This window comes from Aythya marila, assembly GCF_965140915.1.
Source record: "Aythya marila genome assembly, chromosome: 26".
In the NCBI taxonomy this organism is placed as follows: Eukaryota; Metazoa; Chordata; class Aves; order Anseriformes; family Anatidae; genus Aythya; species Aythya marila.
Window position 1 is genome coordinate 1 of NC_139067.1, and position 108180 is coordinate 108180.

Below are 108180 nucleotides of genomic sequence, written 5' to 3' on the forward strand. Positions count from 1 at the left end.
TAACCCTAACCCTACCCTAACCCTAACCCTAACCCTAACCCTAACCCTAACACTTACCGTAACCTAACCCAGTTCCTAACCTAACCCAACCCTCCCTACCCACCTACCTAACCCTACCCTACCTACCCAACCCTAACCCTACCCCTAACCCTACCCTAACCCTACCCCAAACCCTACACCCTAACCCTAACCCTAACCCCTAACCCTAACCCTAACCCTAACCCTAACACCTAACCCTAACCCTAACCCTAACCCTAACCCTAAACCCTAACCCTACCCTAACCCTAACCCTAACCCTAACCCTAACCCTAACCCTAACCCTAACCCTAACCCTAACCCTAACCCTAACCCTAACCCTAACCCTAACCCTAACCCTAACCCTAACCCTAACCCTAACCCTAACCCTAACCCCTAACCCCTAAACCCTAACCCCTAACCCTAACCCTAACCCTAACCCTAACCCTAACCCTAACCCTAACCCTAACCCTAACCCTAACCCTAACCCTAACCCTAACCCTAACCCTAACCCTAACCCTAACCCTAACCCTAATCCCCTAACCCCTAACCCTAACCCTAACCCTAACCCTAACCCTAACCCTAACCCTAACCCTAACCCTAACCCTAACCCTAACCCTAACCCTAACCCTAACCCTATCCCCTAACCCTAACCCTAACCCTAACCCTAACCCTAAACCCTAACCCCTAACCCTAACCCTAACCCTAACCCTAACCCTAACCCTAACCCTAACAACCCTAACCCTAACCCTAACCCTAACCCTAACAACCCTAACCCTAACCCTAACCCTAACCCTAACCCTAACAACCCTAACCCCCTTCCGCCTGCAGTACCCGATTCCCACCATCAGGTGGCGGCAGAGGGCTCACGCGGGCGCCACCGCGCAAGCGCGGACCCGTCCACCTGCAGTACTCGTTTTCCACCGTCAGGTAGCGGCAGAGGGCGCCCGCGGGCGTCACCGCGCATGCGCGCCCCCCGTCTGCCTTCAGTACTCGTTTTCCACCAGCAGTTGGCGGCAGAGGGCTCCCTCGGGCGCTACTGCGCAAGCGCGGACCCGTCCGCCTGCAGTACTCGTTTTCCAGCAGCAGGTGGCGGCAGAGGGCGCCCGCGGGCGCCACCGCGCAAGCGCGGACCCGTCCGCCTGCAGTACTCGTTTTCCAGCAGCAGGTGGCGGCAGAGGGCGCCCGCGGGCGTCACCGCGCATGCGCGCCCCCCGTCTGCCTTCCGTACTCTTTTTCCACCAGCAGTTGGCGGCAGAGGGGCTCCCTCGGGCGCTACTGCGCAAGCGCGAACCCGTCCGCCTGTAGTACTCGTTTTCCAGCAGCAGGTGGCGGCAGAGGGCGCCCGCGGGCGCCACCGCGCAAGCGCGGACCCGTCCGCCTTCAGTACTCGTTTTCCAGCAGCAGGTGGCGGCAGAGGGCGCCCGCGGGCGTCACCGCGCATGCGCGTTCTCCGTCCGCCTGCAGTACTCGTTTTCCACCAGCAGGTGTCGGTAGAGGGCGCCCGCGGGCGTCACCGCGCATGCGCTTTCCTCGTTCGCCTGCAGTACTCGTTTTTCACCAGCAGTTGGCGGCAGAGGGCGACCTTGGTCGTCACCGCGCAAGCGCGAACCCGTCTGCCTGCAGTACTCGTTTTCCAGCAGCAGGAGGCGGCAGAGGGCGCCCGCGGGCGTCACCGCGCATGCGCGCCTTCCGTTCGCCTGTAGTACTCGTTTTCCACCAATAGGTGGCGGCAGAGGGCGCCCTCGGGCGCCACTGCGCATGCGCTCCCCCCGTCCGCCTGTAGTACTCGTTTTCCACCAGCAGGTGTCGGTAGAGGGCGCCCGCGGGCGCCACCGCGCATGCGCGGCCCCCGGCCGCCTGCAGTACCCGATTCCTTCCTGCAGGCGGCGGCAGAGGGCGCCCGCGGGCGTCACCGCACATGCGCTCCCCGCGTCCGCCTGCAGTACCAGATTCCCACCAGCAGGTGGCGGCAGAGGGCGCCCGCGGGCGCCAGCGCGCTTGCGCGGCCCCCGGCCGCCTGCAGTACTCGTTTTTCACCAGCAGGTGTCGGTAGAGGGCGCCACGGGCGCCACCGTGCGTGCGCGGCCCCCGGCCGCCTGTAGTACCCGATTTACTTCAGCAGGCGGCGGCAGAGGGCGCCCGCGGGCGTCACCGCGCATGCGCTCCCCCCGTCCGCTGCAGTACTAGATTCTCACCAGCAGGTGGTGGCAGAGGGCGCCCGCGGGCGCCTCCGCGCATGCGCGCCCCTCGTCTTCCTTCAGTACTCGTTTTCCACCAGCAGGTGGCGGCAGAGGGCGCCCTCGGGCGCTACTGCGCAAGCGCGGACCCGTCCGCCTGTAGTACTCGTTTTCCAGCAGCAGTTGGCGGCAGAGGGCGCCCGCGGGCGTCACCGCGCAAGCGCGGACCCGTCCGCCTTCAGTACTCGTTTTCCAGCAGCAGGTGGCGGCAGAGGGCGCCCGCGGGCGTCACCGCGCATGCGCGCCCCCCCTAACCCTAACCCTAACCCTGCGCGTGAATGCGGTCGCGCTTTCAGACGTCACCGCCGGAAGCCCCGTCGCGTCGTTTCCGCCCGTTGCCGCCGGCCGGTGCCGCCGCCCGCGATGAGCAAGCGGAAGGCCCCGTCTGGGAGCCCCAACCAGGGCATCACGGACCTGCTGACGGGTGGGTGGGCGCTGGGGGGGCCGCGCCGCGCCGCGCCGTGCCGCGCCGCGTCGCGCCTCGGCCGCTCCAACCGCGTTTCTTCCCGCAGAGCTGGCGAACTACGAGCGGAACGTCAACCGGGCCATCCACAAGTACAACGCCTACAGGTACCGCCTCCCCCCCCCCCCCCTCGCCGTGCGTGGGGCTGCAGGGCCCCGCCGGGGCTGGGCGCTGAGCCCTGAGCCGCGCTGTTCTGCAGGAAGGCGGCGTCCGTCATCGCCCGGTATCCCAGCGAGATACGGAGCGGGGCCGAAGCCAAGAAGCTGGTAGGGGTCCGCGCCCTGCTTCCCGAGGGGGGCCGGAGGGGCGGTGTCACGGTGGGGGGAGGTTCCCGGGGGGGGGGGGTTGGCTGCTGCGGGGGCCTCACAGAGCCAGCTGGGGCCTGCAGCTGTCTGCGTGCCAAGGGCTTCTGTGGTGGCATGTTTCCCCTTCGTTGCTTTACTGCCCTGCTCAACTTGGAGGGCAGTAGAAATCAAAGCCTTGTCTAGAATAAGTAACGCAGTCGTCAAAGTGCTGTGTTTATGCTGCTTGTGTGAAACCCTGCACGCTCTTGTTCCCTTATGGACCAATGTTTTGTTGTGGTTTAAGTGATATCATAGTTCTTCCTGCGGGGCTTTCTTTTTTTCCTGGCTGTAAGTGATCTTGAGGTTAACTGGTGTTTCCTTCTCCCCCAATATTTAGGATGGAGTTGGTGCTAAAATAGCAGAGAAAATTGATGAGTTCTTATCCACTGGCAAACTACGCAAATTGGAAAAGGTGTGTTTCTTCCCTTGTACTGTATTTCTCAGTAGTTGTTTTTCTTTGTACTTTGCAACGTAGCCTGCTTACTGTGTGCAATTTCTAATGCTCTCTGTGGTGAGACTCGAGTCAAGCATTAGAATCACAGAATGGTTTGGGTTGGAAGGAACCTTAAACATCAGCTAGTTCTAACTCCCTTGCCGTGGCCAGGGACACCTTCCCCTAAACCAGGTTGCTCAAAGCTCCATCCAACCTGGCCTTGAGCACTTCTAGGGATGGGGCATCCACAGCTCCTCTGGGCAGCCTGTGCCAGTGCCTCACCACCTTCTGAGTAAAGAACTTCTTTCTAACATCTAGTCTGAATCTATCATCTTTTAGCTTAAAGCCATTACCCCTTGTTCTATCACTACATGCTCTGACAAGGAGTCCCTCCACAGCTTTCCTGTAAGCCCCCTTTAGATATTGGAAGGTCACTAGAAGGTGTGCCCAGAGCCTTCTCTTCTCCAGGCTGAACCGCCCCAACTCCCTCAGTCCGTCTTTGTAGATAGGTGTTCCAGCCCTCTGGTCATCCGCATGGATGTCCTCTGGACCCGCTCTAATAGGTCCATGTCCTTTCTGTGCTGGGAGCCCCAGAGCTGAATGCAGGGCTCCAGCTGTGGTCTCAGGAGAGAGGAGCAGAGGGGATGAATCACCTCCCTTGACCAGCTGGTCATGCTACTTTTGATGCAGCCCAGGACATGGGTGGCTTTCTGGGCTGCAAATGCACATTGCCAGCTCTTTTTGAGTTTCTGACTGACACTCCCAGGTCCTTCTCCTTGCGGCTGCTCTGAGTCCATTCTCCACCCAGCCTGTGCTTGTGCTTGGGATTGCCCCCACCCAGGTGAAGGACCTTGCACTTGGCCCTGTTGAATGGTTGACATGGAGTCTGTGCCGAGTACAAATTAAGGAACTAGAAGTTCTGCCAAAGTTTCAGTATTATCTATGAACGTGAATATAGTTTGTGAATGTTGTCCCTGAGAAGTGGAATTATGACTCTGGAAGGCTGTTGAGTTCTGAGTTTTAAGCATGCTGTTCACCTTCACATGGGAAGTTAAGGTAGTTTGTAGGCATGGTACGTATGGTACTGTAGTAACGCACAGTTCTACTGTTGGTGCTGTTTTGTTCCGATTTATAGTAGCTCTCCAAAGCAGAATCTGACCAAGTTGTTTTATCTTCTTAAGCTTCCTTTTTGTACTGCAAATGGAGCAAAGAAGCTTTGGTTTGTGTTATTTTGTTTTTTGCAGATTCGACAAGATGATACAAGTGCATCTATCAACCTCCTGACACGAGTTACTGGCATTGGGTAAAGCTTAGTTATTTTGGTGGTGTTTTGTTGTTGCTTGTTCACTTGCTTGTTTGTTCTTGTTTGTTTTATTTGGTGGAGTTATAAACAGAAGTTGTGTGATTATAAATTCTGAAAAGAATGAGTTTGGGCTGATGCTGTAGTACCCACACCAAGACCTCAGAGTTGCAGAGACAATTGCACAAGAAGAAAAGGCAGTTGTCAATTACAGACTTTGCAGTAGAGGAATAGAAGTTGGAAAGCTCCTGTGTGCAAGCTGAAAAGGGAAGGAGAAAATAGGTGATCAAAAACCATGAAAAATAGAGAAGAGTAGAATTGTTTAGGTGAAGTAGGAGTCTTTGGGTGTGACTTAAGGATGTGAAATTTGGCCAGGGATAATGGCATTTTGGTGCTGTTTGTAAAAGAAGCAGAGTCATGAAAAAGCCCTCGTTCCTCAAAAAGAAGGCTTTTCAGAAAGGTGCTGTTAGAAATTCACAAGCCTGTTCTAGTTTCTATCCTGTGCTTAGGGAATCCCCAGCAGAAAAGAGCTCAGCTTTCACACAGGCACATGCATGAAAAAACAACAGTAGAGATCAGTTTCCTGAGTGTGTTGGGCTCTGATATTGCTTGCTGAGAATAGGTTTGACTGAATTAGGGACCTGTGAGTCCTTAGAAACAAAGCAGAGTAGAATGCTAGGGGAAGGGAAGAGCAGTATTCAAAACCCTTCAGGTTGAAGACAGGGAATGTTATAGATCTCCAGTAATTTTTGAAGATTTGATCAAAGTTTGAGGATACTTACGTTGTGATTGTCACAAACTCTCCAGCCAAATTGGAATTGGGGCCACTTTGTTGTGGTTGCAAGCTGGAGCCTTGTGGACTTTTTGTTTGTTTCTGTTTGTTTGTTTGTTTGTTTGTTTTTAAATGCTACTCTAAAGACACTGTTGTTGTTGCTGCCATCAGCTGCTTTAGAGACTATTCACGATTAAAGTAGCTCTTATCGCACATCCAGTTACATTCCAGTATAGCTGTCTAAAGCACTATTGCCAGTTTGGTGAGATTTTATTTATTTACTTCTCTAAATTATACATCACTATATAGTTCTGTCAGTGCTAAAAATGTGCAGGCCAAGCCTTGGATAGCCATCTCTGTTTCAAAGTAAAAATTGAAAATGTGCACACTGAAAGGTAAGCATTAGAAGCAACTTTAATCTTGGCCTCAAAGAACCTAGGGAGTTAATATGAATACAAACCTCCTGTTCGGTGTTGTAAGACTCTTGCTGTTCCTGATTGCATCTTGCTTTGTCTCTTTGTAGTCCAGCTGCTGCCAGGAAGTTTGTTGAGGAAGGAATTAAAACTTTAGAGGGTGAGTGTAACTTCGGGTAATCAGTTCACACACCAATAAAGTCTCTTCTGTCAAGCTGCCTGTTTCACAATAGTACTGCAATAGCGGATGTGCCTTCCTTCTGGTGAAAGTATATTTACAAGAAAAAAAAAGCTGAAGTTAGTGAACAGGCTAAAGGCATTATATATGCATTTACAATAAAGTACTTAGAGATTACACTGAAAATAACATTGATTTTTGTCTTTCAAGTGAATAGTCCATATAAGTCTTTATCAGGAAGGTGCACTAATGATTTCTTCTCATGCTGTCAGCTGTTGAGCAGTCTTCTTAAAATCTCTTGTGTTTGAGGTTGCTATTTGCTTATTAGATACTCTTCATTTGCATCACCTTTGCATTGTTGGAAACTTACTGTACGACTTTTTACCCTCAAGTAATTTTTTTTCACTAATCCTTCTAGATCTAAGAAAAAATGAGCACAAGCTGACCCATCACCAGCGAATTGGGTTGAAGTAAGCTTTCTTGGGTGCAAGTGCTTGGCTTTTCTAATGACTCCTTTAGACACCAGAATGTAATGTAAGGTTACACAGGCCAATTAGTCCTGTTTTATCTGCATGCTTTTTGGCAGTTCTTCGGTTTTGTTTCATTAGAGTTGAAATTCAGTAGGAATTGGGATGGATGGATCACACACATCAGGTAATGTGTGGCTCCCAGGCTGCAGTACCACTGCTAGTACCTTCTGTCAGTGGTTCTGGTGCTAGAAAAGGGAAGAATGTGCCTGCTCATCAGACATCATTGTTTCACCTGGCCTCTTTTCCATGGCAGTCTGTTTTCTACAGCTCCGTGTATAATTATTCAAGGAGCTTTATTTGGCTTTTGGCAACATAGACCACCTCTGACCAGGGGTGAGGGACCTGCTCCTGCTTATTGCTGATGGACCAAGTTTTGTCAGGTACCTTTTTTATTTCCGGAAGGCTATGTAAATATAAACCACTGACCATATGGTAATATTACTCCCACATCATAGCAGCTCTTTAGATATAGTGGAAAAACAAGCACCGAAGCTATCTCCTAAGCACTGTCAAACTTGCACATCTATTGCTTGGAAAGATGTTTTCTAAATTCTTTGTGGTGAGAACGGGAAGCTTTTGGTGAGACAATATAATGTGTATTGCTTCTTCTAAAAACACATTTAATTGTCAAGAATTTTAAGGTGTGACCCTTACCACTAAGTCAGACACTTTTATTCTATACTCAGATATTTTGAAGACTTTGAAAAAAGAATCCCAAGGGAAGAAATGCTGCAAATGCAGGTAAGAAAGTCTCTGTCAAGAACTTGAGGCAGTGAGGGCCAATGAATGACTGGCACCTTTAAATGCTCATCTGTCCTCTTTCCATAGGAAATTGTGCTGAAAGAGGTAAAGAACCTTGACCCAAAGTATATTGCTACAGTCTGTGGCAGTTTTAGACGAGGTTGGTACACTGTAATCTTGTCATGTTTTAATTAGGGCTAATAAACGAGACTTATTAATATATGTTCTGGAGAGTGCATTTATGCTAAAATTCAGCTTTTTGTGTTAGCATTGTCTTACTGGTTAGTTCAGTCATGAAATGCCCACATAAATCCTTTAAAGGAAGTGTTTGTGCTTCATTGCTAGGGAGTATAGCAGCAAATTTTTGGTTGTTTTTCTATGAAATGTGGTGATATCAAAAGAGTGGGGCTCTTTTCCCTTACGACCAGTTTTTGTAAATACTTTGAATATTCACTGACTGTTTTCTACTAGAAAGGTGAGGTTAGATTTACGTTCATCGATGTGCATATGCTTTCTGTCTTTAACAGGGTTTTTCTTTGCTTCTTACTTGCCTAGGTGCAGAGTCGAGTGGTGATATGGATGTTCTCTTAACCCATCCAACTTTCACATCCGAATCATCCAAACAGGTGTGTTTCTCTGCTACTGTGGATCTGTACTGTGCCTCACTTCCAGAAAGGCGTGTTTAAATTCAGAAGATAGGTAATCTCAGACTTGCATTGCAGCTTCCTGCATTTTTTTTTGTTACTGTAATAGTAAACTCAGCTCTCTGATCACCATGTTTATTTTGAGGATTTGAAATTGCTTCTTGGGTCTGTGCATTATGTTGCGGTCTCAGTGTAGTATATTTACTGTTATTCTTTCCTCCATCTTCATCCCTTAAACTCCCCAGATTCATGTGCTTTACCAGGTAGAACTGTAAGAACTAGCTGAATAAAGCAAGGATTAAAGGCAGCGTTACTATCTCTTCATGTAGCCACATGCTTTCAGAGGAGAAGCAAATGTCCTGATGCCCTTACCATCTGTTGCGGCTAACTCTTGAGTAGTCCTAGTGATTCTATGTTTCCTGTGTTGCTTCTGTAGATTTGTTGCTTGAGAGTTGAAAACTGAAAGCAACAAAGAACCTTTGTCATTTCAAATGGAAGCAATCTGACATGGATTTCACAGGAAACTCCTTACTTCGTAATTGTAATTTCACTAGCTTTTTCTCACTATTAACTCTAATCTTTTCCACCTCAAAGTTCATATGCAATAGCATATATATCATTATGGTGATGTCCTGCAGGTAAACAAGTAAGATACTGTTGCTTGTGAAGTAATTTGTTCTTCTGTGTTGTGTTTGTTCCTAGTCAAAACTTCTGCATCGAGTTGTAGAACAGCTGGAAAAAGTCCACTTTGTCACAGATGTGCTGTCTAAAGGTGACACCAAATTCATGGTAAGTTTTTTTGTGGTGGAGGAATGTGGCGGAGATTACCTCTCATGACAGAAACTAGGATATACACATCAAATTTTGTTTAGACTGCTGGAGTTGTAGTTTTCTTGTTTTTTTTTATCTCTTTTTTTTTTCAGTTGCCTTTTAGTGAATCTCATTAAAATATCAGTATTCAGAAATCTGCAGGTACTCATCTAGTTTTGAACCCCACTGACACAACCTTCGTGACACAATATATCTACTACAGTTAAAAGATACTTGTTTTCCCAAGATAAAAGGGGCTGTTAGGGTTGAGGATTTTGTTTGTTTATAGTTGAAATTAGAGCTAAAAGAACCGTGTTAAGACTGTTTTCAGTTTGGTTTGTGTTGCATTCTGAGAGGGAATGAAACATGATGGCTTTTTAGGCTTGATCTTTAGGAGGAATAAACCAAAACTACCCTCATTTTTGCCAAATTGATTGTGCATACCATATGGGTTTAAAGCTAAATATATGTGTATATATATATATGTATATACATATGTATGTATGTATAGGTGAGCCAGAAGCAGAGACGCTTAACAGCCCAGGTTGAAGTCACAGTTCTATAAGCTCATTATAGTTTGACCGCTTTTTCTGCACAATCATATCAGTCTTAAAATAGTTGTACAGTAGCTCTTGCCTTCAAAGTGGAAGCTAAGAAAGGAATGTTGTAAAAAGGGAAATATGATTGTAGCTGAGAATCTGAGAAAAACAAGTTACTGCAAGGAAACAGTCTTCATAGCTTCAAAAATACAGGCAATGTTAAGCTTTCAAAACAAAGCTAGAAATAGAGGTTGTCTTAGTATGAAGCTGCAGACTGTGAGACAGTGTAATATGTAAACATTTTTCATCATTATGTTATTATGGTTCATTTCCCTGACCCTTACTGCACTGTCATTTTTGCTCATTATAAACAAGATATGAGCCTTTTTCTTTAAATGTATGAATTGCATGGAGATTACAAAGCAGTTTGAAATGAAAAATGGTAGACGATATCTCAGGAAAAAAAAAAATCTGTACTTTTATTTCTATTAGCATGAGCTTTGTTTGCATTTTCCTGATCTTACTGATGTTTATCCGTGCTGAAGAGCCTGATAATAATTAGGGTAGAGGGATGGAAAAGTCCTGTGATTCCTCCTGCTGTAATAACTTAGGAATTATAGACTATTGAACTACAGTTCTCTTAGCAGCATAAAACAGTGATTCACTGTCACAATGACACCCAGCTGTTCTAATAAAATATTTAATCACTTCAACAAGAATTTAATTCTTTTTTGCTCTTCAAGATAACTAATGATCAAACCATAATTATACATATTTGGAAATGTGTATTTCAAAAGATTATTTAAGGCTGGACTATTAAAAACAGTCAAGTCCTGTAAGGCTATCTCAAATACATGTATGTTTAACATCATTTTGAATTTCTCACTTTCTTTACGTTCTCACAGGGTGTCTGTCAGCTGCCAAATAAAGAAGATGGAACAGCCTATCCACATAGGAGAATTGATATCAGGTAGACCTTTAAAAATAAAACAAAACAACAAAAAAAAAAGAACACATTAGCTATCTACTACATAATAGATATTTGCTTCCAGTCTGCATTCAAATTTCCATTCCCATGTCTAGAATATAGCATTTAACAGGTTTCCAATTACCTTGTATAGAAGCCACTGTACAACTGCCAGTTTAGAACAGGATATTAGCAAGAGTATTTCAAGTCATGGCTTTCTATTCAATTTCATAATCATGACCTATGTTATCAATACTGCTTTGACATAAATTCTTTCTTGTCAGTGGTGCAAGCACCATAACCATGCAGTGGGTGAACACCAGTAACTTATGGGTCAGGGTAAATGTGCCGTACCTTTGTTTGATATGCATTTCATTCTTGGGTCAGGCTTCTGGGAGAATCTAATATACAGAATTCCAGCATTTGTGCATTTAAAAAGGCAGCAAACCTAGAACAGTGGCTGAGCAGCTGAACTCCAAATGGCTTGTAGCTTTACATTTGTCCTAAATCTATATTTTTCTTCCACTTCTATCCTAGGTTCATCCCTAAAGATCAATACTACTGTGGTGTACTGTATTTCACAGGCAGTGATATATTCAATAAGAACATGAGAACTCATGCTCTGGAAATGGGCTTCACAATCAATGAGTATACGATCCGTCCCTTGGGCGTCACTGGTCAGTCTAGACCTTTACATGTAGTTTTCTTTATAGTTTCATGTTTTGTGTGATTATCTCCTTAAATCGGTGTCTCAGTGTATTGGAAGTTGTGGTAAATACAGTAGTTAATGAAATTTTTCACTGTGGCCTTTCTGGTACTTGACACCATTATAGCAGGGGAGGCAGGCTACTATGTACAGGCAGCATACGATAACTCTATCAGGCCACCTAATCTACTTGGTCTTACTGATATACAGGCTGGATTTTCAGTGTAAAGCACAACAAATGTTTTCCTGTTCTTTTAACATGATCTTTTTTTGTCCTTCTGTTCTTTGGAGGAGGGCTTACTATATCATATATGTGTGTATAAATATATGTATTTTAATTGCATAACCATGTAGCCCCAAGGTTAATTGGTTATCTTTTTTCTTCTGACACTGAGAATTAATATCTAAATACTGTATGAGTCTGTGGGGGTTTGCTGTTTTTTTGCTGTTGTTGTTTTTTAAATCTGTTTTGCTTACAGCAGTTTGTCTTAATCTTGCAATGCATTTGGCAGTCCAGGATTGTATGGAATTTCCACCTTTCAAATAGCATCTGTAATATGCTTGCAGGAGTTGCTGGGGAGGCCCTACCAGTAGAATGCGAGAAAGACATTTTTGACTACATCCAATGGAAATACAGAGAGCCAAAGGATCGGAGTGAATAATTGCTTGTCTAGGTTTGTGACTTGAAGAGACATTTTTGTAGCTTTTCGTGAACATAGAAACTGCATTATCTTTCTTTGGATGTTACTGCAAAAAGCGTATAGTAATGATGCTTTAAAGCAAGTCCATGGCACTAGTGCAAAATGTCTAGTATAAATCAAATCCTTTCTCCACTCTAGATAAAGAGGATGAGAATCCTAATGCAACACAGTGCATCAGCACTATCTGATCAGCGTGATAGATATCGACACTGGATAGTGCCATTACTTTGCCTTTTAATTTATTTGTCCTAGTAGGCTGACATACTTTATCCCCCTTAAGCTATAACCATCCCTTGCCTCTTAATGATGTTATTTTTCTGATTTTATGGTCTAATGCTTCTAATATTTTAAAATTTGACTTGGCTCTGAACCATTCCTTTTATCGTTCCTTTGTTCAGCTGTAACTTCTTACAGCTCTCTACAGACTTCAGTGCAAAAAGGAACGGTATAGCTATAAATGTTCATGGAGAGTTTGATGTGGATGTGACTAGACAAAATTAAAAATCACGTACCTTAAGAGAAAATCAACATATCTTTCTTTGTCTCCCTCTCCCAATATTCTGAAGTGTTCTGAGATACAGTCTTGCATAAAACTTTAAAGAGAGAAACACCCATTCTTGATGTAGGTCCCAGATTCTGTTTTCAATATAGGGTGTGACTTTATTTTTCCAACATAAAGCCTTATCCAAGAACTTTTAAGTGGTAAAGAACAAGCAGGGTCTCTGCTTTTTAGTAGTTCCTCTCAAAAAAAAAAAACACAAGTGAAATTGTCCAACATAGGCTTTTAACAGATGATTATTTTTAATCTAGCAGCAACATTCCTGCTTCTGAAGACAGACTGCACTTCTTTGTTTGGCTAACCAGCCTTCTCCTGAATGAGACTGAATTTTTGATTTGATGTAAGCGTGTTCTGCTAGCTCTTTCCTCTGATATGTCTGTGGTTTTCAACTTTTTTATAAGCAAACCTGACAGCTCCGCTAGCTCCTTTTAAATCATTTTGAGAGGTAATGACTATTACGGACTTCAGAGGGGCTCCAATCAAGATTGCATTACTTAATTGTATTTGAGACAAGAATTCTGTGTATGAACTTCTTAAAGTGACTAGTTTTTATTAGTAAAATAGCAACTTTGACATATTACAGAGCATGTGTATGGAACACATCGCTGTCTTTGTGTCTGGATACCTTGTGGGAGTATAAGGCAAATATATTATAGAACTGCAAGCTTGGAAAACCAACTCAAATAAGAAAGACTTTATAGATAGTCCTATTGACTATTACTAATTCAATGTTAATTGATTTGTAAATAGTTAGGTCCTTTAGCAGTCTTTGTGGAGGCAGAGAAGAACTTGTATCTGTACTGTCAGAATACATAGCCTTGAATGAATTGTGGAACAGACATATTTTTTACCTTACTTGAGCCTACAGAACACCACCTTTGCTTGTTCTTATATAATTAGTGTTGATCATTCTTAGTAATAGAGATTATATAGACTAATACTCTTGCTTTTCCCTTATCTGATGTCTTCCACTGCCTCATAGTAAAAAGACATTTAGCTGCTGTATTCAGTGTTTTCTTCAATAATCAGCGGAAATAAAGTGATATTTCAATCCACTGTTTGACTTCTTTATATAGGTGTCATTTTTTAAAGCATTTGAAAGCAATAACACAAGCTTAGCATTTACAAATGTTTCTTAAGTAGCATACAGCATTACACTGATGCAGTATACATAATACTAAGTAGCCCAGAAGACTACTTTGTCTTGGGACTGGAGACAGAATTTGCTGGCCTTGTATTCTTTCTCAATAGCACACTTAATCCTTCTGGGTAGAAGAAAAATGGCTTGTTCAGAGGTTGTTGGTTTTGTGTGTTGTTGTTGTTTTTGTTTTTTTTTTCCCCTTAAACGATATAAAACGCTGTAGTTGATTTTTGTTTTTCTTTTTTTTTTTTTTCCTCCACGGTATCACAGAACGGTTTGGGTTGGAAGGAACCTTAAAGATCATCTAGTTCCAACCCCCCTACCCTGGCCAGGGACGCCTTCCCCTAAACCAGGTTGCTCAAAGTCTCATCCAGCCTGGCCTTGAGCATCCACAGCTTCTCTGGGCAGCCTGTGCCAGTGCCTCACCACCCTCTTAGTAAATAACTTTTCTAATGTCCAATATTAAATCTCCCTTCTTTCAGTTTAAAACGTACTGCTATGCTCTTTGATGAAGAGTCCCTCCACAGCTTTCCTGTAGGCCCCCTTTGGGTATCGGAAATAATTTTCCTTCCCATCAAGTTATTATTCCTTATTCTGCATTGCTTTTAGTTCCTTACACTTCTTTCCTTCCTCAGCACTGGACTGCACAATAGCAGGCAATCACTGGAGGCAGTTGCTGCAAGCCTCGAGTGTGTTAAAGGGAGTCTGTCAAAGTGGGTGTGCTCATACTGCCAGGTAGGCAAAGACTTGCAGCTGGGCTTCCTCAGCGCTGGCTGCAGGTTTGGGCCGAGTTCACTCCTGTCCCGCCTGCAAGGTCTTTTATCGGGCTCGGGGCTGCTGACCTCAGGGTGCCGCTGCGCCTTGCTACGGCCGAGGAGCTCCAGTTTCTGTCTGCGCGTAGCACGAGCAGCTCGAAACGGCCGGGAACGAGGAGGGGGGCAGAAGGGGCCAGCAGCGCCACGCGGGCACGCTCGCAGCGGGCCCCTCCGCGGCCTCCTCCCGGCCCCGCGCGCACCTTGAGCCGGCCGAACGCGGCACCGGCCCCCGCCGCCTCCCCTCGCCCCGGGGCCCGCCGAGAGCAGCGGCGAAAGCCCCGCCCCCCTGCGGCGGCCGCCGCGCGCGCCCGCTCCCCCTCGGCCGCGCGCCCCCAGCCCCGCGCGCGGCACGCGGGCGGCCCTCAGGGGCGGTGGCGCGGCGGGGCGGCGCTGCGCATGCGGGCTCGGGGCGACCGACAGCTGTCCCGGAGCGGAGCGGAGCGGCCGGCAGGTAGCGGCGGGGCCCGGGCGCGGCGCGGCTCTACCGGGCTTCGCGGAGCCGGCCCGGCGGGGCCCGGTGGCGTCTCCCGGCCCGCGCCGGGGCGAGGGCCCCAGGGGGGAAGCCGGGAGCGCGCTCGGCGGCTCGCTCTGGCCGGCGCCGCCGTGCCCTTGGGGGGGGGGGCGTCGCGCTGGCCGGAGGGGGCGGCTCTGTGGTGGCGGCCCCGTGGCGCGGAGCGGGCCGGGCCGGGCCCTCCCTGCGGGTGGTCGGGGTCCCGCCGGGGCCCCGGCGTCCGGGCCTGGAAGCGGCGAATGGCGCCGTTGCGAAGGGCCGCGCGTTCCGCTCCGCTCCGCTGCCCCGAGGGCGGGGCCGCTGCCGCGGGGCCCGGCTGCGGGCGCTTAGCTGGGGAGGGTTCGCGGTGTCTGCGCCGTACCCGAGTGCGGGCGTTCTCTGCGCGTTCCCTCGCATCGCCAATTCGGCGTTTTATTTTCGCAGCTGACGTGCGGTTGTTGACTTACTGCGTGCTGTAGCTAAAGATGGCAGCGTTAACGATCGCTCGCCCTAGCCTGTTATTCCTCAGTGTTTTCTCCCTGTGGCTGTTGTAATGATTTCCGTGTTGGAAAGCAAGTCCAAGTATGATATTAAGAAGATACTGTTTAAAAAGAAGGCGTTTACAATAAGTGGTGAGGCTTATTTCTGGCAAACCTATTTAAAAAAAAGAACACGCGCACACACACACACACACACACACACAAAAAAAAAAAGTTGAAACTTCTGAATTGAGAGGTTTGTGTGGTAAAAAACATGTTTTATCAGAAATATACGCTCTGCTCCATAGCTAGGTTGCCAAAACCATTGTATGTATTAAAACTCTATTGTTGTAAAAGTCTATATTGATTGTTTTTCATCAGTTTAACAACTCACCGATTTTAATTTTTCCTCTCCATGTTTGACAGGTTAAAAGGCCTTTTTATGTAGTAAATTTGAGAAGTGCCTATCTTATGACCTGATCTTCAGATAAGGAACCTGCGGTCATGTCCGGCTGTTTTATATCCTCTAGACCCACGGGTACATATTGATAGATATGTAGTGCAGGTTAGATATTAAGTCATTGAACGTAGAGCATTTTTTCACTGTGGGATGCAAATTGCATGACGGCTTCATTTCAGGAAGGGGCTCGCTATCTGAAAACAGGACTTAATTGCTTAATATGGATACTGTTGCATTTGTGAGAGAGCCTGAGTATTTTGCAAAACTATTTGGATTTTGATTACCTGTGTTTTTAGAAAGCAAAGTCAGAAGCTGTTAAGGAAATAGATTTCTGGTTATATAAAGGTTTCTAGTTATATAAAAGTCAAAAAAATACTTGTTAGGTTTTTGCTAAAAGCATGAGTAAAAAAACAGAACACTAAGAAATAGGATATTAACATCAGGATTACGATGTGGGGAAGGGGGAAAAAAAAGTAACTAAATTGGTGGGAGTGACATGATGATTTTGGGGGGTTTTGCTTGAGTTATTATTTTATTTTTCATTAGTCTTTTGTTATGGTACAAGTAACAAATGCGGGGTAGGGGTTTTCTCATATTGGGTGTTGCAGGGAACAATGTCAGCAATTTGATCAGCTGCGCAAAAAAGTAAGTGGCAAAGGGTTAGCATTAAAATTAATCAAAAGCATCATTTTTGATGGCCTTTCTTTTCTGGAGCAGGTGTACCTCTACAGTTAAGTAAACTTATTCTAGAAAGGAAAGATGAATTTTTCTATGAGGGGAAGAGTGTTTTTGCTTTTTTAACGTGGATTAACTGATGTACGGTGTAGCATCACATCTGTCCTTTTGAGTTTTGTACTCCATATTAGTTGTAGCAGCTATGTGTATTAGAAGGTGTAGTTGTTGCTATTTTGTACACACAGTGCAGAAATACTGGAAGCTACTGGACAGTGTAATGAGATCTTTATGTATTTTCCAAATCTCTGGAAAACTTCCTAAGAACTGACTTCCATATAAACTTGTAAATTATCTTTTCCTTTGGGATTGTTCAGTGCTGACATGGCTTCACTGCTTGGAGCCCCTTTCAGAAAGGGTCCTGTCATGAAAGCAATTTTGCATATTATTGGAATGGTGATAAATGCTCATGTGAGCTCTTTTTGCAACATAATAGCAGAATGTGAAGTCTCGGTATGTAGTTGAATTTAACGCTGCTCCTAATGATTAGGAGCAGATTGGTTTCTGACAAAGCAATAATGACACAAGCATGACTTTCATGAACATTCTTCGAAGGCCTTGCAATTTCTTATCAGTGAAGCACACGTAGGGTACTTAGTCACAGATGTCTATACATACTTTGAATATAGTTTGTATTTTATGCTGTTAAACCTAGGATTCTTACAGCTTCCACTGTGTTTCAGATCCCATGGCTGTCCCACCATCATACAGTGACTTGGGAAAGGCTGCCAGGGATGTATTCAATAAGGGCTATGGTAAGTAAAATGACTGAGGTTTGATAGTAATTTCATATTTTGTCTTGGGTGTCTACAATAAAAACACTACTATTTGAGAAAGCCATTAAATACCTCATGGTAGGAATCCAGCAGAAGGATGGACCACCTCGAATCACCAGAATTCCTTCAATCTATCATCACTAAGATGAACAACTGGTGAAATATGAAAATAGGCTATTTCAGGCCAGTGTTCCCTATGTGCCAGACTTGCTGGGTGTGTAGCAAATAAACCTTGCTTGTATATTGTGGTGAAACAGATGCTCTGTACTCTTCTATTTTCAGGATTTGGAATGGTCAAGTTAGAGTTGAAGACCAAGTCTTCCAGTGGGGTGGTAAGTACTGGGAGCTTTCAACATCACCAATATGGAGGGGAGGGCAAATTCCTAAAATGGTAATAACTTGATAGCAGGTGTTGCTTCTTTCTTTTGTTTCTCAATTTAAAATTGTTAGCCAACTGATCTGTTTCTAATAACCATTTGTAGAACTCGTGTAGTGGTACTTCTTTTCCTCTGGTGTGCAAGAATTTTCACATACCTTGTTCAGGATTTATAGTTTTCCTTCCAGTTTGCATTGCAACGTCCATGCACGCAGTTTTTCTTCACCATATATAGGTCTCACTTCTGTTTATGAATGCAGTTGAGATTCTCTGCTGTTGGTTTTTATAAGATTTTTAGTTCACAGACTTTTCATCCAAAAGGCCAAGGGATAAAAAGGAACCACAGTTTGCCTTAACTTCATTTTCACACATCTCCACTATGCTTATAATGCAGGACCTAATTAATTAATTAAAACTAAATAGTCCTCCTGACATACTTTGTGTAGAATTTCAGAGCATTTTGTAGGTGTTAATTAAGATTTATAGCACTTAAGGTAACTAGAAAATGTGGTGATCCCCATTTTAGTGGTGGAAAAATGGACCTCCCTTGTGACTTCACAGGAAAGCTGGCAAAACCAAGAATGGAAAAACCAAGAATGGATTTCTTAATTTCGGTCTTTAAGCACAGGCATATGCAATTTATATTAGATAAGCTTATTCTTACAATGACTCTCAATTTCTTGAGCGCCAGCACTTACTGCTATCCTGGTTGATAGGGCTGTCCTGCTTTTCAGCCTATCTCATAACCATATTTGCTTTAGATCCCTTCTCTTGCATGGCGTAAGTCATTCCTTTTGTATTACTGCGTGCTGTCTCAGTTGAGTTTTTGATGGATTACTTCTATCGTGCACCCGGCACACAAAGGTCAAGGAACTCCACAGCGTTTGTATTACGACAGCTGTCAATTACTGACATCAAAGAATGTGCGTACTTTTCCTGCCGTGAAGTTTTGATTCTCAGTAATATGGTAATTGTTAACTACACTATCTTGTGACGGAACGTGCACAACTCTGTTAAGTTCTAAAATGGGTATTTCCTTCTCCATGCAACTTTCATTTTGGATGCTTAACCAGCTGGTAAGAACAGTGACTGTTTTGTCATGTTGGCTTTTTTTTGCTTTCTCTGATGAGGTTTTCTGTGGGGGATATCGTTTGGTTGTTCTGCATCATATTTTCATTTACATCATGAAGTTTGGCTTGTGTCCGTAGTGCTTAATCTCCTGTATGATACATGTACATAAAGCCATTTGCAATCTCTGTCCCAACAATTCAAAATAAGAGCACCATAAAAGCAGCATGAGGAAAATAAAGAGAGAGAGATTAAAAAAATATCTACCTGTAAAAGACAGATATGGTATTGGTACAGTTGTCTATTGCTAAAAGTTTTGTGCTCATTAGTGTTTGTAATGAGCATTCAGCAGCAATATATGGTTTAGGGGATGGAAGAGAGGCTGGGCATGAAATGTGAAATCTAAATCTAGTACTTGAGTACTAACAGGATCTCTGATTGATATTGAAATGTTTTTGTTTGCTTTTGATGACAGTTCTTAGTGTAATAAGTCTTTTTCCAACCTAAGCAAGCTCCAGGGCTCTATCAGCACATCTTGATAACAAATATCCAGAACAGAGATGCCAGAAATGATGAGATGCAAAAAGAATAGTTTTGGGTGTGGATAGGGAAGAGGATGATGATTTTGAGTGTTCTGTTTTTAAGATCTAAGGGTAGCGAGTGTTTGCGTTAGCATTTGACAAGTGGAAAAAGGTAAAGTACTTAGGAGTGCTGAAATTCATATTGTCCTCTTGGCAGGAATTTACAGCAACTGGCTCTTCTAACACAGACACAGGCAAGGCTTCAGGTAGTCTAGAGACAAAATACAAGATCAAAGACTATGGACTTACATTCCTCCAGAAGTGGAACACGGACAACACATTGGGAACAGAAGTTTCCATGGAGGATCAGGTAAGAGGAAGCTGATACTCTGAAAATGTTTCCGCAGTTGGTATGAGAAAATACTGAGTTGAGCAGAAAACACTGAGGAATGAAAGTTACACAAAACTCCCCAGAGTACTAAAAATGCACAGACTGAGAGACAGCATCATGAATTTTAGCGCAGGGAGTGCAAGCATAACCACAGCCAAGTGCTGCTACATAGCGATACAAAGATACAGTTATTGCAGATGCCAGCATACCAAATTAGCTGGTTGAATGAGTATCACTATTATCCGCTCTAAACACAAGGGTGATTTTTTTTTTTTTTTTTGAAAATCAACTTTAGCTATGTAGAGCTGTCACTGCTACAGTCATGAAAGAAAACCGGAGAGGATTCTCTGTTTTAAATGCCATAATACATAAGGCTGTAAGTTTGGCTGCCTTGAGACTTAAGGCTTCGGCTGAAGGTTGAAGAGAAAATTTGCAGCTTGGCGCTGCTTAAGCAAAGGGTTGCTGTTATACAACACTCTCAAAATACGAAACTCCTTTTCAAAGTCGATAGCTTTCTGCTTTTCACAACTGCCTACAAACTAAGGTAAAACTTCCAAAGGTAATAAAAGTTTTGTGGTGCTCTCCACTATATGTGTCCATCCCTTTTTATAGTTAAGGTTTTGCAATTTTACCAGTGCTTTAACACATTCAACTCAAAATGAGGTGGAACAGCTGTGCCCAGTACATGGTTTGGCCAGTGAAGTAGTACTGTGTCTCAGAATATGCATAGGTTCTGAGAGGGATTCTTAAGCTGCAGCATGGATTATTGGCTCTATAGGGAATAAATAAGTAAAACTGAAGAGTTTTCTTTAACAGTTTCTCAATTTTCTTGTCAACACTAGGTTTGAAATATTCCCATAATAACAAATCTTTAAAGTGTGTGCTGTTAATGGTGCCTCATTGTAGGAAGAAATTCCCAATTTTAATCCTTTATCATACAGCACCTACAGATCTCTTTGTAAAAATGTGTGGGAGACTTTCTGTTCATGTCACGCCTTCTCTTTAGACCTGAAGTAGCACCATAGTAATGTAATAAAACAAGCCATGTTTTAGCAGAGTTGTGAGCAAACTTCTCTGTTTTTCTTTACAGTTGGCTGAAGGACTGAAGGTGGCTCTTGACACTGTATTTGTACCAAACACAGGGTAAGTATTTTCAGTCACCTTTATCTAAGGAGTCCTAGAATTGCCCTTAACTTCTCATTAGAAATGCTTATATACTGTACGTTGTGTAAATGCTCAAAACTTACCATTACTGACTGGTCACATTCAAATATTGCAACAGGAAGGAACTCATGGTTTCAAAAAAAATAAAAAATCAAGAACTTTGTTCTGCAGGTACTGTAGAGTATTTTGAAGGCAATGAGCAGAATAAGCTCTGCTAGAAATGACTCTGGCTTTTTGGCCACTGCAAATTTATTGTTTTAGAGGAGGTATTGTATTCCTGTTACTCGCTCCTTGAATAGCTAGGTCTTACAGGGACTGCTTAATTTGTACCATCTTTCTCATGGTGTTCATGGTCCAATTGCTGTCAACCCAGTGCCTTAGGAACAAAAAGCAAAGCTTGCTTTTTTTTTTTTTTCTCCCCTGAAGCCTGTGGAAGTAGAACAGCCTGTGTATTATGATAGGCAGTGGAATAGCACTTTTTTTTCTTTTTAAAATTATTTATTTCTTTTTTGGTTGACAGAGCAAAGAAGATGTGTATATGGGGTATGTATGTCTGGATATACATCAAGCTTGAGACTGCTTTGTAAATAATTACTGGTATTTCTTTATCATTGAGAACAGCATAACAGAAAAAAAAATCAGAGTTTTAGATACTACTTGGATATAAGAAATTAGAAAAAGAGTTAAAAAGTAGCCTCCAGGCCTGGGTATGAGTGATGGACAGCACGGTGTCCTGCTGTATCTTCAAAGATAAAGGGGCCTGGGGAGAGGATGATGGAGGTGATAAAATTCTGTTGCAGTTAACTTTGAATTGGTAGCAAAAGGAGCAGAAAGACACATTGGTGAGAGAGGAACAGGCTTCTTTGGAAGACAGACTAAATGGATGATACATGGGGGATGAGGAAAATTCCTTCTCAGTAAGGGAGTGTGGTATCCAGCAGTGAAGGAGGAAGGAGAGTAGGCAGTGCACACAAAGGAACAGTGGAGAGAGCTGAGCAGCCAAAAAAATCATTAAAGGACAAAAAGAGCAGCTATCACTGTGGGATGTCGCAGATGCTGCTGAAAGAAACTGATGGTGCCATAACATATTGCAACTATTTGCGGTGAACAGAATTTGAAACCTGATATGTTTTGAGTAATAAGCAAAAAGATTGATGCCTTTATAACTTCTCAAGGATTTTAAGGACGTTGAAAATGTTGGAAGTAGCACCACCAAATACATGTAACATCAGTGTTACCCTCATCCCATGTGCTCTTCAGCAGTTGTGGTGATTTTAAGTTTTGAGTAGGCATTAGTCATTTAATGCACTGGCCCTAAAGGACATACATACAGGATTAAAACTACCTATAATATAGACCACAAGGGATAAAATTAAATGTTTCTCTGCAGGAAGAAGAGTGGAAAGTTGAAGACCTCCTACAAAAGAGAATATCTCAATCTAGGCTGCAATATAGACATTGATCTCTCTGGACCAACCATCTATGGCTGGGCAGTGCTGGGCTATGAAGGCTGGCTTGCTGGCTATCAGATGGCTTTTGATACGGCAAAATCTAAGCTTTCGCAAAACAACTTTGCCTTGGGATATAAGGCAGGAGACTTCCAGCTGCACACTAATGTGTAAGTATTAATCTGAGCCTAGAGAAAATTATCAGAAGATCCAAGCTAGATTAATAGTGAGAATTAACTGAGCTAGGTAAAATGTGGTAGGAAGGAGGGAGGATGCTGATTTAGTTCAAAAATAATTCACATCATGTTTTCATCTTCAGTACAATTAAAGCAGAGGCAACTTCTCAACTTTTTGTTGTCTGTTGAGACTGTGTTTCAGGGTCATCTTGGTTTTGTGTACACAAGATAATGGCATAAAGGCACTTCACACCATTAGTTTGGAATTAAAGTTGGTAAACTTCAACTTCTATTTTGGTAATAGACAAGAGTCTTCAGTTAAGCTATCTTACCCTTTCCCTCACCAAAGAGAGAGTTTCTGGCTCAGAAACGCCCAGGGTTGAGGAGAGAGGTGTGTGTTGCATAATTCTTGTTTCCAGCTGTCACCTTAGTGTAGCTCTAGCCTTTGCATTCAGATGCTTTGAGAATCTTTGAACTTTTTATATTTAAACAACTGCCATGCAATAACTTTGTTTTCAGTCTCATCATTCCCATAACTGCCTTAAATCTCTTTCTAGGTTTGTCCCTTTATACATTATCAGAGGCTTTTCTCCTTAAGACAAGTAAAGTTTGTTTTCTGTCAGAATCTCAAACATTGTGTCTTGGCTACTGGTCAGTTGTGGTCAGTTAAGCAAACAATACCCTTGTTATGGGTAAACATCAGAACAGCTGTGAGCTCCAGCTAGGAATTCTATGACCATGGGTCCACTGGACACCTTGGTTCATTTTGAGATAATGATCAAATGATGATGGGAAAGGAAGAGATAATCTCAAGGGGTGCTATTTACTGACAATTGCATCTCTTACAAACAGGAACGATGGAACTGAATTTGGTGGGTCTATTTATCAGAAAGTTAATAATAAGGTTGAGACATCAGTCAATCTTGCATGGACTGCTGGCAGTAACAACACACGATTTGGTATTGCTGCTAAGTACCAACTGGATGAGAAGACTTCCATTGTGGTAAGATTTTTTTTTTAAAGGAACAAGTATTTCAAGCTCCAATAAACGCTAAAAAATAGTGATGTGAAATAGCTGCTCCAAATAGTTACTGAGAAAGTATAGGAGACAGCAAACTGTTGTGGTTTAAACTTCAACTAGGACTACAAGTCATATGTGTGAAACATCTTTAAAAAAATAGTTGTTAGTCTGTCTATTGTGCCTATGCAAAATGTGTTTTGAAAAGGTAATATGAGCATGAAATATTTTTCTACATTGTGGATTGGGTAAGAATTAGACAAAACTACTGCAGTAAGATGACAGTTCAATTGAGCTTACAGCCCTCTCTTAACACTGAGTTATGTAGCTCTTCAAAGTCAGTCAAGGTTATGAGCTAAGTGCCTTTACTGACACTTACCAAGTCTTACGGAAATGTTAGGGGCAAAAAGCAACATGAATAAAAGTAACTGCATACATAATAACACTAAGCACTTAGGTAGCAAGCATTTGTTAAGCCTTAAAACAAGAATTAGTTCCAGGATAATTCAGCCAGAATTAAAAAATAGGAAACGCTATTGTAAACAGCTCAAAACTTAGTAAAAGATAAGTTTGCATATTCATAATTTTTTTGCTCATTCCTTAGAAAAAATAGGGTGGGACTTGATATAGCTGTAGTATGCCACAATCTGAAGATAAGATGGGACCTATTTCTTGTGCCTGTTCCAGGTTGAAGGTAAAGTGGAGGAACATAGTGAAAATTGGGTATACTGGAAACTTGTAGGGGAAAAGACTAGAATACAACACAGCTAGAGATCAATCTACAAGTAACTGAAAGAATGAACAGGAGCACTAGAGCAACTTTTTGAGTATTTGTGCATGGCAGTGATTTTTTTTTTTTCCTGTAGGCTAAAGTGAATAATGCCAGCCTGATTGGAATTGGTTATGCTCACACCCTTCGACCTGGTATGTAAGCCCAACTAGTAGCAAATCCTACTGGTTACTATGTTGTGGGTTATTTTACTATCATCTCTAGAACAGAATAGGAGGAAAAAAAAAAATAGAAATCTTACACAGGTAATATGAAAGTAAAGGCTGTGTATGCACATAAGCTCCTATAGTAAAGAAGACACGTCACGAAGACTCAGGTACTTGGTGAGAAGGTGTTATACTGGGACATTATTGTATGAAGACTCTCCTTCCTTGCTTTTCTAGGTATAAAGTTGACTCTCTCAGGCTTGATTGATGGCAAGAATTTCAGTGCTGGAGGTCACAAAGTTGGGCTGGGATTTGAGTTAGAAGCTTAATGCAGTTTTAAGTAAAACAACAAATGGTGCTCTGGAAGAAGGAAAAGCATACCCAGTGTGTTTTGGCCTTAACATTACTCTGAAATCTCCAGCAGTGTGAACTTTCTACTCTTCCAAAGAATGCTTTTAACCCACCCTTGAAGTCCAGCGAGTGCAAGCACCTCCAAAGAAGATACTTGAAGGCATGCATGGGAGTTGTGATGTTTGTGCCCCATGTTCTCACTTGCTTATCATATTCTAAATGGGCTCCTAAAAGGAGAACATCCCACCTCTCCCCATTATTGTATTGCATCCTGCATGTCCTACCTTTCACACCCTTTTACGAAAGGTAATCTGTGTGCTACAGCGTAACATTTGGTTTTACATCAGAAATGAAATAAATGTCACAGTTGGAACATAGCGTTGGTTCAGATAAGCTGTTATCTATGCAGTGGGGCTTTTCTTTTTGGTGGATCCTCTGCAGATTATCTGTTAGCTATGGTTAAAGTTTTACTAAACTATATATAAAATTAGAGGGTGGTTGAGGTTGGAAGAGACCTCTGGAGCTTACTTGGTCCAAGTGCCCTGCTCAAGCACGGCTACCTAAAGTTGCTCTTGAAGATCTCCAAGGAACAAAACTCCACAATCTCCTTTGGCAACCAGTTTCAGTGGTTCATCACCCGCACAGTAAAGAAGTTCTTCTTGATGTTTAGAGGGAAGCTTCGGTATTCCAGTTTGTGCGCGCTGCCCTCTTGACCTGGCACTGGGCACCACTGGAAAAAAAAGCCTAGCTCCATCTTTGTTACATCTTCCCTTCAGGTATTTTTATACATTGATGAGAGTTCCCCCGACCTTTCTATTTTCTATGCTAAAAAGTGCCAGCCCTCTCATCCTTTACTCCTAGAAGAGGTGCTCCTATCCCTTAGACATGGAAAAGTATTTTTCCCAACAACATATACACTAACACTTTGCTTCTCTGTGCTCTCTAGGATAACGTCCTTACCTCTCACACCTTAGAAAGCAGCTTTTTCATTGAGGGTATCAAAAAGAACAAACCAAAAGTTCACAGTTTTAGATAATTTTGTTCCCATAGAGGAAACATGTATCAGATAACCATTACACTACAAAAAAGTGCAAATCAGCAAAGTTAAGAAAATTAGTTCACAGTTCAGGTATATTAGGAAAGTGACATCTACCATTGATGGTGCAAACTGACTGCAGGTGTTGTCCAGTGTTCATCAGAAAGCCTGAAAGCTAGCAAAACCACCACATGTGGTGCTTAAGGCAGAGAGTAAAAATAGCTACTGTCTTTAAGGCATGATTAAGAACTCTTTCCAAGCAGTTAGAACACGTTTCCTACTCTATCTTCATGGAAAAAAAAGCATCTGAGATGTGGATACTATAAGCTATGCCATGTGTCTCTCAGAAGTAGAAGGAGGCATTTTAACTTCCCTTTTCAGAGGCAGCAGCTTATTACAGTCGGCTTCCTCAAGCAGCATGGCTTCAGACGCAGTTGAAGTTATTTTACATCTGGGTTTGTTCTGGACTGTTTCTTTCTTCTACCTGAAGCTGCAGCCAGCTCCAATCTAGAGCCTAAAGTATAAACAGTTAGAAATGCAGAGTTCAACACTAGCTTGCACCTGAGATTGCAAAGATTTAAAAATTTCACTGTAAACAAGTTAGTCAATATAGTTTCATGATGAACCATGTGATTTCTTAGAAAACACTACACACGATCTATTTTCTTCAATATTTTACTTGCTTGTCAGTATTCTACTTCAGTAAACAAGCATCCCTGCACACCAATATATTGCCACCACAGGCCCATCCCAACTGCAAAAGTGCAGTTTTATAGTACTTCTGTAAAACAGCCAAGCTCTCTCCCCTCCCCATCTGCCCTTCAAAGGAAGGGAAGTGTCAATAGCTCTGTGCCAAACTGTAAAGCGCCAAAGTCAGTCCCAAAGACATGGCTCCCACTTTCAAGAAGCAGGGAATGCGGCAGCAGTTCAAGTAGGAGAGCGGGTGGTTTCATCTCACACAACTCATACTCTTTTCTTGTTCACAAGAAAAAATAGATTTCCACTAACCCTATTACTTATTTGTAGGCAAAGGTACACAAGCAGAAGTTTGAAGTAATAAGCATCCCCAATCCACTTGTAAAAGAATATTAAGTATGTTACCATAAAGCTCTGCTCCTGATCCTTCATTGTGTCATGCATCACATTTTCTAGTTGGCTAGAGAGTTTTTGTGATTCCAGCAGTAGCTCCTCACTGAAAGAGAGGATTGTTAGACTATTATTTTCTACAGAAGTCTTGTTTAAAGGTAGGGGCAGCACCTCTTGAGCAACTATGGTTGGCAGGTATGCTGCACAGCACAGAGGAGCGTTAACAGTTTATAAGCTCATAGTGCAACAGGGAAAGTCAGTAGCATCCTCAGATTTACTGGGATGAGGGAGAAGGAAGCATGTTCAAGTTGGAATTAGGTTCTTATGTGAAGTCACTGTCACCGGAGAAAAAGCTGCAGAACATCCTATAAACTAAAGCATGAAGCAACATACAAGTAAACTAGCCGAGGTCTCATTCCAAATGGTGATCCAGTTCCTTTCAGCAAGCCAGAACTACAAGTGGTTAGTGTAACAGTCTCTCCTCGATGACATAGACCAGCTACCATTCCTTCCATGATAATGCACCAAAAGTTCCTGCAGCCGATGCACTTCAAATAAGCACAACCCCTCCAGACAAAACAAACCCCGTATTATTGAGGCACATATGTGGTGTGTATAGCAACACATTATTTCCAGTTGTTCATCAAGAATATTGACAAGACCTAGATTATCCAGCTACTATAGATAGGACTCTTGACACCAGAAGTTGAATGCAAAGTATAGAATGTAAGAAAGCTTCTGTATCATTTCACAAAGCAGGACACCTGGCTTCACAGTGCTGGCATTAGCATCAACAGAACTCCAGCCATCCCCTCACCTTTTCCTGACAGATTCTGATAAATTGTAGGTTCCAGAAGGGACCTGCAGCAGCAGCTGGCCAGGGCTACTAAAACGCGATGTGTTTATGCTCTCTGGACTGCCCGTAACTGGACCACGTACTTTACTCTGAAAGAAAACAGCAGATTCAGACTGCGATCATTTCCACCAACCAGGAATGCGAGAAAATTGGCCTCAATCCTAATTCAAATCAGTAGAAAAAAATTACTACAGGACATACTAAGCTTACTATTAATTATTTCAGTTATCTGGGTACAGTTGAACTGGAGTTTTAGTTTTACTTACACAAGCAATTTTCAGTAAGTTCCACAGTTCTTTCTGTCGTTTCTCCTGAAGCCTAACAACTGTTTCCTCATCTTCATTCATCAGATTCATCACTTTCTCCACTCTGGGGAACAATTCCAGTGCCTTCTGCTTGCAAACTACAGTTTTACTTTAAAAAAAAAAAAAAAAAAAAGATCACATATTGGCAACTGCGGTAGGGAAACTTTTCTGAAGTTTCTTATCCCCTGTAACACTTTGTTTTTTAAACCTCTAGAACAGAACCTCTTGCTGAAAATGCTGTCTCTCAACTGCCAATAAAAGCTTAGTCTACAAAGCTCACCTGAGTTGAGCATAAATGACACGGACTTTTTTTTCAAAGGTCTGGATTGCCTGTAGAAGCAGTCGTACTATTTCTTGGCTGTCACCACTTGTCCTCTGATCTGGAATAGTCAGAGTATTACACAGAAAAGTAAGCTTTTAAGACAGAGCAAGAAGCTTTTTAATGGTTTGTTTCCACCACTTCTTCCATCCTGAAACATCCCAGAAGTTCAGGGCATGCATGTTTGAGAGGAATGAAACGCACTGTGTTTTAGCCACCTTCTTCAAATAGATGAGAATTGGAAAGCAGAGTTGAGAGAGTGGGTTTACTGCCTTGGGGCTGCGTAACTGCTCAAAGGAACAGTTGTGTCTTTCATGCTTCCCACAGAGAAATAGAAGCACCAGCATACACTTGCAGTAACAGCTTGCTCTGAGAAGAGTTCAGAAGACTTTCAAGAAAAGGCATTCAGAAGGCATCAAGAAAGCAAGGCCGGCCTGGTTTAAAATTGATTCCCTAACTCTCCTTTCCAAAAAAGCCAAGTCCAGAAGAGTGCACATACAGCTAGCATAAAGGCAGGCCTAGAATGTAGAGAAAGTTTTCTCAATGCAGATTACAGCACCTCCAAAGTAACTACCCACACAAAGCAAGCTGACCTTGACCTAAAGTGTCATTTACCTCTTGGCTTTTCTCTCAGTCTCCGGTACAGCTCTCTGGCTTGTTCTTCTCTAGAAGAAAAAGACACAGAACACAAAGAATTTCTCTAGAACCTAAATTATGAACAAGTAACTCAAGAACTCAAATCTTTTATACATTATTTTAGATCAACAGGGAAGGAGTCAAATTTTTTTTTTCTAGTGTCAAAGTCCTGCAAGTCCCCCATAATTTGGGCTGAGGAGATAAGAGTTTTGTTGTCCTCCAGTGAAATAGGAGCTAAATTTAGCTAGCAACACTCTTAAATCTGAAATTCAAGATAGTTCAACTCACAAATCCTCCAGTATTCCTCCTTGTTTACGACCTAGTGGGCTTCTCTGAAGGTCCACAATGTCTGTCTGCAGAGCCATCATTTTCTTCACTAGCTGATCCACATCATCCTCCTGAAAGCAGGGCAGAACACAAGCAGAGGGGCAGACTTATACTAAGAGATGGCTACCACTCACTGACTATTCCTTTCATTCACATTTCTGAACATGCCAGCAAGATGCTAACAACAACCACAAAGACAAATGAGAACATGAGGGACTTTACATCAAGGAAATAAATTAGCTCTGTGCTCTGGTATAAAGCACTTTCCAAGATTTTTTTGATGAAAAATTTGATCTGTGATGAAGAACCATTGAAAGGTCAGACTTCATAACAAATGTGCTGCTGGTTCACAGGCTGTCATGCTTCCTGCTGCTTTGCTGCTCCAGATCTATCTCATCCTACCCATCATAGTGTTTCCCCTCCTCCCACAGTGCACAGCCACATCCAGTACTTGGTATCCCAAGTTGTGCTTTCCACCTAAACTTTTTCACATGCAGAGGCAGAAGCTGCCACTTGTCAGACTTCTGTCACTCTGAATCCACCATCTAGAAGAGGACCAAGTGTTGGCACAGAGTAAGATGCTGACTAGTCACCTTTCACTCCTCATCTGGGACAGATGATCCTTGGCCATACTTACAGGGTTACACTCTCGTGTCAAAAGCTTTAATGTTATTGTAAGCAGGTGCACAGTGTGCACTGATAATGGGAAATTGCTGCCTTTTCAAAAAGACTGATGCTTGCTTTTAAAAGTCTTGTGTTCATCCATCTAATCATTTGCTTTCCCAATCAGTTTAACCTACTACTCCAGATCTCCTCTTTTCAGCTATCCTGCTGCAACTCTCCTGCCTACAGGATTCATTAGCCAGACATGTGAGCACAACCAAGATCTCCTCTCACACTCCCCAAGAGTCTTACAAACACTGGTAAGGGAAAGAAATGATGTAACCCAAACCAAAGCACTGTGATGTATGGAATCATCTCAGACACAGTAAGTCTCTAAGGGAAGACAAAGGAAGGAAAAGAATGCTTATTTTTTCCTCAGGATAAATAATTAAGATTCAGATACGTACTCGTCCACAAAGTTCCACAGCTTGCTCCATCTCTTTCCAGGCAAACAGCAGCTTCTCAGAAGCTAAAGGAAAAAAAGAGCAATTGCTTTTCTCAGATTCATACAGGGAAAGTTAAGATATGGTGAAAGGTGGAAGAGACCTCTCTTCGCCAGATGCTATACTCACTGATTCCAAATTCAATCTGCTCTTTATACTTCTCCAGATCAATCTGGATGCTTGTTTTAAAGAAGTCCAGTTTTGCTTTCAGCTGCTGGGAAAGGGAGGCCATAGAATTCTTCATCTTCGAAAGAGTACTATTATACCGCAACAGATTCATCCTGTGTGGACAAGAAAAGGTCCTATCATCCTCCTGAACTGTAAACACAGGCCTACACTTATATCAAAAGCAGATACTGCAGAGTGTAGCACCAGGCACAGAAGTATGTGTGTCAAAGGATGCAACTCTCAGCTTTTCACTAACTGTTAACAGGTCTGCTCTTGGGCTTCTCTAGTGTATCGCTGTCCCATTCCGTTCCCTTTTACCAGGGAGCAAAAACATAGGTAAGTATTCTAGAGAGACTACCACCATACATGGCTGCTCGCTGCCCCTGCTGCAGACGGTTGCAATCCTCTTTCAGCATCCGGATTGTATGCCAGATCTGACCCCACACTTTCCGCAACTGGAAAAAGTGCAGTATCTTCTTTGGATCCTGAACTGGAAACAGAGGGGAGAGGGGGCAGAAAAGGGAAACGTATGTATTAGCATGAAGCTTAAAAGCAGCGCTATCACATAAAACATACTCAAACATTACTTCTTTGAACAATATGTAGCCCAGACCCTACCCCTTGCAAAGTCTACAGCTGGCTATCCCATATGCAGCTTCCCCAGTATCTCAAATCCTTCCTTTCCTCAGTTATTCTGAGGAACTGAACTGATGCTAGGACAGTCTGTTTCAGTGTTTCTCCAGTCCCAAGATACAAAAGCTCTCTCTACTCTTCGCACACGACACAGACCACAGAACAAAGGTAGCCATCTCAGTGTGGACAACCTCTCACATTCATACTAAAGAAAGTCCTTACGGATGCAGTCAACACTTTCTGGATGTGGTCGCAAGGCAACCTGAGCTTCATAGGTAACTTTCTGGTTATCGAAGAGGAAGAGGAGATCTGCATCTGCAGCATCATTCACCTGCAGAAAACAGAAGACCCAAAGGAAAAAGGGTGCTGTCAAGTGGTTGCTGTGACAAAAGCCTGCTAAAACAGCAGGGAGTGCTGCACCCCCAAAGCAACATCAGTGCTTGCTGAGTCAGTGAAAAGCAAGGAAGAGGAACATTCATGCTCACCTTGCTATCAGCTATATGCTTAGTGGCCAGCTTCTGAGAAAACAATGCAAGTCCAGCCTCCTGCAGGAGCTCCTGGTCCTGTTCCGGGATTCCAGTATCTGACTCAATCCTGGCTTTCACGGTCTGCAGAGTGTCCTCCTCCGTCACAGGGTAGGTGTGGACAGTTCCCGTAACCATGTTCAAAACATGCAGCAACTACAAGAGGAATAATGTGACATGAGAAGGGCTGAAGATACATAGGTCATGTTTGAGCAGAGATCCCAGGACCAAGACACCAAATCCTGATAAACTGTTTCAAAGCACATGCACAGCTCAAGAAGTCACTCATCAGCTGGAAGAGAGGTCACATGGTAATTATGCAGCTACAGCACCAGAATATGGAACCAAGCACATAACAGAAGCTATTTTCTACTCCCAACAAGCTCAAGGAGCATTCATCCTCCAATAAGCAAGAGGAAAGCACGTGCCATTAGCTGTCAGGAGACAGCTAAATAAGATTCTGTGTTGCTCCTCCCCCTATGACTTAGCCCTCTTCTCTCATGGGCTAGCAGCAACTGATCTCTGGAAAACTTTTCAAGGTAAGCCAGGTCCATTGCTCACCTTCAAATTCAAGATGTCATCCAGAGCTTTGAAACACCCATTGGGTCCATACACAGGATCTGTACCTCTCTGCCGCGGGTGCCACATTAACATGAGTTGCAGCCATTTCTCCAGTCTCGCAGCCAAAACACTGAAGGACAGAAACATGAATGGGATCAGAGGAGACGAAGTACATTTGCAGTCACCATATTGACTGGTCTCTGCAGAAGGACTGAAATAGTTTGTTTGTTTGTTTTTTTGGATAACAAACGTGCTATTTAAAAGGCAGAAACAGAGACTCATCTACTACACAATGTCAGTCTGACAATGGACACAAGCACTGAGTGATGTACCGAACTTATTCGCTGACATAAGGCATATAATACAAAGCTGGTCCATTCACAGAATAAATAGCTCATCTTGGCATGGCACAACAGATTTCTAGTCCTTACCTGTTAAGATTATTTGGGCAGGGTAAACTGCTAGAAAATCTGACTTCTCCAGATAAGTCTTCTGAAACAACAATATCCAGCTCACTCTTCTGTCGCACTTTTGTATGCCTAATGAATTCAAGCAAGTACAATGGTGAAATCATCACTTGCCTTTCCCAGCATACACGTTAATATTCTCTTACAGTTACTCTTGACAGATACTGCTTTGGTTTCTTCTACCTCCCACACAGAAGTCAGTCCTGATCCCAGAGAGAAATTTAAGGAATGCTGAACTTGCTCAAGTTATTCAAACTCCAGTAAAGGGAGCCATTCTCCATAAGGGCAAGGAACATGGGGATACTACCCTAAGAATCAAGGGACCACACCTCTGCTTCCCACAGACAGGACAGTGGCACTGCATGCACTCTTCTTATCACCTGGCCCCAGGTCACTCACCATTGCACTGGCTGCCAGTTGGGCAGGAATGGTCTGAAGCCTGTGATGCACTCAAAGGCCAGTGTGCCAAAGCTCCAGTAATCCACTGTCACCGTATACTTCTGCTGTTCCAGCAGTTCTGGAGCCTGAGGCAGTTTACACAAGTATAAGACAAAGCCACCCATCTCTTAGCTCTCCCCACCCCTTAAGAGCTCATTAACACTTCTGTTACATTAAAGACCGTGCTGAAAGCTCTGCACCCCAAATGCACCCCATGCCAGGACAACTACTTCATCCCAGCCCCAAGCCAGATTACACTGTTAACTCTGTCCCACAACAAAGTGGGAGCTGATCTTCTAGCTGAATTCCTTCCTTACCAAGTACTGCAGTGTCCCAACAAAGGATGTGCATAGGCTGCCCTGATCCAACTCCTTAGCATAACCAAGGTCAATGATTTTGTGTATTAACTGAAACACAAAACAGAGAATAAGGACACTAGAGCAAAGGTTTTGTTTGTTTGTTTGTTTTTAAAGTACACCACACAGCAGAGAAAGAAAAAAAGGTTCAGCTCTTCAAAGGTATGCAGGAAAGGTGCCAGTGAAAAAATGAAAGTAAAAATGGGAAGCTCCTGTAGATTCCTAAAACCAAAAGGTAGGTAAAATTGTCATTGGCTTTATACGGACATAGCTGGAAACATTACTTGTAATTCAGATCTTTACCCAATAGCTACGGTCAGGTTCTTTCCTTAGTAGCTGAATGTCATACTGCCAGGTGTTAAGAGGAGAAGTCTAACTCAGCCACGCACAAAATACTGCTCAACTGACACACAGATCTGAGCCAGCTGTTACCCTATGTCACTCTTGCAGAGTGACCACTTTAACTGCAGCAAGCACATCCACATCTTCCTCTTACTTTACATTGTCTGTGCAGGCTGAGACACCAGGTTCCTGCTTACCCTTTGCTCTCCTTGCTGCAGCACAATGTTCTCTGGTTTCAAGTCTCTGTGGATGATCCTGTTCTCATGAAGGTACCTGAGAGCAGATGCTGAGACACAGAAAGAACCACTTTTAGGAATGGAACTAACACTATCTAGCATGAGCTCAGTAAACTTTCATTTCTATGTGGTGTAAGCATTGCTTTTGAGTCAAATCTTGCACAATCAACAAGATCATTGACTGAACAATGAAATGCCATGTTCAAGAGGAAAACTTGACATCAAACTCTTCTGGACACAGATTTGTTCTCTTGGCAGATACATTTTTGAAGTTAAAGTAGATTCACTTCTCTTCAAGTCTCTCCCTCCCCATGTACTGAAGGTTAAAAAACGTAATAAAAGCTGTGCAGAAGTAAAATATATCTAGTCACTAGAAGAGTGTCTGTATCTTCAACAGTCTTAACCTAGGATCCAAAAGGTGCTCTGCCCAACACTTTCTGTCCTATCCTGTCCACAAAGCATTCTTCTCCCCACTTCACCTTCAAAACTCCTCAAAAATTTATGCAAAGTACCTTCTCTGCTCAGGACCAATGTGACATCACAACTAGCAGGTTGACGAATTCCATCTATACTAGGAAGACCAAAAAAAAAAAAATCTCATCTTAAGAATACAAAGCGAGAATAAATGCCCTCTATTTCTTTGTACTTGCTCAAAGTAATACTTTAAGATATTTCGTTTTTTCAGAATAAAAAAGCACGTTGCTAGAAAAAACAAAAACTTAGTAATATTTCCAGTTCCAGAGGTCTTTTCAGCTGTGACTAAAACTTGCGCCAAAGGGACTCACTTTTTGATCTCCAAGACTTAGTGTCCCTTCTGACTGCATTCCCAGACTGAGCTCTCCTGTTCAGCATGAAATGATCTAGCTAGACTTTCAGGAGTAATCAATAATATAATCTTCTTCTAAAGGTCAGTAACCCTAGAAAGAGCAACTATGCTTGCACTGTAAGGAATCTGTAAAACGAGTTATATCGACTGTTGGAAACATTTCTGATCAACTACAGTTCAGGTTGTACAAGTGGAGATTTAGATCTGTCCCTCTTCCTAAGCACAAACAGGCATAGGAACACAAGCTTCACTCTAAACATGATCCACCATTGTCTCGAGTCAGCCCTCTGTATCATTTCCTGGTTGTTCAGAAGTGAAATGATCAGACAGCAGAGTACAAATGCTCTGTGAACACAAAGGATGGGAGATTCTGCCTAACAGTCATATCCACAGTAGAAGTAATGACAAATGCATGTTTCTTCTCTTGCCACAAGCTCACCTTCTAATCATGCACCTTCCCCAAAAGCAATTTTCAATAACTTCTCTACAAACCCCGATCATCTATCCAGTTTTGCCTCAGCTTTGACTCAATAAGATCTTGGTGTAGTCTAAACAAAAATCTCAATCCCAAAAATCTCTAGACAGCTCTCTCAGTAACCTTTGCAGTCATCTTTTTATTATTCTTTTTTGTCTAAAATTCCACATAGTGTTTGCCCAAATGCTAATGGAAACCCACTTATAACAAACACTCTGAAGTGCTGGTCATCAGCTGTTGAGCTGAGTGGAGACTGATAGAACAAAAATGAAAGGCTGGCTCTCTTAAAAGGAGCATTGGCAAAGCAAAACAGGAAACAACTATACTGCTTAAGGGGTCTTATCTAAGATAAGAGTTCAACATGTCACTGCTGCAGTAGTGCCCCCTTTGAAGTGCCCCCTTGAAGGGGCTTCCGGGGTTCAGACTACTGAAAATACAGCTACCACTTACCAATATCAGATAACAAGATGAGAATCGCTTCCTCCCGCAGGCCACAGCAATTCTCCAGCTGATTCAGGTACTGAAAGAAAACAACACAGAATATAGTCTCTCCATCCTGTATCCTGAGGAAGGATCTCAGTCCCACAAGCTCTCAAGAACGCAAGAAGCTCCCGAAACAGCAATGATATTTTCTACGGGCACAGAACTTCGTGAAACTGGAACCTCTGGTAGCAATAATTACAGCTTTAGGCCTTAGCATATCCGTGAGATAAGAAAGAGCGGGTGGAAGAAGTCAGCATAATGGCCGCCCTCTTCCTTCTACTTGCTGTGTCCTACATAGCCATTTCCCCTGGGCCTGGCTACATCAGCTCTGAAGTCGGATATAAGTTCTGGGTTTCATCTATGGGCACATTATAGCAAAGGTTAGAAAAACAGTAAGATTAGAATTAAAACGTGGGTCTTATTTTCCTTTTTTTTTTTTTTTTTTCTCTCCATCTATGACAGAAAGGGGTTTATCACTGTCAAGAAGGATACTGCCCACAGGAAGGCCCAGCCCTTTGATGGTCCTGGCCATACTCACATCCTGTAGCACATCCCTCATGCGTACCCTCATCCTCTACATGCAAAATCCTTGCACTGTCCTTTGCAGCCAAAGAAACGCAGAAAGTTTCAGAAAGCACTGAAGTTTTCAGAAGCAGAACTTTATCAAGGACCAATCTGTCAGATCTTGCTGGTGCCACATTAACAATTAGGAAGCTTCAAGATGTGAAAATACATTTTTACAGGGTAGGTTCTGAAGAGAAACCCCTAGGCTCCATCCTGCCAAGAAGCTGATTCACGCTTTTTCCACTGTCACCATCACCATGCCAGTGACCTCACCTTGCGGAGGTCTCCGCCTTGGCAGTACTCCATAGCCAGCAATGGCAGGTCATTGGGTGCAAGCTTCTGCATTCCCTCGGGAACATCGCGGGCAGCCACCACGTTGGGATGGTTCAGCCTGAGGAATGGAAGTGAGACAAGTACGGGTGATCACCAGAACCAGTGCAAACACTTTCTGCAAGAGCTACACAGTCTCACATATTCAGAGTCACCACGTGAAGTCCTACAGGGATACAAATCCCTAAAGAAGCTGAAATACTGAATTTTATTGCTCTACAATTCATCCATCCTTCGTGGACCCGGAGACTCATCCCAATTCCTTGCTTCCTGCGTGCAAGCAGTGCTTTCTCTCAACGGAAACACACGGGAGATCTGCTTGGAAGCTACAGGACGACACCCTGCTGATCCGAGCCGTCCGACACCGGCTGCTGCCATCGCCCGGACGAGCCCCGAGCCGGAGCCGTGCCGCCCCACGCGAGCGGCCCAGCCCCGAGGCAGAGCAGGAGCGCTCTGCTCCGCGGAGCGGCGGCAGCGCAGCGCCAGCACCGAAGACGGCGGCGGGACGGCCGCAGGAGGAAGCCCCCGAGTCCGAGGAACGCCGGCCCCCCCCCCCCCCGGGCCCCGGGCCAGGACTCGAGAGCCGGCCCCGCCCGCCCAGCCCCAGCCCCAGCCCGGCGGCGCCAGGCCGCGCCCCGCCGGGCCGAGCCGGGCCCCCCGCGCCGCCGCCGCCGCCTCACCTCTTCATGATCTGGATCTCCAGCGCCCAGCGCTCACGGTTGCGCGGGCTCAGCTCCTGGCGGCACTGCTTGATGGCCAGCTGCTCGCCGCTCTCCTGCGGGGACAGCGCGGGCCCGGCTCAGCGCGGGCCGGGCCGGGCCGCGGGGGGGGGTGCCGCCCGGCGCCTACCTTGTTGTGCCACCGAATGACGTTGCCGAAGCCGCCGGTGCCCAGGCGCTCCTTCATCTCCCAGGGGCCGCAGGTCTGCGCCTGCAGGGCCGGCGGCCGGCTCATGGCGGGGCCGCGGCGCCCAGGCTGCCGGCGCGGCTGCTTCCGGCTCCGGCTCCGGCCCAGGCGGCGCGAGCCCGCCCTTAAAGGAGCCGCGCGCGCCCCGCCCCGCCCCGCCGCCAGCCCTCGGCTGCGCCTCACGCCCCGAGTCCCGGCCGAGCTCCGCGGGGCTCACGGAGAGCTCCCGGTCGCCGCTTGCTTCCCGTGCGCGTCCCCCAGTTCTGCAGGGCGCGCAGAAACCTCCCCGACAGCTGTGCCGGCCGGCACGGCAAACGCTGCTGCAGGGCCTGGAGAGAGGCACCGCGGGGACGACGCTCCCTCCAGCCCCAGGGAGGCTCTGCCGGGCCCGCCTGTGCCAACGAAGCCTCCAAATTGTGCTGATCGGAGCTTAAAAAGGCAAAGCAGACTGAAGATGGGCTGAGCTGCTTGGCCCAGGGGGTGGCCCAAAGACTAATCAGAGGCCAGTAACTAGCAGCGTACCACGGGGGTCAGTACTGAGCCCGCCTCTGTTCAACATCTCCATTAATGTTCTGGATGATGGGGCAGTGTACTTGGTATGTTTTCAGATGAGAAAACTGGAATGAGTGGCTAATGTGCCAGAGGGTTGTGCTGCCATCCAGAGGGACTTGGACAGGCTGGAGAAAGGAGCTGGCAGGAACCTCAGGAAGTTCTGCATGGAGAAGTGCAAAGCCCTGCCCCTGGGTAGGAACAACACCAGGACATCCCAGGGGCCACCTGTCCGGAAAGCAGCTAGGCAGAAAGCTACCCGGAGCTCTCCTAGAGGGCATCAGGCTGAACATACACCAGCAATGTGCTCTCGACTGTAAAGAATGCTAACGGTATTTCTGGGCTGCGTTAGGCAAAGCATTGCCAGCAGGTAGAGGGAGGTGATCTTTCTCCTCTGCTCAGCACCAGTAAAGCCACTCCTAGAGTGCTGCAACTGGTTCTGAGCTTCCAAGTACAAGAGAGACATGGACATACTGGAGACAGTCCAATGAAGGGCTACAAAGATGAAGGAGATGGTGCATTATGCTATGAGAAAACGCTCTGAGAGTCAGGCTGGAGAAGAGATGGCTCAGAAAAGACCTTATCAAGGTCTATAAATACCTGAAGGAAGGGTGCAAAAGAGGACAGAGCTGGGTTTAACAAACCCAGCCTTAAATTCAGTTCTAAAACCACTCCACTCGTTTGGATTTTTCTGCCACACGCCGACAATGTAGTGCTTTGGGACTGTACCTTGATTGAGCAGTTTCGTTTTCTAAGAGGACAGTATCAGTCAACATTTAACTCTCTGGTCCTTAATACGCTAGTCCTTATTTCTAACCAAGGATCCTAAGTTTTGCTCATCGTCCCCACTTAACCTGGGAATTCCTTTGACCACTTCTCCCAGCAGCACTGTTCATTGCATGCTTTGCTCCACTTACCGGTCAGGGTCTCTGTGCCAAAGATGGATGTCATTCTGACATAGCGCACTGCTTTTGATTGAAGCAGGAGTTTCTCAGTATGAGGACTAAGCCTACAGACCTATGGCCATGTTAGAAATAAAACATTCATGCATTCGTTTTGGGCGCTGCCTAGGCCATTCTTCCCTCACATTCCTAGAAGCACAATGAGACAGTTCTTCATATGGGATACTTACTGTTCTCACTCTCATTGAAGCTTAAGTTGTTCAACGCAGAAAAAAAAAAAAATGTTTTGAAGACTGAATTTGCTCTTGGACTGGAATAAAGTATGAAGAAAGCAAACTGGCTGTAAAATCCAGTATTATGCCCTCCTGACATCAGCAAGCAAGCTTTTCTCCTGCCGCCCCACCCCCAAACATTCCCTAATGCTCTGGACACGAGCCACTCCATCCTAGGTCATCCCAAGATCCTGGCTGCTATCTTTTCTCTTGGGAAGGGAGGGGGGCGGGAAGCACACCCTCCTGCCCTCTTTAGTCTCCACCCCTTTCAGAGGAGTTTTAAGACGGGAGCTGATCAGAAAGATCATAACAGAGACGTGGAAAACAGAAAGAGGCTGGTCTGGGAAGGAAATCATCAGCAGAAAATAGGAGAGAAAAAAGCAAAAAAGGTATGTGCTACTCTACACCTGTTTCAAAAAGTTCATTTCCTGTTTTCAACGTTATTGGCATTATCATTAAATAGTACTAAATACTGTTTAATAAAGCCTACTAGGGTATCACGGTAGTTAACTAACAAAGCTATTGCTTTTCAGCTTCAGAAGATATATAATGCTGGATAAAACTTTCAGCTTTCAGTTGCTTCAAGAAAGCCTCAGCAAGCTATTCCAGGGAAAGGGCAAATGGCCTCAGGCTCTGAACAGCTAGCAGGGAGGAGCCTCCTGCACAGAGAACATTTTGAAAAAGAACTAGCAAAGGAAGAGTTACAAACATTCCAATGGTAAGGAGAAGCCCCGAGAGCCAGGCGTGAAAGGACAATTCATTGTCTTCCCAGGAGATCAGACTACACATTTCACCCCAGGCTCACAATCAGGATAATGGAGGCACAAAGGGGAGGAGGAGGGCGGGTTGTCTTCAGTTCTTCCTAAACATGATTCTTTTCAAATGACAGGAAATATTGAGAATGATTCCCCAAAGGAAGCCAGAGCTTGAAATGCCCGTTTTCTCCACTGCCTTCAAAGACTTCAAAATTTTAAATTATTTTCCCCAAAAGCAAGCGCTTGTCCACTGTGATATTCTAAAGAAAAGCAGTACAAGCCTGATACTCATCTGCTCAGTTTAGAAAAGGGATATGGCAGCACTTTCTCCAAAAGGCAGGAAAAGGCATCAAGGACCTGCAGTCCTCTGATCTAGACCAAGACGGTGGTTTATAAGCAAGGGAGCTGCTAATGCTATGGATTCAGAATCGAAGCAAGTATTCTATATGTATACCAGGTGACTAGAAGGGATGGGTGGGGGAAGCTACCTTTACTTGCTACCAATGATGTTCTGTTTGACCTTTATAAGCTATGCCCCTTTTTTAGGTCTTATGCCACATCTGTAAAATAATACACTCTCACTTCTTAGAAGAGCTGTTATTAATAAATTAATAGTCAAAATATGCAATTTAAAGTATTCCTGATGATGATGCTTCAGCAGAGACACTGCATCTGCAGCATTCCTTATCTGCATCCAATTCCAGGTCTGTATTGAGGTATATGCTACTAGCACAATACCTGTACCGTGTGCAACAACTCACGACTTGCTGATCTATGTGGTTAGCATGGAATATCCAATCTCCAGTGAAATACTATTACACGTTAGTCGCAATAATGTTTTTCCAGCTTACTCCATTCCTTATTGGCTATCATAAAAGGCATACATTAATAAAAAAAAAAAAAAAAAAAAAAAACAATGTATAGAGCTGGCTCTGTACAAGTAGAAAGTCCTCGTTGCAAGCCTGGTTATCTACTTCATCAATTCACTCCATTCTTTAAAACCTTCATACTGTTTTTAAAACTTTTGCTTTTAGCCAAGCCTCCTAATTCATCCCCCTGAGTTCTATTTCCCTCTTCTCCCTGTTTCTCTTTCAAAGGGCAATACTTCCTTATTACTCACATGTCTGAAGTGTGATTATGAACAAAACAGGCAGCTTCTGATTCATTTAGAATTCTAAAAGAATTAAGCCTGAGAACCTCTAAATTTAGGGTATCGTATATCCTTGTTTTACTGTACCTCACAGCATAGAAACAGAATGTCAGAACAACACATCAAGGCCTCTGTCTTATTGCTAGAGTATTTCTTGTTCAGAGAGGAAACAAGATGAAAGCAGCAGGCACAAACTGCTTATGAGAGCAGTACCACCAAGTACATTGGTTGAAGGTTTCTGCCTGGAGTCTTGTAAACATGCTATTTTTCATAGAGCCATGTGGTTTCTGTTTGATAGGGCTTATCATTCAGAACATTCCAATTGACTGGCATGGTATCGTACCTTTCTCTGGACTGAAAACAAACATCTGGCAAAACCTGTTACCACTTTTCCTTGCACAGTGGGACACCAGCCACCAATGGACAGACAGGCATGGGAGAGGGGAAGAAGGAAGAAAGGGCTGTAGCACTGCAACATGAGCTAGCCTGAACAGGGCGCAGGAAAAGTAACTGGAAGAAAGGATGCAGTATCTGACGCAAGGCAACTTCAGGGATACATTCTGTAGCACTCCACGCTAGCAGTATGTACAGCATAAGACTAGAATCTACTTGTACAGAAGATTATACAGCATAAACTTGATTATAACATTAAGCCACTCAAGTAATTCATAAATAGGGACTCCTTTCATGTCAGTTTCCAAGACTGAAATAGCTCCCTGTTTCTCAACCTCCCTTCCTTCACTAAAACTAGCTATAGTTAGTTTCCTTCTGGTATCAGGAACCTAGGACTTCTTCCAAGATATTAATTAGGCCAGCTCTGCCACTCCAATCTCCCCTCAAAAAAGTGTTGCCAGTGTTGCCTTGTTTCCAGAGAATCTTAGCATGTACCTCAGAAATAAAGTCTCTACAGTTCTTCATAGTTCTTCCCACAGAATAATGCTAACAAAGCAGCTCAGTCAGAGTCGTTTCACTTCATGAGTCTTTCATACGCAAGGTCTAGGCTAGCAGAATCTTGTTTCTTAAAGCAGTCAGCAAGAAATTCCAGCCTCCTCCACAGCTGGCAACAAAGGTGACTGGTGGTGCTAATAATTAGCAATTTAAAATCCTGCAGCTGTGAGATTCAGAACACATCCCTGCACAGCTCCAATAATGAGCAACAGCTGCAGGGATTAATTATAAGATAACACAGTGTTTGAGCAGCAGCCCAATAACTTCTGCGTGATTTTGGGTTATGCATTGCAGCTTTGGGAGCACCGCTGGCTGAGTTCAAATGCAGTTAGCATATTCCCATGAAGTCAATGCCTGTTTGGAAAACTCAGCTTGTTTTTTTTAAAGGCTTGCTGTGTAATGCAAAATGCTTGTTAAGAGGTCAGAAAGGACTTGAAAGTACATGGAGATTACTACAAAATCTGCATATTAATATATACCCCTGAGAGCTGCTCTGGACCACATGTATTTCATCATTAAGGTATGACCCAGAGACAAGACTTGGAGTAATTAATGCTCTCAGAAGCTGTTCCTATGAACCTCTTCAGTCTGACTTGCAACTTTGTCTCCCCTTCGTGCAGGCTAATCATGAGAAACCACTATCCAGTATGTTGTAGAGCAGCCCTAGAGACTGGGAATGGAAATGAGAGCCCACCCTCTGCTCTACCTCATCCACATCTCTTACCGCATAAATCTGCCAAAGCGATTTGAGGGAATAAAACATGCAGTTGTGATCGCATAGAAGTGACACACAGAAAGAAATGCTGTAACAAGGAGAGCACCAGATCAAAAGCTAGCCTGTCAGATGTTCAACATACTCTCAATTTTTAGCAAAAACATACGACAATAGTAGAAACTGAAAGCTCAGCAAGGCCAAAGAGGGAGAAACTGTAGAAATACTGAAAAATGAAGACGTAGCAACCCGCCTATCATCACCACCTACCACAAAGCATCCCCTATCATCACCATAGTCTCCTTGCCAACGCAATCCATCAGCAAGCAGCCCTCACTCTTGCCCAAAGAAGCAGCCTGGGCAGAAAATACAAACCTTCTTAAACAACAGTTATTAGCAGATTTCTGTGCCACTGCAAAAGATCTCTTGGATGGGACTCAGTGACATGAATCTCAGTTAATGCTTTCTAATCAACATTTCCTTTATTAGACAAGTCATCTCTTTAATAATGGGCATGATACTGTTGGCTTCCAGCAGCCTTGGGAAAAAGGACTTTCAATTTTCTTCTACAAGTCTTATTCTCCAGGAAACACGCTCTGAGTTTCCACCAGATCCAAGAGGTTATGCTTTAGGGTTGTAGGGTTTCTATGTTTATCAAATATAAGCGCAACTAGGTCCAGCCTGGCAGTTTCCTCTGTTCAGGGACACCAAGACAGCTAAGCCTAATTGCTGAGAACTGCAGAGTAGAAAGTGGGACTTAATGTAAAAAGCATTTTCATCATTTAAAACCTTAATTTAAACTCACTACTTCGGATGTAACTCACTCTGTAAAACATTTTTTTTTTTTTTTAACCCTCTATAGATAACTTGAGATCTGGAGATGATGTGGAAAACACTCCAATATCTCCTCCTGCTGATGGGAGCAATCACAATTACTCAGTGCCAGGTAAGGAGGGAAATAATGCTCTTGCCATCCACAGGCACTCAACCTTGTTTTCAGCAGCACTTCCTTGCTAGCGATTCCAGCTGTCTGCATCAGACAAAAGGAGGATCTCATTCTATCACTATAAATCAGAGGAAGGAAAGCCATGTGAACTGGTCTATGTCTAATATGGGATTTCTACTAATGTATTATCCTATCTGGTTTCCATTTCAGTAAGAAAGTCACTTCCAAATCTTCCTTGTGTATCTGTTCAGTCAGATACTATTCACAGTTAGGAAGAGATCCATCACAATAACCCTTTAATTTCCTTTCCGTTGGCCTCACCTTCATCATTATTCTCATGTACAACTAGCCATTGATGGTTTCCATGTCCTCTCATTCCACGCTTCACATTGCATAGCTTAAATAAACACTGCACAATTCTAAAGTTTAGTATCTTCTCAAAAAATTGTTATCCCAGCCTTCCTCTTTCTTTTTATGCTGTTCTTTCTTTTGTGTCCAATCAAAGTTTTCTAAATGGGTTTCATGCTTAAAACTTCAAAATATTTTATTTAATTGGCTGCAAGAAATTTATCTCTACCTTTCTCCTCTTTCCTCCCACCCCAATTTCAGTACTTAAGCATGATGGATAACAAGTGAAAGGCTTGTGCCAAAGGAAGGATCACATTCCGTTGCATACACGTGATCCAGTCCATGCTGAGCTCCTGTTATGACCAGCTAGTAAAATACACTCTGAAAAAAAAATCAAATCTCATCAAGGTACAAAGGCTCATGAGGAAACTGCAAGCAACAGCTGCTGGGCAAAAGTAACTGTTTACCTATATTTATGTCTCTGAAAAATATTTCCTTGGACCTCCTGCAAATAGCAGAAAGCTGACAAGCTAAGAGTTGCGATGCCCTAAAAGTACATAATCATTTCACACCTGATGCAAGTACAACACATCACCAAGTTCACATCACTCAAGTGACAAACAATAACTGTATCATCAGTGGTAATTCAATGATTTGCAGTTTTCAGTACCCTTGCTGAAGTACTGAAGGCACTTTTCACTACTCTGATTTGCAAGACCTCAAGAGGAGGACTGTCCCTTTGGAGGCACTTGTTCTCTCAGTTTTCTTAGGAGAGCAGCTACTCACAGAATTAACCTTCTTTGCTTGCAGGGCTGGCACATGCGTTACAAACGGGGAGCCAGATCTAGAGGTAAGCCAGGCAAAGTACAACTGCATTATCTGGAGCTTTATGAGCACAGGACAGAAAAGCAGATGGTGCTGAGGGAATAGAGCCTGAAAGCTGTTTTCTATGGCTGGGGTGGGGGGGGGAGAGGGGATCTGAGAATGGCAGATTCAGAAGGCAAAATACTGGAGTATTAATACCATCTACAGCTCAAAGAGCAAAGTCGGCCCCCCACCCCCTGTTCTTCACTAGCAGAACAGAATACCCAGTAGCATAATAGTGAGAGTGACAGGACAATCTGGGTCTGGGGAGGAGAAAGGGTTGCCTGGACCCGATGATCTTTCGAGGTCCCTTCCAACCCCTACAGTTCTGTGATTCTGTAAGACAGATGCTCCCATCATGGATACTTTTTATCCTGGAAAGAGAAAAGAGTTCTTTTGCTAAACCAAGTATTTTCAATGAATCTCTAAAAGAGATTCCTTTCTCTAATTACAGCCATTTGCACAGACTATTCATCTGGAGAAATTTACCAGCACAAGGGGAGCTGGCTGAGGCTCTCAAGGAGCCGAATAGAGTACTGTAGGTGCGACAGCGGTCGGAGTCGCTGCCACACTGTTCCCATCAGAGGTGAGTATGAAGAAGAAAAAGAAGGAAAGAGCAGGAGATGACAGACTGTCCATCTAATTGTTCTAAAGAGCTCCACCGTCAGGGAAGGAAATTATCACATGGAAAACCTTGCTTGAAATGAAAGCATTAATATACACCAAATCAGGCAGAACTAAGGAGGAATGAGCAAGAGGCTGAGAAAGGCTCATAACAGTGAACACGGAGAGAATGGAACAAAGGAAGAATGTGGCACTAAATATGTTTAGGCAGGGGGAAGTAGAGCAGGCTAAAGGAGACTGACAGAAGGACAGGTGGGTACATTGCCAGCTGCTTACTTCTGTGAATTCTAACTGTTTCTTGACTTTTCTTTCCTGCACAGCCTGCACTAGAAATAAATGCTACAATGGGGGCCAGTGTTCACAGGCATATTACTCCCCACAGCTCTTCGTCTGCCAGTGTCACCAAGGTTTCTCTGGGAAGCAGTGCGAAATAGGCAAGTATAATGTATCAGTTAATGGGAACAATGCTGCTCGTTTTAGCTATGTAGTGCAGAAAGCAGAGACTCAGAAACTACTGCTGTATACTGGGCTCTCCATTAAGGTGTCTCTTTTCACGGTAAAGCTTTTCTACAAAGAACCTTTGAGAAGGACACCTGGGTTGATCTCAGTGTCTCTCGATAAAACACTACATTTTGAAGCTGAAGATATTTGTATATCCTTGCAATTTGCTTGGAAAGACATTTTCACCAATTTACAATACAAGGCAGCTGGGAGCCAAGTTTAAGCAGAACAAGAGACAAGAGAAGCGGTGTGTGATGCTGTCCTTTCAGTAATGTTTTGTTCCCTTTTGCTCAGATACTGAAGTTAAGTGCTACAAAGATGCTGGAGTAACATACAGGGGCACGTGGAGCAGGACAGAGAGTGGAGTTGAATGCTTGAATTGGAATATTGATGGTTTGATGGACCAGACGTACAGCGGCCAAAGAAAGGATGCTGCTGAGCTGGGATTGGGTAATCACAACTATTGCAGGTGAGGGACTCACGACTCATGTCACAGCTGTAAGAATCTGCCCATTCTGAGAACCTGGGGCAAAAGAGAGGCTGTTTGATACCAGCCACAGAACACTGCATACAGGTGCACATACAGTGCAGTACGAGAGCAGCAACTGCAACTTCTATAGATAGATCTCAGCTTCTGATTTATCTAGAGTAGATGTTTATGCTGGACTAAAAAATGCATGCCTTTCTCACCCCATAGTCTTCCCTTGTGCCCATTTGCATCCTTCTCAGTGCCTAAAGCTCCCTTTGCAAGCCAGTTTCCTGCCACCTATGCCTGCAGATCTGCATGCTCCTCACAATTCTAAAATATAGTGCTTCCTGCAAATGAACTAAACTGCACAAACAAGTTAGCTAGCCCTGCTACCGGCTGTCTCATCCTCATCTCCACATATTCTTTGCTTTTATAATTAAAATAAGAATACAAATTACTTTTGGTGGTTCCGTCCACCTCTGCACTGCTGAGCAGGATCAAGTTACTGTACTAGATGACACACTTGAGACTAATAATGACAGTTTTATAATGATGCATAATGTCTTTATAATATCGCATAAATGCATTATGCATTAACTCTTTCAGAAACCCAGATGAAGACTCCAGACCCTGGTGCTATATCTATAAAGGGGGAAAGTACATCTGGGAATACTGCAGTGTACCCTCCTGTTCAAAAGGTACACGCAAGACAGGGAATGGACTTCAGAGCTTCCATGACTCACTGCATATATAAGGGTTCTCTGTGGACTTGTGTAACTGAAAAGTTGGTATTGTCATATTAAATCATGTTTAAGCTTTTTATATTTATGACACAGAGAGACTGACATAAGTAGAGCTAATATATAGATGCCTTGACAGAAATGACAATAGGAACAGCTGATGGTTTACATGCATCAGTTAACATGCAGCTTTCTTATTGAAGTTGGGAACAACAACTGCAAAACTGGAAGAGGCACGGATTACCGAGGCAGTCACAGTGTTACCAGTTCTGGAGCTACCTGTCTGAGGTGGAATTCTCAACTCATTGTTAGCAAGCTATATACTGCATGGAGAAGAGATGCTTACCAGCTAGGCCTTGGCAGTCACAATTTCTGCCGGTATGTATCATTATAGAATGAATTTAATAAATAAATAAATAACAGTAAGCTTTCTTGTGGTACTCCTGAGGCAGGGCATGTTGTTTATATGGGTTATTAAAGCCAGGTTATTTAATCCATGTTGTTTACATGGTTTATTAAAGCAGGGGCAATACATTACAGCGGAGAATAAAGCTCACTGCCAATAGTAATTTTCATTCCACTTGACTTGTGTATACTTCCCTAACACTGGACTACATTAATAGAAATTCCACACTGCCCTGTGCTCTCTGTATCTCTAGAAAAAACAAAAAGAATACAGTCAGATCCCCACCTGCTCTCTTCAGGTGTCTCCTTCTCCCCAAAATCCCTGCAAACCTGGTGATTCAAGTTTTTCTTCTCCTTCCTGTGCTGCAGGAATCCTGACAATGACAACAAGCCCTGGTGCCACGTACTGAAAGGAAATCAGCTCACATGGGAGTACTGTAACGTGCCTACCTGTTGTAAGGCTCCTAACAGTCCCAATTCTTCTTTCTTTGAGGCATTACTGTTCAGAGTGTTGCAAGCCTCTTACAGTAAAATAAGAGGTGGGAAAAAAAGCTGCTTGGGGTAAATAGGGATTCTGTAGATCAGCTGTTATAGAAGTACCTTATCTGCCAGAAGAGAAGACTGCAGAACTGGGAGACAGAAAAGACAGGGTTTCTTTACTATATTGTTTCAAATCTATACAAGTTTCCTAAGAAACAGGAATGAGTCAGATACTGAACAGTTGATACCAGGCTGCCTTGATATGCAGTGACAACTAACAATCTCTTAACTCAAACTCAGTGCAGAGTTCCTGAACACGTTTGTCATCCACAGCCACCTGTGGCACACGGCAGCATAGAGTACACCAGTACCGCATAAAATTTGGCTCCCGTGCAGACATTGAAGCTCACCCATGGCAAGCTGCCATCTTTGTGAAGTATCGCCGAGTACCTGGAGAGCACTTCCTTTGTGGAGGAATTCTGATCAGTTCCTGCTGGGTTTTGTCAGCTGCTCACTGCTTCGAGGAAGGGTGAGCTGAGGATTCAGTACTGTCTGGGAAATCATACCAAAAATTCTGGAGAATGGAAGCATCCAGGATTAGCCTTACTGGAAGGGTGAAAGACTTGAAAAAGCCATTTACTCCACAAAGTAATTCTATAGAGTTAAATGTGACCAACAATATAGACAGGCAAACTGGCTGTATGGCATTAAGGTACCACAGCAAAACACCAAATAGCTGAAGAACAAAGCTGTCAGTATAGAATGCAGAGCCATCTGAAACTTGGTAACAGCAACAGCCTTACAGAGGAGGCTTGCCAGTGTGGCTCTAAGCAATTACTGCAAAAACTAAGGCAAACAGGACATCTGAGGTTAAACTGCTTGGGCAATGACGTAGTAATAGTGCTAAAATAAGCAGAAGTTCCAACAGCACATCTTCAAAGAAAGGGTCCATTCCAGTTAACACAGGAAGAAAGCAAAACTCTTTCATTTTTCAGCTTTAGTACTGATCAGCTGAAGATTGTGCTGGGCAGGACTTCACGAACAACTCCTGAGGAAAATGAACAGAACTTTCAAGTGAAGAACTACATTGTGCATCAGAGATTTGACTCCGAAAATTATGACAATGACATTGGTAAGAACTTCTTTGACATCATGATTTGATAGGTAATGATTTGCTCGAGCTTTATGTTAGTCAAGTAGTCATTTTTTTCCCTCTTCAGCTCTGCTGCAGTTGAAATCTGATACAAAAGACTGTGCTATTGAAACAGACACTGTCCGTGCTGCCTGCCTCCCAACACCAAACTTGCAGCTGCCTGACTGGACTGAATGCGAGATCTCTGGTTATGGCAGAAATGAAGAATGTAAGTAGAAGATACACCGGGTACAAAGTCAGGTCCCCCTGTCCTCAAAGAATTCAAGCCCTTAGTATTGTTTGACGTCTGACCCCCGCAAATAATTTTGTGGGCTTATATCAGCACTCCAAAACATACACGTAAGTGAAACACATACAAAAAGAAGTTCTGGTCCAAGTTATTTCATTCATCTGAGATCTGTTAGCAGCATGGGCTAGTGGAGTCTTCCTTGAAACTTTCCAATAGTAAAAACATAGAAAATGACAGAACGTATAAGAGAAAAACTGCAGTCAAAGCTCCCGCATTTCTGCTTTACTGAGATATTTACTGCATTTAATATTAAACTTAGACATTGTCATTCTGACAGAAATCCATTTCTGTTGAGATTTACAGTTGCAGGTAGTTGCATTATTCTAAAAGATACATTTGCTGTGCAGTGATTAGCAAAAAAGCTAAAAAGTTGATGATCCTAGACATATATTATAAGGCCAGCTAAATGAATTAGAATAGTTCAGTTGGAAGGGTCTTATGAAGATCATTAAATCCAACTGCCTGAACATTTCAGGGCTAACCAAAAGTTAAAGCATATTACTGAGGGCATTATACAAATGCTGCTTGAACAATGACAGGCATGGGGCATCAATCACCTTGCTGGGTGAAAGGTTTTTAAAAATGAGCTATTTTAAAAAGCACAGCCAAACAAAAAACAGGAATAAAACCTGACTGGAGACATACACTGGCATTTTCTACTTATTTTGTTTTATTCTCTTCAAATTGTAAATGCTGAAGCAGTGACTGTGAAGCATCTGTCATAACAAGTACAAATCATGATTTGTGCTGTTAAGGTTTTTGGAACAGACTTGAAAATTTAACATATGAGCATACCATATGCTTTTCGAGCTAGTCCTTCACATTGCTTACAGGGAGTACAGAATAAACTCATTCAGAGCAAAGGGATACTGCAATTGTAATTCAAAACTGGACTGAAAAACAATCCTGCCAATGTTCAGCTTTGTGAACACACAAAACAAAAATAAATCTATTCCATTCTAAAATAGCACATGTGTATTCCTATCCAGTTACTCAGTGTTGTGTACAATAAGGCATCTTTTTTTTCTTAACAAAAGTTTAATACTAAAAAGTCAAGGTTACATTTCATGCAGGTAGTCATTTTTAGATGCAGTTACTATGACTTCATTTAGATGTAATTTGTGCAAAGATGACTTATTCATCCAAGAAACCTAGCGCTCTTTATTTTGCACCCAGTAGGAACCTCTGTAACATTGCTAATATTGCTTGCTAAGAAAGCAATATTCTCTCTCAGCTAGATTAAAGTTGTTCTCATGAGGAAAGCAGAACCCTCAAGAATTAAAAAAAGACCCTTTCAGCAAGGGAATTTTGCCACCCTCCCCTCCTGCCAATAGCTAGTTCCATATCTCTTCCCCAAACTGCAGAAATTGAATTGCAAAGTTTTTATAAGTATATATATATTCATGTCCCTTCCAGTTTCTCCCTTCTATTCAGAGCACCTGAAAGAAGGGCACGTCAGACTATTTCCAGCTAATCGGTGCACAGCACAGCATCTAGACAACCGGACAGTTACAGACAATATGATATGTGCAGGAGACACGAGGAACCTTGACGACGCCTGCAAGGTAAAGCCAGCTCTGTTCCTCTTTTCTTTCTAGGTCTGTCCTTTATAGTGTGAACAAACCAAACACAAATCTTCAGAAAATAATTTATTTTCTGCATTTGACTACATGAAATTCTAGTAAACTTCTGTTCAATAGAACAGAACTGCTGGGTCCTCTTTCATTTTTTTTCTCCTTTTTTTCTCCCCTCTCCTCATAGCTGAGAATGCAGGCCACATTCAATCAAGCAAATCAGAATACAGACTGAAAATTCCAAATACAGGAAATATCACAAAGCTGAGCAGGAAACTCCACCTCAGCAGGGTTTCCTAATATTTTCTCTTATGTGAGCCACCAAAACATTCATCAGTAGGTTCTGTAAGAGATGTAGGTGCCACTCTACTGGAAAGCGGAGAATAAAATAATAAAGATGAAAAGATAGGGGAGAATGAGCAGCTGTAACATGAGAAACAGGAGAACATACATTAAATTATAATACCTAAAACAAAGATTGACATTTCTTCAGTTTCAACATCTCTTTAATGTTCATGATTTACTATTACTCACAAGAGTATAAAGCAGCCCGGACCTTTATAGTTTGAACTTTATAGTTGTTGGGTTTTTTTTGTTGTTCTTAACAATACATCACCTACATTTCATAAATAACTGCCATACAAAGTTAGACACTTCAGTATTAGATTGTTTTCGGTCTCTCCCTGATACAAAAGAAGCACTAACGGAGGCTGCCTGGAACACAGAAGTTGCTTATGTAAAAGTGTTGTTACTAAGAGCATTAGAAGCATGGTGTCTCTTGATTTGTGAGTATATTAAATGGGATATTTAGGAAAACACAAGAGATGATACCTAATGCACAATTAAAGGCAGTGAGAGAAAAAAACAATACAAAACACAAACAAAAAAGGAGATTCTTTACTAACCTAGTGCTTCTCTGCAGGGTGACTCTGGAGGGCCTCTGGTCTGCATGAAGGATGATCGAATGCATCTAATTGGAATCATCAGCTGGGGAATAGGTTGTGGTCGCAAAGACATACCTGGCGTTTATACAAATGTGAATCGTTATCTTGACTGGATTCAGAACAACATGAAATCCTGAAGAAGAAAAATGAACTATCCACAATCTTGTGACCATGCCCTTGCAAATTCCTTTGGAGTGTTTTAAGGATATTAACAGGGCATCCTGGTTGCCCAGATGCTTATGTCTGTGAAAAAGGAAGACCCATGCCATGTGTGGTAAGGGCACATTCTCAAATTACTCCCTTTTCCTCACCACAGGTTATCAGAAGCAGAGTCCTTCCCCTCATCCCCCTTATATCTCCAAGCTTTGTCGTTTCATCAGTCTCATGTGTACAACTGAAAACAAACATTGGCTTGCAAAAAGAAAGCTATATTGTTTGGGGAACGGGAGTGAGCAGCAGGCAAAGGGGACAGATTTCATTTCCTGAAACTTTCATCTCCCTCTTTTGAGGGAACAGGACTCAAACATTGTCAAGGATGCTCAATGACACATGGACATACATCTTCTATAACACTGCCCCAGGGCATATATGAACGTATTTCACAAAGGGGATTATTTATTATTCAAATTAATTTCCACAAACCCCTTCTCCTCTGCCCCCCCTTGGGGGAATATTAATTTTCTAGCATTTAAAGCATGGGACAGAGAAAAGTTTCTCCCTTTGAACAAGGGGCCAGAAGAGAAAGTTTTGTGATCTCATGTGGAATAACAAGAACATGTTTTAAAAGTGCAATGGAAAGACACGTACTTTCTTATCCAAAACACAGCTGAGGTGAATCCTTGAAGGGAGTCTTGAGTTTGAGCCCTCACTTTGCACAGATTCTTTCTAGCTCAGGTTGTTCCCATTTGGGACTCACAGAGCAAAAAGAACATATTGTGTAATGACCACTTCACAAACACACTGCAGTAACATTTTTATTTTTATTTCTTTTTTTTTTGGGGGGGGGGGAATGAATAATCTTCTGATGTATTTGTCTATACAATTCTGAAATTTATTTTATTCTTTTTAATACTACGCAGGTATTTTAAGCTGTTCTGTGCTTGTCTGATTTAACAATAAGCTTTCCACCACTGTAAGAACAACTGACAGGTCTAAACTCGTCCACTAAAATATTAGAATCTACACTTACCCACTGAATTTACAACTACACTCTGATTAACACAGGATCAAAAATGGATTTGCAAATAAAAATGTTATTTCTTATTTGGCTCTAAGTTTAAAGTAAATTTCAATCAAGATTAAGTTCTTTCCTTATGAAATTTTACTTCATTATTTAATGAAGTAAACGAAGTAAAATTATTTGATTTTACTTCATTATTTAAGCGGATTTCAGACTCCAATAGATATAGCACAGCTCTAGGTGTGGGCTACTTATTTCCATATCAATGTACAACTTGCTTGTTCAGTTTGGAAAAGATTAATTAACAGAATCTAAGAGATCAAAACAAACACAGGATTGTTACATGTTATAAAGAAAATGTTATAAAAAAAAGAATTAATTTTAGCTCTTCAGACAACAATTTATTCCCAAGCTTACAGAATCAATTGTATGAAGACATTCGTCTCTCTAAGGTACCCACTATCCAAGGTCCAGTTGTCATAATTTACCTTCATCCTCAAACTTCAACTTTGCATCTTGTAAAGACCACAAAAACCACTCTGAAATATCACAGATGACAGGTAAAAATTAATTTTATTGATGCCCTTGTTGAAGGTTATATTTGCACTGAATATATTCAGCACTAAGGCCACCTGCTGTGGCATTCACCAGTTGAACTGAAAACTGCAATTCGAAAATCAAGATGTCACTCATCCACTGCAACTAGCCCATCAGAGGCAAAACAGAATTTGTGTTAGCCTTCATTTAGGGCCACCTTGTTCTGCTCACAAGCATTAACTACACGTGCTGGACTTCACAGCCACCTGGAAGATGCTGTAGTCCATAAGCTACTGTACATGTAACAAGCTCTGATACCAGAGAAATTAACACATTGGCATCTAGTGGCCGAAGAACACATTACAAACAATAGGGAACAGTGCATATGCCTCATTTTATATTTATGTGTGCTATACAGAGAGAGATGCAGCACAGACTGGGATGGGCTTATGTAGCAACAGCTCCTGCAGAAGGGATGGTCCCAGTGAGAAATCCAACACAGGCTTGAATCCACCTGCACAGCAGCTAATTGAGACAGGAACTGGAATAAGGTACAGCCAGAAACATCACAAAAGGTACCAGGACATAATTATTTCAAATAAAGTCATAAGCGAGCAGGAGAACATTGGTATCACCTTCATTTGTAATAGGCAGGCAGGAAGAAAAATAGGTTCCAACAAGTTACTGGGATAGCAATTGTCTTCGTTTAGCTGCAGCTTCAGTTTCAAAGAGTTTCCATCAGAGTGCTATGTCTCCACGCAAATTCTTGTCCTGTCTCTGCCTCCTCCCTGACTTCCCAAAGAAGCCAGGAGAAACACTACCTCAAAATATTGAGAAAAGAACAGAAGCAGAATTACATTCAGATGTCACCATCCATCAGTTATAAGATAAGTGCTACAGGTGGCTTTTCAAAGGATTCTATACTAAAATTTGGATGGGTTTCCGGTTACTCCCCAAAGATTCAAGAAACTTAACGACCATGATAGATTACAAAATATCAAGGAAAAATGTTCATTTTTTCCTGCTTCCTCCCTCTGTGGCACCACCCCCAATCTCAGGCTTCTTAAAATCACATCCTGGGTGTGACAGTCTACCTTTTCACTTCTTTCAGTCTCATCAAGGCAGAATGGCCAGCTAATCTCTCTGCTGCCAAGAACTATAGCTCTCCAACCAAACATGCAGTGATGGGAAAGGGCAGATGCCAGACCACCACAGTACAACAGAATGTTGTGGAAATTCAACTTCATATCATCTACAAAAGGGATAAAAGACAGCCAAAACATAAGGAACAGGAAGTAGAAAAGGGAATAAATCCCTAGAATTTCCTTTAAGACAGTAAGATGAAGATGGTACAAACTTATATCTGACTCACTATTCCCAAGTGACCTGAACTCCTCTCCCATCTGCTGTTGCTGCTATTACTCCAGGCCTATTTAGGGATGTGACAGCTTCAGGTTAACCTTACTTTTCCCTTCCCCCCAGCACACTAAGCACTGGTTATCCTGATCAGGCTAAAGGCAAGTGAGCAACCCTAAATGGACTGGGGAGATGCTATATCCAACAGCTAGGGATAGGAGAAACAGGAAAGTGCTTTTCCTCACTATCATGATCCTTTAAGTTCGGACTTGGAACTTGCCAGCCTTAGTCATGTATTTTATCCCCTTGAAGGGCTTGTACTTCTCCCCATACATGTCCAAGCGATTCACCTTCAGTCCTAAAAGCAAGCAAATATAGCATAAGACTGACCGCTGCCACAAACACAGAACTTCAGGATAAAGGAACAGAAGAGCGTACTAGAGGGGCAGAGAGCATACTTTAACAAGCAGGAAATGGAGGGGGGAAAAAAGCAAAAAAAAACCAAAAAACATAAAAGCTGACAATTGCTAATTGTCAGAATCATTCTTACAAACACAACCATACTCTAAAATTATGTATGAGGCTCTAAGCAAGAAACGCAAGAGGATGTAGACAGGCTGTTTCGCAAAGCAACAGAGAATAAATCCTTTTATCTGTTGCCAAAGCACACAATTTTCAGATAGGATGTTCTGAAGAGAAGGTCTGAAGAGCTACATCAGCTACATGCAGAGTAAACACTTTGACAGAGAAGAAAACATTCAGCTTCTTCACCTGATAATCACTTACCAGATATAGCCAGCTGCTGAATTTTAAACTGCAGGTTAATAGTTGGATTTTCATCGGGTTTTGATGTCCCAGCTTGCAGATTCATGCTTCCCTTCAGACTTGGCAGCTTCTGGGGGTTTATTTTCCCCACATCCCATGAGAGCAACTTCAAGGAACAACAAATGCAGCAGTCAAGCAGAAATACAGTAACAACCTCTAAAGAATAGTCCCCTTCCAATGACAATTTTTAACCTTTCTCTATGAAAAAGCTCTTTGTCTCAGTATCTTGCCTTTCAGATTGGACATACAACACACACTCCTCTCCCTCCAGTCGGGTCCTCCACTTCAGACATAGTAAAGGCTTAAGGAGCAGCTGTCTCAGAGACCCTCGTTCTCCCTCTCTTTCCAATGTTGCTCCCCAAAAGTCTACCATCAATGGTATTTCCACTATTTGTGCTACAAGCCACAATTGCTATGGGTAATAATAACATAGATAACACAGAATCACCTCTTTTCTATGAGGCTGAATCTGTGTTGCCTGATGCTCTACTGTGGATAAACTTCTAACTTACAGAAAGATAATATTGAACCAGTGGGGAGGAGGAAATCACTAACCAACTGAAATCCTCATCATTTGCAAAGGATCAAGCCTTAGCATGCAGTGCATGACAACCAGATACGCAGAAATCCGTAAGCCAGTCACTGAACTACTGCCTCATCATACAACACCAGTCCTTGTACTTCCTGCACACACCATGCTACCAAAACTAAATCCATTCTGGCACTGAGCCATTTGCTGTGGGGCATAAAACAACTTCTTATGTGCAGTTGTTCAAAAACCAGGGGTATATTAAGTTCTCACCCAAGAAAAGATACTGCCTTCAGGGCATCAACATTCAAAGGAATGATCTTGAAAGGATGAATAACTCAACTTCATTTGCTGAAAGACTTACATAAATAAATTAAAATATACTTTCTCTCACCTTTGTAACTGGGTCAAAGATGTGTGTTCCTTGTGAGGGTGTGAGGCTCATATTTAAGACACCTTTTGGCATCTGGCTAGTGACCATCACTCCCTCTATAGTCTTTCCCATAGTCTGCTTTGGCCCCACTGTGATTTCAAAGCGTCCCAGTGAGCTGCTATCACGGAAACTGATGTTGTGTTTAACATAGACAGGAATTGCCACAAGACTAGAATAAAGACAGTAACAAAGAGACCTTATGAATTTCTTGCCTTCATCTTTGCTTTTCAGTGTTCCCAGTAAAAAGGGCAAGGACTGCAGCAGGGAAAGCAATGAGATCTATGCTCTTTATTTACCAAATCAAAGAGCAAAGTCATAATGCTGTCCTCAAGTCTTTCTTACTATTAAAAAATAAAAAAAATCAAGCTTTCCTTATCTTACTTTTCCACTGTCATACAAGACAGGTAAGGACACCCAATGTAATGGAGAATTGAGCAAGAGAGGGGAGAAACTTTTCACACGTCACAACCAAGATGGTAAGTAGTCCCAGGCAGAGCAACAGCACTTGAACTGCATGCTTTCAGTTTGACTTTTCCCCCCACACTCCTTTTCAACTTCTTGAGATAAGCCTGACAAAGTCTAACAAAATGCTTTAATACCTGTAACCCCAACTGCTAGTCAGTAGCCTGCTTCCAGAAAAGAGTGCAAACAGCTGCCAAGAACTTGTAGTTTCATTAAAAAAGACATCGAAAAAATCAACATGAATATCAAACTAGTTTATCTTTAAAAAAAAAAAAAAAGTAAACAGGAAATTAACAGTTACTCCATACTGCCTAATTCATTCCCACTCTAGATTGTTCATCTGCTACTAGTTTTTGACAGATGCAGGTTGACCAGTAAAAAGAGACAAGAATCACTGCTCCAAACAAGGGGAAAAGACATTTAAAAAAAAAAAAATGTGAATTAACACACATCCCTATTTCACATGGCACAAGTAGTTACCTAATCTTTAAAAGACATTCTCCCCCGCCTCCTTCTTTCTAGTCAGGAAGATCCAAATTCCATAATCCACTACACTAAATTCACCACTTACTTCTGAGCACTGACATGGTATGACAGCAAGCGAAAATTTCCATCAGGAGGAATAAAGGAGAGTATTCTCTCTGACTCCCAGCGCTTAAACCGTACACATGGATGAAAGCTGACATCATCCAACAACCGAGGGTTCTGAAATAAAAGAAAGGTTAAAGAAGGCAGTACTACCTAAAATAAGTACTTAAATTCTTCAATCTCCTATCCACAAAGGGCCCAGCATTTGACACTCGGCACCTTTGAGCATATCTACATTGAGACATTTTAAGCCGTTTGATGCTGCTACATCTGTGCAACAGCAGCACTCAATTATCATCAGTTCTAATCAAACTGCTCATTAGGAAAAAATTCTGTACCGTGAGGGTGGTCAAACACTGGAACAGGGTTCCTAGAGAGGTGGTTGATACCCCATGCCTGTCAGGGTTCAAGAGGTATTTGGATAATGCCCTCAATTACATGCTTTAACTCTTGGTTAGCCCTGAAATGGTCAGGCAGTTAAACTAGATGATCTCTTAAGATCCTTCCAACTGAAATATTCTATTCTATTCCATTTTTGCAAATTCCATCGTGTTAAATAATTATATTGATGCATACTAATAAAAAAGATGGCCCTTTAAAATATCTGCCTAAAGCACTACTATATCACAGAAACTTAGTCACAGAATGTGCTAACAGTACTTTCAACAAAGAACCTGAAAATAAAATCTTTACATTCAAAGTTGCTGAAGTTCACTGTGAGTTCCCACTGTCCGTTCTTTCTCTTTTTGTTTCGTATACTCAGCTTCTGATCTAACTGAATACATCACAGTGAGACTGAGAGCTTGGTAGCATGGCTGGGAAGCCCTTTTCAGGGATTTAAGTAAAGATGTATCCTTGAGCTTTACCATAAAGGAAAGGGTAAGGTCTGGCATCCCAGTCAGCTTGACACAAGCATCAATCACCCCTTGGATTTCAGCAGTAATTGTGGAACCTGCAACAATAAAATAAACACAGGAGGTTACATGAACCTGGTCAAAATTCATTCCAACATGAAAAAACTATCAACAAGGAAGAAGGGAACGTAATGTCTTTATGAAGTGTCATGGCTCAATACGTTGCCTCCTCGAGATATTTCTCATTCCCAACCACTTTTAAAGAAGATGCATGTAAGAACCACCGATGCCAGGAACTTCCATTCTAATGGAACAGCAATAGCTCCCAAGACTAACAAGACTAAGATACATTATAACTACGGAGATAGCTCTCTACAGAATTTCCCCACACATTTCCCAGTACCGAGCTGCTTACAGGACCTCATGAACAGTCAGAAGAGGAAGACAATTTAAAATTTTGATACTTCTCTAAAATTTTTGACTGAAAAGCACCTACAAGCTGGCAACATTCCAAAGTAAGCATAGGAATAAAGCTTCCCACACAGAGATGAGGGAGCACCTCTTTGGAAAGCATAAATCCCTCTTCTGGCACCATCACGACAACTTACCCTTATCATAGCCAAAAGCAACTCCCATACCTGATTTGTCAATGATTGCATCTATTTCCTCAATCACATCAAAATATGCCTCATTGTTGGTATATTTTACACCAGTACGTCTCCAAGGCACCACTGATAACTGTCCAGTAGGAAGCTGGTCACCCACATTAGTGCTTCCTGGAAAAAGAATGATAATCGTAACAACCACAAAAGATAGACAACGCTCCAGAACAAGTTCCTGGCCTCACCCAACTAGATCGTAATTAATTTCCAAGAAACCTCTGCCTCTTTGTGGAAGAACAATTACTCTTCCAGACTCCTTGTATTCTACAATTTGCATCTCTCCCTCACCCAACTCTAGAACATATCACAATAAACTACAGAAAAAAGTAACTAAAAGACAAAACAAAAAGCCACTGACAGAAACAAACAAACAAACAAACAAACAAAACATGCAGCTGGTGCTGGAACCAGGACAAACCTCAAAGAAAAGCGCTAACACAGGACTCCCAAAACACACTTCTGCTGGGGTTTAGAAACATACAGAACAACATACGTTTTCTGCACCTATGTCCAGATTTACTTCTGGAGGAATACTGCCACATGGCCTCACCAGTTTATCTACTTTTTGTTTCCTTGTACCTGTGATGGTGTTGACAACTGTTCGCAGGATTGTTGGAGGTTTTATCAGTTCCTTGAGAATATTGGATTCTGTTGCCAATGGAAAGCCATTGTCCAGCATCTCTTCCAGCACCTCATAAACCACTACAACATTGTCCTTGATCATCACCTCTGAACAGACACCAAAGTAATCCTGTTCAAAAGAAATAATTTATTAATCTCTAGAGGAGAGACTTAGTGATCATTCAGTTCACTGTCCTCCCACACAAAAACAAATCAAGCCTTTTCTTGCAAGAGATGAAATAGCATCAAAGCTCCACACGTTAGCAGAAGAATATCAGAGAGACTGAACACTCCCAATGGGGAAGCACAATTCTAAGCATACCTCAAACCACTGCAACAGCAAGCTGGCGAATCACTGCGTCATCAAGTGTTCCTATTTCCTTTCTATATAATGGGACTCGCTCTGATAGGCAAGAGATTTTTTTAATTGGCACTTGAAAACAGCTCTATTGTAACTGATTAAGCTGCAATACTAAATAACATCTATTTCCTGCGGTACATTTTTGGCCTGAACATGAAAGAGAGCTGACTTCCATTTCAACAGAAGTAACTCAGATTCATTGTAACAACGCTTATAACTAGTTACTCCAATACTGATCATGGCTACAAAAAAGAACTGCAGAATGATGGCTGGGAATGCAACTGTCACAACGTTCTTTGGAATTTCCAATTAAATTACTTTTCCATGCAAGCCATGTCTAGCCAAATAGCTCAGCATAGCATGAGAACCAGTCTCAGGCAACCTAAAGAAAATATAACAGGTCTCACCAACAAAAAGTCAAACACAAGAAACCCTGTGCTGCTTGGATTCAGATCCTGGGAATTAAACAAAAACAGTCAATCCATGCACTGAGCTCAATGAAAGATGACTCTGAGCATACAACGAGCCATGGCCTGACCGGCACTTGGAAGCGAAGCTCATGTGATGCTCATTTGACCGAGCACTCACATGTCCTGTACTCTGGTAGGACGCTGGCCACGAGCCATTTCAAATCCAGACTGCACAATCGCACTGCTGGCAGGCAGAAGAGGCCCATTCTGCCTTTTACATCCCCACACTGAGTGGCACTCGTGCCAACTACAGCACAGAGGAAACACAGCTGCTCTGAGGCAACTCCTGCCACTGCTTTCTTCAGGCAGCACGAGACCCTTCCGAGAAACACCATCGGATGTAAGCAGGCGGGTGGGCTGCCACCGACTGCCTCGAGCACCGGAGCTGCACGAGCTCTTCACCGAGCAGCCCGGCTCGGTCGCGTTCCGCAGCTCCTCGCAGCCGCGAGACCGCACAGCAGCAGCGCAGCTCTCGGCTGCCGCGGGGCCGTGCCGGCTGCCTGCAGATCCGCCCCGGGCGGCCCCCGCCGACCCCGCGAGCTCTCCGGACCCGCGGGAGCCCCCGGCTGGCGCAGGACGGGCGTCGAGAGGCAGGGAAAGGCGCAAAGCAGCCGCGGCCGGCCCGCCCGGCCCCCCGCCCCCCGGCCGCACCTGGAAGGTGTCGACGACGCGGTGCAGGAACTCGATGACGAAGAGCGGCGGCACCTCGCTCTGGATGACGGCCACGAAGAAGATCTTGTGGCGGTAGACGCTGAGCAGGCAGTGGTGCGGCGTGGCGATCACCGGCGGCACGTTCTCCGCCTCCGAGGCCCTCTCCTGCGCCTCGAAGAAGTAGTCGCAGACGGAGCGGCTGACGGCGCTCTTCCAGTGCTTCTCCAGGAAGATGTCCCCCGCGGCGTTGATCAGGAACAGGCTGTGGATCATGGCGGCGGCCGGCGCCGCGGCCGGGCCGGGCCTCCGCTCGCCTCGGCCCCGCTCCTCCGCCCCCCGCCGGCCCGGTCCCGGCCCCGCCCCCTGCCCCCCGAGGCCACGCCCCCCCGGCGCGCGGATTGGCGTCGCCGAGGAAGAGCCCCCCCCCCCCCCCGCGGCCTCTCGGGGCGGGCTTCGCTGCGAGCGCCCCGATTGGGCGGCCCGCTGACGGCCGAGCCCGATAGGCCGAGGAGAGGCGCGCGGCTGATGACGCACGCGGAGCGGCCCGCCTGGGCCGCAGTCGGCCTGGAGGGCGAGCCCCGCGCTGCGTCGCCTGCAGGCCGCGGGCAGAGCCGCCGGGAGGGGGCGCCCCGGCCCCCCTCGCCCGCTCGCCGTGAGGGGCTCGCCCCGGCCTCGCTGTTCAGCGGAGAGCAGAGCCCGCGGCCTCCTGCAGCGGCAGGCCGAAGGGGGACGGAGCCTCTCCCTGATTGTCTTTGAACTTTGTTCTTCCTGCGGCAGACGTCTGTCTGTACAGCCTGCGGCCCCGTGCCGCAGCGAGGAGCAGCCGGTCCTCGCGATGTTTTCCATTTGGGGGGAATGTTTTCCACCCAGCGCGATGTTTTCCACCGCGCTGTTCTGGGCTTGCTCACCACAGAGCAGTGGCACAGCTGCAAACGCAACCCGGCCGCATGACAGCTGCCATGCACAACGCAGCTACGTCCTAGGCTGAGTGACTCCGTTGCACAACTAAGGTGACTTGTGTACACAGAGCAGATCTCTCGACTTCTGCATCAAGCAGATGCCTTTGCCAATAATTCCCTGATTTCACTACCTTATAGTCCAAAAGGGCCGCTCCCGTCACCTACTGTGAGAACAAATGTAAATACAACAAAAAAGCCCGTTTGATACCATGAAATAAGCTGTCTGAGCATACAACCTTTATTACAGGGGAAGGAAGGTGACAGACTACTGGTTAGGACTGCTGCAAAAGCACTGAAAGACTTAGATCCAAGTCTCCACTGCTAACTGTTCTACAATGTTGTGGGCGTATCTCACTGACAGTTATACTAGCAGGTTTGGAAGATGAGTAAACAGGATGCATCGACTGTGTCAGAATGAAAAAAAAAAAAAGGCAGCACCATTTAAAGTTTAAATTAGATCTTTTTTGTACTACTATTTTCCCCCCAAATGGGGCAGAGGTCAGACTGTTTACTCTGATGTTACCTTGTATTAATTCAACATGCACTAGGTGAGCTTTTTTTACTATACCAGAAATAAGGGACAACTGACCTATACATTGGTTTATCATTTACACTCATTATTTGTTTCAAGTGCATTTTGAAGCAGCGAGATGTTTTTTAAATGTCTAATTCAAATTACTGCAATGAATTATGTATTTCAGAGCAACAAAGTGGTATAAATTTTTCATTTAATTACAGCATTCTGTTATAAATTTAAAATAAGTATGTATGGTTTTAACATCACTCTCTAAGAGGCTTTTGGAGTCTCTATTAACAGAAGTCATATAGGCATCATGGACAGAAAACAGCAGCACAAAGGTAAGCATATGCAACAGCATAAAACCTTTATAAGTTTACCAGGTTCTCTGCAAAACTCAAGCCTTTCTGTTTTTAAAAACTTTCTGTTTTTAACCTGGAAAATGAAGTCTACTGTTACGGGATTCTTCTTTTCAATACAGGCTTTTATTTCTTGTCTCATAAAACACAATTCAGTTTTCACTGTATCATACATTGTTTAAAAACCTTCATTTTCATCCAATTGCGTGCACTCCTCATCAAAATAGTTAATATTTTACCTAGTTCACGACGTCATTACTTCTTTATATTTCCTATGGTAACCTTGTTTTTTTTAGTCATCAAGAATGTCAATGCCAATGCAAAAGAAACCACAGGGTAATAAATTATTTCTGCACACCAAAGGTAAAGGTTGTGGAAGGATGAAGGGGAATACATTTGTTTATAATCCTATAGACTTATGAAAAACTAATCACAAGAGATATCTTGTCAAAATCCCCTTGAGTAGTCTGACCTTTGCAGAGCTGCTGTGTAGTTGGGATGCTAACTTGAAATTTAAACTTCTCCAAAAATTTTCCCGTATCTTGTTGGCACCTGCAGTGAATTAACAGTTACACCACTGTTTACTGCTGCATAAACATGGCCTGTCTGCTTCCAAACTGTTAGCAGAAGGATAACATTTTCTTCTGAACATCAGTAATGCTTTCCTCCACAAGTCGCTCAGGAGCTTATATAAACTGGAATCTAAGAGAACATGGTAGAAGGTGTAGCCCGAACAGACTGTCAAGTTGCTGGTTAATTTAGTGGCAGCCTGAAAACAGTTCAGTAAAGGTATTATTCCCTTGTGAAAGTGCATGAACCCCCAGAGAAAAAGAGCAAAAAATTTGAATTGCGATGAAATGCTGTTGCCAAACAGTACCCTGTCTTCATGAAAAAGCAATCCCCTACTATCTGTTGGTTGCTGTATGTAGAATTCTGATGATTTAACTGTTAGCTTGTGATGTGAAAATAAAAGAGAGTAGAATAAAAAAGGCTAGTTTTCATCTCTGAAATACCAAACAACAACAATTAATTTTGTAAGGCTGACAATAATAATCTACTGCAAATTTTGAAACAAAATAGACTGCAGACTGACACTCTGCTTTCTAGAAACACAACTGGGGTTTCACTGTTATGTACTGAGTCGTTTCAGCAATGTGTGAGCAAGTACTGTTACGCTTACTCACATTATTCTCTGGAAATTACATTTATATATTCATTAGCTTTTCAGAATTCAGCACCGCAGCCTTGGAATTTAAGGCATTGAAGTACCTTAATTTCCACCCTTCCACTCAGGAAGAGGTGGGATAAGAGATTAACTTCTATGGCGAATCCAACTCTGAGAAGGGCAGACCTCTGCAGTTTGCATGAGAGGAACAGAACTGTTTGTACAATACCTCATACAACAGCACCTCAAACTCCATTAGCTTCCCAAACAGTTCAAGTAAGAAGCAGTTCATGTTCATGCTGAAAAACCTATTCTGTTAAAACATCAAAAGATTTCCTCTTGCTCAAAAGAGAAATTTCTCACCACAAGACATTCGGAAATGTCACACAGCCATTCAGAAAACACCACTTTGTTGCTTTTTCAACTGTCTTCCTGATGTTTCTTAAGATTTTTTTTTCTGAAAAGGGAAGCTTGCACGAATCTTTACCCAGCAGTCGTCCTCTAAGATAACACTGAAAAATGCGTACCTGACGTCGTGCATACGCGGCTGTTTTAGGAAAAGGTTAGGGAACTGCGCGCAGCACGCAACCACCCAGTATAAATAACAAAGCGAGATTATTCAACCGAGTACAACCCGGGAGAGAATGTCATCATTTCGTAAAATTAGAATTTGCTCTTTGCTCTTTTCCGTCAGCTGTCGACAGACACTCGGTCCGCCGCCGTCCCCCCGCAGGGCAGAGCCGCGCTGCTCCCTGAGGCAGCCTCGGGCGGGTGCCCCCAGCGGGTCCCCCCCGACTCCAGCCACAAGGAGCCGGCTGTGCGCAGCCTGCTGCAGAACCACGGCCACAAGACGCCGAGATCCCGAGCTGCCTCAGCGCTCACGTTCCGGCGACGTATTTCTGCACGATAACCCACAGCTCGTCACGACGCTGCGCACACCGAAGATGTAGAAAGTGACCGAAATTACCTCACGGAGCCGCCTCAGGAGAGCGTGGTTTTCACGCACGTGCACCCGCGCGGCCCCGCAGGCCAACGGGCGCCGTCAGCTCGGAGCGCAGCGGCCGGGGCTGCGGGGCACAACCCCACGCCGCCGCTCCGGACGCGAGCTCGGCCCGGCCCCGCCGCGGCCCCAGCCCCGGCCCCGACCCCGCCACCGCCCCCTCCCCGCGGCTCCTCCCGGCGGTGCCGCGGCCGCCCCCGCCCGCCGCGCTGTTCCCTGAGCACGCCCCCTCCCCCCGCCGCGGGCTGTTCCCCTCGCGCACCCCCTCCCCCCGCCGCAGAGCTCCGGACCCAAGATGGCCGCCGTGTCAGTTTCGGGCTTCGCCGCCGCTCGGCCTCGGCTTCTCGGTTCCCGTCTCTCGCGGGCCTCGGTAAGGAGCGCTGCCGGGACCGCCCCGGCTCGGCTGCCCGGCGCCGGGGGCCGCGCGGGCGGGCGGCGAGCCCGCCGGCCGCTGGAAGGGGAAGGCCCGCCGAGCGCACCAGGCTCGCGGCCTGTTCCGGCCCCGCCGCCGCCGCTGTGCGCCAGGCCCGGCCCCGGCCGCCCGTCGCTCCGGAGCCCGCCGGGCCTTCCCCCCGGGGCGGCGGGGGCCGCGGCTCGGCGCGGATGAGGCGGCGGCGCGGGCCGGGGGGGGGGGGCGCGGGGCGAGGCGCGCTCCGACCCCGGCGCGGGGAAAGGCGGGGAGGCGGAGGCGGGCGCGGGCCCGGCCGAGCCGGTGCGAGGCGCTGGGCTGCGCCGCCCCCGCTGCCGGGCGCTCGGAGGCGGCGCGGGACTCGGCCGGCCGCGGGGGGATGGGGGTGCGGGTGGGGGTGGGGGAGCGGCCCGCTCGCCCCGAGCCCTCCGGCGCGAGTCCCGCGGCCGAGGCGGGCCGCCCGAGGGAGGGCCGGGGCTGAGCGGCGGCAGGTGCAGGGAGCGCTCGGCCCCGCCGCCGGCACCGGCCCCGCGTCGCCTCGGCCCGGCCGGGCGGTTACGTAACGCGCCGGGCACGGAGCCCCGCCGGGGGCAGCGCCGCCGCCGCCGCCCGGAGCCCCCCCCCTCCCCCCCCCCCTCGGGAGCGCGGCCCGGCCTCGCCAGGCGGGCGGGTCTCTCGGTCCGCGCTTCCCTTCGCGTTTGTTGTTGGCGGGGTGCAAAAAACAGAAAGGCCAACGGAAACAGAGCTCCGGGCGAGTGCCGCGGCCCCCCTGGGCTGAACGGGAGTTCCGAATCTTTCTAGTATTGGATGCCTGGAGCTGCGCAGTTGAGTCTGATGCCTGTATGCAAATGCGTTTTGTGTGCTGATAAATTCTTGAATACTTACTAGAAAGCAGAATGGAAGAGAACCGTGTTAACGACTAGCTGATGACTAAAACTTCCCTTGCAGGAAAGTCATTATCCGTTTAATAAACAGTTTACAAATTCTTCAGGGATAGTGTACTTTTACAGTAGAACTTCAGCACAGTGTACTGTTATCATGCTAAGAAAAAGTCTTTGTTAAAGAGAACTGAGGGCTGTGAAGTAGAGCCTCCTACCCTTCCATCTGCACCTTTAATTAACAATGACATAAGCATTTGTTTTTCATTTGTAGGGTCACCTGTTACTTTGTGCTCAAGTGTTTTCAGTGTGCCTCATCTATGAAAGGTTATAATGTTGTAGTCTTCTTTTCTACACTCTTTGGAAGTGAAACGTTTAATTACAGTCTCAAGCTGTGTTTCTTCACTTTTTTTCTTGATGGAACAACTGTCATAGCTTTTCTTAGCGGGAGGGAGTCAGACCTATGATTACGCTCTTGGAAGAGTTCTGAAAGTTCCTTACTGTTTGCTCAAGACTCTTGATTATTGCTACTGCTTTCTATTCAAGTTTCAGGCAGTGTCTTCCATGTGCAAAAATGAAGAGAGCTGCTGGTTTGTTTTCTTTTGTTTCGTTGGGTTTTGACTGTGGTTTTTTTTTTTTTTTTTTTTTTTGCTCGTGATTTGTATAAGATCCTGGTGTATTTTTTTTAATGGTAAAGTAGGTTGTGCTCAGCAGTGATATAAAACTTGTGTAGGGTTTATGCTAACTTATGGATTGAAATTAAAAAGGTGTGCTTTTTTTTTCTTTCCTCTGGGTTGTATGGAATTAGTTATTGCAGTGTTACACCATTTTTTATTAGCAGTGAAGACAGAATCTTAATTATTACTTCAGTGTAACAGAATTGTAGTAATGGATTAAAACTCTGCAGTGTGTGTAATGAATTAATGTTGGCTGCTATTTTTTTTAACGGTTCACTGGAAATATCTCTCTTCTTGCTCTCTTCCAGGCTTAATGTTACAGTTCTTCTGATTGTGAGTGTGCAGGCTAGAAGCTGAGGTGAGACTTGTTGAAATCTTCCTACCTTTGTGGAAAAACATTCTTGGAATTTATTATGGGACTTATCGGAAAGAACGAGGAAATTTCTAATAGTTTTGCTTTCTTCTCTGCAGTGTGAAAACAATTGATGTTTGAGAAAGGAGGAGTAATTCAGAACAGAAAACGTGTATGCTATGGTTAGCTGTTTCCCATCATCCGAGAATCTGTTTTCCCATCGTGTGAAACTTGTTCAGCATCGGGATAAAGGATAACGACTCTATGGATATACAGAATTCTTCACCATGGTAAAACTCGCCAACCCGCTGTATACGGAGTGGATTTTGGAGGCAATCAAAAAGGTAAAGAAGCAAAAACAGCGTCCTTCAGAGGAGAGGATATGCAATGCAGTGTCTTCATCACATGGTTTGGACCGCAAAACTGTTCTGGAACAGTTAGAGTTGAGTGTTAAAGATGGAACTATTTTAAAAGTCTCCAACAAGGGTCTCAACTCCTACAAGGATCCTGATAATCCTGGGAGAATAGCACTTCCAAAGCCCCGGAACCATGGAAAGTTGGATGGTAAACCAAACGTGGACTGGAATAAACTTATCAAACGGGCAATTGAGGGCTTGGGTGAGTCTAGCGGCTCATCCTTGAAAAATATTGAGCGCTTTCTGAAAGGTCAGAAAGATGTGTCTGCATTATTTGGAGGTAGCGCTGCCTCCGTTTTTCACCAGCAATTGCGATTAGCTGTCAAACGTGCTGTTGGCCATGGTAGGCTCCTTAAAGATGGACCTCTGTACCAACTCAACACTAAAGCAACCACTAATGCTGAAGGGAAGGAGAGTTTTGAGTCTCTTTCCTGTCTGCCTCCAGTGTGTCTGCTTCCCCATGAAAAGGATAAGGTAAGGCCCAATTTACGTGAACCTATTTGTGTATTTGATGGAATATATCAGTGCAGAGTCACAATTTGAAGTCAATTTGTCTAACTTGCATCTTGTAAGGTTGAAATGCTGAATATGCTTTGAGGATCCTACTCTGTTCAAATTTCTAAGCATGATCAGTGAAACTTGAATAGGTGATAATTTGTACCTTGGACCTGAAAACTGCGACCAAAAAGCTGGCGTTTTGGTACAGCAGAGCTGAATGGATGCTGACAGGCTTATTATACAGTTATGTTACTGAACCTGAGGAAGTAAGCCCCCTATTTTTAAGGTAGGGTGTGGATTTGAAAAGCAAACGAGATTGTCTTATTTTCACATTTTTATTTGACTGCTTATTCATTTTGTTTTTTTCATATTTTACATAAAACATAAAATTTCATATTATTATGCAGCTGCTTATCTGAACACAGGTAACATTACAAAGTGCTGACGAGCAATTGCTGCCTAACCTTGTCATAGAGGCTTTAAGTGTTTGCAGTGAAGGATTCGGTTTCTGTCCCCATACGGCTTTGTTGTGAAATATAAAGAGAAGACGCATAGGATATAGCAGTTGAAATGAGGAGCGAAATCAGAAGATGTAGAGAGCAAAGGAAATGTTGTAATGAACAATCGTAGACTTGTACTCTCTTCTGTGTGCCTCGTGCCCATCCTTGAATGTAGTTCATTATACAAACCAAGGCACTTTTCTGGTGTTTTCTTTTATTTTCATGTTTTCTTTTTCCACTTTCTTCCATCTTTCTGCATGCTTAAAGTCTCTGACCCTCCACTCCAACCTCGAGATCAAGTTGTTGGAGTGAAACTGATACCACCAGTATCTTTCCTGTCCTTGTTATGCTGCTGTGGGAGTAGAGTAAAACTGAAGTCTGCCTTTGTTTATTGAACATCAGTTTGCCACTAATTCATATCTTTGTACTACAAATCTTCAGGACTTCTAGTACTAGAAAATTACTTTTTCTATATGTAATAGATATTTCATCAACAGTGATAGGATTTTTTTGTTGTTGTTGTCACCTTCAGTGGTGAAGTTTTTTGAGTGTGCTGATCATGGTTTTTTACTAATTAGGTTCACTCTCCAGTGAGAGGGCTTGTTTATGATCTAGTAGGGTTTGAAGAGGTGAAACTACTGTAGGAGTCTTCCCCTTAAATCTGAGTATCTGCTTTATCACTGGTAAAGATTCTCAGAAGTCTTCATTTAACTGTGCAAGTTCTTCTGGGGACGGAGTACTTGCTAGTCAGCAGGCTGTGTTGCATGCTGGTGGAATGTATGATTAAGTAACAATATGTTGAAAATTCCAGCAGCTTCCTCAAGTACTCTGCCTAGATATGTTTCCTGTGTACTACTACAACTGTATCCGTAATAAAATTGGTAATGAAAACTGATTATAAACAAGCCTGGTACACGTGGGAGCTGAACTGAGAGTGGTAGTAACAGCAGAAAATATTAGCTGTGCTTATTATTATTAACACTGTGTTTCACAGCCTAATCAGTCTTGTGATGGACAATCTGATATTCTTTCAGATTGTTTCCTGTTTTTTTCATAGAACAGGGCATATGAGTGATAACGTGAGCTACTGTAAATACTGAGTTTGGTTTGGAGTTCATTTCTGTCCCCTGGTGAAATATGTGTGTCAATTTCTTGTGTGTGCACGTGCATAGAAAAATAAACATGCACAAGGTATGTATGTTTGGGGCAGTTAGATATGCTTCTTATTTCCTCTCTACCTGCTCAGGTCTGAGCAGCTTGAACAATAAAAGGGCTGTTAATAACAATAGAAGGTGTTATGTGCTGTAAACTTTTAAACAGTAACTATAGTGGAAACCTTGCAAGGGATTTCTTCATTAAATTCTGATCTTTTTTTTTGTTTATCCTTTGAAATAAGACCCTAGATTTCTGCTCTTCACATACCATTTTTGTGCTGTGTAAACCATGTTGATTTTCTTACTAGTTTCTTGAGTCATTTAGAAGATACTGTATTAAAACATCTATATGTAAATTTTGTCAGCATTAATTGGCAAGTCAGAGGAAGCCAAAAGATCATTCCTATTCTACAAGAATTTTAACACACTTCTTTCTTAATGCAGACCCTATGTGATAGTTTTTCTGCACTCTGTCTTGTGTTAAATCTCAGCCAGTTATGCGTGTGCAGAAGGCTTACATGTATATGGTATAGTAATTATTATTTTTTTTTTACTTAGTTCTTGAGACTGGTGAGGTTGTTTGTTTTCTTTCATGGAATCATGTAGACCAAATTCTTCAGGAATATCACTGCCATGTTTCTCTGGTTCTTAGAACAGTCTGGTAACAATGTGAACAAACCCTTCGCCTCCCAAATCTGAGAAATCCTAATGACCTTTCTCATACTCACTGTCATTATCTTTTAACCTTGCACTGTTTGGTCTTTAACGTCCTTTAAAGAACTCTTTGGGTATTCATATGATCAAAATTTATAATCCTTAAAGGTAAAATATTTCTTTGTTTCCTATCTGTACAGCTTCCTATCAGCTGCAAGTGCTTACCTGTCCGTGTTTGGTAGTACCACTTGGTTTAGATGCCTAAAAGTGAATATTCAGGTCTGGATATTTTCCTGTGTATTATGAAATTATCCTTATGTGGTAGGAGATCTATGAAAGCTGACATTTTAATTTTAAAAGTTTAAGTAGTTCTATAGAAGTTTGTTTAGTAAATATTACTTTTTTTTTTTTTTTTCAAGTCTTTCTTTCTGTGTTCTGTGAATACCACATTACAGCATTCAGGCAAAAATATAGCAAGTTACCATGGTTTGCTAGGTAATACTGACGTGCTGCTGACAATAAAGTCTTGATATCCTTGGCCTAAAAAACACTACTTGGATGAAAACAAGCAAATAAAACAAAACTTGCTGATGGGCGGAGTTCAGTGCTGAAGCTTGCTGACCTGTTAGTGACAAGAGCTGACAAAATTTGTCTTTAATTTCAGTTTTAAGTGCTGAATGTGGCTTAACTTACATGCAAGTTTAATGGAACTGGCCTTTTCTTTTTGTTCGTATTCCCATAGTTTAGAAGGTAAAATAGGAAATGCACTTCCATGCAGTTGTATTATGTGCATTGTATTACTTGGGACATCTTGGACTTAATTTTGGAAATGACTTTGTCACCTGTCCTATAAACAGTACCAGGCTGGTAAGATCCACAGGGCCTACTGCTGCTTTGGAAAGAAAAGTAAGAGGCTGGATGGCAAGTTGTTGCAATACCTAGAAGTAAAGGGAGTTCATGCAGAAACTGTAGTGAAAGAGAAGACTGTGTTGAGTTGCTGCCTCTTGGTTATGTACCCAGTAAGCACTATTCCCTCAGAACACCTGAAAGTGAGGAGGTGTCAGGCCTCTCACCTTAGGTTAGCCAAGGAGGTGATAAGTGTGGAGCAGAGAACATTCTGCACTGAGTCCGCTCTCCATCAGAGACTTTTCTTCTCACATGTGTAGGGAACAAGCAATACTATACAGGCTGAATTTTGAATTGCCTAATCCCACAGCTACAGGGCAACTTCTGCTGTGAAGCTCTGACTAAATATACATGAAAAATTTCTTCAAAGTTTCCTCACTTCTGTTCTGTGTATAATTAGCCTACTTGCAGACTGAAACAGGGTTTTACTCTTTAAAGTCCTTTTTCTTAAGGAAAAATTGCTGTGTCTAGCATTTGTTCATAGTAACAGCTTTATTTCTTAAAACTTCCTGTAAATTATTATGTTAAAAAATGCTTTTTCTGAGTTGTTTTTTTTTTTTTAAAAACAAACAAACAAACAAACAAAAACACGGAATAAACACTAATACTGCTTTACCATATGGTGGGTATTGACATGTCTTTGGGAATAGAAAGGCTTGACAAAAAATATACAGAAAGTTCTTAGGGACTATCTGGATGAAGCTTTCTGGGCTATTTCACCACTGCTTGGATATGCCTTGGATTAGCAATACTTGTTTGTGATTTCTGGGGCAGGTGCTGCTGGGATGGCAGTCAGTTGATCTCTTTTTGTGCTGACTCCAGGCACCTCTGCCAGAGGTTACTGCAGCCAATGCAAAGACAGAGCAAATGGTGTTTTGCTCCTCAGCTTGTATCGTTTGTAGCCCAGTTTCTTACTATGAAATTAAATTGTTGGTGTCAGTTAATGCTCTGTGCTGGGAAATTCAGCCGTAGCTAGGGGGGGAAGGAACCTCAAGTGAAGTACCAGGGGCAGCACAGAGCAGTCACCTCCGTCCTCATCCCTGTGGTGAACAGGCAGAGCCACAGAGGCCTTGATGTTGAGTTGGCCTTGCAATCGGCTGTAACGTTGCTTTATCTGTGCCACTGGTAGCTTTATTTCTTGGCTTCCTCTTGAGTGCAAAAGGTTGTATTTGCCGGACAATAAACACTGACTTGTCTCTTTTATAGGCACTTTATTTGATATGCTTTATTTGTGGCTATCGAATGTGTATTGTATGCTCAATAGTGGGAAACTTCTCAAGCAGTTGTGTGCCGCATCTTCAGAACATTTCAGGGAGACTGCAATACTTCAGGAGGCTTTTTTGGTCAGAAACTTTGAAACAGATAACTGCTGGTTTTGTTTGTTTTAGCTGATGGACAGAGTTGAAACAGAAATGCTCATTGGGTTGCCTTTTTGAACAGTTCTAGCTGGTGTGGTAGCCTTTATCTCTAGGGATCTGTTACCTACCAGTTCAAGTCTTACAGCATTGGCACTGTGCAAATGGGTAACTGAAAGGCATATCATTTTAAAGTTTGGCATTTTCTGTAAAATACCAATACTCCAAAGGCATAAAGCAGGAGACAATGTAATCTGTGTAACACATATGAATCATAGCACATTAGCTACAATTTCTAATCCCTTTAGATGCTACAAAATAATACACTCATGATTTCAAGATGGAGGGAAAAAAAAAAGGTATGTTGTGGCACCCCTTACTGCAGCGTACATCTTCTTTTAAAACCATTTAGAGTGTTTTTAAATGTGCATAATATGATGGCTAGCAGGAGGAACCCAGCCACAGCCTGAATTCCAAGTTCAGTCAAAAACTACTGGAGGTGCAAGACATCACGATGTAGTGTTTGTGTTTAAAAACAAAACAAACAACAAAAACAATCAGGTAATCTGTTACCTCATTAATGAAGCACTTTTTGAGAAAAGCTAAAGCTGGTTTTGCCAGAATGCCAAAGTAATTTTCATTACCCTGTGTATTCTGCTTATCCATTCGCTGTAAACAACAGTAGTAATAACTTAAATAGGAATAAAACTTAACCCTTCACGTGGTCTGTGCTTGATTATTTTTTTTTGTGGTGTTGCTACGGTTACCGAGTACTGTTTAGTATTTAGTACAATATTACCACAATGCAAAAGTTACTACAGTACAGGAAGTTTGCCACAATACAACATTTAGTACTGTTTACAAGCAAAGAACTCTCTTTCCTGGTACGTGGTTGTGTGGAACTGAACTGTAGTAAGCCTTGAGGCTGGAGGCACTACATGGAAACAGTTTGCTCTACCTCTGTTTTGTCAACACTTGTTCTAGAGCACAGGTCAAAATTCTGTCAGATTTTTTGTGAAATTGTTATTATAAGAAGTTATGTTAAGACAACTCATGAAAGGGTCATTGGAATAATTGATGTGCATGGTAAATGTTTCCAGAGCATTTGAATTGTGATCTCAGGACAACAGTGGCACCATTTCTTCTGTAACTGTAAGGAAAATACTAATAGTATTAATTGATCTGCATTCACACTGAAATGGCTTTCTATGCCATTTAAACTGCAGAGGGCTGTAGGTAAATAGCTAAATATTGTCCTGCAGTACAGCTAAGAGTATAAAAACATTCTCCAAGTGTTTCCTGGAGGAAAAAAATGGCGAGAACTTCTCTAGCTGAAAAATAGGAGGAATATTTAGAACAGATTCCCTCTGCTGCTGTCCTGCATGTTCTTTTGGCATGTCTGCCTCCTAGTTGTATGTTGCTATTTATATGCCAGTACTTACCAATCATTTTAACTGGGGGATTATTATAAATACCCATCCTTTAGGCTTTTCCTATTGCAAATACTGATTCTAGATCCCTTTGTGCCCTCGCTGTATTTATGTTGCTTCTTTTCAGAAAGTTTACATGCTTTGAGGGCATCCTAGTTGTTTGGGCCATTAAACATCCAGTAGCTGTTGCTATATTGTGCCGGTTTTAGATTAATACCTGTTAATTCCATGTCTTAAAGCAAAGAACTGTCCCATAAGTGGGGAGGAAGTTATTTGTGGATTGGTTTGTTTTGGGTGGAGTACACAAAGGATCTGCAGCCAGGGCACTGTAATTACATTTTGAGAGCTCACCCTCATTCTCCACAGGTGCTCTTCAAGCTTTGCTCCCAGCTGGAGAAGGATTAGGATTTGCTCTCTCCCAGCTGGCTCGTTGGTAGCAAAGATTTTAGCTCTGGTTAAAAAAAAAAAATGGTGGTTGATAACAGATGGCCTCTGTCTGTACCCTGTAACTCTGGAAATCCAAGTGTTGAAAAATTACCTTGAACTTGATTAACTTGATGAATGAACAAGTGAAGTAGCTCATGATAGAACAAACAGAAACAGAAACTTACTCTCGTGGATGCTATGGGACGATGCCTTTACGACAAAATGATGCAGAAAGATACCAAGACGCGGTCTGCAGAATTTGGAGCATTGGTAACTTAAAGGCGAAGGTTTTAAAGGTTTTACTGTGGAAAGACATCAGATGTTGTAATGGAGTATGTACCTCAGTGGGGTGCTGCTGAGGGGGAGGTGTTTGTAACGGTATGCTCTGACACAGCTGAATATAGGGTACCTGTCCAAAGAGAATGAAGTTGGCTGAATCCCTGTTGTTAGTGCTTTCTGTGCTGGTGATTGTTAGGTATGGAAAGACACATCTCCGAAGTTTGGTTAGTAAAAGAACCTTTTAACTACAGAGCTCTGAAGTACGGACAGACAGGGAGGGTGGATGATGGAGAACATAGCTAAATAAACGCCAGCTTTATTCCAGAGTTAGCTCTGCTACGTAAGAGGGGAAGAAACAACAGGGAAAATGACAGCAGGTAACTTTCTCTGTGCCCTTCCCTAGTGTCCCAGTGATTTTATCTTACAGCGGTGGTAGGGAAAAACAGCAGAAAAAGCTATAAATATTAAATGAAGTCACATCATTTTAGTCAAAAGGTGGGTTCTGTGTTCTTACAGTAAGCACAGATCGGCAATCAGCAGAAAATCTGGTAGACAAATCCTATGTGTGACAGATTGCAGTCCCTTGACCTCTGTCCTGTAGGTGGGTAGCTCTGCTCCGTTCCTGCTGCCTCTTGAAGGAGTTGCAAACTAAACTTATTCTAATGACTCATGTCATGTTAGTCTTCGTTTCACCTATTTAGTGGTTTTTTCTTTACTTGTAATGTAAATCTGCCTTACCTTCTATACCCCTGTTGTTTTTTCTGGCTATGTGAGTGCATTTCCCTGAACTACAAATACTGTCTTGTGCACTGGATGAGGAGTTGTAGCTCGTTGCTAGTTTCATTGTCCAAGAATCTGTCAATCTTCCCATTGTTGCTGCTGTTGTGGTAAACCTGGGCTTGTAGTGAGATTGAAAAGAACGGAGGAAGAAGGGTATCCAAAAATAGTGCTCACGCGTAGCAAACAAAATCCCACTGATAGTCTATTTTCTTGTTTTGAGTTCCTGTTGAAGTTAATTTCTCTGCAGACTTGTGTGTGAATGATGAATTACAGGTAAAAAATACTGAGCTTTTCAAATATGTTTCTATGAAGACTTACGAATCACCAAAACTTTTAATTATCAATGTCTACATCAGTTCAGTGTGTTTTTTTGAAAAGGAATAGAACAAATTATGGGTCTTGGTATGCAGGTAAATGCCAATGGTGTTGTTTGATGCTAATGAGCTTTGTGGGTCAAGAACATAGGACTTTGTTAAATCTCACGGTGAGGAATGTTGTAAGATGAGGATTTGGGTAGTGTAGGTTATATGCAGAGCAGGTTTTGTTTGGCTTTGTTTTGTTTCTTCCTCCAGTTCAAGACAGTATAGCTTCAAAAAATGAGTAGGCATCAGTCCCATAATTGCAGTTGTGTGGGTATCCTGAGCAAACTACAAATATCAACTGTGACTGGTATCTCTGTGAGTTGTTGTTCACAGTTCCTTTTATACTTTCTGTTAGTGTGTTTATGTGGGCTGCTGCATTGTTTTAAGTATCTATTGGTTTGCATTTTTTTTTTTTCTAACTAAACTATTTTCCCTTCCTTTAGGGATGTGGCTGATGTTGAGGGAAAGCAGCGTATGGTGTCTAAAGATGGAATTATTTACTCTATGCATGGAAATTACTTTGGTGCTTACAGAAGTATATTCCCCAAAACAATTCTTCATTATTGACTTTAATTTCTAACAATAAAGTTTCTTATTTTCTTTGAAAACCCAAGTATTGTGGGATGCAAACTGTCCTCTGGGAGAGGAGTTAAGACTTCAGTTTGCCATTCTGTTGCCACGTGTTGCGCTTTTGCACTTGTGGAAGTCTATGACATCTTAGGAATAAGTTTTCATCTAAAATTGAGAGATACAATCATCTGTTGTTCTGATTATGGCATTCTTTACTTGCTTGAAAATTAGGAAATGGGGACAAAGTATGTGAGAGAGCTTCTAGATAATAGCTTTGGGTAAAGAGAACCTCAGTGGCTTGAGCCACCAGGTTCCTGAACCAGACAGCTAGCTGAAACGAGTACCGTTCTGGCTGCAAATGAGGAAATTTGAGCCTCTCTCCATAAGTGGTTGTCTCCCCACCCCTCAATAATTTGCAGGCAGGAAGTCTTGACAGATGATGCTGACTGGTGTACGGATCTTGAATGGTTTTAATCCTCTCATTAGAGGAGTTAGCTGTGGTACAGTTACTTAATGGTGGAGCATCTATATATTTCAAGATAACGTTTTATAAATTTCTTCTGTGCATGTCTAACGGCAAAGCATTTTCTTCAGTTTGAGTGTCAGCCTCAATTAGCACCCACAATATTTTTGTTCCCGTAGACTTACAGATGTCCTATAGAATTCAGCCTGTGGATGCCATCCTGATATCTAAGCTATTACCCACTGTTATGTCACTTTACTCTCAGAAGCATTTCTGATGTTTGCTCTGTAACAGTCCTTCCCCAAACAGGGGCAACAACGGCAGACTTGTTTTGAACGTCCATTGTTGTTTTTTTAACGACCCCTCTGGAGAGATCAGTATTTCATACTTGTCACTTCTACTGTCTACTTTTTTCCCTTACGCATACTTTAATGTTGTCTCATGTTTTAGGCTGTGCATTCTGCTATATAAATATGCTTCTCTAAGTGAGACCCAGCGTAGTGGAGACAAAATATCCATTGACAGAGGCAGACATACATACCTGTCTTGTTTTAATAGACGCGTGAAAGACTATGGCGATATATTTAGCTTTCTTTTCTTGAGCACAAAGAGTGCTTTAAGGAATTTCTGTTTTTACTGTAAGTTGGTTCATGATTTTCACACCATACTGTCTGCAGAGGATGTTAACAATTGTGATTTGGTAATGCTGAGGTGGAAGAAGAAAGCTGAGTGATTCACCAGGCGAAAAGCAAATCGAGCCCACTGCTGCCACAAGTTGATATTACTGAACAGCATTTCCCAAGTTAATTTTTTTTGCTGTATATGGCAACAACAACAAAATGTTAGCTGTAAAACTACAGTGGTAATATAAACAACAGTGGCTCTGATTCTGTTCAGGGGCACGGAACTGACATGACTTTCATCTCCAGTCACCAACCCAAAAGGCATGGAGTAGAACCCGGGCTTCGTGGTGCCTTCCTCACTGAAACGTGTTCCCTCATGTTTTAAATCACTTTATTCACGTGGTGTAGATCGTCCTTCCCTTCTGGCTTTTCTGGTTCATCAGCTCCCTCCAGTAGCTTCAGCGTTTGAGGCAGACTTTTCCAACAGCTTCAGGTGCTTGAAGTACCTGGTCATAATGGTTTTTTGCTTGTTCAAAACAGACTGCTGTGGTTTAACCTGACAGGCAACAGGTCGCTCACTCCCCTGGCCAACTTCCCCATGGTTCGTTGTTGTGCCTGATGCCCTGTGGTGTGGGACATCCCCTCGGCCAGCTGTCCCAGCTGTGTCCCCTTGCAGCTCCTTGTGCACCCCCATCTGCTCTCTGGCAGGGTGGTACTGGTAAGAAATGCAAAGCACCTCGGGTCTGCGTAAGTGCTGCTCAGTAGCAACTAAAACATCCATGTGTTATCAGCATTATTTTCATCTTAAACCCAAAACAGCACTATACCAGCCACTAGGAAGAAAATTAACTCTCTCTCAGCCAAAACCAGGACACAAACAAAAGCTCATGACCTAGCATGAATTTTAAGAAGCCATCTGCCAGTGCTCCTCGGTGGTAACTTTCAGCTAGGAAATGAATGCACAGTAGTGGGCATGGTGCTGTAAATACTTGTTGTGGCAGATTCTCTCTCTGGAGAACTGATGTGTTCTGTGTGCATTTCTTTCACTCTGGCTTTAATTTCACACCTACTTGATCCCAACCGGTCACTGCAACAAGCACGTGTGTGATGGGGGCAAAGACAGTCCTGGTATCTAATGAGTGGCTGATGGCACTGAAATGTCTGCGGGAAGCGAAGTGTGTTCAGATTACTGATGATGACCACTGACAGAGCAGGCTGACAAGTATGCTATAGAGGCTTTTCTGTCAATTTTGAGTAGCTTCCTAAGTCAATTTCCCTGAATTAAGAAGACAACAAAGCAGATGGATTGGCCAAAACTGAAGTGTTTGGGGATTCTTTGTAGGCACTTCTCTGAAGTCGCCTTTAGGAGGGGATACAGCCTGCACAGAGCACGTTTGGTTTCTAGACATCCTTTGTATAGTAACAACATGTGCTGAGAGGCTGACAACGTCTTACAGGCTGACAGCCTCGTTTGTTCTGGCTCCCTCCCTCGCTTAGTCTGGTGACATCACAGAGATAGATGTTCTTGTGAGAAAAACAGCAGAAGGAGTTGAAAGTCTGCCAAAAATTTGCTGGATGAAACTGAGCTGGCTGCTTCCAGTCTTACTTTCACGACTCTCATTGTGTGCTTGCGTTTTTCACTTGCCAGGATGTTCTTTGCTGAACAAACACAGCAGCAGTGAGATCTCCCCATCCTTAGCATAATGCTGTCTCACACAGAAGCTTTGGAGGAGTAGCAGCCTTATCTCCATTCAAAATCATTCTAATTTAATAAATTATTCTAAAACATTTTGAAAGCATTTTGCACTCTAATAATATCTTATTCTTTATCACCTATCTCCCCCACCACCACCCAAACTGGTTTGCTTGCTATTTCTGGGTAAGTATGTGTTCGCAGCTTGTCATAGGTGGTAAATGCAGGAAACATTGAATTTGTGAAGGTCAGTGTTTGATCTGATTCGTTCAAAGCTAGAAAGTGACTATGTTGGGTACCCAAATTCGATGGACTGTGGGAACGAACAGGGTATGCAGAGAGATTGGCCAGAGGAGATCAGAGAGACTAACTTTGACTGTACAGATGCCCCATATGGTTCTCTTTGAAATAAATTGCTTGCAAAGGTTGTATCCACAGAGGATATGCGAAAGAGTTTACTTCTTTCCTGGAAACTGTGAATGCTCCAGCTTTGCTAGGAGGCTGCTTTCACAAATTTGTGAGGGAGTCAGTTTTCAAGCTATATAACTTCCCCAGGGGCTGTAGCAACCTGTTTCAATAGTAATTGAAACTACATGCTGATAGCTCTTCTGAATAGTTATAATCACCAAAATGATTCCGTATGTCCAGATTTGCAGAGCAGTACCTTAGGCTTATTTCAAGTCTACGAATTGACTCATTTCACAGCCCTTTGAACTAAAGCCATAAATGGTGTTGATTTTTTTTTTTTTTGAGATATGTAAGCAATTTAGATTGAGGTTTTATGTAGATTTCAGTTTTGAAAGTATATTGTCTCTCTTGTCTTTAAAAGAAAACAAATACATTTGGTGTTTTTTCTATTACAGTGTCTGGATTCTTCTGTAGTTTGAGCAAGGATTTGCTGCTTTTTGGGGGTCATATTTTCTTTTTGTGTCTTTGGCAGTCTTAATTATTGCTGCTTTGAGTTTGTAACTTTGAAGCCTGCAAAAGAATGTTGAGTAATATGAATGTTTTGGTCATGGCTCTTCACCTTTGTTCTGCTTCGTTGCTTTGATACCAGATGTAATGTTTAGCATTTGATAGTGCAACTTTAACATTCCAAAGGATCTTAACTCTTAAATTGGGAATCAGAAAACTGCTTATGTCAGCAAATATGTTTTAACCATGGATGCAGGGAAATTGTTGCTATCTACTGTTCAATTACAGTAAAGACTCACTATTAGTAAGAATGCATGTTCATCTTTCCCTTCAGTCTGAAGGGCTGTTACAGCATAGTTGAGATTCTGTATGAAAATTTATCATGCGCTGAGACTGAAATAAACTTTTCTGAAGTGAGAGAGAAACATGATTCTGGGATGTGAAATGTTATGTTCACTAAGTCTACGTCTAGCAAAACTGTGCTTACGGTGGATGTTACAATTTATTTAAAAGATGCTCAAGAGACTTACTATTTATCTATTCTGACTGTGCTGATATTTGGACAAATATAAAGGATGAATGAACATGCCACAGTTGTTCTGGGGTTTCTAAACTTCAGCCTATGGATACGTTTCATACTGAAATACGTTGATTGTCAGGTGTTTTCATAGTAATTTTAAGCTTAAACATCTTCCTGGACTTAGCTGAAAGCTAGGATAACCACTTGCATTCAGGCTGAGGAATGTTAGGCTGTCATTCCCAAGTAGTTCCATGTTGTGTGGCTTAGCTCTGACGCAGTGATTTTCCTAAGGTATTCTGATATCCTCCATCTAGTGGATGTTTTGAGGAGCACAGCTCAGTCTGCAAGTGTACTGGATCTGTACACCAATGTAAACGTGGCTTGAAACTTCTTGTGTTACTGCAGTATAAACCAACCTGATTTTGGCAAGGAACTATGCTGGATGGAGCTTTGGCTTAGCCAGGATAAAGACTTGTTGAAGTATTTTTGGCATATACTTATGTTCTTTAACAGTACATCTGTGTTTAGTTGCATAATATAATTTGAAAAAGATGTGTGAAAATAAAAACAGTAACATAATACAGTTTTAGGAGCAATGATATAAGCCAAATTTTATTTTGTGTGTGCATGCAAAAATAAAAAAGGGTGCTAGAATCACGTTTAAAACAATGGAATGAAAAAAGTTAGACTATAGCATGTTTTCAGGCAAATTTTGTATAACTGTAACTTGTAGAATTTTCTTAGAAAGCGCAGAATTGGATTAGAAAGGATTACATAATCCAGCACTTAATATTACTGGAGATAAGACTGCCCTTTCCCTCACATTCGTTGATCAAGTGTCACTTTAAAACCAATCAGTTCATTGCATTCATTGCTTGTTTGAGGAGGCTGTCACAGAATATCAGTCCTTTGGCCTAAAAACCTATTTATTTCAGGTTAAATGTATTGTTGGCTAGTTAACATCTGTGATTTTACGAATTTGTTGTCATCTGAAATATGACTTTTTTTCCTACCTAATGTTTAAATCCCACAAACTTTTCCAGAGAGGACAAACCTTTTTGTCTGCTGTTTTGAATGCTAAGCAGCAGATTTATATTTTACACAAGAACTTCCTTTTGTTTTAATTTTTCATACACATGTTAATAGTGCTACAGTTGTAGTAGTTCCATAATACATTTAATCCCAGGTAATATATTGTAAGAGCTTTTGAGAATTCCACTCCAGCTTTCTGGATACACAATGGGAATTTTTAAGGCTACTGTGTTCTAGGATTATTTGTGCATCACCTCATAGTTTATTCATTTAGTGACAAATTAAGACATCAACACTCTGATTTTTGCATTCAATTAATTTACAGCCCTCATTTTTCCAAGTTTCTTCAAGTCCTGCAATTCTATTCTTTCCTTTGTACCTGGGATTATTTCTCATGTCTTTGGGTGTTCTAATTTCTCATGAGGTTACTGTTCATGCAGTATTTACTGTGTGGTGAGAACCAACTAGCGTCTGTGAGACACAGTGTGCATTGCATACTATTCACATGCAATATAACGCCTGCATGATTTTGCATATTACACAATTTGCTCCCTTGGTATACTCAGTGGTTTTATTGTTTGTTTTTCTCTCCTAGCCGGTTGCTGAACCAATTCCAATCTGCAGTTTCTGCCTTGGTACAAAAGAGCAAAATCGTGAGAAGAAACCTGAAGAGCTCATTTCTTGTGCCGACTGTGGCAACAGTGGTAGGTGACTACTTATGATGCTACTAGTAATAACTACAGTAATTTCTGAGACAGAAAAGTTCAGCGTAGTGACTGCTACCAACCCGTATGTATGAGGACTGCGCATCTGTGACATATGATACATTTAGCTGAGCTGAATCTCATGGTCCTAGGAGGAAACGCTTGGGTTAACCTAAGACACAAACAGCTTATTTGACTCCTGGAGGTTTCTTTAAAAATGTAGTAATGATTACTAGTTATATTGCGTTACAATAAAACAGAACTCAGTCATGAAAAATAATCTTGGTGGGCTTTTGTATGTGGGCATGTCATTTGCTTTCTAGACTATTGTGTTATAAGTGGAATAGAGGCATCTGAAAAAAGGTGTATCTGGATAAGCAAAATTCTACATGGAACTATATAATTAACAGTTACTGCTGTGAGCTATCTGTGAGCATTAGCAGCAGTGGAATGTTTTTGTTGGTATCACTTTCTTGCTTTCCTGTAGGTCATCCATCCTGTTTGAAATTCTCGCCAGAACTGACAGTTCGAGTGAAAGCCTTGAGATGGCAGTGTATTGAATGCAAAACATGCAGTTCCTGTCGAGATCAGGGCAAAAATGCTGTGAGTACAGTAAAGTATGGACTGAATGAATACAGTATCAGTCTTGTGAATGTTCTGTTAAAATATGCAATAAAATAATTCTAGAGTCAAGTATTTGCAGCTTCTGTTTAAGTTTGGTAGTCTTTCTGAGACCTGTGAAATACCTTACACCTTGTAGTTGAGAAATACGTGCGTGTTCTCTAAGATAGCGACAAATTAATGGGGACTTGATGCACATTTAAAGAGAGATTAAATCTGTCTTCAACAGGATAACATGCTATTCTGCGACTCCTGTGATCGTGGCTTTCACATGGAGTGTTGTGATCCCCCTCTTACCAGGATGCCAAAAGGTGAGGACTTTGTAATGAAAAGGGTAATTTAAGGTGATGTCAGAAGAGATCAGTAGGCAGAAAGTGCTTCTGTACATTTTATTCTCTTTTAGCGACTTTTAACTTGCTATTTATATCATTGCTTTTCAGGTATTAGAGATTGTAAAGTTTCTTTTGGAAAGGGACAGAGCTGAACATCCAGTTTTTCCACTGTTTCTTGCTTCCTGTACATTATTATCTGTGAAGGGTTTTGAAAAAATCCTTGAGATCTGAGGGAATAGAAGTGATCCCTGCAGATTAAAGTAATCAGCTTAAAACTGAATGAATAGCCTTGTACATAAGAAAGAGATTGGCTTGTGAGTTTTTGAAGTCATATCTGGTTGGACAGTAGAGATTCCTGGAGTATAACCGAACTTCTCTTTTCTGTCAGAGAGCAGACTATCTGTGGAAGATTATCCCTTGATAATTGGAAAAAGAAAAATCTTCCTATAGAAGGTAGTTGGAAGTAGTGTATTCATAAGCAGAATATAGGATAATTAAATGTGTTTGTTTTTTCTGATAATGTACTACCAATTTAAGAAACTTCAAGAATGGTTGTTGGAAGTACATCATGGGAGGTGTGGATAATTAACTGAATTTGACTTTAGATTGCTGGATCATACTTCATTTTTTTTTTTAACAATGAATATATGATAATTGGGGCCTTTGGTATTGTTCTTAACCTTTCTGTTGGAAAACCTAGGGCCTGTAATTCTCCTTTTCATTCTATATAGATATCCACTGCATTCAGTGATGGGGATTTGTGTCTTATAGGTATGTGGATATGTCAAATATGTCGGCCACGGAAGAAAGGAAGAAAACTTTTACACAAGAAGGCAGCACAGATAAAACGACGCTATGCTAATCCAATAGGACGTCCCAAAAACAGATTAAAGAATCAAAATGCAACGTAAGTTTCTATAGAAGAGGAGTAAGGTGTGCGATTCTATAGGGCAGTGAGCACTTCTGAAGTGTGTTACCTGCTCTCTGTGAGGAGGTATCTTTTCCAATGAGGAGCTTTTCATTAATTCTTGAAGACAGAATTTCTGAAGAGTACTGTAAAAGAACAGAAGTAATCTCACAGTGCTTCTTTGTGCCTAGGTATTTACTCTGTATAACAACTTAATATTTGTTTTTAAAGTATTCCTTATAGCAATAGATTTTTGCTGATTTTTGTTGAGTCTGTTTTTCTGAATGGTTACTTTTACCAGTATAGTAGCTTTGCAAGCATTGCTCAAGAAATGTTTTTGATACTTAGAGAAACATAGTAATCTACAATAAAGCAGTTAAGGTGGTCGTTTGACAGACTGTCTTGCAACACTATCAGATTAAATATTTTTGTCCATATTCTGCTTCCACTCCTAATGTTCCTGCACTTGTACAACACTTAATTGCCCAGGGACAGATTGTGTGACTTTGTTATGGTGGTTATGGAACCAGTTGTCGGGGAATTCTTTGGATTACTCTCCAGCCAGAGCGATTCCTTTAATTAAGATTGCTGTGCAGTGCTTGTTGTGATGCAACGTTATTAACTATGCTGGGGACAGAACAGTGAAGGAGTATATCATAGTATATTACTAAATTTTTCAGTTCACCTTTAGCTTCTGTGTGATTCATAAATACGGAAGATGCTAATCTGCTCTGCAACCTAAAACAAACCACTTTACCCAATTTTCTGACCATATCTTTCCTCTTTCCCTTCTTTAGATCGAAGGGCCCGTTCAGCAAAGTTCGAACTGGCCCTGGTCGGGGTCGGAAGCGTAAGATAACTCTGTCCAGCCAGTCAGCGTCATCGGAAGGAGGATACCTGGAGCAGACAGATATCTTGGACTTCTGCAGAGATGGCAGCACCACCTTGAAGTTTAATAAGAAAACCAAAGGGCTTATAGATGGCCTTACTAAATTCTTCACTCCCTCCCCTGATGGACGAAAAGCTCGAGGGGAAGTGGTGGACTATTCTCAACAGTATAGGATCAGGAAAAAGGGTACCAGGAAATCGAGCACTTCAGAGTGGCCCACAGGTAAAGATTTTTCACCCTGCCGATGTAAGTATCCTGTACTCCAAGAAAATGTTCAAAGGCCAGGATATTGAAGTGACTAGAATTTTTTTAGATGCTGGAAACTTTGAGCTGAAAAGTTAACACTCAAATGCAGTTATCTTTAGTGCATCATGATAGAATAGCAGTTGGAAAAGGGAAAAGAGTTCTTTGACTCTTCATATGTAATAACAAGATGTGATGAGGGATCGAACAATGACTGTGAGGTATAATGCCCTTTGATAATGAGGGGCTGGCAGATAACAGGAAATGTGCAAAATAATGTTGAAAAGAAGTTCGAAAGAAGTAACTTAAGGAGTGGTTAATGAGAATAAGAACAACAAGGTAGAAGTATGAAACAGGAAGTAGATAAGAAAGATTCATGAGTTTCCTATCTGTGGTAGAGGCTAGCAAAAATTTCTTTCTTTTTCTCAGTCACAGAAGAGCCTGCTTCATGCTGTACTTCTCACCTACCTGCTGAGGAGCATCTCTTGAATTAACACAGTTCTGCTTTACTTGTTTTCTTTTTTAGTTTAAGATGATCATCCATGACTGCACCTTAATTTAATCTTTGTGTTCAGATCTTTAAAGTCTTGTGTATTTTCATAACTTGAGTTGTTCCTAAGCAAGCAGTGGATAATATTCCACAATCAAATACAGGGGTTGAAGCTTTAGAATAGTTAATTGCATTAGCCTGGCTGGTGCTGGAAGCATCAAAAAAAAAAAAAAAGTGTGTTACTGGCTTGAGGGTGAGGTGAAGAGTCTTGTGGGGTTAGTTTTTTTGTTTCTATGTGGTGGTGCTGTTCAATTTTTTGTTGTGTTTTGTGTGTGTGTGTGGAAGGGGGTATTCCTTAGGTGATGAATGCAAGTGTTTGGTTTTGATTGTGGCAACTACAGGGTTTAAATAGTTTTGTAGTCCTTTTGTGAGAAACAGACACAGTGGTAAGCCATTTACCTTAAAAGATCTTATAGTAGAGTCCTGGTGGCATTTGTAACAATGAATACCTAAATGCTGCATTTGAGTCAAATAACTGACGTTACTACTTATGTGTTCAGAAATCCAGAAATGGTTCTTCCTTTTTGGTCCCAATCTGAACAGAAAATTGCATCAAAAAAACTCAGCTGCATTCAGTCATTTTGCTACATGTTGTTTCCTGCTGTACTAAAAAGTATGTAACTCTTTGTAAATGTAGGTGATGACAGTTTTCTCACTCAATTACAGACAATCAGGATGGCTGGGATGGAAAACAAGAAAATGAAGAGCGCTTTTTTGGGAGCCAGGATGTCTTAACTGAAAAAGATATGGAGTTGTTTAGAGATATTCAGGAGCAAGCACTGCAGGTAAAGTTAAATTTTTAGTGTTTGGCAGAAAGTACCAAGCCTGTAAAAGAGTGTTTTTTTTGTTGTTGTTGTTGTTTTTTTAAAAAAAAAAGTAGACGCTAGATGAGTCAGTCTGTTACAGAAGCTACTGTGCTCTGTTTTTCTGGTTGAGAGTAGAGGGAAACTGATCTCAAGAGAGCTGAAGAATAATATAAAAGTGGATGTAAGGGTGTTAAGGGGCTAAGGTGAGCATCTAAAAAGCCTTGAGGGCTGTGGCTTTAATTATGTTAGAACATAGCTGTTAAGTAGCTGGTAAAATGTATGGAGTGTTAATAAAATATGGAGGCTGTTTGCATGGGTCATATAGGGCCTCTGGGTGATTTAAACATTTTTTTCTAGATAATATTGCTACTTATGAAAAGGGATGAGGCGTTATTTTGTGTGTATATTCACGTATCTGTGTAACGTGTATATATCCATGTGTATTACATACTGTGTATGTGTGTACTTTTCAGTACCTTGAATGGTTTTATGATTCACTCCTTTTCAAGCCAGAGAGGTCAACTGAATTTATGAGGTGACTTCCCTGAGCAGTGCTTCTCTAAGTATAACTGTCCTTTTAACTTTCTGCAGATATTTGACTTCTGTTTGTTTACATACAATTCTGTCAAAGGTTGATTCAATTCCAATTACTAAATATAGCCTCTGTACCTAAAGAGTTACAGAACAATGATTTTTGGTAAGACTGAACTCTGCCATCTGTAGGATAAAGCAGACTAAGATGGAGAGCAGTTAACTTTTTTCTGAGGTGCAAATACAGCAGTAGTGTATAACACTACTTATTTCAAACTTATTTCAAACTTTGTTACAGGTTTGATTTAAGAAAAAAAAAAAAAAAAAGAAAAAACAAAAGGAAAAAAATGCAATGCTCAGCATATGCATTACTGAGCAAATTGCATACCTGACTATGGCTTGCCACCATAGTTTAGAAAAACACTGAAGAGCTGAAATGGTCTATGGACATATATCCACAACAGAGAAAATACTCATCTCCAAACACCTGCTTAGAAAAAAAGAACCTATTTTGAAGAGGTTTTTTTTGCCCTATGTGGGGAAAATACTTGTTGTAGTTAAAATACCTTACATTTAAGGTGGCTAGTTGGTTGGTTTTGGTGAGGAAGGTGTTACCCAGAGTTGTGATGCAATGATACAGGAAGTGTGCACTTGTATCTGAGCTAACTGCCTCACCCAGGAGAATGGAAACGTGTGGTGATGTGTCAAAGGCTTTCAAGTGAGCCAAGGAAAAGATACGGCTTAGTGAATGTTCAGGGAGAAAGCTGCTAGCACAGAGGCTGAAGCGGTAGTCTGCTATTGAATGCCTTCTTGTAGTGACTGTGATGTGTAAGCAGCGATACAGGAGCTAGATGTGTGCTGTGTGCCTACCTTTGCACTGGGCATTCATTTGGAGGAGGGTTTTCTTGAGATAGCTCTTTTTCTGTTAGCTTGAGATAGCTATGCACTGAATTTTGTTTTGGTAGGTACTGTGTTCACAGTACATATAATCTTAGTGCTGGGAAGACACTGTGTTCTATTAGTAGACACTTGTATATTCTAGATCCTAGCATCAGGAGCAATCCGTGTTTCTGTACTTGGCTATTGAAATAACAAGGAAAGAAATAACAGATGGACTGAAAGAAAATTATATTAATTATATTAAATTTTGCTGTCTACTAATTTGCATGTAAAGAGTATGACATGCAACAGTGTGAAAGGTAGTGAAATATTTGATATGACAATACTCACTACTTCAATTTTGTGAATCATGTTTGCTTGATATGTGATTGCTGGTTTCTTCATCTTCTTACTTTGAGTTCAGATTGAGTAGGATGGACTGGGTAGATGGAAACACTTCAATTTATTTCAGCTTGCAAGTCTTTCAGTTGGAAATTCACATAAATGTCTTTTTTTCTTGCATAGAAAGTAGGGGTGACTGGACCTCCTGATCCGCAAGTCCGATGCCCCTCTGTCATCGAATTTGGCAAGTATGAAATCCAGACCTGGTACTCCTCCCCATATCCCCAGGAATACTCAAGGTACGAGCGAACATCCTTTTTTGTTCTGCTTCAGTGTTTATGGGAAAGCTGTAGTCCAGCAGGTGTGGAAATCTTAAGAAGATTGTATGTGAATGTAGGACAGACGCCAAGTACATGTAATCCAGATACTTTTCATGGGAGTCTGTAGACATCTGAAGTTTTTTTTTTAGGCTGAATGAGAAAGGCGATAAACTCTGTAATATGCTGTATATGCTGTGAACATTAGAATGGCCACGGAAACATAAGATTACATAGATTCCCAAAGAACTGACAATGTTATGTTGAAGAGAGAGCAGCCTCAGCTAAATGATCTGATATTGGGCTGTAAGTAATTAGAGTATCCTGACTGACAGCAGTAGTTCTTGACACGTGGCAACATCTTTATATAAAATTCTTGATATAAAATAACACCATATTCCCTCAGCAGATTTGTTAACTGTATTTTAAATGACCTTATTAGAAAGGGCTGTTTGCTATATAGGACCTGAAAGAGAAAAATAAGAAGAAATTTAATAAGAATGACTTTTGATGTATTTTAATGTTGTACGGAGTTCAACACATTAAATCATGAATGTTTATTGTTTTACATCTTAGCATTTGAAATGTTCTCCTGTGATACTCATTTAGTTGTTCTTATGTTCTGTTTCTTAAGAACTTTTCACACTGTCTAGACTGTAAACTCTTCAGACATAAAGTTGATTCAGAATGAGGAATAACTTCCGAAGGCCATAGCTAGAGAGAGAAAATGAAATAAAACTTACACCATTTCTACCACAGAGCATATGGTCTGTTATCAAGAATTATTCTAGTTCTGCTAAGTGTATTAAATGTAATTGCAAAATAGCTTCCCTGCCCAAGTCAGTGTATGCAAATGGAATTAAATCAGAGCAGGACAAGATACTCATTTAAATCGTCTGTGTCAATGTGGTACATGAAATGGCTTTGTGATGGCATTGACAGATTTCTCATGGGGATTTCTTTTTTTTAAATACGTATTCATTACAGAATAAGTAAATGCTGTAACTTTAAGCATGCTAAGGTTTTTTGTCCTCATTAGCACATACATAGGTTCACTATATACTGGTTTTGTTTTCATCAAGTTCTTTATCTGCAGGAGTGAGGAATTTCATGTAAAAGTCTGTATCTTCAATCTTGGGTTTTCTTCACCTTTGCTTACAGGCTACCTAAGTTATACCTTTGTGAATTCTGTCTAAAGTATATGAAAAGCAGAACTATTCTCCAACAGCATATGAAAAAGTGTGGCTGGTTTCATCCTCCAGCCAATGAAATTTACAGAAAAAACAATATTTCAGTCTTTGAGGTAAGTTAAGATATGAAGCCACTCACTGTTATCTCTAAGATGGGGTCTTCAGCATCCAGTAGTGTGAGTGTTCTGTACTCCTAAAGTCTTCATTCTTCAAGCATTCGCTTAAAGAATGAAGCAGTGGGTGAAGCAGTACAAGCAAGCAGTGGGTGCTGGTATCATATATAGATTATTCATACAATAAATGTGTGGGAAGGCTTGCTGTGTTTAAAAAAAAAAAAAAAACTTATTCATTTTAGGAAAATGAATTTTAACTTCTTTTAAGGTAATTTAAGAAGCAATTGGACTGTGCACTTAGTCACACGGTCTAAAATTTTGGGTAGACCTGTGCGGTGCCAGGAGTTGGACTTAATGATCTTTATGGGTACCTTCCAACTCGGGATATTCCATGATTCTAATAAATGTAACGGACTCAGCCACGGCCTTTTTGCTGTGAAATTTTAAATCATTTTAGACTCTGCCTGTGGCACTGAAGCCTTCCTATTGTTACATATGTCAAATATTCAGGGATGCCCAGATGAAGCATTTTCTTGTATGACAGAATATAGAGTGTAACAACTTCTCCTTGTTTTTGTAAGGTTGATGGCAATGTCAGCACTATCTACTGCCAGAATTTGTGCTTATTAGCCAAACTCTTCCTGGACCATAAGACTCTTTATTATGATGTGGAGCCATTTCTTTTCTACGTGCTGACACAGAACGATGTGAAGGGCTGTCACCTTGTTGGTTACTTTTCCAAGGCAAGTATTTGAATGCTTCAGACTTGGAATTGCTCTGGTGAGAAATGTTGCTTCAGAGTCTTTAACTGTAATTTAGGCCTTTGCATTTTATGAAATATAGTATGCAAACTGAAATGATGGTAATAGAGTTTTAATATTTTTCTCTCCTCTAAAGTCTTTCTGTTGTTCAAGTATGTTTTTCCTAAAAATAATAATAAATAAATAAATAAAAACCTTTTGTGGCTTTCTATCTCAGTTTTTGATAACTAATTAGAAGTTGTTCTGTACAACTCCATATTTCTGACTGGTCAGAAGTTTTCTACTTTTAAAACTTGCTGCTTTTATTTATTTTTTTTTTTCCCAACAGGAAAAACACTGCCAACAGAAATACAATGTTTCCTGTATAATGATTCTTCCACAATACCAGCGTAAGGGCTACGGCAGGTTCCTAATTGACTTCAGTAAGAAACTTCTTCACTTTTTTTTCTCCTTTTCATATTTTAATTAAAGACTTAGTCATTAAAGAGGATATCTTTTAAAAATAAAAAATAAAAATAAAAAAACAAGATCTCAGAAAAAGAATACTGATATTCACAGTAATCTGAACTTAAGTAGTTAATCTTTTTGTTGGAAAGCTTAAATTCTGAAAACAAGTAGATGAATTTTCCTCTAATTCAGGTGTAAGCAACTATAGGCATTTGCAAGTATAGGGTTTTTGCAGAAGCTTATCTTGTGCATGTAGTTATAAAGAAAGACAATTAAAACCACATGGTGTGTTCAAACTTTCAGCAGCTTCATTAAGTGAATGTGTCTTAAGCAAAAGGTAGTAGTCATTGTTAGGTTTTAATTTAGCCTTGAGAGCAACAAAAAAAAGATGTTTTTTGGCTGTGAATACTCTTAACAGTTCTCAGTTTCATGTGGATTTTAGTAAGTTCACTAAGAAACTTGCCACTGTAACTATACCTCACTTACTATTCTGATATATAGATAGCCTTCCCTGTGGACATGCTAATTTTGGTGTTAATGTCCTAAGGAGAAACTCTACTGCCGTAATTATACTAGAATAGTTCTAGAATAGTAAATATCCTGTGCACATAAGATGTTGTTCTCCTGAAAATATTGATCAATTAATGGAACTCAGTGATATATCTTCAGAAAGTAACAGATTTGGGCTATAGTAGAGCAGCAGTGAGAAGAAGCCTTTGTCAGCTGATTTTTTTTTTCTTCTGTTATATTGGGGAGATGTAACCTCTCTGTTTTTATTGAATCTGTGCAGCATATCACAGTCTTTAATTGAGGTTCTTCTATGGGTAGAAGAACTCTAGTATGGCCCTGAAATTTCTTAATAGAGAATTTTTAAGTAAATTATTTGTTTTATTAGTTTTAAAAGGTTAAAATATGTTTTCCTTTTATCTTCTTTAAAATGACAATTATCATCTTAATTTTGTTTAAAATTAATGAATTTTGTACAAAGTAGCTGATCTGAGGCAGCTGTTACTAGTTATGCTAATGGCAATTGCTGAAGTTATTTGCTTTCAAATCATGTATTTCTTCAAAGCCCAAAGTGACACTGATAGATACATTAATGACTTAACTGGCAGAGTTGTAGTTTCAAAGATTCAGCAGACCTCATGCTATCTGTACTACAGTCCTAGGTTAGTTTCTAGGTAGTCAACTGCTGCCATCTTGTGGTATTGTCCATAGCCAATATTGAAAAACAATGTAGTTTAGAAACCTCATACTTTATCGTTGAATAACAGAAATTCGAACCCCCCAGAACAGGGCTGATCACTCGGTGCGTCCTTCAAAAGTGTAATATATGTTATCTCATAAGAAGCATTCAGCTACTTTCTTGCTCTTGTAGAACTTGGAGTAACAGGATGCAGAAGCTATATATGCCAATTTTTTGAACATTTTTTCATGTGATTCTTTAGGCTATCTGCTTTCAAAGCGTGAAGGTCAAGCAGGATCACCAGAGAAGCCCCTGTCAGACCTGGGACGACTCTCATATATGGCTTATTGGAAAAGTGTAATATTGGAGTGCCTTTATCACCAACATGACAAGCAATTAAGCATCAAGAAATTGAGTAAGCTGACTGGAATCTGCCCTCAAGATATCACTTCCACTCTGCATCACCTGAGAATGCTTGACTTCCGTAGTGATCAGTGAGTACTGTAGTCCTGTTTTATTTCCAGACAAACTCGGGTGTATTTGAATGAACTTCAAGGATGTTTGGAGACAAGTCACATCCAATAATCTTGATTTTATTTAAAAGTAATGTGACCAAATATTGACTGTTGAGATCTGTGATGTTCTCATGCAGTAAAAGAATTGTTCTGTGCTGAAGCTGCATGAGGTTACCAGCCATGTAGCAGTGCAGCTGTGAAATGTCCAAGTAATTTGCAGCTGTGAGAAAAAGCAAGCTGGTCTCTTGTTCTCCTGGGGTTCCTCTGCATAATCAGTCTAACAACCTCACAGGACAGAGCAGGAGGATCTCTAGAGAGAAGGGAACATGTTCCTTTTTCCTGACACTGAGCAGACAGTTGTTTTCCCCTTTTCTCTGCGTGTCCAAGATACAATTAACTTGCTCAGACAATGGGATAGATCAATGGGAGAAATGAGGTGTATGGATATAGAATAGAGGTTTGTCCAGCTGAGTGTACCAGTCAAGTGAAATACAGGGAATTGTTCTTAATTCAGACAGTTGCTGTTTTGGGAGTGGGGTTGTATTCTTAGTTTGTGTTAAGCTTACTTTAGAGCGCTTTTATATCCTCATTTCACAGTGTGCTTTCTAATTTGATTAAAAAAATAATAGTAATCGTTGATATTACTCCCAAACAGCTGAATAAAATCCAGTCTGGCAGTGGGAACATAACTCTTTAAAGCAGCCTTCTTGTTATCACTGAGCATCTTTTGCCTTATATTGCCTTTTTACCAAATGGCTTAACCCCTGACTGTTTAACAGATAATAAAAGTGTAAGTGTAATATCTATGTAAGGATAATGGCTTCACCTTTAACAAGAAATGGAAAGAATTCTAACATTTTCTCAGTTCTAAGATGCTTTCTCTAGTCTGAAGCCATTGCATATTTGCAGATTGTAGATTTTTAATAAATTTCCTGAATTCTCTGAAGTTACTGCAATTGAGATTATGATGATTGAGAGTACACAGATTTTTCTTTATTTTGTATGTCACATGATGACATGTATAGTAAGTAGCCTGTTGTTGATCAGAGTATTATTACTGTTCAGATTTGTGATCGTTCGTCGGGAGAAACTTATCCAAGAACATATGGCAAAGCTTAGAACTAATGTGAGACCTATAGATGTGGATGCGGAATGTCTGCGTTGGACACCTGTTATAGTTTCCAACTCAGTTGTCTCTGAGGATGAAGAAGAAGAGACAGAGGATGGGGAAAATGAAGAGCAACAACATCAGAAAGAAAAAGATTCAGAGGCCAGCGTAAGAGTGAATTGGTTACTTCTATGTGGCGTATAGTTTATATTCGGTGCTTTTGCAGGCAGTACTAACAAAATTTCAAACGGCAAGCTTGGTCGTTTTGCATAATAATAATAATTTTAAAAAAACATTGCGGTCGTAATTGGATGATGTATTTTTGTAGTTTCAGATTAGATACTAGAAAATAGTATCACTGAGGCATAGCCTGTAAAAGGTTAAAGTCTTTTTCAAATTATTAAGAGCACTCTTAATGCATTTTTCAGTGTGTGGAAGTCATGGTGGTCTCAAAAAAAAATAAAATAGCAAAACAAACCCCTTCCTACTCTCAAGCAACCTGGACTCTCATCAAATTACTGAAAAGGCATTAAATTTGAAGGCACCTAGCACTTCTACAAGTGAGAAATTGCATAAATAAAAATGACAAAAAATCTTCAACATTTTTTACCAAAATATTTTCCATTGTTGCTTTGCAAAATCACCAATAACTTTATCGTAAATCACTGCTCACAGAGCAGTGAAACTTTCTGAAATCTAGGCTGCTAACCTGGAAGGGTTGTGCTCTCACATCAGGTGATGAATGCTGACTAGAGTACCATTTCAGAGAGAAATTATAGAACATTACTACATTTGCATGAAACTCATTGTGCATTTTTACAGGAAAAAACACTTCTTGTAATTTTCAAGATAATTGTGAGATAAATACTACGTTTGAATGTAGCAAGGTTATGCTTGCATTCCAGCAGGCCACTGGATGGCTGCTGCCTACTGAAGTCAATTGTCAGGAAGCTAATCTGGGGTATGTTGTCATCTGGTAGGGAAAGGAATTGCAGTGGACAATATTACAACATCATAAAAGTCGATTCATTTATTCATTTGCTATTCTCAGATTCTGAAAAGTCACTCTTGTTAAAGTTTTCTGAATTCTTGCTCAAAAGCTTTTGCTGAATCAGTTTCAGGATAGATGTACATGATTAAATAGGAAGTATGAAATCTATTTATTTTTATTTATGTTAGATGGTAAAATCTGTGTCATGGGAGAAGAAAGAGCAAGAGCCTTATTCACCTACAAAGAATGAAAAAAAGCCAGACATTGTTGCTCCGGTCAGTTCTACACGGCCAAACAAGCATGTTTTTCCCCTGGACAGTCTTCCTGCAAACAGTCAGTCATCACGAAGAGGTCGATGGAATCGCAAGGGCAAAAAACTTCGAGAGACCTTTTGTGAGAAGGAACCAATATTGCCCACTGAGGACAAGACAGACATTCCTGGTGAGCGATGCAGTGAATGTGAAGAGAAATCAGCAGCCTCACAAGGCCGGTGCAGTGAATGTGAGGAGAAGTCAACAGCTTTGCAGGGAAGATGTGGCGAATGTGAGGAGAAGTCTCCAGCCCCAAGAGGTCGGTATGCTGATGATGAAGAAAAATCTGCAGTTTCCCAGGTGCAGTATGGCAAAAGTGAAAAATCTGCAATTCCTCGTCGGCGGTACAGCGAAGGTATGGAAAGATGGAGAGGACAGTTAAAAAACATGGAGTCACTGAAGTGTAGGTTCCCAGAGGACTGTGAAAGATTACCCCGCCGCTACCGCGATAGTGATAGGGCGCTTCCGAGATGTTTTAGTGAGAGTAGCGAAGATGATGATGATGACCCTGTGAGTCCCCGATCAAGCTCTCCACCTGTTCTCACCAAGCCAACTTTAAAACGAAAGGTGTGTGCTTTATTTCTTGTTGTGTCTGTTATGCAGTATATTTTGTCAATATGTTGGTACTGTTTTAAGGGTCAGTGCAATTAGATGTACAAGTAACACCTGTTCAGTGTGCCAGGTTTCTGGAGAGTACTTTATGCTATCTTACTGCTAGTGGTGTGTTGTTTGTTGTTTTTGCTCTTGTTTTTTGCATCAGAGGTAGGTTTTTTTCCTGATTTCTCACTTGTGGGTTTGATGTTTTCCAACTTGCCTGTTAAAGTTTTACTCAATTACACTGAGTAAAAACAGATACAATCCTACTTTTAAAAGAAGCTTTAAAAACACAAATGCTATCTAAACAGCTAAAATCACAGCATAAAGTCTTTGGAATCATTTACCTTGGAGATGTCTGTCAACGTGACCAAGAAAATCCTGTCTTCATGGCATGCTACACTAAAAAAGTTATTTTCTATATCACCTTTGTAGATTATTCTAAACTATTCACATCTATGCTTTAGTGACTCTGAACTCTCATCTGTTAAAGTTATCTTCAGCCATTTAAATGGCTTATAGCATTTAAAGATGGCCATCACAGATGCACAGATGGGCACAGATGCCCATCTAGCAATATGCATGAAAGTCTATGGTCTTGCATTGTATTTGATATCTGTCTAAAAGAAGGCAGATGCTGGCCTGTATTTCCAAGTGAAGTTCAAAATTTGAATTCAAAAAAGAATCCGTGGTCCTTCTTAGACCGTTGAACTCTGCTGTTCATGTTCTCTGTTTTTTTTAGCATCCTATTTCTAGTATACATGATAAAAATATCTTTTCTTCTACCTTCCATTTTCAGAAGCCAATTCTTCATCGGAAAAGAAGGGTACGCAAGCGTAAGCACCACAACAGCAGTGTTGTCACTGAAACAATCTCAGAGACCACAGAAGTGCTGGATGAACCATTTGAGGATTCAGACTCTGAACGACCAATGCCCCGATTAGAGCCTACATTTGAGATTGAGGAGGAGGAAGAGGAAGAAGAGGAGGAGGAAGATGAGGAGAATGAACTTTTGCCCAGTGGATACTTTCGGCACTTAGCCCCACAAGACACCCTCAGGAACAGACCCTCTTCTAAGAGAAAGTCCAAAGATGAGGAGGAATCCGATGACACTAATGGTATGTTTGGTGGTAAACTTTTGAAAGTTTGTTTAAGCATAAGTTACTAGTCATACCAGCCTGAAACATTCCCAAATGTTATGAAAATATGGTGACTTAACTTTAAGCACTGACCCGATCACAGGGCATTTTCAGTTCATCGTTTCTAGTGGATCTGGTGTAAGCGGTTGTAGAAAAACCTGTGCAGCAGAGCTGCTTACAGCAATAAAATAAAAATTAATTAGAGAGTCCTCAGTTTTCCATAACAGAGAAATACTTATTTATTTTGAGATCCTGTTTTTTATCATATTACATGTCCTGCCTCACAGCTTTTAATATCAAGAGTGATACTTGAATAAAGAATGATATTTGGAAAGTCACTTTTATGACTTACACACACTATGTACCACAGTGATAAATTTCTTGCTCACCTAGTTTGTAAATGCTTCACTTTCTTACCATCCTGTTTTCAATTTAGTGCTTCCTGTTTCCTGGTGTCACTTCTGATGCTTTGTTTCTGAACTTCCGCAAATTTGTTAGTACCTCAGAGGTAATAATGTAATAAGCACCCGGATTTAGGGTTTTGCTGCTCCTGAAATACTGTATCTGTTGTTTTTTTTGCCTTTGATACAGCTGTCTTTGCATATGCGTAGTAAAACTGAAGTGATCTTAACTGAAAATACATCGTATTTTCTCTATCTAAACATATTATTACATGGGCATAATAATCAAGCAGTACAAAAAGCTTACTACTGGACATTTTGGATAAAGCATTACACTAGGTGGAGTTGTGGTGGCACAGCCTTCTGACATTTCAAAAAGGAAGTATAAAAGTCATTTATACTTGGTTCAGATTTAGAGTATTTTAATCATAACTATGAGTTAGAAATGTTTATGGGAAGCTTAGATTCACTGCAGTTTTTCCTTCACTACAGAAACCTGATTGTACATTCTTACTAGCTAAAGGTGTTTTGGGTTAGATACTAACTTAATGTCTAGCTGAGTCAGTGCGTGGAAGGTGTTTTATGATTTCTCTCTAAGGTGACATTTCAATCTATTAAATTTGGTGTCTGATTAGAGTTTGAATTGGCTCTGATTGCTGTCAGGGCTACGGTGAGAATGGGTAGTGTGGTGTAGTGACTTGAGGCTGATATTTAATATGGGTTTGGCATTCTGGAAGACAGGTATTCTGTGGTATAGGAAACAAAAAAGCTTCTCTCTGTATATTCTAACAGTGTTGTACAACTTAGGAGAAGAGGGAGCTCTTTGACAGGTTGGGCTGTATTATTTTGCTTTTCCTGCTTCTACAAGAGTTTTACTGTGAATGTGAATACTGTAAGGATCTTCTGTTCAAGCTCACGTGCACACTGACTTTTAACTAAGCGCAACAGAAAGCGTGTATGGATGTATGTATCCCAGTATCCTCAAAAACTGTGCAGAAAAGTTGAGTGGTTATTAAACCCATATTCTTTTGTAAAGACAGTGTCAACTGCATGTGGTAAAAATCACAGAATCACAGTCCCTTCAGGTTGGAAGGGACCTCTGGAGGTCATCTGGTCCAGCTCCCTTGCTCAGGACACAGTTGCCATGGATTGTGTCCAGATGACTTTTGAGTATCTCCCATGAGGCAGACTCCTCAGCCTCTGGGCAACTTGAAGTGTTCTCTGATGTTTAGAGGTAACTTTCTGTGTTTCAGTTTGTGCCTGTTGCCTCTTGTCCTGTCACTGGGCACCGCTGGAAAGTGTGCCACCATCTTCTTTATGTCCATCTTCAGGTATTTGCATGGATTGTTAAGATCCTTCTGAGCCTTCTCTAGTCCTAGCTCTCTCAGCCTTTCCTTATAGGAGAGATGCTCTAGTCTCTTAGCAATCTTAGTGGCCTCTTGCTGGACTCTTTCTGGTGCCTCCATATCTTTCTTGTATGGAGGAGACCAGAACCAGACACGTTTAATATTATATTACTCTAAGGGGAGCCTACCATCATAAAGAATAAATACATAAAAATCTTAAGATATTAAATCCATGACAGTACAGGTGAAAGCACAGTATCTTTAGGTAAGAGATGGTAAAAACTAATCTTAAGTAGTAGATAGAAAACGTAAGGGAAGGGGAAGAGAAATAGTTTTTTGGTTTTGTTGTTTGTTTTTTAAGCAGGTTAATTTAATTTTTTTAAGACCCTAAATATTAATGCTTTAACAAATACCATGAAAGTAGCATTTTCTTCCTGCCTAAATATATGCTGTCTGTGGTTGATCCTTTCTTTCCTCTATTCACACTCCACATCTATTTTATGGATGACTTAAAGGAGTTGTTGAATTTTGAAATCAGTATTTATTTTAAGTTAATTTTTAATACTCAGAATTTTTCCAGGATGTTTCTGGTCAGGGGCATTCAGAATAAATGCCTGACAGAATTAGTTGCATGGAGTTTTTGGTGGATTTCTAACTTCAAATAAATAACATTTCAATAGAAAATGAATAAACCCTTTAAGGCTTTTTTTTTTTTTTTAAGTGACTTACTGTGTGTGAAGTTGTTTGTAAGAGGGTTGAGTAGCTTCTGAAGACACAGAACACTGTTCAAAATTATTTCACGAAGTTGAGGTAAGGGCAAGAGTAATTCAGTTGACCTATGATCAATTCTTAAGCACTTGTGGGCTACTAAGAATACATTATTTAGTTTTGCTTTTGTTGAATTCTTTGCATAACTAGATATACAGCAGCTCTTCTTGGGGAACGTTTAGCATGGAACGTATAGTATGGAATTGACTTGGACTTGATGATCCTTGTTGGGACCCTTCCAACTCAGGGTATTCTGTAAATCAGCTTTTAAGATGGATGAAAGGGCAGAAATGTAAATAAGTCTACTGTGAATTTGGGAGGAAAATTATCTTGCATCCATATAGTGGGATGACAAGGATAATTACAGGCCTGTCAGCATGACTTTCATCCTGATTTAAATAGTAGGATGCATGGCTTATGACTCAGTAGAAAGTCCAGGAATGGTTATTTGCTCAATACAAACGAACAGTGGAATGTGAAAAATGTATTTTGTTAGAGAACATGATATATTTCACAAGCCTACAGCTCAGCTAATAAGGGTAATTGATGTTACCCACTAGTGTTTTGTGAGGTATGTGACAAAACCATTTGCTTAAGCTGAAATGTTACAAAATCAAGCTAGTACATATCAAATAAACTGCAAGCAGGGAATAATTAAGCTGCTTTTTTATCAGTAGGGTGCAAGGGAGATTGTTGTGAATCTTGTTTGTCTTTACTGCTATTTTGGGGCAAATATTTAAAAAAAAAAAAAAAAAAAAAAGCAGGTGACAGGAAAAGAGGGGATTTGGTAAATGAACTGAAGTGCATTTCACTGGGATAGTCTCACAGGTATTTGAAGGTCTTGTCAGTAACAAGATGAGCATGGTTTTCTAAATCAGTCAAAGAGATTCCTATAATCGTTAAATATATGAACAAGGGAAACCTCAAGTGGAGCAGAGACACCCTGTCAACTCTTTATTTAGCTTTAGTGAAACTACTACAACTGTCTTTACTAAGTTATTTGCACTTGATAAGAGTATTGATGAACTGAAAAACTTTGAAGAATAGTCATGGGCTGATTAAGGCACTGAAACAAATTTTCTCTAATGACAGATTAAAATAATTCTGTCACCTTAGATTATAAGCAGAGGCAAAATATTATTACTTATATTTACTTATGTAAGGACTATTGTGTGGTAAGAGGAATTATCTGCCCAGCAGATAAAAGAAAAACTGACACAAAAGCAGATTAAGAAAATCCGGTGTCTGAAGACAGAAATTCAGATGATAAAGCATGAGTATCAACTAGTGTCAATGCAATTGTTTATCAACAGTTGTGTGAAATGTCACTGGCTATCCTAATTGACAAGTTGAAGACAGAATTGCTTCAGGGAAAGCCTTATAGTATTCAGTAAGTTCTCAGTAGATTATGTCAGCGTTTGTTTCTGGCAGTATAGGCCGTGAACCTATTTTCATATTTAGAAAGCCACTGAAATGCAGAAATTGCTTCATCAAATGAAAGTCAGATGAGAGTGAAATTCAGCTTCCTTAATTGTTTTCTCAGGATAAAAAAAAAAAAAAAAAAAAAAATCCAGGCAAATTCAGTCACCTGTATATTTCTGTTGACATCATGGACATTCAAAAACGTAAGCCATGACAAAGCAGAAATACTTTCTTCAGCAGAGGCACAAAATACAGATCTAAATGGAAATACAGTGTTATTGTAACATCCAGTGCTACACTGGAACATTTTAATTTGTAAGCATATTGTATAAATAAAATCTTTAAAGGGTGGTGAGTCTGTCCAGGATTTTATTATATAGACTAGTGCTTCATTGATTTATATATTGAAGGTTCAGAGCTTTGACCATGCAAAATCTTGAAATCATCAGTGTTCTTTGAAAATGTAATGTTCTGTGTGACTGCTGATGAGTAAACTTTGATCCTTCTTGCTCCCTTCACAATAAATCACTACGCTATTATTGATGTATGAAGTTGATAATCATAATGGAATACTTGGGAAAGCTTCTGTGAATGCTCGGGTAAAACAAAATGTTTGAACAGTGTCTTTCCATTTGTGTTTTCAGGTACCCCAACTTTGAAACCATTATCTATGCTGAGAAAATGTGAAGCAAAGGATTGTTCACTTGAACCAGATACTTCTACACCCATGAAAAAGAAGAAGGGATGGCCAAAAGGCAAGAGCCGAAAACCAATCCACTGGAAGAAGAGACCTGGTCGAAAACCGGGTTTTAAACTGAACCGGGAAAAAGTGCCATCGTCAGTTCAGGGTGAGGGAGCTGATGCAGTGGTAGGTAATTCAAAACCAGGGCGTAAGCCCAAAATTTCAGATGAAGAGGAAGGTGTTGAGCAGAAAGAAGAGCTACCTCTAACTGAGGAAAGGAAAGAGGAAGATGTGAATATGGAAGCAGAAGAGGTAGGAGAGGGAGAAGAGGAAGATACAGCCAGCAGTGAAGTAAGAGCAGTTTCTCCTGTGGACAGCAGCAGCAGTCCAGTGCCAGAAGTTAAAGAGCCTGAGATAGAAGAGGAGGTAGAGGAGAAGCCAAGGGTATTAGAAGAGCAAAGGCAATCAGAAGAAGAGCAGCAAGAACTAGATGAACCTGAGCATGACCATGAAGAAGAAGATGAAATTGCAGTTGTGACAAATCAAAATGAAGACCATGATGCTGATGATGAAGATGATGGTCATCTAGAGTCTATGAAGAAAAAAGAATTGGAGGAACAGCCTGCCAGAGAAGGCGTGAAGGAGGAGCCTGATGTGCAGGAATGTTTTTTAGAAACAGACATGCAAAACAGTAGAGAAGATGCAAAAGGAAAAGATGAAGCAGAGGCAGATTCTGAGGAAGAGCAGGCTTCCAATGAAACATCAGTGGGCTCAGAGCATGTCCCTGGGTCTGAGGATGATCACGAAGAAGAGCAAAGTAACAAAGAAGGATTAATTGAATTAAAGGAAGAGGAAGAGATTCCTCATAGCGAACTAGATCTTGAAACTGTTCAAGCAGTCCAGTCCTTGACACAGGAGGAGAGCAATGAGCATGATGTAGCTTACCAGGACTGTGAAGAAACTCTTGCAGCTTGTCAGACTCTGCAGAGTTATACCCAGACTGAGGAGGATCCTCAGATATCAATGGTTGAAGATTGCCAGGCCTCAGAACACAACAGTCCAATATCCTCTGTTCAGTCCCACCCCAGCCAGTCTGTACGTTCTGTCAGCAGCCCAAATGTGCCTGCTCTGGAGAGCAGCTACACCCAGATAAGCCCTGAACAAGGATCCCTGTCCGCACCCTCTATGCAGAACATGGAGACCAGCCCCATGATGGATGTGCCTTCAGTATCGGACCACTCTCAGCAGGTGGTGGATAGTGGCTTCAGTGACCTTGGCAGCATTGAGAGCACTACAGAAAATTATGAAAACCCAAGCAGCTATGACTCTACTATGGGAGGCAGCATTTGTGGAAATAACTCTTCCCAGAGCAGCTGTTCCTATGGGGGACTGTCCTCTTCTAGCAGCCTCACTCAGAATAGTTGTGTTGTCACTCAGCAAATGGCAAACATTGGCAGCAGTTGCAGCATGATGCAGCAAAGCACTGTCCAGCCTGCAGCTAACTGCAATATCAAGTCACCTCAGAGCTGTGTCGTAGAAAGGCCTCCAAGTAACCAGCAACCAGCACCGCAGCCACAACAGCAGCAGCCTCAGTCACAGCAGCCACAGCCCCCGCCTCCACCCCAGCAGCAACCTCCGCTGTCTCAGTGCAGCATGAACAACAGCTTCACCCCAGCACCTATGATCATGGAAATACCTGAATCAGGAAGCACTGGTAACATAAGCATCTATGAGAGGATTCCAGGGGATTTTGGGGCCGGGAGCTATTCACAACCATCAGCCACGTTCAGTTTAGCCAAGTTGCAGCAGCTGACGAACACCATTATGGACCCTCATGCCATGCCTTATAGCCATTCTCCTGCTGTGACTTCCTATGCAACCAGTGTTTCTCTGTCCAACACAGGACTGGCTCAGCTCGCTCCCTCTCACCCATTAGCAGGCACACCACAAGCACAAGCCACCATGACACCCCCACCGAACTTGGCGTCTACCACCATGAACCTCACGTCACCTCTGCTTCAGTGTAACATGTCTGCTACCAATATTGGCATTCCACACACGCAGAGGTTGCAGGGGCAGATGCCGGTCAAGGGGCACATTTCCATCCGCTCTAAATCAGCGCCGCTGCCTTCTGCGAGTGCACACCAGCAGCAGCTCTACGGCCGCAGCCCACCCGCAGTCGCCATGCAGGCCGGCCCTCGTACGTTGGCTGTTCAGCGGGGTATGAACATGGGGGTCAACCTCATGCCAACCACCCCGTATAATGTTAACTCCATGAATATGAACACCCTGAACGCCATGAACAGCTACAGGATGACACAGCCCATGATGAACAGCAGTTACCATAGTAACCCTGCCTACATGAACCAGACAGCACAGTATCCTATGCAGATGCAGATGGGAATGATGGGGAGCCAGGCCTATACCCAGCAGCCTATGCAGCCAAATCCTCATGGGAACATGATGTACACTGGCCCCTCCCATCACAGCTACATGAATGCTGCAGGGGTGCCCAAGCAGTCTCTCAATGGACCATACATGAGAAGATGAGCAAGATGAACTTGCATCCTAAAAACTTAAATATATATAAATAAAGGAACCTTTTATACTGACGAACCAGAGAAAATGGACCTTTTTCCAGTTAAAATATTGCTGTAGATTTAGAGGGATTTTCTTTGGTTTATTTTATTTTTAGGAAGCCTGGTGTTTTTTTGTTGTTGCTTTTTGTTTTTGTTCTGGGGGGTAGTGTTTTCTTCACAATCCTGAAACATTTTACAGCTAAAATCATTTACAGATATTTTTTAGAGGGAAAACATGCACAAAATCTTTTCATAATTTAAAAAGAGCCTTACTTTGCTGACCATGTGGACAGAATATGTGTAACAGTTAAATCATCTTTCTAAATTTTTTTCAAATGTATGTCCTTCTCCCTTTCTTGTGCCCCTTTGTATGCAGTTTTTAGTGCTGCAGTAATGTAAAATGTCTGACATCTCAAAGAGTAACAGTGTTTCCCTCCAAACCCCACTTGAAGTTTCCTACTTCTAGCAGGAGGCACTTACTGGGAGACGTGGAAAGGGACACAGGATAAATGAAGCTCTTCATTTCTGCAAGTCAGGAAAAAATGTTAATCTTTAACTTTCCCTGACTCCTTCCCCTTCAGTAAAATTTGGATTTACATGTAAACAAACTATTCACATCGGTGTTTTTGTAGATGAGTTCATTGAAATTGTATGTTTCATTCTGAAAATATAATGTAACTTCAAACAGATCCTGTTCACCACGCAGACATGCACGTGTGCGCCTGCACAAATGTTCTGTCACTGAACTACTGGGAGCATCTTGAGAGAGCTGTTAATAACCCTCGTGCAGTCATGAGGAGGATAGCATGGTTATTGGGCTGCTAGGACAAAATACGGTTGCAGGCTCTTCAGGTGAACTGCATGTCAGCCATAACTCGGATCCCAAACTCTGCTTTAGTATGTACTTCGAAATGCTGAGGGTCTTGGTTCTGAGCCTTTGAGTAGGCTGAGCTCAAAAGCAGCTGTTTCCAGTGGTCTGCCTCTTAACCTTTTTTCTTAGGTAATCTTGGAAGACAAAGTGTATGTTTTAGGTGGCTTGATGAGAACCCTATGGTGTCCTTGTCACTATTCCATTCCTGGTGTGGTGTAGGAAGTAGCTGAATGTGCCGCTCTTGGGGGGAGTTGGTGACATCAAACACTTCCTTGATTCTTCTGCTATGTTTGAGGCCGTTTCATCTGAATAGCCACACTTTTGATCTAGTGTGGGAAATGAGGGGAATTGCCTGTTCTGCAGGAGTGAAACAGCCCAAACACCACAGTAGGATGCAGGTGGCAGGATTTTGCTGTTTATTACTGCATAATCCCATTTGCATTCTTTTCTGGCTACACTGCTCTGTGATAGAGACAGCAGTTGCTGGCGTGTCACCCAATACAAAAAGGGATACCCTTTAAGGTAGTTTTGTTGTTTTTTAATTGTATATGAAGTAGAAATGCAGACACATTAAGACTAATTTCTTTTGTTTTAAAACCAAAAGAATCTAAAAGTTGGGTTTCTTCAGATGCACTAAAATGGACTTTTCCTCCAATAACTGCTAACCATAAAAGGCAGAATTCAAAGGACTTCCACTTCTTATTTCTGTTTAGTTTTGAGCATGTACAAGGCTGTGTAGGACCCCATTTCTCTGTATATACTATTCCAGTTCCAAATATCCCATGTAGAAAGCGCACTGTGCTGCCCTCTCCTTCCTAGATCGTAGCTGTGTCACTGCTTCCTGACTGTTGGGGGTAGTGGGGCAGGCACGGGTCTGCAGCAGGAGGAGAAGCTGTTGAAATGAGGGCCGTGAGTTTAGTTTGTTTGCTGTTATGTTTGGTTTGGTTTTGTATTTTTTTTTTTTGGTTTTATGTTTTATTTTTTTTTATTTTTTTTTAAATCAATTGGGCAGCTCCCTTTTCCACAAGCCTTTGTGACTGTAGAACTATTGTAGAAAAAATGTTCTTTTCTATATATAAAAAGAAATTATCCAACGCAGTAATATTGGTACCTACCATTTTTCACTTCTGTTTAAAAATAAAATAAAATATGTATTTTTAGCAAGATAACTTGGGTAATCTTCTAAAAGAAATTAAAAAAAATCTCACTGTTAGTGACTTTGATGCCTTTTAAAATAAGAGCTTTTTCATTTCATTCCATCTTTAAAATTTTTTATCTTTGTTGTAGAATATTAAAAACTATTTTAAGAAAGATAAAAATTCTCTTTAAAGAGATCTCTAGAGTGTGTGAATAGGAGCTCCAGATGCCTCTAAAAGCCGCATGTACAAATGAAGCTGAGTCTATTCCTGTCTGTTTATATTTGCTTTTCCTGTTTTGTAACCTCTTTGTACTTTGTTCATGGTGACTTGTAAGCTAAGGGGAAGGGGGTGCCTAGATGCCTTTGTAATTCTCCATGTCATACGCTCCTGGCTGGATGGTCTCCCTTCCTCTACTTGTATGTAATATCACTTTTTTTTCCCCTTTCTAGCAAGTACTTTCAAAAGAACTCTGTACATTTTAACATAAAAAATAAATTATGTTGAGCCATTTTGGATGTCTGTTGTGCATGTGGGTTCTTTCTTCCCCGTGAGCGCTCCGCTCTGGCACCAGCCCCCGGGGCTGATTTTCACCTTTGGGGCTGGAAGGGACGGGGTCTTTGGAGCCCAGGCGCGCGGCGGCCGAGCTCCCCGTGGTGGCGCTCAGCTTCCCCTGGGAAGAGCGATACAGGAAGGAGAACGTGGGAAAACCTCAGCGAGCTGCTCCAGCTCGAGCTCGCCCTCTGCGAGGAGCACCCGCAGCACCGGGCGAGCGC

At 42.2% G+C, this 108180-nt stretch overlaps 6 protein-coding genes across 17 annotated transcripts; 4 read left to right on the plus strand and 2 right to left on the minus strand.

Moving 5' to 3' along the window:
* Positions 1-2524: 2524 nt before the first annotated feature.
* On the plus strand, positions 2525-13410 carry POLB (DNA polymerase beta). 4 transcript variants are annotated; one of them, XM_082779455.1, is made up of 15 exons: positions 2526-2679; positions 2768-2825; positions 2918-2984; positions 3400-3474; positions 4740-4798; positions 6091-6140; positions 6577-6628; positions 7375-7429; positions 7517-7589; positions 7985-8055; positions 8776-8862; positions 10328-10392; positions 10927-11066; positions 11663-11769; positions 12607-13410. In XM_082779455.1, exons 1-14 carry the CDS (start codon positions 2619-2621, stop codon positions 11755-11757), a joined length of 1008 nt encoding a protein of 335 aa, XP_082635581.1. In that variant the 5' UTR covers positions 2526-2618; the 3' UTR covers positions 11758-11769; positions 12607-13410. The 4 variants fall into 4 exon arrangements, with proteins under 4 accessions (XP_082635583.1, XP_082635581.1, XP_082635582.1 ...); XM_082779456.1 differs by having other exon boundaries at positions 12610-13410; XM_082779454.1 differs by having other exon boundaries at positions 11663-13410.
* Positions 13411-14666: 1256 nt separating this feature from the next.
* VDAC3 (voltage dependent anion channel 3) lies at positions 14667-25074 on the plus strand. 4 transcript variants are annotated; one of them, XM_082779611.1, is made up of 10 exons: positions 14667-14762; positions 15707-15818; positions 17156-17227; positions 17531-17580; positions 19431-19583; positions 20695-20747; positions 22159-22386; positions 23245-23395; positions 24277-24334; positions 24584-25074. In XM_082779611.1, exons 2-10 carry the CDS (start codon positions 15785-15787, stop codon positions 24673-24675), a joined length of 891 nt encoding a protein of 296 aa, XP_082635737.1. In that variant the 5' UTR covers positions 14667-14762; positions 15707-15784; the 3' UTR covers positions 24676-25074. The 4 variants fall into 4 exon arrangements, with proteins under 4 accessions (XP_082635737.1, XP_082635736.1, XP_082635738.1 ...); XM_082779612.1 differs by lacking the exon at positions 14667-14762 and adding an exon at positions 15246-15433; XM_082779610.1 differs by lacking the exon at positions 15707-15818 and having other exon boundaries at positions 14684-14762.
* A 154-nt stretch (positions 25075-25228) lies between these two features.
* Positions 25229-37788, minus strand: IKBKB (inhibitor of nuclear factor kappa B kinase subunit beta). Its single transcript, XM_082779605.1, has 21 exons — positions 37621-37788; positions 37452-37546; positions 36715-36832; positions 35845-35914; positions 34055-34143; positions 33477-33566; positions 33121-33245; positions 32686-32793; positions 32255-32384; positions 31655-31849; positions 31392-31500; positions 30903-31026; positions 30498-30649; positions 30333-30394; positions 29224-29333; positions 28915-28964; positions 28261-28360; positions 27942-28089; positions 27637-27764; positions 26835-26925; positions 25229-26247 (listed from the first exon to the last, which is right to left on the minus strand). The coding sequence occupies exons 1-21, from the start codon at positions 37723-37725 to the stop codon at positions 26179-26181; spliced, it is 2268 nt and encodes a 755-aa protein (XP_082635731.1). The 5' UTR covers positions 37726-37788; the 3' UTR covers positions 25229-26178.
* Positions 37789-37826: 38 nt separating this feature from the next.
* Positions 37827-53883, plus strand: PLAT (plasminogen activator, tissue type). Its single transcript, XM_082779606.1, has 14 exons — positions 37827-39789; positions 43828-43911; positions 45070-45109; positions 45578-45709; positions 46068-46181; positions 46543-46717; positions 47324-47415; positions 47661-47835; positions 48232-48317; positions 48676-48871; positions 49338-49474; positions 49563-49703; positions 51201-51349; positions 52281-53883. The coding sequence occupies exons 2-14, from the start codon at positions 43846-43848 to the stop codon at positions 52437-52439; spliced, it is 1662 nt and encodes a 553-aa protein (XP_082635732.1). The 5' UTR covers positions 37827-39789; positions 43828-43845; the 3' UTR covers positions 52440-53883.
* Positions 53884-54036: 153 nt separating this feature from the next.
* On the minus strand, positions 54037-62151 carry AP3M2 (adaptor related protein complex 3 subunit mu 2). Of its 5 annotated transcripts, none has more exons than XR_014319082.1 (9): positions 61832-62151; positions 60308-60479; positions 59705-59842; positions 59079-59164; positions 58196-58329; positions 57124-57331; positions 56162-56306; positions 55114-55733; positions 54037-54836 (listed from the first exon to the last, which is right to left on the minus strand). XR_014319082.1 is itself a non-coding variant. In XM_082779608.1 (9 exons), the coding sequence occupies exons 1-8, from the start codon at positions 62102-62104 to the stop codon at positions 55633-55635; spliced, it is 1257 nt and encodes a 418-aa protein (XP_082635734.1). In that variant the 5' UTR covers positions 62105-62151; the 3' UTR covers positions 54037-54836; positions 55621-55632. The 5 variants fall into 5 exon arrangements, 3 of the variants coding, with proteins under 3 accessions (XP_082635734.1, XP_082635733.1, XP_082635735.1); XR_014319083.1 differs by having other exon boundaries at positions 54037-54840; XM_082779608.1 differs by having other exon boundaries at positions 55621-55733.
* A 3933-nt stretch (positions 62152-66084) lies between these two features.
* Positions 66085-107922, plus strand: KAT6A (lysine acetyltransferase 6A). Of its 2 annotated transcripts, none has more exons than XM_082779545.1 (18): positions 66085-66201; positions 68104-68153; positions 68267-69037; positions 83319-83427; positions 83915-84030; positions 84278-84359; positions 85152-85287; positions 86085-86398; positions 87636-87754; positions 89711-89826; positions 91006-91147; positions 91729-91890; positions 92237-92330; positions 93804-94035; positions 95122-95332; positions 96344-97033; positions 97860-98178; positions 102781-107922. In XM_082779545.1, exons 3-18 carry the CDS (start codon positions 68435-68437, stop codon positions 105366-105368), a joined length of 6033 nt encoding a protein of 2010 aa, XP_082635671.1. In that variant the 5' UTR covers positions 66085-66201; positions 68104-68153; positions 68267-68434; the 3' UTR covers positions 105369-107922. The 2 variants fall into 2 exon arrangements, with proteins under 2 accessions (XP_082635671.1, XP_082635672.1); XM_082779546.1 differs by lacking the exon at positions 66085-66201 and adding an exon at positions 66972-67080.
* The last annotated feature ends 258 nt before the right edge of the window (positions 107923-108180 follow it).

Excerpts from the sequence above, each read along its gene's own strand:
- POLB (XM_082779454.1), top strand. The coding sequence starts at position 2,619 with ATGAGCAAGCGGAAGGCCCCGTCTGGGAGCCCCAACCAGGGCATCACG. Across the intron at positions 7,590-7,984 it reads CTGTGGCAGTTTTAGACGAG|GTGCAGAGTCGAGTGGTGAT; the intron begins GTTGGTACACTG and ends TTACTTGCCTAG. Across the intron at positions 8,056-8,775 it reads CATCCGAATCATCCAAACAG|TCAAAACTTCTGCATCGAGT; the intron begins GTGTGTTTCTCT and ends GTTTGTTCCTAG.
- VDAC3 (XM_082779610.1), top strand. The coding sequence starts at position 14,708 with ATGCGGGCTCGGGGCGACCGACAGCTGTCCCGGAGCGGAGCGGAGCGG. Across the intron at positions 20,748-22,158 it reads GTATTTGTACCAAACACAGG|GAAGAAGAGTGGAAAGTTGA; the intron begins GTAAGTATTTTC and ends GTTTCTCTGCAG. Across the intron at positions 22,387-23,244 it reads TTCCAGCTGCACACTAATGT|GAACGATGGAACTGAATTTG; the intron begins GTAAGTATTAAT and ends TCTTACAAACAG.
- IKBKB (XM_082779605.1), bottom strand. The coding sequence starts at position 37,725 with ATGAGCCGGCCGCCGGCCCTGCAGGCGCAGACCTGCGGCCCCTGGGAG. Across the intron at positions 31,027-31,391 it reads AGAAAGTGTTGACTGCATCC|TTCAGGATCCAAAGAAGATA; the intron begins GTAAGGACTTTC and ends CTCTGTTTCCAG. Across the intron at positions 26,926-27,636 it reads TCAGAATCTGTCAGGAAAAG|TGAGGAGCTACTGCTGGAAT; the intron begins GTGAGGGGATGG and ends CCTCTCTTTCAG.
- PLAT (XM_082779606.1), top strand. The coding sequence starts at position 43,846 with ATGATGTGGAAAACACTCCAATATCTCCTCCTGCTGATGGGAGCAATC. Across the intron at positions 48,872-49,337 it reads GCTCACTGCTTCGAGGAAGG|CTTTAGTACTGATCAGCTGA; the intron begins GTGAGCTGAGGA and ends TTCATTTTTCAG. Across the intron at positions 49,704-51,200 it reads TTATGGCAGAAATGAAGAAT|TTTCTCCCTTCTATTCAGAG; the intron begins GTAAGTAGAAGA and ends TGTCCCTTCCAG.
- AP3M2 (XM_082779608.1), bottom strand. The coding sequence starts at position 62,104 with ATGATCCACAGCCTGTTCCTGATCAACGCCGCGGGGGACATCTTCCTG. Across the intron at positions 59,165-59,704 it reads TGCAATCATTGACAAATCAG|GTTCCACAATTACTGCTGAA; the intron begins GTATGGGAGTTG and ends TTATTGTTGCAG. Across the intron at positions 56,307-57,123 it reads TCTTTGACCCAGTTACAAAG|TTGCTCTCATGGGATGTGGG; the intron begins GTGAGAGAAAGT and ends TGTTCCTTGAAG.
- KAT6A (XM_082779545.1), top strand. The coding sequence starts at position 68,435 with ATGGTAAAACTCGCCAACCCGCTGTATACGGAGTGGATTTTGGAGGCA. Across the intron at positions 89,827-91,005 it reads TATCCCCAGGAATACTCAAG|GCTACCTAAGTTATACCTTT; the intron begins GTACGAGCGAAC and ends CTTTGCTTACAG. Across the intron at positions 91,148-91,728 it reads ACAATATTTCAGTCTTTGAG|GTTGATGGCAATGTCAGCAC; the intron begins GTAAGTTAAGAT and ends TGTTTTTGTAAG.